We start from the raw sequence: 144,179 nt of genomic DNA, 5'->3' as shown, positions 1-144,179 counted from the left end.
GGGGAGGGCACGGGTAATGTTATGGGATCCGTGCTTGTGGAAGGCGAAGGCGATACCGGGAAATATAGTGGCGGCTGGGGACCGAGTATGGACACCCGGCCGCCGCCGGCATGAGGTTATGAAAAGCTTCCGCCTCCACGAGCCTAAAAGGCCACATTTCAAGTGCAAGCAGCTGTCAACAATTTGGCAGTATAGTATTGCAGCCTGTGGGTGGGTGGCTGCCGGCATTCTTGTGCTTGCATTCCAAGGAATGGGGTAGGGACAACTGAACACTGCAGTGGGACAAGGACGTGGACGGTGATTGTTGCAAGTCTGCAACGACAGGTGCATGGCGGGAGGCATCTTCGCATGTGCCAAGGATCACTTATGATGGGCACACATTTAGGCAGTGACCTGGGATTCAGAGATGTTTCCAGAGGTCTTCCCCTTGCTGTTCCCATGTCTTTTCAGCACTGTATGCATGTGTCTGATGATGTGTCACACACCACATGGCCAGATAAGGTTGTAAAATGTTAAAATGACATTTCCTGGTGAATGCATTTGTCTTGGTTGAAAGCAATGCAAAAGTGCAAAAACGTGTCAAAAATGCTACGTGTGAACATAGCCCAAGGTGTGTAGGAGTATTTTTGTTTTTGTTTATTTATTTTGCCTTATATACAAGTCATCACCCTGGAAAGGATGTTCCTTACGCCGTAAAAGTGGCGTAATACTCTGACGACGTTGTTGACAGCAGTGATCTGGGAGTCAGAGATGCTTCCAGGGGTCTTCCCCATGCTGTTCCCATGTCATTTGAGCACAGTTCCCATCGATTTGGGCAATTTTTAGGCCCTCTGCAGACCGCCGTGGGGAGCCATCTGAAAAATGCTCAAGTTTCCCCTAGACTTATATTGGGCTCATTGCTCGGGTTGAGCACCCGAGTATTTCAATTTGCTCGACCCGAGCAACGAGTACTCGAGCATTTTAGTGCTCGCTCATCACTAATGACAACCAAAAACATCCAAATAATCCTGTCCAAAAAGTTCACATACCCTGGTGATTTTGGCCTGATAACATGCACAGAATTTGACACAAATGGGTTTGAATGGCTACTAAAGGTAACATCCTCACCTATGACCTGTTTGCTTGTAATCAGTGTGTGTGCATAAAGCTGAGTGAGTTTCTGGGATCCAGCCACTGACGTTTCTGGATTTTGAGATGAGGAAAGCAAAAGAATTATCAACGGATCTACGGGAAAAGGTAGTTGAACTGTATAACACAGGAAAGGGAGGCAAAAAGAGTATAACACAGGAAAGGGATACAAAAAGATATCCCAGGAATTGATAATGCCAGTCTGCAGTGTTCAAACTGTGATTAACAAATGGAAAATCAGATGCTCTGTAAAAACCAAACCACAGTCAGGTAGACCAACAAAAATTTCAGCCACAACTGCCAAGAAAATTGTTCGGGATGCAAAGAAAAACCAACAAATAACATCAGCTGAGAACACACTTAGGGGTGTACTCACTTTTGTTGCCAGCGGTTTAGACATTAATGGCTGTGTGTTGAGTTATTTTGCAGGCACACCAAATTTACAGTTAAACAAGCTGTACACTGACTACTGTACATTGTATCAAAGTGTCGCATCTTCAGTGTTGTCCCATCAAAAATATATATATGTATTCCGGCCCATTTTTGGAGTTTTGTGTGAAATTATGTCCAATTTGCCTTTTTTTTCTCAGTTTTTTTGTGTTGTTCCAATAAACACAAAGGAAATAAACATGCGTGTAATAAAACATGTGAAATTTTCTGAAACAATTTCAAGGGTGCCAGCACTTTCCGCCATGACTGTATATGCAGGTAGAGTCCTTAACCCCTTTACAACCCAAAGTGGTTTGCACGTTAATGAGAAGGCCAATTTTTACAATTCTGACCACTGTCACTTTATGAGGTAATTACTCTGGAACGCTTCAACGGATCCCCCTGGTTCTGAGAATATTTTTTCATGACATATTGTACTTTATGATTGTGGTAAAATTTCTTCGATATCACTTGTGTTTATTTGTGAAAAAAACAGATATTTGGCGAAAATTTTGAAAATTTTGCAATTTTCAAAATTTGAATTTTTATGCCCTTAAATCGGAGAGATATGTCACACAAAAAAAGTTAATAAATAACATTTCCCATATGTCTACTTTACATCAGCACAATATTGGAACCCAAATTTATTTTTATTAGGGAGCTATAAGGGTTAAAATTGACCAGCGATTTCTCATTTTTCCAACAAAATTTACAAAACCATTTTATAAGGGACCACATCACATTTGAAGTCACTTTGAGGGGTCTTTATGACTGAAAATACCCAAAAGTGACACCATTCTTAAAACTGCACCCCTCAGTGAATCGGGTCATCATGGCAACATCCGGGAAGCCGCGGCACACATTGCTGGACGCCGGCAGGAGAGGTGACTATCCCGATCACCTCCCCTTGCCCCCGCAATGCTGCGAACGACTTCGATCGCAGCATTGCGGGGGTTAATGTGCGGGACCTCTCCCAGCACTTAGCACCGGGTGTCAGCTGTGACAATCAGTTGACACCCGGCGGCGATCACGCCCGCACAGCCTGTGTGCGGGCGCGATCGCAAAGATGTACTAATACATATCAGGCTCTTAAGTCCCAGGGCGCAGATACGTATCAGTACGTCTTGGGCTTTAAAGAAGTTAAAATTATGTGAAAATGGGAAAAGTCACAAAACTTTGCAACTTTTCAAGAGCTTTATGCACACATATAAAATTTGCACATGCTAATACTCTATACACATTTTAACGTATGCATATACATAGTGCACACAAACATAAAATACGGACATACACATATGATGCACATACAGAGTATACAGTCCCGGTAGTCCTCATAGTTTTAAGCATGGACCCTGGCAAATTGTAGACGGACTTTTATTGTTCATGGGCTTTAAGGGAGAGAGGCTTCCTTTGTGGAGGACACTCATGAATGCCATTCATTTGCAGTGTACACCGTGTCGTGTCATGGAAAACACTCGCCCTGGTTTGGCTTTCTACTTCTTCAGGTAATAGCAATGAATTTGCCTGTCGATTTTCTTCTCATCAGAAGATGCTTTTGTTTAGATGTTAGCTTCCATCTGACTGATAAGAAAAGCTTTGCTGATCTTCTTGTAGACTTCACATTTTTTGTAAAGAAATTATTTTCTTTCTCAGAAATGTCTTGTGACATTTCTCTTCTATGTGGTGCCACTTACCCTTCTCATCAGAGGACGCTTTTGTTTAGGTGTTAACTTCCATAGTCGGCCTGGACGTCTCTGTAAGATGGTTGCAGTTCCATCTTTGTTATAGTTTTGCATCACTTTTGCTACAGTATTCTGACTGATAAGTAAAGTTTTGCTGATCTTCTTGTAGACTTCACATTTATTGCAAAGAAATTATTTTCTTTCTCAGGTTTTGTGACATTTCCCTTCTATGTGGTGCCATTGCTGATAGCATGAAATGGGAAGGAGTTTTCTTTATTAAGTAACTTCCTTTTACAGACACCTGTCTGCTGGACATCTGTTTAATGAATAATTACACTTACTTGTGGTTCAGTTCTTGTTAATTAGAATTTTGTTGTCTAAACTTAGCTTTTCTCTTAAGACTGTTACTGGGATGTTCTCATTTTTGAAACATGATCTTGAATGAGTTTGATAAGAAAATTACTTTTTTGGGGTCTGCAAAATACCAAATCCTGTTTGCATTCAATGGCTCAAATTTGCGAGAGTATTTTGTAGTATGGTATCCCATATAAAATGATGATTCTGAAAGGAAACTACAGGTTTGCTGACAAATCTATTTGGGTGTACTGATTTATGCTAAACACTGTGTATATATATATATATATATATATATATATATATATATATATATATATATATATATATATACCTTATAAGTTTGGTATCACAGTAATCGTACTACTGACTCTGAATCATTTTGCCAGTTTGTTTTTACAACACAATACACACTGTAAAATGAAGGAAGCCAAACCTTGCATTTGTTCTCATTTTTCAACACATTATATGATAAAATGAATGGTGTTGTTCAAAACTACAACACTAAGCGTCAGCACACTGTGATTTGCAGATCTGTAATATGCGTTCTTTGTGCTGTGAAAATACACAGCTGTGATATCTCACCAAATATTCATAGTGGGAACTTAAAATTATGTTTTTCTGCCATGATTAAGGATGGTTTGGATGTATGAAACATGTTGACCTTTTATTTCTATCTTTGTGGAATTAAGGCTGCATGAACCAGTCACCAACCATTATCTGTATATGTACAAATATTAAGTGCTACTGAGTGCTGTAGGAAAAACTTAGAATAGTGAGGTGATTTGATAGTCCTGCCACAAATAATCTGTTTCTACTGCACACTTAAAATTTCTGATAGTGGGAATGAACCTGATTGCCTGCAGTAGTGCACTCCTGAGAGCTGGTGCAGCAGAGAAAATGTCTTGGACATGAGAGTGGGAGGTCCTGATTATGGAGGATGTTAATCTTAGCTCATTGGAGTGTAGATATGGTAGAGATGCAGGACTGTGCAGCAGGGTGCAGAGGTTTGTGGATGAGTGTAATGACTGGTACAGGGTGGAGGCACCAGTGTAACTGCTGGACAGAAATATGAGACTGACTGCTGCATTAAGGATAATGAGAAATACATTTAGTGAGAAGAAGAGCAATTAGTGAGTTACAAGTATTTGTGAATTCAAGACAAAAAGGAATCAGAGCAACAGTAACAGATTTTACTTTTTTTTAATTAATAATGAGATGAATAAAATCGTGAACATTATCAAAAGACTAAATCAAAGTCAGGAAGATAGCCGAGGTCAGATACCAGGTGATCAGTAAATGACAAGTCAGACGAGCAGTATGAATACCGCGGAGCCCGATGACAGAGGCGTTACTGAAACTTGTCCAGGTTGACCAGTCAGAAGGCCACAGGTAGATGGTGAAGGTCCTTCTATACAGCTCCAGCAGTGATGATGGATCTGCTGGACTTCAGGGCGCTGGATGCTTAGGTGTCCCGTCTTTTAGATGGTTTTAGGGCAACAGTGACAGCATGCAAATGCGCGAGCAGCCCTGGATAATCCACGCCGGCAGGATGATAAGATCCGGCGGAAGATGGAACCTATGAGAAGAGAAATAAATATAATGTAAGTGATGGGACTCCATATTACATGATAATGCTGTGCAGTCACTGTGGCCGGACGGCAGAGGAATATTATCATACAGAGGTCAGGGGTCATTGTCAGCAATCATACATGTGACAATCCCATCACTGACAGATGACATCTACTCCACATGAATTATTCTCACTGACATCACACAACATGGAGTTGATTCTCACACTTACCTCGTCTCTTTTTCCCATTTTTTCCATTTTCTGAGTTTTGTTGCTCCATACTCAGATTTATTGCCGATTTTCTTTCTTCATGAGATGGAAATTCTGATGAAAAATTAAAAAAAAAAATCAATAACAATATCTTCTTATAGGATCTGCTTTGTCATAATATGGATAACATAAGAGACCTATAGTATTGTATAAAACCATGTGGGAATATTTGAGCCTTGAAGTCAACATTCACATTGCTGGTGCTGTAGACATGTACATACCTGGCAATGGGGACGAGGGTGGCAAGATGGTAACAGCATCGTCTGTATTACATACAGGAACAGATACTTTCTGCCTGTTTGAAGAAGAAAAACATGTAAATCTCAAGTAAACTCCATATAAAAGGGGTTGTCTCACTAGAAGAACACCGACTATAAGGACTAGTAGGACATATGACTGTCATAGTGGGGAAGGTCTTCTGCTCAAGACTACCTTTTATAGAGAGCTGAGAGGAAAACAACTACCAAGAATGGCCGGCATTTCATACTACATCTCTCCTACAGTGAGGGCAGCACTAAAAGTGCATGACCGGCCACAATTATGGGCTGTTATCTCCAACAATTCCGAAAGCTGAAAGCACAATGACCCATAACCATGGGGCGGTGGATGCTGCATTTGATATTATGGTATTTATGTCCTATATTTGACGTTGTGCACATATATCAGCCTGGAGCTCCCAGTAATGACCCCATAATCTACTCACATTTCTGAGATGTTTGTGTTCGATTCTGGTGTACACTCTGGAGGGGCCTTGGGATCCTCGTTGTTCACCATCCCGTTAGTGGTGGTAGAGTGCTAAATGTGGATAACAATAAGTTATTAAATATATATACTTTTTAATTTTGTAGATCCTTTTTTGTACATATTTTGGATTTATCGATCACATACTTACTTTAGAAAGCCTCTCAGAAGATGATGATGCAAATATTCGGAAGATAAAGTTCTCATCGTCCTCACTTGTGCCCTCCTTATCCTCTGAGATCAGATGGTTGTCTTCATCAGAGTGATCTACAAGACATAGGTAAGGAAGGATTGTTAGAGGGTGTCAGTATAACACAGTCGCTATATCTCACTAGGTTAAAAGATGATGCAACGTAATAAACAGAATACATGAAAAAAAACTCCTGTACAAAATTAGGGAAATAGGGATACAGTACGAACCCATGGTCAACATAGCTGAGATCCATGAAACATGGATAACATAGTAGACCAGAAAAACCATGTGGAAATATTTGAGCTTTGAAGTCAACATTCACATTGCTGGTGCTGTAGACATGTACATACCTGGCAATGGGGACGAGGGTGGCAAGATGGTAACAGCATCGTCTGTATTACATACAGGAACAGATTCTTTCTGCCTGTTTGAAGAAGAAAAACATGTAAATCGTAAGTAAACACAGTATAAAATGGGTTGTCTCACTATAAGAACACTGACTATAAGGCCTAATAGGACATATGACTGTCATAGTGGGGAAGGTTTTCTGCTCCAAACTACCTTCCATGGATCAGAACACAACTACCAAGAATGGCTGGCAAGTAATACTACAGCTCTCCTACAGAGTAGGCAGTGCTAAAAATGCATGACCTGCCACAATTATGGGCTGTTATCTTCTGCATTTTCTGAAGCCAAAAGTACAATGACCGTTAACCATGAAGCGGTGAATGCTGCATTTGATATTCTGTTATTTATGTCCTATATTTGGTGTTGTGTACATAGATCAGCCTGGAACTCCCAGTAATGACCCTTTCTAGTCTACTCACATTTCTGAGATGTTTGTGTTGGTTTCTGGTGTATACTCTGGAGGGGCATTGGGATCCTCATTGTTCACCATCCTGGTAGCGATGGTACAGAGCTAAATACGGATAAAAATAAGATATAAAATATTTTTTTTATGTACTTTTAGAGTTTTTTTTCTTTTTTTTTACATATTTTGGATTTATTAATCACATACTTACTTTACAAAGCTTTTCAGAAGATGACATAAAATTTTGGAAGTCAAGGCTCTCATTGTTCTCACTTGTGCCTTACTCATCCTTTGAGACCAGATGTTTGTTTATATCAGAATGATCTACAAGAAATAGGTAATGAAGTATTATTAGAGGTTGTCAGTATAACACAGTCACTATTTATCACTAATATTAATGGGAACAGATGATCACATATTAGGGAAGATGAGACAAACAGTCGCTTAGTCTAGATGACGTCTCCTTCTACTTACTGATAAATAAGCTGGTGTCTGCGTCTGAAACAAGCTGAGGAACATACTCCAGCTCCTGGCTCAGAATGTTGTCAAAGTCCAAGTCACTCAGGAATGGATGAACCTTGATCTCAAATGCTCCTCCTAGAAAAAGAAAAACAAAAGTGATGCGGACATAGTCAGGGATGGCTCCATATCTGAACAGTTTATCGTAATCTGAACTAATGACAAAACTGAGCTGACATGAAGGAAATAAACTGAAAGTCTTAGTGTGGAGAACTAGAAATACAGTAGATGAGCTGATAGAGAAATGCTGATCTTCATGGACATGAACGATATGTCCTTGGTCTAATAAGGGAATATTAATACTAGTATATCTGTTACCTGTCCCAAGTCTACGCACAGGATTTCTTCTGAGCAGCTCAGTGATGAGATTCTGAGCATCCTGGGGTGGAGCGCGATCACAATTCCAAATTAGTTCTCCTGTTACATAGAAAATTACAGAAAATAAAACCTCTTTACTGGACTGTAGCATAAAGCAAAGGAAATAACTAAACAAATGTAACCAATCAACGCAATGATCGGATTATTCTACTCACCAATGACAACCCTTTTATAAAGCTCAGTGAGGGAATCAGCATCAAATGGTACACATCCCAGCAGGAATTTATACAGGATGATCCCCAATGACCACCAGTCAACAGGTCTTCCATAGCCTTCTTTCAGGATGATCTCTGGGGCTATGTAACATGGGGTGCCACAGAACTGGAAACCAACAGAACATAGAGATGAGAATCGATGAAACAATTATTATGACAAGATATCATCGTTAAAACACAATGCAGAAGATAAAATATTAGTGGAAAAGTTCTCTAGAAAGGAAGAACGTAGAGAAGAGACAATATTGTGATGAGATTTGCAAATAACAAGCTAAGTTCTTGTAGGTGATGCTGACCTCCTGGTCCTGGAACTCTCTGGAGATGTCCACTGCTAATTCCTTGTAGGTGTTGGTTTTCGGTATCATTAGACCAAGTTTTGAAATCCCAAAATCGGTAACTTTAATATGTCCAGTAGATGTAATCAGGAGGCTGCAAAAGAGAAGATGGTTTTAGCCTCACAGACTGAATGATAACAAATGACAACTTTCCCCACTTTATTATACTACGGGGGCACTTACTTTTCCGGCTTCAGGTCTCTGTGCACCACACCGTAACTATGCAGGTATTCCACGGCAAGTACCGCCTCTGCAAAGTACAAGCGGGCCATGGGGACAGAGAAAGGACCCCTGGTGCTTAGAAGGGTCCCACAGTCTCCACCTATAGAAGAAAGGAAATATGACCGGTGAGGGGTTTATACAGAAGATAAACATGATATACCACGAGCAGATAACCATGATGTATAATGAGCAGTGAGCGGAAACATCCTGGGGAGATCACACAGATAGTGGCGTACATAGAAATCACAAGACCCCATATCAAAAGTTGTAATTGCCCCCCACCCTAAAAAATAAAAAAGAAATATATTTATATCCCTGTTGAAGCAGCTTGGTGTTCTCACCAGCAATACAACTTTTATGGCCATTTTAGAGTATGATGCTCCCAAAAATGCCCACACCCACACTCAATGAGTATGGTATCCCCACAGTGAATCCTCCTAAGGAAGCCACCACTTAGAAGGAGGCCAGCCACAACCCCTTACTCGGTGTGATGGCACCCACAGCAACCCTCCCACTCAGGATAATGGTTCCCACAGTCCCTCACACAATATAATGGTCCGCATAACTCCCCACTCAGTATGATGTCCCCACACAGAATGGGGGCCTCCATATAGAGTGAGGACCCCCACAGCACCCCACTTAATATGATGACCTCCACTCAGCATTCACAGTCCCCCCATATCTAGTCATACGGCCCCCTTTCAGTATTTTGGCCCCTACTAGCCACCTACTCAGTATTTTTGCCCCCACCAGCCCCACCTCCTTGAAGAAGCAAATACCGCTGAAATTGTGATGACAGGTGGAGGGATGCTGCCCACTGCCGAGCGTCGACAGACCCCCTTCGACTGATGAGCCCCATAGCGCCCCTGCACCAAGATCAATGAATTTACGAGCATCTTGGTAATAGATAACCTATAGTAAATGCTCTGTGGGGATGTAACCAACAATGTCCTAATGATATGAGCAGTGATAAGATGAAAGCAGACATGGGCTGAATATAATACAATAGATGTGTCTTACCTCCTACATACTCCATGACCATACACAGGTGAGATCTAGTTGGAAAGGAGCAGAGCATGGAGACCACAAAGGGACAATCAGCAAATGTTAAGATGTCCCTCTCCAGAAAGGCCCATTCCAATCTCTGTGCAGTATTTAGGTTCCGCTTAGCCATTTTCTTCATAGCAAAGGTCTGGTGTGAGTCTTTATGATGCACCAAGTAGACGGCCCTGGAGATAAGGAGAATCCATCGGTTATAATAAATCCTTATTAATAATCCATCTATAGAAATCATTATATGTTTAATACTGGTATCCAAGGGGTAACATTTCTCCTTGCGGAGAGTGACATGTTAAGCTTGTCAAGGTGAGGAGACTTTTAAGCCTCAATGATCCTCTGGGAAATATGCAAATTGTCTCTTCAGAGAGGAAGAGAACTAGAACTCTAGTGCCCCTTATAGGAAGTAGTAATCCTAAAAGTCAATATCAACCCTTTAACGAGCCTTATCACATGACATGGAATAATAGCCATAACCAAAATCTCAATTTTCGGACACTATGTTTTGGGGTACAAGCACTCATCAGTGCAAAGTGTGAGATATGGTTTGGCTGGGTGAGAGGCATCTGACCGGGATCCAAGCGGTAATGTTTCTCCTTGCGGAAAAAGCCATGTTAAGCATGTCAAGGTGAGGAGACTTTTAAGCTGCAATGCTCTTCTGGGAAATATGCAAATTGTCTCTTTTCAGAGAGGAAGAGAACTAGCACCCTAGTGCCACCTATAGGAAGTAGCAATCCTATTTCCCAGAGGAGCATTGTGGCTTAAAAGTCTCCTCATGTCCGCAAGGAGAAACGTCAACCCCTTGGATACCGGTCAGACACCTCTCACCCAGTCAAACCATTCACACTTTGCACTGAAGAGGGGCAGTACCCCAGAACACAGTTCCTGCAAATTGAGATTTGGTTTTGGCTATTATCCTAAGTCATGTGACAAGGCTTGATAAAGGGTCGATATTGACTTTTAGGATTGCTACTTCCTATAGGTGGAGTTCTAGTTTGCTTCCTCTCTGAAGAGACAATTTGCATATGTTTAATACTAGAAGTCTGGCCGCCACTATAAATCCACATCTAGAAATACATAAAATAGCACTACATAGATCACCTATTGGAGGTCTCCACAATGCCACTTCTGCAGCAGCCATCACCCAGGTCACATTATAGATACGAGAATCTATCGAAATTCTCTTTGGGCAGATTCGCTATAACTGACCAAATACAATTTAGTGCAAATAAAATTGGTCCAAAATGAATGTGCTCCAGGGCTCTCTTCTACTGCTGAGGCCAGTGATTGGGCCCACATGGTCATGGTGGAGGGTGTAGATGTCATTGACGTCAATATAGTGTCACCCTTCATGTGACCATGTGTAGCCAACTTCTCTGATCAGCTTCATAATGGAGCCCCCCCATCAAAACAAAGATCAGAGTGGAGAGCAGAAAAGCTCAGGTGGAGGAGGCAGCATAAGAACAGATGAGGGTCTAGCACAGGCGAATGTAATAATATTATATTATTATATATTATATTATATGTAATTATATTATTTAAATCGCTTTCCTTACAGTTTGATTTGCTACAGATCATATAATTCCCTATGATAACACTGAATGGTAGAGTGCAGGAGCAGAAGCATTGTCATAGGGAACCCTGAGAAATGTGGATTATGGCAACAGAAATCTCACCCAAAATTTCCACTGCTGATGAGTTTGGAAGTTTCATAGTCGCTCATATGCGGCTTTCTCGCCGGAACCAATGAATCCATCACGCTCTATAAAAGAATAAGAAATAATACTGATTTATCGAAGATGCAGGAAAAAAGTTACAGATGCAAAAACTTCCCCCATATTATGTCCCAGATGATTTACACTGATATGATGTTGGGAGGATACAAACCGGACGCTGGGCAGACCTGGCGCTAGCACCCTGCACACCCAGGCAAGTGCCGGGGCCCTGAGTAGGCGAGGGGCCCACTTGCTGTCGGGCACCCTGGCGTGCTATGGGACAGGTGAGCAGAGGAGAGTGGTGCCAGCGCCAGTTAGTGGGCCTTGCTCCCCCCCCCCAATGCTTGCCCTGGACCACGGCCGGCACAATACTTACCTCTCCACAGCTGGTGAGCAGTGAGGTGAGCATTTGATTTTTTTTTTTTATGTATGGAGGTATGGGGCATTATATGGGGGGAGAAGTGACATCCTGCATGGGGCATTATATGGGGGGGAGGTAGGGACATCCTGCGTGGGGTATTATATGGGGGGGAGAAGTGACATCCTGCATGGGGCATTATATGGGGGGGAGTGACATCCTGCATGGGGCATTATATGGGGTGAGAGGTGACATCCTACATGAGGCATTATATGGGGGGGACATCCTGCATGGGGCATTATATAGGGGGGTGACATCCTGCATGGGGTATTATATGAGGGGAGAAGTGACATCCTGCATGGGTCATTATATGGGGGGGAGTGACATCCAGCATAGGGCTTTATATGGGGTGAGAGGTGACATTCTGCATGGGGCATTACATGGGGGGTGACATCCTGCATGGGGCATTATATGGGGGGAGTGACATCCTGCATGGGGTATTATATGGGGGGAGAAGTGACATCCTGCATGGGGCATTATATGGGGTGAGAGGTGACATCCTGCATGGGGCAATATATGGGATGAGAGGTGACATCCTACATGGGGCAGTATGTGTTGGGGGGACATCCTGCATGGGGCATTATATGGGGGGGTGACATCCTGCATGGGGCATTATATGGGGGGTGACATCCTGTATGGGCCATTATGTGGGGTGGGACATCCTGCATGGAGCATTATGTGGGGGGGACATCCTGCATGGGGAATTATATGGGGGGTGACATCCTGCATGGGGCATTATGTGGGGGGGATATCCTGCATGGGGCATTATGTGTGGGGGACACCCTGCATGGGGCATTATGTGGGGTGGGACATCCTGCATGGGGCATTATGTGGAGGGGACATCCTGCATGGGGAATTATATGGGGGGTGACATCCTGCATGGGCCATTATATAGGGGGGTGTCATCCTGCATGGGGTATTATATGAGGGGGAGAAGTGACATCCTGCATGGGTCATTATATGGGGGGGAAGTGACATCCAGCATAGGGCTTTATATGGGGTGAGAGGTGACATTCTGCATGGGGCATTATATGGGGGGTGACATCCTGCATGGGGCATTATATGGGGGAAGTGACATCCTGCATGGGGTATTATATGGGGGGAGAAGTGACATCCTGCATGGGGCATTATATGGTGTGAGAGGTGACATCCTGCATGGGTCATTATATGGGGGGGGGAAGTGACATCCAGCATAGGGCTTTATATGGGGTGAGAGGTGACATTCTGCATGGGGCATTATATGGGGGGTGACATCCTGCATGGGGCATTATATGGGGGAAGTGACATCCTGCATGGGGTATTATATGGGGGGAGAAGTGACATCCTGCATGGGGCATTATATGGGGTGAGAGGTGACATCCTGCATGGGGCAATATATGGGGTGAGAGGTGACATCCTACGTGGGGCAGTATGTGTTGGGGGGACATCCTGCATGGGGCATTATATGGGGGGGTGACATCCTGCATGGGGCATTATATGGGGGGTGACATCCTGTATGGGCCATTATGTGGGGTGGAACATCCTGCATGGAGCATTATGTGGGGGGGACATCTTGCATGGGGAATTATATGGGGGGTGACATCCTGCATGGGGCATTATGTCGGGGGGATATCCTGCATGGGGCATTATGTGTGAGGGACATCCTGCATGGGGCATTATGTGGGGTGGGACATCCTGCATGGGGCATTATGTGGAGGGGACATCCTGCATGGGGAATTATATGGGGGGTGACATCCTGCATGGGCCATTATGTGGGGGGGCACAGCCTGCATGGGGCATTATGTGGGGGGCACAGCCTGCATGGGGCATTATGTGGGAGGGACATTCTGCATGAGGAATTATATGGGGGGTGACATCCTGCATGGGCCATTATGTGGGAGGGGGACATCCTGCATGGGGCATTATGTGGGGGGGGGGCACAGCCTGCATGTGGCATTATGTGGGGGGTCAAAGCCTGCATGGGGCATTATGTGGGGGTCACAGCCTGCATGGAGCATTATGTGGGGGGTCAAAGCCTGCATGGGGCATTATGTGGGGGGCACAGCCTGCATGGGGCATTATGTGTGGGGTCACAGCCTGCATGGGGCATTATGTGGGGGGGGGCACAGCCTGCATGGGGCATTATGTAGGGGGGGGCACAGCCTGCATGGGGCATTATGTGGGGGGCACATCCTGCATGGAGCATTATGTGGGGGGCACAGCCTGCATGGAGCATTATGTGGGGGGCACAGCCTGCATGGGGCATTATGTGGGGGGCACAGCCTGCATGGGGCATTATGTGTGGGGTCACATCCTGCATGGGGCATTATATGGGGGCACAGCCTGCGTGGAGCATTTTATGGGGTCCATTATTCTATATGGAGCAATATATGGAGCTCATAATACGGTATAGAGGACTATGTGGTGCCATTATACTGTGTGGAGGACATTACTGTCCGGTCTGCACTGTGAGCTGTGAGGATTCGCCGCTTTCTGAGTTATTGTGGAATTTACAATAGATATCGCTCATGTAATGTAAGAAGTGAAATCTTCGGGCTTGTACTATATATATATATATATATATATATATATATATATATATATATATATTTATCTGCGGTATCTGTGCATCATGAATCGTGGTATGTGTTAAAGGGGCCACTGAGACTCTTTCGCCCAGGGCCCACGAAATCCTGGAGCCGCCCTGCAACGGTCATCATACATTACTATAACATTCTGGATAATGTGGGAGATCACACAGAGGAGGACTTACAGGTAATCTGTCACCAGGTGTTTGCTATGTATTCTGAAAGCACCATGATGTAGGGGCAGAGACCCTGATTCCAGTGATGTGTTACTTACTAGGCTGTGTGTGGCTGTTTCAATAAAATCAGTAGATTATCACTAGAAGACTATCTGTCTAGCCAGGTAGTCCTATTGCTTTGTACCCCTGCCTCCACCACTGATTAGCAGCTTTCTGCCTATGCACAGTGTACACAGAAAGCTGCCAATCAATGGTGTGGGCGGGGTTATACAAGACTCAGCATTCAGAGCTCTGCAGCAGAAAAAAATAGTGATTTTATCACAACTGCTCCACCGAGTAAAGTAATCAACACAGGAATCAGGGTCTCTGTCCCTGCATCATGCTTCTCTCAGACCAAATAGCATAAACCTGGTGACAGATTCCCTGTAATTCAAATGTAATTAACACCATAGGGTCATCTACACTTAGAATAGAGACGTCCCATGGTTGTATGGGGGATAATACTGGACGAGTCATTCACACCCCATGATCTGATGACACACACGCATCCCCCTCTATGATACTTACGGATTCTTGGATCTCCGGGATCTCACTAATTCCATTGTTAGGATTCGACAGCTCAGTTGTTTCTAAAATAATGATGAAGAAATGAAATGTATTAGAGGATATTATTCCTACATAGATAATACAGCAATATAACGGAGAAATGACAAGATGTCTGTAAATGGGATTAATACTCGTTATATGGGGATTCTAAATATGAGAATATACGGGGAATCCATAGATAAATGTCATGTAAATGATGGAGGAACCCCTTCATAAATAACAAAAGACTGACCATCACTTCCGAAAAGAAAATGGGTGTGAACAGGTGCATACTAAGAGTAGCCATCCAAATACATAACTAACAAAGTTGCACTCTGTAACGCTATAGCATGTAAACATGAAATAAATGAAATTTGAATTGCATTACTGCTGTAGAAAATAGGATAAAAGGAAGATACTTAGTGCATAATTTGGCCAATTCATGCATGGCCAGCAGCCACGGCAAGGCGACCTTCTTTTTCTGGGTGCATGCCAAGTAGCCACGGCAAGGTGACCTTTTTTTTTGCTGGGTGCATGCCCAGCGGTCACGGCAAGACGACCTTCTTTTGCTGGGTGCTTGCCCAGCAGTCACGACAAGGCGACCTTCTTTTGCTGGGTGCATGCCAAGCAGTCACGACAAGGCGACCTTCTTTTGCTCGGTGCATGCCCAGCAGCCACGGCAAGGCGACCTTCTTTTGCTCGGTGCATGCCCAGCAGTCACGGCAAGGCGACCTTTTTTGCTGGGAACCTATCTCCACCCATCAGCCCGCGGTGGTTTTAATTACAACAGGATCCTACCTACCCATATAAATGTAGGCTTCAGCCTAGGAGAGGATTCACATTAGGAGAGGATTCCAACAAAAAGATCGCCTTGTCATTGGCTGCTGGGCATTCATGAATTGGCCAAATTATGTGCTCAGTATCTTAGTTTTTTCCCATTTTCTAGAGCAGTAATGCAATTTAAATTTAATTTATTTCATGTTACTTGCTATAGCACTGCAGAATGGACCCTCCATCACATGAATGAGGAACCCCCCACCCACGCTGCACATACGAGTGATGGTAAGAGAGCTGAAACATAGGAGAGATTTGCAAATTAGCCTGGAAGTGCACTGGGGGCGTGTCACTGCACTTGGATTTCTTCTTTCACGCCCCCAGCGCACTTCCATTCTGATTTGTATATGGTGTCTACTTTACATTTCTCCTGACTGGCACATTGGATTTCTACAAACAATTATTATTAGGGGACAATGGCCTATACCGTCACACCACTACTTCTATATGTAACAATGTGCTGCCAGGTTCCCATTACACAGAGTAGAGAGTAAATCTAACATTATCCTCCGTCCTCTGTAATATCTGGATATTCCTTGTAGAAGGTCGGGTGATCGCTCACCTGTAATCAGATCGCTGTTCAGCTCCGGCCGACTCCTATTAGGGTCAGGGATTTTCGGGGTCACATTTTGCCCATATTTGGCGTCGCCTCCTGTTGTTTCCTGATAGATATAATGTATATAATTAATATGTGGAAGATTTCACTAAATCACCAAATACATAAATCATGAAGGACTAAACCAACATTTACAGATGCACCAATTGTAACGATACAAATCCCGCGCCATCTTCAGACCTTTTCTCAGAAAGTCTCCTCAGATACGGTGGATTAAGATACGTCTATTAATATTGATCCTTACCGGGCGTTCCAATGAGCGTTCTAGTATAGACAGGACTTTTTCGGCCAGTTCTTTAAAGACAGCCAAATCTTCAGTCTGAGATCTTTCTTCAGCCTATAAAGAAGGAAAAATGGAAAGGAGAATTTTGAGATGAGAGCGGTCAGAATGGAGGCGGAAATTGTATGTGACATCGGTTCTCTGTCTGCAGATACAATGACTACATACTGTATTTGGGGACTCGTGTTTTACCGTATTTTTTGGACTATAAGATGCCTTTTTTTCCAAAATTTTTGACCTCCCTTCTAACACTCTCGCACCCCTCCAATCTATTCTAAACTCTGCTGTCTGACTAATTCACCTGTCCCCCCGCTATTCCCTGGCTTCTCCCCTCGCTCCGCCAATCCCTTCACTGGCTACACATTACCCAGAGACTCCAGTTCAAGACCCTAACCTTGGCATGCAAAGCCACCCACAACCTGTCTCCTCCATATATCTGTGACCTAGTCTCCCGGTACTTACCTGCACGCAACCTCCGATCCTCACAAGATCTTCTTCTCTACTCTCCTCTTATCTCCTCTTCCCACAATCGCATACAAGATTTCTCCCGTGCATCCCCCCTACTCTGGAGCTCTCCACCCCAGCATATCAGACAGATTATTAATAATAATAATTGTCTGAATGTAGCTTACCAGGGGGGTGGCTGTGGTGGAGTGAGGTCACAGGAGGTGGGGTCACTGCTGCAGGAAGCCGGCAGTAGAAATGGGGCGCTCCTGCGGGCCAGCGGGGTGTCCAGGAGGTGCGAGGCTGCGGGCCCTGGGCTTCAAGGAAATGTTAGCGGTGATTTAGGAGGGGAGTCCCCGCTCTGCCCATTGATTTTCTGGCGGTGGGCTTCAGGCAAATGGCCGCTGGAGGCAGTGCATGTGAAGATTTAGATCTCGGCTCAATGACGAGCTGAGATCTCAATTTGCGTATTGGCCATCTCCAGCAGCCTACTTCTTGAAGCCCACTGCAGAGAAATCAATAAGCAGAGCAGGGCCTCCCCTCCTGAATTACCGCTAACATTTCCTTGAAGCCCAGGGCCCGCAGCCTCGCACCTTCTGGACACCCCGCTCCTCCCAGCTTGGGGCCCGCAGCAGTGCCCCACTCCTACTGCCGACTTCCTGCAGCAGCGACTCTGCCTCCTGTGACCTCGCTCCACTGCCACCACCCCCCTCAGTAAGCAACCGAAAATTCGGACTATAACACAGACCCCCATTTTATTATAATAAATGTTTTTCCTATTTTCCTCCCAAAAATTTTTGGTGCGTCTTATGGTCTGCAAAATATGATATATTAGAAGAAAAAGCTTCTATCCCTCCATTATTATCTATCAATATTGAGATGTTCTGTGCAGAGTGTCCTCCACTTACCTGGTGTAGTAATGTCCTGATGTTCTGAAGTAAATCCGTCAGATAGTCTGACGTTAGACGACGTTGTCGGTGTTTGGTCAGGCAATCCTTTACTAGCTCCATCACCAGCCGGTGAGTGAAGCTGAGGACGCCATCGGGTGGTAGAAGCACACTGTTAGGACGATTGATCATAAGGATCAACAATAGTGCTTTTACCTGAGGAATGTCCAAAACAATTCCAGCCATAGTGAAAAACAGCAAGTGCTATCAGTCACTATAGAGCCAAGAAAGGCACGGGTGAGCCTATGTGCATTGTATATATAGCGCCTGTGAGCAGTGATGTCACCATCACCTGTGATGTCATCACGGAATCTAGTGATAGAATCTTCACGGAGCAGCTCTGCGCAAATAGAATGCGGCCTGGTAATATATAAAGTGAAAACACCATACAATTAACTACCCATGTTATCATGGCCGTTCTATTTTATATCCAATTAGAACACAACCAGGATAAAGGTGTGTTGACAAGTTGGATTTTGGCAGCATTTTTTTCTACCCCAAAAATCAAAGGAGGCAGGAAAAACGCTGCTTAAAATTCAGGTGTTTTTACTTGTGTTTTTTTTTCCATTCATTTGAATGGGTGAAAAATGCTGCAAAACCTCTGAAAGACTTGACAAGCTGCAGATTTAAAAAAATGCAAAAAAACAGCATGTGAATGAGATTTCAGAAATGTCATTCACTAAGATGGTGCTGTAAAACACAGCATTTATTGCTGCAGAAGAAAAAACAGTGAATACACCCTAAAGATATGCTCAGTTACATTATGGGAAATATTGTATATTTAGTATTTATTATCTCACGTGTTTTTCTTCACCATAGAACTTTTAAGGCTGTGTGCCCACTATGCGTTTTTTAGGCGTTTCTGCAGCGTAACTTCCGCCGCGGAAACACTTAAAAAACGCTTGGTGATAGGTCTGCAATGGTCCCCAATGATAATCCGCATGTGCTGTTCACATGCTGCGGAGATTTCCGCTGCGGATTATCATTGCGGAAAAATCCGCAGCTCGTCTATTAATTTTGCAGAGTCGCTGCGATTTAGCCGCCATTGACTTGCATTGGAACGCATAACATCCGCATGACTACAAATACACATGTGGATACTATACGACTCAATGCGTGGATGGTACCCGGGTCTGGAGATGAAGAGACTCTCCTCCAGACCCGGGTACCATAGTACCTGTAGTTAAAATAGAATTAAAATAAAAAATAAACATATACTTACCTTCTGATGGCCCCTGTCTGCTCCTGGCGGTGCTGCTGGCTCTTCGGCTGCTCGCGATGGTAAAAGGACTTTCCATGACGCCATTTAGTCATGTGACAGATCACGCGACCGCTGACATCGGCGGTCGGGTGACCTGTCACATGACTAAATGACGTCATGGAAGGTCCTTTTACAGCACCGTGATCCGCCGAAGACACCGGACTCACCGGAGAAGGAGATCGAGGACCATCGGAAGATGAGTATAATGTTTTTTTTTTATTTTTCACCATTATTATTCTTTTTTTTTATTATTGATGCTGCATTTGCAGCATTGTAACTTGGTCACACTATGTAAATCCATGCCGGTTGCATGGAATTATATAGTGTGACCAAGTTGTCAAGCACTTTTCCAAGTGATGCTAAAATCACTTGGCAAAGCGCTTGACAACCCAGGGAGATGCAGAAACGCTTAGGAAAAATCCGCAGCATTTCTGCATCGTGGTCATATATCCTAACTCATTGGCAAACTGTTATACAAGGCTATATTCACACTAGACGTTTTTTTAGCGGGCTTTTTTATGCAAATTTTCAGCTGCGTTTTACAGTACCAACTTAGTCTATGAGATTTCCGAAATCTCATGCACACAGCTTGCTTATTTGTCCTCAGTATTTTGTGCTCTCCATGGCTTTTTGCAATAGAGTATGTCACTTGTTTCAGCGTTTTTCACCCATTAAAAAAAAGGGTGGTGGAAAAAAATGCTGAAAAAAAGCCTAGTGTGAACATTTTGCTGCGTTTTTAGTGAAAAAAGCAAGTATGTGACACACATTTATTCCTGTGATTTTCCCAACTTTAAACCATCTTGTCTTGGTCACCTGAGATAGCAGCTTGGATTATTACAGTTTAATTAAATTAGTGATGCCTACAAAGTAAACATTGGTTGAGCTAGGTGTGAGATTGAACAACACGTGTTGGCCAGGAAGGTGTGAAAATGAACAATGCCTGAGCAACTCAATGGCAAACCATAATGTGAAAGTAAATAGTGTCCTACAAATTCAATGCACTGCCAGGGTCTTAGATAAACCATTCCAGACCAATTCACCCCCCACCCCCCCCTGTTACATTTGTAATGTGTACTTTTTCATGAACATATGTCTTGCAATGGTGACCTGTTTTCATGTGTCTATGGTGGAAGCAAAGCTGAACTTTGGGATCCTGAAAAACGCACCAAAAATGCACCAAGAACCACTGCAAAAAAAACACCAAAACCTGCGTTTTTGACGCTACTTCTTTCCTGCCAAGAGATTATGTTTTGCTGCAGAAAAAAAACACCTAGTGTGAATATAGCCTAAGACTTACTCTGCCAGCATTAATAGTCAATATTCTGTATATAAATAGGACTCCAATCCAGGTATTCAGTTTATCATAAACATGCCTGAGTTAATCTGCCAAATACACATAATATGCTTTCTCATAGGTGAAATATAAATCCTGTTAAAGGTCCAAGTTGCAGCAGTTAAGTAGAACAAAACAGACCTCTTCATTCTTTGTAGGTGGAAAAACTTTCGAAATTGTCAGTGTATCAAGTACTTATACTCCTGACTGTATATAGTATAATTGCCGCACTGCTACATACAGGTGCTTCTCAAAAAATTAGAATATCATCAAAAAGTGAATTTATTTCAGTTCTTAAATCCAAAAAGTGAAACTCATATATTATACAGAGTCATTACAAACAGAGTGATCTGTTTTAAGTGTTTATTTCTGCTAATGTTGATGATTATGGCTTACAGCCAATGAAAACACAAAAGTCACTATCTCAGTAAATTAGAATTAACAAGAAACACCTGCAAAGGCTTCTTAAGCATTTAAAAAGGTCCCTTAGTCTGTTTTAGTAGGCTCCACAATCATGGGCAAGACTGCTGACTTGACAGATGTCCAAAAGGCAGTCATTGACACACTCCTCAAGGAGGGTAAGCCACAAAAGGTCATTGCTAAAGAAGCAGCTGTTCACAGAGTGCTGTATCCGAGCATATTAATGGACGTGGAAGGGAAAAGTGTGGTAGAAAAAGGTGCACAAGCAACTGGGATAACCGCAGCCTTGAAAGGATTGCTAAGAAAAGACCATTCAAAAATTTGGGGGAGATTCACAAGGAGTGGACTGCTGCTGGAGTCACTGCTTCAAGAGCCACCACACACAGACGTATCCAGGACATGGGCTACAAGTGTCGCATTGCTTGTGTCAAGCCCCTCATGACCAAGAGACAACGCCAGAAGCGTCTTACCTGGGCCAAAGAGAAAAAGACCTGGACTGATGCTCAGTGGCCCAAGGTGTTGTGTTCAGATGAAAAGTAAATTTTGCATTTCATTAGGAAATCAAGGTCCCAGAGTCTGGAGGAAGAGTGGAGAGGCCACAATCCAAGCTGCTGGAGGTCTAGTGTGAAGTCTCCACAATCAGTGATGGTTTGGGGAGCCATGTCATCTGCTGGTGGAGGTCCACTGTGTTTTATCAAGACCAAAGTCAGCGCAGCCGTCTACCAGGACATTTTACAGCACTTCATGCTTCCCTCTGCCCACAAGCTTTATGGAGATGGAAATGTCATTCTCCAGCAGGACTTGGCCCCTGTCCATACTGCCAAAAGTACCAATACCTGGTTTACACACAACAGTATCACTGTGCTTGATTGGCAGCAAACTCGCCTGACCTTAACCCCATAGAGAATCTATTATAGAGAATCTATGGGGTATTGTCAAGAGGAAGATGAGACCCCAGACCCCACAATACAGATGAGCTGAAGGCTGCTATCAAAGCCACCTGGGCTTCCATAACACCTCAGCAGCGCCACAGGCTGATCGCCTCCATGCCACATTGCCGCATTAATGCAGTAATTGATGCACAAGGAGCCCGACCAAGTATTGAGGGCATTTACTAAACATACATTTCAGTAGGCCAGCTTTTCGGATTTTAAAAACATTTTTCAAGCTGTTGTTATGAAGTATTCTAATTTACTGAGATAATGACTTTTGTGTTTTCATTGGCTGTAAGCCATAATCATCAACATTAACAGAAATAAACACTTAAAATAGATCCCTCTGTGTGTAATGACTCTATATAATAGATCCCTCTGTGTGTAATGACTCTATATAATAGATCCCTCTGTGTGTAATGACTCTATATAATAGATCCCTCCGTGTGTAATGACTCTATATAATAGATCCCTCTGTGTAATGACTCTATATAATAGATCACTCTGTGTGTAATGACTCTATATAATAGATCACTCTGTGTGTAATGACTCTATATAATATAGGAGTTTCACTTTTTGCATTGAAGAACTGAAATAAACTAACTTTTGATGATATTCTAATTTTGTGAGAAGCACCTGTATATAGTATGAAGCCCCACTGCCCCATATGTGTATGTATAATTTGATGCACATGACTCGCCCCCTGGGCCGTGGGGTACACGGAACCGGGCCTTCTAGTGTACGGTGCTGATGGGGGTAGTAGTGGCAACCCGATCCCGTGGCTCAGGGTGGTCAGACCAAATGGTGGCAGTCTATTTATCAGTGTTTTGAATGTCCGACTACGCCACCCGTGGATTGCGGTCAGGGATAACCGCCGCTGCGAGGCAGACTACTGAGGCTGGTGTTGGTGTGCAGCACAGGTGTAGGATAACTCCCCACGGGAAGAGTGTAGCCTCAGGGCAGTGTAGGTGGATGTTGGGGGTGATAGTGCAGGCCGCAATAGTAAGAGTTCAGAGTCCGCTTCAAACAGTTCAGGGTCTTTATTGTAGATATTATTAATGACCCAACAGTACCGGTTAGGAATGGGCCTGGGTGTCTGAGAGAATTCGGGCGAGCCCCACTGGTCAGGGTGAGTGTGTAGGCCTACCGTTTTCTCTATGCTCTTTCTGACTAACCCCCTTTTCGTGGTGTAATAGCCCACGTCCCTGAGCTGGCCGTGTACTTCTCGCCTGTATGGCATGCGACTAGGGCCTTGGGTACCTGTTGCTTGCTCCTCACTGTACAGGTCCCTCTGTGTGGCGGAGCCTCCAGGCTTCTTAGGCCAAGGGACCTGAAATCCCTCGCAGGTTGGTTCTCTGCTGCTGGGCTTGTAACCCTGACAGCCCCGGACCCCAATGCCCGGTAGATTGGTTCTCTGCCAGGACCGGCTCTCGTCGCCTCTGTCCCTGGCTTGCAGTTTCTCCTCTGCCTCACGGACTCCTCAGCTACAGCTGAACTGTCCCTCCTTCTCTGGGACTAGTCTCACTCCTGAGCTAGGTCTTCCAGTTCTCTCTAACCCTGCCCCCAGTTCCAGCTTTTATAGGGGCAGCCAGATCCCCCTGCTGGCCTGGGACAGGAGGTGCTGTATGCTAATTGTCCCTAACCAGGGGACCTCCCTCCTGCTCTCAGACACAGATTATTGTTTGTGGCATCCAGGCCTGGGGTGACACATTCTCCCCTAGTAAAATGTAGTACTCCGGACTAAACAGGAAACACAAATACAGGGTATAAATGACAACATAACATATATACAAGTATATTTTGTCCTTGAGGTCACGGCGCTTCCGTGACCGGGTGTCCATTTCACCCAACAAGGTGAAGTTTTCCACGGTGTGGGGACCTGTTTTCATAAACCCCAATTTCCTGGCCTTGGGCGTGGCGACAAGGCTGAGCTCTCTACTTTGGGCCACAAGGAGGCCACACCAGACAGATTTTTCTTCCGTGGCCATCTTCGAAAGAGGGCACCAAGTGCAACTATCTACAAGATAGTTCCGGTTATTCAGCGTCCATAACCTGTTAGTCCATGAACTAGAAAGACTGGAAAAACATAATTAGCAACCAGGCAACAAACATAAAACATTTACAATATACAGCATTTAGATCTTCCAGCGAGCTGGTATTTCCCCCTAGTGCTCCGGGTTGACCTGCGTAACCCACTGTCTGGTGGTGGTCTAACCTGACTTTCCCCACTAGCATTCAGGGTACAGCTACTAGCTGGGTTTACAGGCAGTGCAGGCAGCTATCTGCGGGTCCTTTGGCTTACCGCAGGTATGGCAGGCTCACTGTCAGCAGAGGGTTGACTCTCCTGGGCTGCTGGCATGGGTTCTTCTGCCTCTAGGGCTGCTTGGTCTTCTGATTCCTCCTGCTCTCCTGTAGGTTCCTGCTGGGTTGGTTGAAGGAAGTGTAGGACGGGTACCACTATTGCATCATTTATCCGAGTCCAGGACCGGGGGAACTCTCCAAGAACTGTGCTGATCATTTCTTTCTTGTCTTCTGCGGGTTCAAGGTCATCTTGATCTTCTCCTGCACTCTGTAGTTGCTCGGGGCACCTTTTTAGGTGGTGTCTGGAGACGGTGCTAGTGGTTTCTCCTCCAACCTTGGTAATTACACATACCTTCGGGTTGTTGTGGTTGGACTGCAGTACTGTGTACGGGTCGCTCTCCCACTGGTCATCTAGCTTGTGAAGCCTTCTCTTCCGCTTCAGGACCTGCTCACCAGGTTCCAGGGGACCAGCAGGGGCGTGTTGGTTGAAGAGCCTCTCTTGCTTTTCTCTCGCTTGAGCCAGACTCCTCTCCACACTCTCCTGTACCTTCTTGTACTGTAGCTGCCGTTCCGTATCCCAGTCCGCGTCTGGGGAGGTGTCCTCGGGGGTCAGGACTCCCATCTCCAGGTCTATCGGCAGCTTACCTGGTCTTGCCCTCATCAGGTAAGCCGGGGTGCAATTTGTAGCATTCACCGGGATATGGTTGTATAAGTCTATCAGGTCTGGCAGCTTCTCCGGCCACAGGCTGCGTTCTTCCAGGGGCAACGTTTTGAGGAGATCAATGATGATATTATTCATTTTCTCACACAGCCCGTTGGTTTGTGGGTGGTAAGACGTTGTCCGAATCTTCTTACAGCCGTAGAGGTTGCAGAACTCCTGGAAGATTTCAGCCTCAAACGCTGGACCTTGATCTGTCAAGACCTGTTCCGGATACCCGTGTGGACGGCAGAAGTGTTGTTGGAAGGCTCTGGCCGCTGTTTGGGCTGTCAGGTCTTTAACAGGAACCACCAGCAGGAACCGGGAATAGTGGTCCACTATTGTCAGGGCATAGACGTAGCCCGACCGGCTTGGAGCCAGTTTCACATGGTCCAGAGCTACCAGCTCAAGAGGCTGCCTGGTGACGATGGGCATCAAGGGCGTCTTCTGGCTGGTACCGCCTTCCTTCTGAGGTTACATGGGCCACAGTCCCTGCACCACTTCTCTATGGCCCCTCTCATTCCGACCCAGTAGAACCGCTCTCTCAGTAGGAACTCCAGTTTCTTCCACCCGAAGTGTCCCACTCTGTCATGGTAGGCCTCCAGTACCATTGCTGCATCTCGTCTCGGGACCACTACCTGCCAGGTCAGCTCGTGCGTCCGGTGGTTGACAAGCCTTCTGCACAGCTTACCTTCGTAGAGGAATAGCCTGCTTTTCTCCTTCCATAACTGCTTGGCTTCCTCTGGAGCGTCCGAGCCAGGGCTAGCGTCTGCCTGGGTCAAGAGGTCTTTCACCAGGCGAATTGCAGGGTCACTATCTTGCGTTTCAGCCCAGCCGTGGTGAGGTAAGGAATTGAACATGACAGTGGTCAAGTCTTTGTCTCTTACAAGGTGGGAGTACTGAGTGGCCCCGTACCGGTGGAATGCAGGGAGCTCTATTTCCTCCAACTCGTCTGGATCTTCTCCCTCATCGGGCAAGTGGGGCATTCTGGATAGGGCATCTGCATTGGCATTGGCTCGGCCTGCCCGGTACTTGATGGTGAAGTCATAGTTTGCTAGCCGGGCCATCCACCGCTGCTCTAGGGCACCAAGTCTCGCATTGTCCAGATGTGTCTACGGATTGTTGTCCGTGTACACAGTGAACTTCACAGAGGCCACGTAATGCTTGAAACGTTCTGTTACGGCCCACACCACTGCCAAGGACTCCAGCTTAAAGGAGCTGTAATTCTCCGGGTTTCTCTCGGTGGGCCTCAGCTTCCGGCTGGCGTACGCGATCACCCTTTCTCTGCCCTGTTGGTTCTGTGACAGTACGGCTCCCAGCCCCACATTACTGGCGTCTGTGTGGAGGATAAAAGGCTGGCCATAATCAGGGTAGGCCAGGTTCTCATCCCCCGTGAGGGCCATCTTCAGCAGGCGGAAGGACTCCTCTTCCGGCTTGTCCCACTTGAAGGGTGGCTTTTGGCTTCTGGTCTTAGATTGTCCTATAAGGAGGTCCTGCATAGGGGCTGCCATCTTGGTGAACCTGGGGATGAACCTTCGGTAGAAGCCTACCAACCCGAGGAACTGCCTCACTTCTTTTATGTTAGAGGGGCTTGGCCAGTTCTTTATTGCCGTGATTTTGTCAGGGTCGGGGGCTACTCCTTCTGCACTCACCACGTGTCCCAGGTACTGTACCTTCGGCTTTAACAGATGGCACTTGGAGGGTTTCACTTTCATGCCAAAGCCTGCCAGGGCCTCGAACACCTCGGCCAGGTGCTTTAGATGGTCCTCGTAAGTCTTCGAATAGACAATCACGTCGTCCAGGTAAAGTAGGACCGTCTCAAAGTTTCGGTGCCCTAGACAGCATTCCATCAGCCTCTGGAAGGTCCCGGGTGCGTTGCAGAGCCCGAACGGCATATAGTTGAATTCACTTAATCCCATCAGGGTGGTGAAGGCCGTCTTCTCCTTATCAGCCTCTGCCACAGGAACCTGCCAGTACCCACTAGTAAGGTCCAAAGTAGAGAAGAAATTAGCTGATTTTAGTGCGGCCAAAGACTCCTCTATTCTAGGCAACGGGTATTTATCTTTATGGGTGATACGATTGACTTCTCTATAGTCCACGCACATTCTCATAGTACCGTCTTTCTTTTTCACCAGAACCAAGGGGGCTGCCCAGGGGCTACAACTGTCTCTATTGACCCTGGCTTCCTTCATTTCTCTCAGAATGCCCTTTGCGTTCTGATAGTGTGCGGGGTGGTACAGGTCTGTATCTTTCAGCAATTGGTGGGTGGCTCCCCGTGGGGATGTGGTGTTCTACTCCTTTCACTCTGCCGAAGTCTAGCGGGTGCTTACTAAAGATTCTCTCGTACTCTTGAACCACCCGGTAGACTCCTTGTTTTTGGTGCAAGGGAGTGGAGTCAGCACCCACGTGGAGTTTCTGGCACCAGTCCTCCTTGGGTTTCTGGGAACCATTACCCTCCGCCTGGGGAGATGGAGGCAAGGGTTCCACGGCCCTGACAGCATTGTGTTCAACAGTATACAATTTGGCTAGTGTAGCGTACCGGGGCAAATGTACTTCCCTTTCCCCAATGTTTAAGATCCGGACGGGCACCCTTCCATGGCGGACATAGACCACCCCCCGGGCTGTCAAAATGGTGGGCCTGCTGTCTGAGTACACGGGTTCTACCATGGCTTGGTAGTCTCTCCCTCTTAACCCGATTGCAGTCCGACACCAGATCATTTCACTTTTGGGGGGCATAGCAATGGGGAACGAGTCGCTCATCCTCACGCTACCGATCTCACCACCAGACAGTTCTACCTGTTGCCATCTCATCAGGGCTCTTATCTCCTTCTGGAGGACCCTCTGTTGGCTGGAGCTCGCATTCATCGCCACCTGCTGCAAAATTACAATTACTTCTGAAAGACAATTTTCAATCACATTAGTACCCAAGGTTATTTTAGGGTGACTTTCTCGACGGTCAATGTCCACAATGATCACTCCCTGTGCCGGCAGTTCAACTTTACCAATCTTAATGGTCATCTCTCTGAACCCCACCTGCGGCACGGGTTGACCATTGCTGGCGATGATGCTCAAGTCATCGTCTGGATAACGAGTTATATCAGTGTCACTCCAGTACTGCTTGAAAAGTACATAGGGGATGGTAGTCACTTGGGACCCGGTGTCCAGCAGTGCACTCATGGGGATACCGTCCAGCACTACGGGTAAAACCGGGCGTCCCCCTACGTACTTATCACGCCAATTAGATGGGCCTGATGACCTTATGCCTGGGGGTTGGCCCTTTGCCCCAGGTCGGACCCATTTAAAGTACAGTACCTGGCTACGTGTCCCGGCTGGCTGCAACGGCGGCAAATCGGCTGTCCATCCTCAGTGTAATGATCGGTGGGCCTCCCTCTGAATGACGGGATCCTCCTCCGTCGACGCCACGGGACATCCTCTGGACTGGAAGCCAGCTTGATTGGTCCTGACAGGGCCATCTGTAACGACTGTACGGTCCTGGTCAATGCAGCAACACTCTTTGTTAGTTCTTGGACCTGATGGTGGAGGTTTGCAGGCGGGGATGGATTTAGGGCCTGCGCATCAGCCCCCACAAGGTTTGCGGGATAGGGCGCCGCCCCCTGGTGGTAAGGGATGGCAGGGCGCCGGGAAGCTACAGCGCCACCCGGTGCAGGTTCTCGGAGCACCTGGATGGCCCTATCTTTGAACTGTGCAAAAGTCAAATCGGGGTTCTGTAGGGCCATGAGGCGCAGCTGGGTTCTGTGGGCGCTGGACAGCAGACCTTCTATGAACTGGTCAGTCAATAGTTTATCTGTATCCTGCACGCTGCCAGGGTCAGCTTGCTTAATTGCCCCTAAGGCTTCCTGTAAATTTAGGGTATAATCTCGGATGCTATCTTGAGCTCGCTGCTTACATCCATAGAACCGCATTTTGATTTCTGCTGAGGTACGGGTATCAAAGGTGTCCCGTAGACGGGTCAGAACCCCCCTTACAGTCCTTTTCTCCTCAGCTGTCCAAGACTTTACCTCCCGCTGGGCCGCACCAGTTAACTGCCCTATCAGTATGCTTACTTTCTGTTCTTCTGTCAGGGGATAAACTTTGAACAGGCTATACAGCCTTTCTTTAAAGTCGCCCAAGGTATGCGACTCGCCAGCATACTGGGCATCCAGGCCGCTCCGGGGATATAGGCAGGGGTGGATTAAGAGTAGCAAGGGCCCCGGGCAGTTTAGAAGGCGCGGGCCCCCTCCACACACCTGATTTATCACGTGACATGTCACATGATCCCCTGTGATAGATCATGTGATAGTTCACAGGAAATTTATTTGGCATAATATTAATTGTGCTGCCTCATCTGAGAGCAGCACAATATTGGGGCAGATACCCTGATTCCAGCGATGTGTCACTTTTTCAGCTGCTTGTTGTCATTTTGAGAAAATCACCGTTTTATCTGCTGCAGATCTAGCAGCTCTCTGAATGCTGCACTCTGTATAGCCCCACCCACACCACTGATTGGCAGCTTTCTGCCCATGCTCAGTGTACACAGAAATCTACTGATCAGTGATGGGGGTGGGGTCCTACAGAACTTACTAGTCATCTAGTGATAATTACCTTCTGACCAATCAATGATTTTATCAAAACAACACTAAGCAGCCCAGTAAGTGACACATTACTGGAATCAGTGCCTCTAACCCTACATTATGCTGCTCTCCGATTAGGTGGCAAAAACCTCATGACAGATTCCCTTTAAAGGAGCTGTAAAGACAAAAAAGTTTGTATTAAAAAAAATACAAGCCATTTGTTAAATTAACTTTTTTTTATTGTTAATTCACATTAGACTGTATCTTCAACACTTTTGTCAGCAGGTCTTATTACAGACTCTGAATAGGGCAGCTCTCTCCCTCTCCCTCAGCAGAAAGTCACAGCATGGTTAAAAAACGGGATCTTTTATGATTTTCTCATAATAAATAAAAAAGGACATGCAAGTCCTCCAAACTATTTTCCGTTTCTCTATAGGGAAGGTCCTAAATCTTTCTTGTTCTTTAGTTGATCACATGTCAAAAATGCAAAGCATTTACTATGAACTCGCCTAAAAAAATATACACTTGGAGAGTAATATCATCATTTGCATGTAAATATTCCTTGACTCTAAGGGCTCGCTCACACTGTCGTATAACACGGCCGAATGCTATGTGATGTTTTATCGGATAGGACTCGGCCCTATGTTATACTATGGGACAGTGCGATTATTGGCATGAGAAAATAATCTCATTCGATATTCGGACCATGTGCACCCATACAAGTCTATGGGTGCACGTAAAACATTGGACTGCACTCGGATGTCATCCAAGTGCAGTCCGATGAACACTCACAGAGACTATGGAGAAGATGGAGAAATTAAGTTCTCCATCTTCTCCATATCTGTGCTGCGAGAGAATCGGATCACACTCAGTTGAAGCTCTGACAGAGTTTGAGCCCAGTGTCATTAGCATAATTGGCCCTATTCTCTTGCATGAGAGAATATATGGCTTAGTGAGTGGACCCTAAAACTGAATAGTAGTGACGGACAGGCACCTCACAAGCGGGATCCATGTAGCTCTCAGATGTTATGTAGGTAGGGCTTCATTCCACGGGGTAGGGTTTAATTTCAAGGTATATAAAAAAAATGGACTTCAAATGAAAATTAAATGAACACATAAAGCACTAATTGAATTATTTTTTTCGTATTTATGTTTGCAGCCCCTTTAAAAACCCTTTGAGGACCAAGGCACATATATGTCCCATAGTTTTAAACTGGAAAAAAATTTGATTGAATAAAATTTAAGGTCCTCAAAGGTTTAAGTAGGTCATAAATTCATATGAATACTTGCTCATACAATTGCACATGCCATAAGATGAAGAAGAACAGAATCAAAAATATGACATTAAGTGGAGCACTTACAGGTATTCAAGGTGAAAGAGACCAGCAAAGGCATCGTCTCGAATGACAGTAAATGAGTTAGAATTCAGCAAGCTGAAAATGAAGACAGCAGGTTAGAAGCGAACTAGACTTTATGGTGCTCAGAATTAGTCAAGCAGAATTTATTGACTGCTCTTGCAAAGCACTGAGACTCCCGCTGTGTATAGATGGCGTCGTGCGGCCTTCCGCTGTGTATAGATGGCGCCGTGCGGCCTCCCGCTGTGTATAGATGGCGCCGTGCGGCCTCCCGCTGTGTATAGATGGCACCGTATAGATGGCTACGTGCGGCCTCCTGCTGAGTATACGTGTATAGATGGCTATGTGCGGCCTCCTGCTGAGTATAGATGCCTCACGGCGCTCCCCCCAGAGACAGCAGGAGGCTGCACAGCGCCATCTATACTCAGCGGGAGACCGCACGTAGCCATCTATACACAGCAGGAGGCCGCACGGCGACATCTATACTCAGCGGGGGGCCGCACGTAGCCATCTATACACAGCGGGGGGCGCACTTAGCCATCTATACACAGCGGGGGGCCGCACGGCGCGTCTATAATGCACGGAGCCCCACCAGAGACATCAGGAGGCCGCACGGCGCCAACTATACTCAGCAGGAGGCCGCATGCAGTCATACACACACACAAACATATACAGACACGCATAAACACATTTGAAACACAAAAATACATACAAACAGACATCACACAATGACATCTGCCCACACACACACACACACAAACAGACAGACATCACACACACACACCTGCCCACACACACACACACCTGCCCACACACACACACCTGCCCACATAGACATCTGTGTGTGTGTATGTATTGTGTGTGTGTGTGTATAATGTGTGTGTATGTATACTGTGTGTGTATGTATAGTGTGTGTGTGTGTGTGTATGTATAGTGTGTGTGTGTGTGTGTATAATGTGTGTGTATGTATAGTGTGTGTGTGTATAATTTGTGTGTGTGTATTTTTTTTTTAAGTTAAAAACAAGTAAAATGCTTGTGGCATCAATATCAAGACTCCAGATATAAGGGCCTATTCACACTGAATTTTGCAATGCATTCATCTCCTCTTTCCAGGCTTCTATCTAAATCCCTGAAAATTGGCATTCAGATGTGCCTTGACATAGCCATTGATTTGAACAAAGGCAAACCAAGGCTAAAGTCTTAATCTTTAGGCTCCATTTTCTCTGCTTTCAGGTGTCTCATTTCAGACAGCACAATCCTGAATTTCAGGGATTCAGTTGTAAGCCTTGTGTAAAGACCTGAATGCAGCGCTGAATGTAGTGTGAATAGGTCCTTACATCCTACACCACCTCAGGGGATTGTTGTTATGGAGTATTGCCCCTGGGTGGTCGCAGTTATGACCACCACCAGGGCTCGCGGTCACCCACCCTAACTTTGGTATTCTGGGGAGCTGGTATAATGAATATCTGAGAAGAGCCCTAGAGAAGCAAGAACATTGGACAACCAAGAGGTGGTGGCCTCAAGTCAGGTGTAGTGTTCAACAGGGCAAGACTTTCTAACCTGCCCCCCCCCCCCCACACACACACACACCTGCCCACACAGACACACCTGCCCACACACACACACACACACACCTGCCCACACACACACATACACCTGCCCACACACACACACACACACACATATACACACACACACACCTGCCCACACACACACACACATATACACACACACACACCTGCCCACACAGACACACACACACACACCTGCCCACACAGACACACACACACCTGCCCACACACACACACCTGCCCACACACATACACACCTGCCCACACACACACACACACACCTGCCCACACACACACACACACCTGCCCACACACAAACATACCTGCCCACACACACACACCTGCCCACACACACACACACACACACCTGCCCACACACATACACACCTGCCCACACACACACACAAACACCTGCCCACACACACACACACACCTGCCCACACACACACACACCTGCCCACACACACATCTGCTCACTCAGACACCTGCCCGCAAACACACACACACACCCATATACACACACCTGACCATACACACACACACACCTGCCCACACACACACACACACCTGCCCACACAGACACCTGCCCACACAGACACCTGCCCCCACACACACACACACACACACACACATACACACACACCTGCCCACACAGACACACACACATATACACACACACACATATACACACACACACACACCTGCCCACACAGACACCTGCCCCCACAGACACCTACCCACAAACACACACACACCTGCCCACACACACATCTGCCCACACACACTCACAATCCCCCGGCTCAATTCCTCCTGCCTGCTCTCTCTCTTTTCCGGTGCAGCACTGCAGGCCGGGGCGCACTGTGTGACGTCACAGCTAGGAGACACAGCCGCGCACAGGGCCATGTCTCCTAGCAGTGATGCGGCCGGGCCAGCACAGGGAAGTTAACTGCTGCAGTGCTGGCCCGGCGGATGAAGAAGTAGCGGCGGCCGCTGCTGGGGGAGCGGTCCGGGCCCCCCCCTCCCGCCACTGCTACCGCTATGTGCCGCGGCGGCCCGCACATATAATGAGGGCAATCCGGATTGCCCTCATTATAATCCGCCTATGGATATAGGGCATGGAAAACGGCATCACAGCTGCAGCGGCTACGCTGGTGGTAGAGGGTCCCTCCGCGTCCGACATCTTCCTCCCCCCTAGTTAACTGTGGCCTACCTTCTGGCGATCCTCTTCTGTAGGCCGCGGCTCCGCTCGCGATGCTCTGGGCGAGGACCTTGCTTTGCTCGGTGATGACGTCGGCATCCGCTGGATCTCCTTCCAGGACCTTGAGCAGCGTCTCAGCGTAGGCGTGGCGTCCCGAAGATGGCGCCCGATGGCGGGAAACGCTCCGATTGGCGGGAAATGGCCCCGAATGGAGGGAAACTTCACTCAGATATGTATAGAGTCTTTTCCAGGCACGCAATACCCGTTTTTTGCGAGTTGGTCACAATTCTGCCGACTACGCCAAAGCTGACTCGCCCCCTGGGCCGTGGGGTACCCGGAACCGGGCCTTCTAGTGTACGGTGCTGATGGGGGTAGTAGTGGCAACCCGATCCCGTGGCTCAGGGTGGTCTCACCAAATGGTGGCAGTCTATTTATCAGTGTTTTGAATGTCCGACTACGCCACCCGTGGATTGCGGTTGGAGATAACCGCTGCTGCAAGGCAGACCGCTGAGGCTGGTGTTGGTGTGCAGCACAGGGGTAGGATAATTCCCCACGGGAAGAGTGTAGCCTCAGGGCAGTGTAGGTGGATGTTGGGGGTGATAGTGCAGGCCGCAATAGTAAGAGTTCAGAGTCCGCTTCAAACAGTTCAGGGTCTTTATTGTAGATATTATTAATGACCCAACAGTACCGGTTAGGAATGGGCCTGGGTGTCTGAGAGCATTCGGGCGAGCCCCACTGGTCAGGGTGAGTGTGTAGGCCTACCGTTCTCTCTATGCTCTTTCTGACTATCCCCCTTTTCGTGGTGTAATAGCCCATGTCCCTGAGCTGGCCGTGTACTTCTCTCCTGTATGGCTTGCGACTCAGGCCTTGGGTACCTGTTGCTTGCTCCTCGATGTACTGGTCCCTCTGTGTGGCGGGGCCTCCAGGCTTCTTAGGCCAAGGGACCTGAAATCCCTCGCAGGTTGGTTCTCTGCTGCTGGGCTTGTAACCCTGACAGCCTCGGACCCCAATGTCCGGTAGATTGGTTCTCTGCCAGGACCGGCTCTCGTCGCCTCTGTCCCTGGCTTGCAGTTTCTCCTGTGCCTCACGGACTCCTCAGCTACAGCTGAACTGTCCCTCCTTCTCTGGGACTAGTCTCACTCCTGAGCTAGGTCTTCCAGTTCTCTCTAACCCTGCCCCCAGTTCCAGCTTTTATAGGGGCAGCCAGCTCCCCCTGCTGGCCTGGGACAGGAGGTGCTGTATGCTAATAGTCCCTAACCAGGGGACCTCCCTCCTGCTTTCAGAAACAGATTATTGTTTGTGGCATCCAGGCCTGGGGTGACACACACACACTGCTCTATATTTAGTATGATGCCCCCACTCCTCCATATATATAGCATGATGGTCCCACTGCTCCATATACAGGTGCATCTCACTAAATTAGAATATCATCAAAAAGTTAATTTATTTCAGTTCTTCAAAACAAAAAGCTGTCTTTCAGCTCATCTGCATTGTTGGGTCTGGTGTCTCTCATCTACCTCTTGACAATACCCCATAGATTCTCTATAATAGATTCTCTATGGGGTTAAGGTCAGGCGAGTTTGCTGCCAATCAAGCACAGTGATACTGTTGTGTGTAAACCAGGTATTGGTACTTTTGGCCGTGTGGACAGGGGCCAAGTCCTGCTGGAGAATGACATTTCCATCTCCAAAAAGCTTGTGGGCAGAGGGAAGCATGAAGTGCTGTAAAATGTCCTGGTAGCCGGCTGTGCTGACTTTGGTCTTGATAAAACACAGTGGACCTCCACCAGCAGATGACATGGCCCCCCAAACCATCACTGATTGTGGAGCCTTCACACTAGACCTCAAGCAGCTTGGATTGTGGACTCTCCACTCTTCCTCCAGACTCTGGGACCTTGATTTCCAAATGAAAATTGGAACTCTAGGACCTTGTGGAGTGTGTCAATGACTGCCTTCTGGACATCTGTCAAGTCAGCAGTCTTCCTCATGATTGTGGAGCATACTGAAACAGTATTGAAGAACTGGAATAAATTAACTTTTTGAAGATATTTTAATTTAGTGAGATGCACCTGTATATACTATGATGGTCCCACTGCCCCACATACATATAGTATAATGGCCCCACTACTCCATATGTAGTATGATGGACCCACTACTCCAGATATATAGTAGGATGGCTCCACTGCCCGATCATTTAAAAAAAAAAATAACGTTTATTCTCACTTAATCCTGATTCCCTACATCACGGCCTCTGTCTCCTCTTCCATGGCGGGACAGCAGAGCAGAGCGATGCAATGATGTCACCGAGCCACCTGTGTGAGGATGCTGACATCTCGTTAACCGCAGGCCTATGGCGATCTGTGGCATATGAAAGAGATAGTGATAGGGCAGGGAGCTTGTGTCTCACTACTTTATCATGCGACGCCTCTGCATAAGAGACATTAGGGCTACATTAGCTACGTCACAGAAGACACTGGGGCTGGAGTATATAGAATAGGAGACACTGGGGCTGGCGTATATTCATCACAGGATACATTGGGGCTAGAGCATATACATCACAGAAGAAGCTGGAGTATATAGAATAGGAGACACTGGGGCTGGAGTATATAGAATAGGAGACACTGGGGCTGGCGTATATTCATCACAGGATACATTGGGGCTAGAGCATATACATCACAGAAGAAGCTGGAGTATATAGAATAGGAGACACTGGGGCTGGAGTACATAGAATAGGAGACACTGGGGCTGGCGTATATTCATCACAGGATACATTGGGGCTAGAGCATATACATCACAGAAGAAGCTGGAGTATATAGAATAGGAGACACTGGGGCTGGAGTACATAGAATAGGAGACACTGGGGCTGGAGTACATAGAATAGGAGACACTGGGGCTGGAGTACATAGAATAGGAGACACTGGGGCTGGCGCATATACAGTTCTGGTCAAAAGTTTACATACCCCGGCAGAATTTTTCCTTTCTTGGCCTTGTTTCAGAGAAAATGAATGATAACAAAAACACTTTTTCTCCACTCATGGTTATTGGTTGGGGGAAGCCATTTACTGTCACATTTCTGTGTTTTCTCTTTTTAAATCTTAATGACAACTAGTGATGAGCGAGCATGCTCGCTACTGCTCGGTGCTTGCCCGAGTATCTCACTGCTCGAGATGCTCTGCGCTCACCGAGTATTTCCGGGTTGGTCGGGCGGGAAGTCGGGTCCCCTCCCTGCATGTTTGGCGCTCTTTACAGAGCCAATGAACATACAGTGATTGCCTGCCATGCACTGTAATGCCATAGCCATGTTGGTTGTGGGCATTACAGTGATTGGCTGGCCGCACAGCGTCATCAGGTCTATATCTGACCTGGCGCCGCCATGCTCATCACAGTCACTCTGGATCAGACAGTGTAGGGAGAGCTGCTGCTGCGTTAGGAAGAGATTTGATCGTGCATTAGGTAGTGTAGTGAGAAAAACCGCACATTACACATATCCATCTCAACAAACAGTCCTTCTGAGGACTAATCCATCTGCAGAGATATCAGGCAGGCAGTGTATATAGGCAGGCAGGCAGGGTATATAGCAGACTGCAGTGCATATAGCGACAACCAGCAGACACATAGCCCCCCTAAAAATTAACTTTTATTAATAATCTCTAAAAAGGACCTAAAAGTCCATAGACAAACAACAATAATACTCTAAATGATAGGACATATAGAATCAGGTAATACACCGACCGGGAGGGAATACAGATTAAAGCTGTCCCTATTATGTCCCTAAATCCTGTCCCTACCTGACAGCGGAGGTTGGCACCCTAATTTGTACTTCGTGGCGCCCCCGCTCAACGTCGGTAACCCTAATGTCCCTACAAGGACCCTTGTCTTAAATTAAACAAAACCACAATAGTGAGAAAGGGTAGAAAAAGTGAACGTATAAATACAGAAGCCGATAATAAGTCAATAATTATAGATGGCCAAATTCATTTGGTCGGGTAAACATAAATGCTCTAGGGTAGAGGAGCACAGTGCTTGTTTTTCATAGCCAAAACAAATCAAAATAGCAGCCAGAGCAATCAAATATGGACACATGCTACACTTTGATAGTCCAGCTATATACCTCAAAGGGGGCTCAGAAAGCAGAATCCCACCCAGGTAGATGTCTCCCCATACATCAAATGGGATTTAAGTATTGGTATTTGAAAAAGCATAATATCTATATCAAAGTATCAGGTCCAGACTCTGTCTGTCATAGATGTACATAATAGTAGACAGAAAGAAGGACACTTATCATTATTAGTCCCTATACCTTTTCAAAAAACTAGAGAATGGTAATCAGAATATAAATATCCATTGGTAAGTAAACAATAGCACTTAACCTTGATGGTCCCTAGTCCCAACAATCAAAAAATAGATTATCGAAAGAGAGACACTCATCATTGTTGGTCCCTATTCCTTTTCAAAAGACCAGAAAATGGCAATCAAAGTATACATTTTCATTAGTAAATAAACAATAACACTAAAACCTTAATGGTCCCCAATTCCAGCAGTCAGAAAGGAGATATCATTAGTAAGTAAAAAAAAAAAATGACACTTATCCTTAGTAGTCCCAACGCGTTTCCCCCTAGTTTCCACCAGGGTTCATCAGGGGATCTGGGGAAGACCTCAATCCCTCACCTCAATCCCTCACCCCAGATTGCCAGACAATGCTGCATGTGTCCTACACATGCAGAATTGTCTGGCAATCTGGGGTGAGGGATTGAGGTCTTCCCCAGATCCCCTGATGAACCCTGGTGGAAACTAGGGGGAAACGCGTTGGGACTACTAAGGATAAGTGTCTTTTTTTTTTTTTACTTACTAATGATATCTCCTTTCTGACTGCTGGAATTGGGGACCATTAAGGTTAAATCCCATTTGATGTATGGGGAGACATCTACCTGGGTGGAATTCTGCTTTCTGAGCCCCCTTTGAGGTATATAGCTGGACTATCAAAGTGTAGCATGTGTCCATATTTGATTGCTCTGGCTGCTATTTTGATTTGTTTTGGCTATGAAAAACAAGCACTGTGCTCCTCTACCCTAGAGCATTTATGTTTACCCGACCAAATGAATTTGGCCATCTATAATTATTGACTTATTATCGGCTTCTGTATTTATACGTTCACTTTTTCTACCCTTTCTCACTATTGTGGTTTTGTTTAATTTAAGACAAGGGTCCTTGTAGGGACATTAGGGTTACCGACGTTGAGCGGGGGCGCCACGAAGTACAAATTAGGGTGCCAACCTCCGCTGTCAGGTAGAGACAGGATTTAGGGACATAATAGGGACAGCTTTAATCTGTATTCCCTCCCAGTCGGTGTATTACCTGATTCTATATGTCCTATCATTTAGAGTATTATTGTTGTTTGTCTATGGACTTTTAGGTCCTTTTTAGAGATTATTAATAAAAGTAAATTTTTAGGGGGGCTATGTGTCTGCTGGTTGTCTCTATTTACTAGGCCCCTCATGTGATATTTTGTTTAGGTGTTTTGCAGTGCATATAGCACAAGAGGCTCCATTCCAATTCTGCCTTCTGCTGCTGTTAGATATTTCTATACAAAGGCCTAGGTCTCAGGGGCGAGGAATACTTTTCTTTGGATCTTAATCCTCATTATTTGCTTATAAAGCAATCCAGAGAACACCGTTTTTCTGCGCCATTTGCTTGTTGGCACTGCAGAATACAGCCAGGTCCTTTCCATATTAGAGCGCTAGAAATCCAGCTATTTAAAACTGTGTTTTCTCCGTCACACGGATCACATATACGTTGTCAGAAAATACTGCCATTTCTGGCCTCCATTTTTTCAGTGTGTCAGTGAAGCAATTCACAGCAGTTTGCTGTTCACACTACTTACCTACAGGCCAGGAATTTAAAACTCTGTTTTCTCCATCACACCGATCACATATAACTTCGCTTCAAACTCAGTCATTTGTAGTGAGCGTGGAAGATACTATCCTCCATTTAAAATGGGCAAGGCACGTGGCAAGGGACGGGGAACTGGACGTGATGGTAATGGTGCATGCAGAGGCCGAGGACAAGGCTGTGGGCAAGCCGAAATTGTGCCACAGCAAACACCCACATCTTCTCGCCTGACCTTCCTGTCCCAATTTCTAGGGGACCGCAGCACACCACTATTGAACCCAGATCAGTGTCAAAAGGTTGTTGGTTGGATAGCGGATAATGCTTCCAGTCACTTAGCCACCACCACCACCACCCTGTCTTCTACACGGTCAAGTCTCAGTAGCCATGAGTCTGGACCTCATATTCCTCACCCTGATCCTCCTTCCTCCCACCATGCCGAGTACCCAGAGACAACTGATCCCACACTTGGACAATCTGAAGAGCTGTTCACTTTTCCATTTATAGATTCGGGCCTCTCGCCCGGTCCACTTGAAGCGGGGCAAGAGGAGATCACGTGTAGCGATGCCCAAATATTTGAGCAGCCACGGTCACATGAAGGCGACGGTGGGAAACTGTCACAAGAGGTGGATGATGATTAGACACAATTGGCAGAAAGTCAGGAATAGTACCAGGGTGCAGAAGTGGGTGACTAGGTGGTGGATGATATAGTAACTGACCCAACCTGGCAGGAGGACATGCAGAGCAAGGACAGCAGCACACAGGGGGAGGGAGGCAGAGCACCCCAACAGGCAGGAAGAAGCAGTGTGGTGGCCGCAGACAGAAGGCAGGCTACCGTTTCCCGTAACACCAACACGAAGGAAGTTGCCACTACAACTGTTAGGTCTTCCCGAGTCTGGTTGTTTTTTAAAGACTCTGCCAATAACTCCAAAAAGGCCATTTGCATCACGAGCCAGACCAGCATCAGCAGGGGTGGCAAAACGACCAGCCTGACCACCACCAGCATGATCAGGCACATGGCAGCAAATCACTCGACTTTGTGGGCCGAACACCAGGGTCCAGGAACAGTGTCTACAGGTGGCACCATTGCTTCTTCTGCTGTTGTGCATGCAAGTCAATCCCCTGTCCATAGTGCATGCAAAGATGCCTCCTGCCCTGCACCTGTCATTGCACACTCTCAAGTAGCAGCATCAGGAAGCACGTCCATGTCCTTCTCCCAGCACAGCGTTCAGTTGTTCATACTCCAGTCCTTGGAATGCAAGCGCAAATATGCAGCCAACGTCCCACAGGCCACACTACTAAATTCTCACAATTCACGACTGCTTGGCTCGAAATGTTGCCTTTTAGGCTTGTGGAGACAGAAGCATTCCGCAACCTGATGGCGGCGGCCGTCCCTCGGTACTCTGTCCCCAGCCGCCACTATTTCTCCCAGTGTGCCGTCCCCACATTACACAAGCACGTGTCCCAAAACATTAGCCGTGCCCTCAACAACGCAGTTACCGGTAAAGTCCACCTAACCACGGACACGTGGACAAGTGCTTGTGGGCAGGGACGGTACATCTCGCTGATGGCACACTGGGTTAACATAGTGGAAGCCGGGACCCAGTCGGACCTTGGGACGGAACACGTCCTCCCGACGCCAAAGATTGCAGGCCCTAGGTCAATCAGGGTTGTCCCCACGGTCTACAGCTCCTGAACCTCATGCTCCTCAGCCTCCTCCTCCTCCTCGGCCTCTATCTCCGAAATGACCACATCAGTCACAAGCTGGAAGCACTGCAGCACTGCCTCGGCCAAGCGGCAACAGGCTGTGCTGAAGCTAATATGCTTAGGTGAAAAAACACATAATGCTGAAGAGTTATGGCCAGCTCTGAAAGAGCAGGCAGATCTGTGGCTCAAACCGCTGAACCTACAGCCAGGCATGGTCGTGTGTGACAATGGCCGGAACCTGGTGGCGGCTCTGAGGCGAGGCGAGCTCACACACGTACCATGCCTGGCCCATGTGCTTAACCTCGTGGTTCAGCGGTTACTCAAATCCTACCCGGAGCTGCCGGATCTGCTTGTTAAAGTATGCCGCCTGTGTGCCCATTTTAGAAAGTCAGCTACAGCTTCCGCCGCCCTTGCAGTGTTTCAGCAGCGTTTGCAGCTTCTGGCTCACAGACTGGTGTGTGATGTCACCACACGTTGGAACTCTACATTGCAGATGTTGGGAAGGATTTGTGAGCAGAAGAGGGCAGTTGTTGAGTACCAGCATCAAAAAGGCTATCGGTATTCAGTTCAGACTCCACACATAAGACCTCAGTAGTGGACGTGGATGTCAGACATATGTACCATCCTCCAAAACTTTGCGGACTCCACCAAGATGGTGAGCGGCGATGACGCCATAATTAGCGTCACCATCCCGCTTCTCTGTCTTCTGAAAAGCTCTTTGCTCACAATCAAAGATGATGCATTGCAGGCGGAGCACGATAAGATGGAGCAATTATCCATACAGGGTGATTACACACAGCCAAGCCTCATCTCATCCCAACGTGGATTGGGTGACAATGAGGAAGAGGAGGAGGAGGAAGGACAGGAACTAGTTTCATGCACTATAGACGGTGCTATCTGCACAGCTGTCATACCGTCTGTTCAGCGTGGATGGCCAGAGGACAGAGAGGAGGAGGAGGAGAGCATGGTCAGTCATCCTCTTGGTGAGGACACGGAAGTCTTGCCTGTTAGTAGTCTGGCACGCATGGCTGAGTTTATGTTATGCTGCCTTTCCCATGACCCTCGCATTCTCAAAATTTTAGGTCATTACTGGTTGGTGACACTTCTAGACCCACTCTACAAGGAGAACTTTATATCTCTTATTCCTGAGGCGGACAGGTGTACAAAAATGAGGCAGTACCAGAAGGCCCTTGTTGCGGAACTATTAAAAAAATTCCCATCTAAAAACGCTGGAGGCAGAGGGCACACTTCGTTCGACAACCAAGGCCCCCACTCTGTCACTTCTTCTCTCTGACTGAACACTGTTCTAAGATGGTGCCCTCTAGAACATGAGCCCAGGTGACCAGCAAACAATGGGCTCCTATCTACGCTCAGGAACCAACCCCTATCTGCTCCTACATCACTGGGTATTCCTACCCCCTCCCCACTCCAGCCAGGTACATGGTCTGTCGTGCCTGCATTTCTGTCTAATGGGAGCACCGTTGAGCTGTCCCTCGGAAATAGGGTGAGTGTGCTGTATGCAGCTAACTGAACCCTGGTCCATACTCCATCCTTACCCGGGAGTGGAATATCACACCTCTGGCAGAGGTGCAATACCCCTGTAGCGGCCGAGCCCTCGGGGCGCTACATTTTTATGATGCCCGAAAAAAAAAATTTTTATACAGTATGTTCATGTATACCCCCCAGGAGTAAATGTTTGTCAGCCCATACACTTAGTGCATGGCATTACAAGTATAGGAGGCCCGCTCCTTTCTAATGGTAAAAAAAATTTATGATGCGCTCCTCCACGTCTCTTCCAAGGGCCATTGAAGTGCCTCCAAATTTTTGGCAGCCCTTGCAGTCACTGCATAGTCCAACACTATGGGAGACTCTCTCCTTTCTAATGGGAATTTGTCATTACTGTGGCCTGGTCTATGTGTCTTTAAATTCTTAGTGGGTTTTTCCTAAACTTGGTCAGCCGTTGGACTCACTGCATACCCTATAACTGTATAGCAGACCCTCTCCTTTCTAATGGGAACATGTCATATCTTGTTACTGTGGCCCTGCTCTGTGTGTCTTTAAATTCTTAGTGGGGATTTTCCTAAAATCTGTCAGCCGTTGGACTCACTGCATACCCTATAACAGTATAGCCGACCCTAGAATTTCTAATGGGAATTTGTCGTTACTGTGACCCTGCTCTATGTATCTTTAAATTCTTAGTCGTTTTTTTCCTAAAATTGGTCAGCCGTTGGACTCACTGCATACCCTATAACTGTATAGCAGATCCTGTCCTTTCTAATGGGAGCATGTCGTACCTTGTTACTGTGGCCCTGCTCTGTGTGTCTTTAAATTCTTATTGAGGTTTTTCATTAAAATTTGTCAGCCGTTGGATTCACTGCATACCCTATAACTGTATAGCAGACCCTCTACTTTCTAATGGGAACATGTCGTACCTTGTTACTGTGGCCCTGCTCTGTGTGTCCTTAAATTCTTAGTGGGGTTTTTCCTAAAATTTGTCAGCCGTTGGATTCACTGCATACCCTATAACTGTATAGCAGACCCTCTCCTTTCTAACGGGAACATGTCGTACCTTGTTACTGTGGCCATGCTCTTTGTGTCTTTAAATTGTTAGTGTTTTTTTTCAAAAATTTTGGCCACCCTTGCAGTCACAGCATGGGCATTACCACTATAGAAGACCCGCTCCTTTATAATGGGAACATTTTTTTTACTGAGACCCTCCTCTATGTCTCTTCAAAGGGGTATTAGGTTGCGTCCAAATTTTTGACAACCCTTGCAGTCACTGGATGCGCAATAACAGTATAGGAAACCCACTTGTTAATAATGGGAACAACAAAGCATAGCCCTCTGATGGCTCTCTAACAATAGCTAGGGCCGACTGCTGGCCTTTTAAGAATAGTAAGGGCCGTCTGATGTCCCTATAAAAATAGGCTTTATGACTTTCAGAGTCCCTCCATCATAAATAAAACAGGATGTGTCTGATGACACCACATTGCCAGATGAGGTTGTAAAATGTTAAAGTGACATTTCCCGGTGAATGCATTTTTCATAAAAAATAACATAAAAAAACATAACAATAGGATCTTTCTTTAGTATAAAAAACAGCATCACCAATTTAACCTCAATGTAATCACATTGTTCAGCTCATGTACCTCCTCCTCCATCTCCGAAATGACCACATCAGTCACAAGCTGACAGCACTGCAGCACTGCCTTGGCCAAACAGCAACAGGCTGTGCTGAAGATAACATGCTTAATGCTTAATTGACAAACCGCCCAGCGCTGCATAGTTGTTGAAAGCTGTAACACAGCAGCTTGATCTGTGGCTCTCACCGCTGAACATACAGCCAGGCATGGTCATGTGTTACAATGGGCGGAACCTGGTGACAGAGAAATGACAACCGGGGTAGATAAGGTTTCCCTCTATGCCAGTCCTTTCACAGAGCTAAAGAATATGGCTGTGGTGAAATACAACTCCCACTGAGAAGCTGTTTCAGATTGAAAAACATTGTGCCCACCAGAGGATTTGTTTCTGAGAGCTAACCTTTCTCACCCGCTCAAGAGCCCCATAGCAGCTGCAAAGTTAGCGCTATCATGAACTCTCCTGAGGTAGAAGCCAAGGTACACCAGAGAATTCTCTGGTGGGACTGTCCAACCCTGCTGAGAAGCAGTCCTGGCTAAGAAAAGTGTGTGGGAAGATTCCAGGACACTCTATTTTTACTGAGGAGGAAACACATGCAAACATGGGGAGAACATACAAATTTCTTGCAGATGTTGTCCTTGCTGGGATTTGAACCCAGGATCCCAGTGCTGCAAGACTTCAGTGCTAACCACTGATCCAATGTGTTGCCGTTCACCCTCTAATATCTAACAGGCTGGAGAAACTTGAACCTACTGCCACTCTATCATCAGCTCCTTTGTGAGAAAATTTATTTGGGCAGCCACTCAGTCTACCAAATAAAATTCCAGAGAAGGAAATTGAGGATGGCTTCGCTACTGGTACTGGGGGCAGTGCTAATACCATGGTGTTGTACCATAGTTTGCTGGAAATATTCCAGGCTGGTAGGAGGCAAGAAAATTCCCACAGAAAAGTACCAGCAGTAATGTTCAGACCACATTTCAAGTGCAAGCAGCTTTAGAGGACTTCCTGGGAGAAATGACACGCAGGGTAGATACGGTTTCCCTCTATGCCAGTCCTTTCACTGAGCTAAATACAACTCTTATCAAAAAAAGTTGTGGACTGGCTCCGTACCGTCCCTGGCCACATTCACCTGTCCACGTGTTTGTGGTTAGGCAGTCCTTCTTAGTAAGTGCACTGGGTAGGGCATGGGTACTGTTGTGGGACCCGTGCTTGTGGAAGGCGAAGGCGATACCGGGAAAATTACTGGCGGCTGGGGACCGAGTATGGACACCCGGCCGCCGCCTGCATGAGGTTGTGAAAAGCTTCCACCTCCACAAGCTTAAAAGGCCATATTTCAAGTGCAAAGAGCTGCCCAGAAATCTGTCAGTTTAGTGTTGCGGTCTGTGGGTGGGTGGGTGGCTGGCTGCATACTTGCAATTGCATTCCAAGTAAAAGAAAACTAAGCAGATGATGGCCTCTATCATCATCATGGCCTCACCTCGGCACTATGAACTCTCCTGAAGGAGAAGCCAGGGCCCGCCGGAGGAGTCTCCGGTTCTCTGGTGGGCCCGTCCAACCCTGCCGAAAAGCAGCCCTGGCTAAGAAAAGTGTGGGGGAAGGTTCCCGGACACTCTATGGCTGCTTTTTTTAATGCGGATCGGCCATGCTTATGCATGTTATTTCTCAAAACGCATTACGGATCAGGCCATTTTCCAACTCTGTATTCAAGAAATTAAATGCGCAAAGAAAGATGTGTGTGTGTCAAAGCACCATTGACAAGTGCAAGTTGATGTTGGGGCTGCCATTGCTTCTGCAACAAGCTCATTTACAGGATTTTCTGGGAGAAATGACACGCAGGGTAGATACGGTTTCCCTCTATGCCAGTCCTTTCACCGAGCTAAATACAACTCTTAGCAAAAAAAGTTGTGGACTGGCTCCGTACCGTCCCTGGCCACATTCACCTGTCCACGTGTTTGTGGTTAGGCGGTCCTTCCCAGTAAGTGCACTGGGGCGGGCACGGGTAATGTTATGGGACCCGTGATTGTGGAAGGCGGAGGCGATACCGGGAAATATAGTGGCGGCTGGGGACCGAGTATGGACACCCGGCCGCCGCCGGCATGAGGTTATGAAAAGCTTCCGCCTCCACGAGCCTAAAAGGCCACATTTCAAGTGCAAGCAGCTGTCAAAAATTTGGCAGTATAGTATTGCAGCCTGTGGGTGGGTGGCTGCCGGCATTCTTGTGCTTGCATTCCAAGGAATGGGGTAGGGACAACTGAACACTGCAGTGGGACAAGGACGTGGACGGTGATTGTTTCAAGTCTGCAACGACAGGTGCATGGCGGGAGGCATCTTCGCATGTGCCAAGGATCACTTATGATGGGCACACATTTAGGCAGTGACCTGGGAGTCAGAGATGTTTCCAGAGGTCTTCCCCTTGCTGTTCCCATGTCTTTTCAGCACTGTATGCATGTGTCTGATGATGTGTCACACACCACATGGCCAGATAAGGTTGTAAAATGTTAAAATGACATTTCCTGGTGAATGCATTTGTCTTGGTTGAAAGCAATGCAAAAGTGCAAAAACGTGTCAAAAATGCTACGTGTGTAGGAGTATTTTTGTTTTTGTTTATTTATTTTGCCTTATATACAAGTCATCACCCTGGAAAGGATGTTCCTTACGCCGTAAAAGTGGCGTAATACTCTGACGACGTTGTTGACAGCAGTGTTCTGGGAGTCAGAGATGCTTCCAGGGGTCTTCCCCATGTTGTTCCCATGTCATTTGAGCACAGTTCCCATCGATTTGGGTAATTTTTAGGCCCTCTGCAGACCGCCGTGGGGAGCCACCTGAAAAATGCTCAAGTTTCCCCTAGACTTATATTGGGCTCATTGCTCAGGTTGAGCACCCGAGTATTTCAATTTGCTCGACCCGAGCAACGAGTACTCGAGCATTTTAGTGCTCGCTCATCACTAATGACAACCAAAAACATCCAAATAATCCTGATCAAAAAGTTCACATACCCTGGTGATTTTGGCCTGATAACATGCACAGAATTTGACACAAATGGGTTTGAATGGCTACTAAAGGTAACATCCTCACCTATGACCTGTTTGCTTGTAATCAGTGTGTGTGCATAAAGCTGAGTGAGTTTCTGGGATCCAGCCACTGACTTTTCTGGATTTTGAGATGGGGAAAGCAAAAGAATTATCAACGGATCTACGGGAAAAGGTAGTTGAACTGTATAACACAGGAAAGGGAGGCAAAAAGAGTATAACACAGGAAAAGGATACAAAAAGATATCCCAGGAATTGATAATGCCAGTCTGCAGTGTTCAAACTGTGATTAACAAATGGAAAATCAGATGCTCTGTAAAAACCAAACCACAGTCAGGTAGACCAACAAAAATTTCAGCCACAACTGCCAAGAAAATTGTTCGGGATGCAAAGAAAAACCAACAAATAACATCAGCTGAGAACACACTTAGGGGTGTACTCACTTTTGTTGCCAGCGGTTTAGACATTAATGGCTGTGTGTTGAGTTATTTTGCAGGCACACCAAATTTACAGTTAAACAAGCTGTACACTGACTACTGTACATTGTATCAAAGTGTCGCATCTTCAGTGTTGTCCCATCAAAAATATATATATGTATTCCGGCCCATTTTTGGAGTTTTGTGTGAAATTATGTCCAATTTGCCTTTTTTTTCTCAGTTTTTTTGTGTTGTTCCAATAAACACAAAGGAAATAAACATGCGTGTAATAAAACATGTGTAATTTTCTGAAACAATTTCAAGGGTGCCAGCACTTTCCTCCATGACTGTATATGCAAGTAGAGTCCTTAACCCCTTTACAACCCAAAGTGGTTTGCACGTTAATGAGAAGGCCAATTTTTACAATTCTGACCACTGTCACTTTATGAGGTAATTACTCTGGAACGCTTCAACGGATCCCCCTGGTTCTGAGAATATTTTTTCATGACATATTGTACTTTATGATTGTGGTAGAATTTCTTCGATATCACTTGTGTTTATTTGTGAAAAAACAGATATTTGGCGAAAATGTTGAAAATTTTGCAATTTTCAAAATTTGAATTTTTATGCCCTTAAATCGGAGAGATATGTCACACAAAAAAAGTTAATAAATAACATTTCCCATATGTCTACTTTACATCAGCACAATTTTGGAACCCAAATTTATTTTTATTAGGGAGCTATAAGGGTTAAAATTGACCAGCGATTTCTCATTTTTCCAACAAAATTTACAAAACCATTTTATTAGGGACCGCATCACATTTGAAGTCACTTTGAGGGGTCTTTATGACTGAAAATACCCAAAAGTGACACCATTTTTAAAACTGCACCCCTCAGTGAATCGGGTCATCATGGCAACATCCGGGAAGCCGCGGCACACATTGCTGGAAACCGGCAGGAGAGGTGACTATCCCGATCACCTCCCCTTGCCCCCGCAATGCTGCGAACGACTTCGATCGCAGCATTGCGGGGGTTAATGTGCGGGACCTCTCCCAGCACATAGCACCGGGTGTCAGCTGTGACAATCAGTTGACACCCGGCGGCGATCACGCCCGCACAGCCTGTCTGCGGGCGCGATCGCAAAGATGTACTAATACATATCAGGCTCTTAAGTCCCAGGGCGCAGATACGTATCAGTACGTCTTGGGCTTTAACCCCTTAATAACATCTGACGTACTAATACGCGTCTGTGCCCTGGGACTTAAGAGCCAGACTCGTATTAGTACGTCATCGCGATCGCGCGCGCACATAGGCTGTGCGGGCGCGATCGCCGCCGGGTGTCAGCTGATTGTCACAGCTGACACCCGGTACTATGTGCAGGGAGCGGTCCTGCACCGCTCCCAGCACATTAACCCCCGCGATGCTGCGATCGAAGTCGATCGCGGCATTGCGGGGGCAAGGGGAGGTGATCGGCGATACTCACCTCCTCTTCCGGCTTCCAGCGCAGTCTGCAAAGGCTTCCCGGGTGTTGCCATGACGACCCGATGTCGTCATGACAACATCCGGGTCACCAGAGAGCAGGAAGATTGCTTGGACATGCGCAGTGCATCTCCAAGCAATCTTCACACTGTGCATTTCTGACAGCCTTCATGGCATAGGGATGGTGCTCCATTCCTGTGCCATGCAGGCGATCAGAAAAAAAAAAAGTGAAAGTCCCAGAGTGGGACAAAGTAATAAAGTGTATAAACTGTGTGAAAGTGGGAAAAAAAAAAAAAAATGTGCAAAAATATTATAAAAAAATAAAAAAAATAATACACCAAAAATAAAAATATAATGTACCCATCAATAAATATTATTATAAAAAAAATATTTGGTATCGCCGCGTCCGGAAAAACCTGACCTATAAAACTGTCCCACTAGTTAACCCCTTCAGTGAACACGGTAAAAAAAAAAAAAAAAAAAACGAAGCAAAAAGCAATGCTTTATCACCATACCGCCAAACAAAAAGTGGAATAACACGCGATCAAAAAGACGCATATAAATAAAAATGATACTGCTGAAAACGTCATCTCGTCCCGCAAAAAACAAGCCGCCATACAGCTCCATCAGCCGAAAAATAAAAGTTATAGCTCTCAGAATAAAGCGATACTAAAAAATATTTTTTTCTATAAAATAGCTTTTATTGTGTATAAGCGCCAAAACATAGAAAAATGATACAAATGTGGTACCGCTGTAAACGTACTGACCCGAAGAATAAAGCTACCTCATCAATTTTACCACACGCGGAACAGAATAAAAAAAAAAAAAAAAAACAATTCCTGAATTGTTGGTTTTTGTTTATTCTGCCTCCCAAAAATCGGAATAGAAAGCGATCAAAAAATGTCACGTGCCTGAAAATGGCACCAATAACAACGTCAAGTCATCCCGCAAAAAACGAGCCGTCACATGACTGTCTGCCAAAATCTGGAAAAATTATAGCTCTCAAAATATGGCGATGCAAAAACTAGATTTAAAAAAAAATGCGTCTTTTAGTGTGTGACAGCTGTCAGTCATAAAAACCCCATATGATTCTGGCATTGCTGTAATCACACCGACCCGAAGAATAAAGTCGTCTAATCACTTATACCGCACAAGGAACGGCGTCAAAAATAAACTCTTGGGTTAGGATTGGGCTAGGGTTAGGGCTGGGTTTGGGGCTAGGGTTGTGCTGGGGCTAGGGTTGTGCTGGGGCTAGGGTTGTGCTGGGGCTAGGGTTGTGCTAGGGTTAGGGCTGGGGTTGGGATTTTTTTCAAAAGTAAGAAAAAAAGATGACGATATGGCGACTAGTGTTGAGAGCAAGTGCTCGCTACTTGAGTTTGCATCGGGTGCTCTGGTATGCATTGAGTATCGTGGGTATTTGAGTGACATGCTCGAGTCTCTGCCCCATATGCTTCGCGGCCAAAAAACTTTACGGGGATTGCCTGCCATGCACGAGCGATCCCCACATGTTTTTTTTGGGGTGTCTAATAACCGTGAAACATGCGGAGCAGGGACTCGAGCATGTCACTCGAGCACACGCTGTACATGGTGCATACCTGAGTACCCGATGCAAACTCAAGTAGCGAGCACTTGCGCTCAAGAATAATGACAACTTATTCAATATGATGACCTAATGTAAACAAATTCTGTGCCGTACCTCTGGGTTCAAAATGTTCACTATACACCTTAATAAAATCCTTGAGGGGTATAGTTTCCAAAATGGGGACACTTGTGGGGGAGCTCCACTGTTTAGGCACATCACGGGCTCTCCAAACGCGACATGGTGTCCGCTAACAAATTGAATGGAAAATCGGCTCAAATTGTTAGCGGACGCCATGTTGCGTTTGGAGAGCCCCTGTGTGCCCAAACATTGGAGCTCCCCCACAAGTGACCCCATTTTGGAAACTAGACCCCCGAAGGCACCTATCTAGATGCATAGTGAGCACTTGGAATCCCCAGGTGCTTCACAAATTGATTCGTAAAAATGAAAAAGTGAAAAAAAAAAACACTTTTTCATTTTTATGAATCAATTTGTGAAGCACCTGGGGTTCCAAGTGCTCACTATGAATCTAGATAGGTGCCTTGGGGGGTCTAGTTTCCAAAATGGGGTCACTTGTTGGGGAGCTCCAATGTTTGGGCACGCAGGGACTCTCTAAATGCAACATGGTATCCGCTAACAAATTGAATGGAAAATCGCCTCAAATTGTTAGCGGATACCATGTAAAGTAGACATGTGGGAAATGTTATTTATTAACTCTTTTGTGTGACATATCGCTCTGATTTCAGGGCTTAAAAATTCAAATTTTGAAAATTGCAAAATTTTCAAAATTTTCGCCAAATTTCCGTTTTTTTCACAAATAAACGCAAGTGATATCGAAGAAATTTTTCCACAATCATGAAGTACAATATGTCACGAAAAAACATTCTCAGAATCAGGGGGATCCGTTGAAGCGTTCCAGAGTAATTACCTCATAAAGTGACAGTGGTCAGAATTGTAAAAATTGGCCCGGTCATTAACGTGCAAACCACCCGCGGGGCTTAAGGGGTTAAAGAAGTTAAAATTATGTGAAAATGGGAAAAGTCACAAAACTTTGCAACTTTTCAAGAGCTTTATGCCAGTTTTCTGGCAAAAACACTGGTGAATCGGGTTCATAATCTCTAATCCTTTCAGCTCCCTTTAATTAGACTACTTTCAACAAACTAATTATAAGTATTGGGTCTGTTTTTTTTTAATGCTTTTAAAATAATTGTAAATATTTTCAATCCCCTTTTGTTATAAGGATTTCCCAAAAATTAGCTAATCATAGGTTGTCCTGCATTCGTGACAGTGATTGACTGCGCGGTCACTTGGAAGTTTACATTGGCATCACTACAGGGCCGGTAAAGAAGGACTGTCAGGGACCCCCAGAGTGTGGTAAAATGCGCCAACTAATTCATAATTCATTTAATTCTCACACAATATACTAAGTTAGTGTAAGTCTACAAAAAAGCAACAAAACTTGGTGCTAAAAAAATTGAGCATAACTTTTTGAAAAATGAACCAGGTTATGCCAAATCTTACATATTTTGTGACTTTGTGATCAGTTATCAACACAAATATTTTACTCAAATTACCAGATCGATGGATAAGCATTGGGACTTTTCCCTAAATCTCTCCAAAACATCACCGCTTATAGAAGACCACCCTCATATCCAGATCAGATTTTCTGTGAGAGATGCCCAGATTCATAATATAGTATGCCTACTGGCCATCTATGAGAAGTCCACCCCAATGGAAGTCCAGTTATTAAAGAGGATTTTACTGTTTATATAAGGGGCAGACAATGACAGTGAAGGGCCCTTAATCAGGACTTCTGATCTGGGCCCCCCACCCTCCATCAGGCACCACCTACATATACATTTCCATGTATATTTATATTAGGCACACATATAAAATTTGCACATGCTAATACTCTATACACATTTTAACGTATGCATATACATAGTGCACACAAACATAAAATACAGACATACACATAAGATGCACATACAGAGTATACAGTCCCGGTAGTCCTCATAGTTTTAAGCATGGACCCTGGCAAATTGTAGACGGACTTTTATTGTTCATGGGCTTTAAGGGAGAGAGGCTTCCTTTGTGGAGGACACTCATGAATGCCATTCATTTGCAGTGTACACCGTGTCGTGTTATGGAAAACACTCACCCTAGTTTGGCTTTCTACTTCTTCAGCTAATAGCAATGAATTTGCCTGTCGATTTTCTTCTCATCAGAAGATGCTTTTGTTTAGATGTTAGCTTCCATCTGACTGATAAGAAAAGCTTTGCTGATCTTCTTGTAGACTTCACATTTTTTGTAAAGAAATTATTTTCTTTCTCAGAAATGTCTTGTGACATTTCTCTTCTATGTGGTGCCACTTACCCTTCTCATCAGAGGACGCTTTTGTTTAGGTGTTAACTTCCATAGTCGGCCTGGACGTCTCTGTAAGATGGTTGCAGTTCCATCTTTGTTATAGTTTTGCATCACTTTTGCTACAGTATTCTGACTGATAAGTAAAGTTTTGCTGATCTTCTTGTAGACTTCACATTTATTGCAAAGAAATTATTTTCTTTCTCAGGTTTTGTGACATTTCCCTTCTATGTGGTGCCATTGCTGATAGCATGAAATGGGAAGGAGTTTTCTTTATTAAGTAACTTCCTTTTACAGACACCTGTCTGCTGGACATCTGTTTAATGAATAATTACACTTACCTGTGGTTCAGTTCTTGTTAATTCGAATTTTGTTGTCTAAACTTAGCTTTTCTCTTAAGACTGTTACTGGGATGTTCTCATTTTTGAAACATGATCTTGAATGAGTTTGTTAAGAAAATTACTTTTTTGGGGTCTGCAAAATACCAAATCTTGTTTGCATTCAATGGCTCAAATTTGCGAGAGTATTTTGTAGTATGGTATCCCATATAAAATGATGATTCTGAAAGGAAACTACAGGTTTGCTGACAAATCTATTTGGGTGTACTGATTTATGCTAAACACTGTATATATATATATATATATATATATATATATATATATATATATATATATATATATATATATAAACCTTATAAGTTTGGTATCACAGTAATCGTACTACTGACTCTGAATAATTTTGCCAGTTTGTTTTTACAACACAATACACACTGTAAAATGAAGGAGCCCAAACCTGGCATTTTTTCTCATTTTTCAACACATTATATGATAAAATGAATGGTGTTGTTCAAAACTACAACATTAAGCGTCAGCACACTGTGATTTGCTGATCTGTAAGATGCGTTCTTTGTGCTGTGAAAATACACAGCTGTGATATCTCACCAAATATTCATAGTGGGAACTTAAAATTATGTTTTTCTGCCATGATTAAGGATGGTTTGGATGTATGAAACATGTTGACCTTTTATTTCTATCTTTGTGGAATTAAGGCTGCATGAACCAGTCACCAACCATTATCTGTATATGTACAAATATTAAGTGCTACTGAGTGCTGTAGGAAAAACTTAGAATAGTGAGGTGATTTGATAGTCCTGCCACAAATAATCTGTTTCTACTGCACACTTAAAATCTCTGATAGTGGGAATGAACATGATTGCCTGCAGTAGTGCACTCCTGAGAGCTGGTGCAGCAGAGAAAATGTCTTGGACATGAGAGTGGGAGGTCCTGATTATGGAGGATGTTAATCTTAGCTCATTGGAGTGTAGATATGGTAGAGATGCAGGACTGTGCAGCAGGGTGCAGAGGTTTGTGGATGAGTGTAATGACTGGTACAGGGTGGAGGCACCAGTGTAACTGCTGGACAGAAATATGAGACTGACTGCTGCATTAAGGATAATGAGAAATACATTTAGTGAGAAGAAGAGCAATTAGTGAGTTACAAGTATTTGTGAATTCAAGACAAAAAGGAATCAGAGCAACAGTAACAGATTTTACTTTTTTTTAATTAATAATGGGATGAATAAAATCGTGAACATTATCAAAAGACTAAATCAAAGTCAGGAAGATAGCCGAGGTCAGATACCAGGTGATCAGTAAATGACAAGTTAGACGAGCAGTATGAATACCGCGGAGCCCGATGACAGAGGCGTTACTGAAACTTGTCCAGGTTGACCAGTCAGAAGGCCACAGGTAGATGGTGAAGGTCCTTCTATACAGCTCCAGCAGTGATGATGGATCTGCTGGACTTCAGGGCGCTAGATGCTTAGGTGTCCCGTCTTTTAGATGGTTTTAGGGCAACAGTGACAGCATGCAAATGCGCGAGCAGCCCTGGATAATCCACGCCGGCAGGATGATAAGATCCGGCGGAAGATGGAACCTATGACAAGAGAAATAAATATAATGTAAGTGATGGGACTCCATATTACATGATAATGCTGTGCAGTCACTGTGGCCGGACGGCAGAGGAATATTATCATACAGAGGTCAGGGGTCATTGTCAGCAATCATACATGTGACAATCCCATCACTGACAGATGACATCTACTCCACATGAATTATTCTCACTGACATCACACAACATGGAGTTGATTCTCACACTTACCTCGTCTCTTTTTCCCATTTTTTCCATTTTCTGAGTTTTGTTGCTCCATACTCAGATTTATTGCCGATTTTCTTTCTTCATGAGATGGAAATTCTGATGAAAAATTAAAAAAAAAAATCAATAACAATATCTTCTTATAGGATCTGCTTTGTCATAATATGGATAACATAAGAGACCTATAGTATTGTATAAAACCATGTGGGAATATTTGAGCCTTGAAGTCAACATTCACATTGCTGGTGCTGTAGACATGTACATACCTGGCAATGGGGACGAGGGTGGCAAGATGGTAACAGCATCGTCTGTATTACATACAGGAACAGATACTTTCTGCCTGTTTGAAGAAGAAAAACATGTAAATCTCAAGTAAACTCCATATAAAAGGGGTTGTCTCACTAGAAGAACACCGACTATAAGGACTAGTAGGACATATGACTGTCATAGTGGGGAAGGTCTTCTGCTCAAGACTACCTTTTATAGATAGCTGAGAGGAAAACAACTACCAAGAATGGCCGGCATTTCATACTACATCTCTCCTACAGTGAGGGCAGCACTAAAAGTGCATGACCGGCCACAATTATGGGCTGTTATATCCAACAATTCCGAAAGCTGAAAGCACAATGACCCATAACCATGGGGCGGTGGATGCTACATTTGATATTATGGTATTTATGTCCTATATTTGGTGTTGTGCACATATATCAGCCTGGAGCTCCCAGTAATGACCCCATAATCTACTCACATTTCTGAGATGTTTGTGTTCGATTCTGGTGTACACTCTGGAGGGGCCTTGGGATCCTCGTTGTTCACCATCCCGTTAGTGGTGGTAGAGTGCTAAATGTGGATAACAATAAGTTATTAAATATATATACTTTTTAATTTTATAGATCCTTTTTTGTACATATTTTGGATTTATCGATCACATACTTACTTTAGAAAGCCTCTCAGAAGATGATGATGCAAATATTCGGAAGATAAAGTTCTCATCGTCCTCACTTGTGCCCTCCTTATCCTCTGAGATCAGATGGTTGTTTTCATCAGAGTGATCTACAAGACATAGGTAAGGAAGGATTGTTAGAGGGTGTCAGTATAACACAGTCGCTATATCTCACTAGGTTAAAAGATGATGCAACGTAATAAACAGAATACATGAAAAAAAACTCCTGTACAAAATTAGGGAAATAGGGATACAGTACGAACCCATGGTCAACATAGCTGAGATCCATGAAACATGGATAACATAGTAGACCAGAAAAACCATGTGGAAATATTTGAGCCTTGAAGTCAACATTCACATTGTTGGTGCTGTAGACATGTACATACCTAGCAATGGAGACGAGGGTGGCAAGATGGTAACAGCATAGTCTGTATTACATACAGGAACAGATTCTTTCTGCCTGTTTGAAGAAGAAAAACATGTAAATCGTAAGTAAACACAGTATAAAATGGGTTGTCTCACTATAAGAACACTGACTATAAGGCCTAATAGGACATATGACTGTCATAGTGGGGAAGGTTTTCTGCTCCAAACTACCTTCCATGGATCAGAACACAACTACCAAGAATGTCTGGCAAGTAATACTACAGCTCTCCTACAGAGTAGGCAGTGCTAAAAATGCATGACATGCCACAATTATGGGCTGTTATCTTCTGCATTTTCTGAAGCCAAAAGTACAATGACCGTTAACCATGAAACGGTGAATGCTGCATTTGATATTCTGTTATTTATGTCCTATATTTGGTGTTGTGTACATAGATCAGCCTGGAACTCCCAGTAATGAAGTAATGACCCTTTCTAATCTACTCACATTTCTGAGATGTTTGTGTTGGTTTCTTGTGTATACTCTGGAGGGGCATTGGGATCCTCATTGTTCACCATCCTGGTAGCGATGGTACAGAGCTAAATACGGATAAAAATAAGATATAAAATATTTTTTTATGTACTTTTAGAGTTTTTTTTCTTTTTTTTTACATATTTTGGATTTATTAATCACATACTTACTTTACAAAGCTTTTCAGAAGATGACGTAAAATTTTAGAAGTCAAGGCTCTCATTATTCTCACTTGTGCCTTCCTCATCCTTTGAGACCAGATGTTTGTTTATATCAGAATGATCTACAAGAAATAGGTAATGAAGTATTATTAGAGGTTGTCAGTATAACACAGTCACTATTTATCACTAATATTAATGGGAACAGATGATCACATATTAGGGAAGATGAGACAAACAGTCGCTTAGTCTAGATGACGTCTCCTTCTACTTACTGATAAATAAGCTGGTGTCTGCGTCTGAAACAAGCTGAGGAACATACTCCAGCTCCTGGCTCAGAATGTTGTCAAAGTCCAAGTCACTCAGGAATGGATGAACCTTGATCTCAAATGCTCCTCCTAGAAAAAGAAAAACAAAAGTGATGCGGACATAGTCAGGGATGGCTCCATATCTGAACAGTTTATCGTAATCTGAACTAATGACAAAACTGAGCCGACATGAAGGAAATAAACTGGAAGTCTTCGTGTGGAGAACTAGAAATACAGTAGATGAGCTGATAGAGAAATGCTGATCTTCATGGACATGAGCGATATGTCCTTGGTCTAATAAGGGAATATTAATACTAGTATATCTGTTACCTGTCCCAAGTCTACGCACAGGATTTCTTCTGAGCAGCTCAGTGATGAGATTCTGAGCATCCAGTGGTGGAGCGCGATCACAATTCCAAATTAGTTCTCCTGTTACATAGAAAATTACAGAAAATAAAACCTCTTTACTGGACTGTAACTTAGAGCAAAGGAAATAACTAAACAAATGTAACCAATCAACGCAATGATCGGATTATTCTACTCACCAATGACAACCCTTTTATAAAGCTCAGTGAGGGAATCAGAATCAAATGGTACACATCCCAGCAGGAATTTATACAGGATGATCCCCAATGACCACCAGTCAACAGGTCTTCCATAGCCTTCTTTCAGGATGACCTCTGGGGCTATGTAACATGGGGTGCCACAGAACTGGAAACCAACAGAACATAGAGATGAGAATCGATGAAACAATTATTATGACAAGATATCATCGTTAAAACACAATGCAGAAGATAAAATATTAGTGGAAAAGTTCTCTAGAAAGGAAGAACGTAGAGAAGAGACAATAGTGTGATGAGATTTGCAAATAACAAGCTAAGTTCTTGTAGGTGATGCTGACCTCACGGTCCTGGAACTCTCTGGAGATGTCCACTGCTAATTCCTTGTAGGTGTTGGTTTTCGGTATCATTAGACCAAGTTTTGAAATCCCAAAATCGGTAACTTTAATATGTCCAGTAGATGTAATCAGGAGGCTGCAAAAGAGAAGATGGTTTTAGCCTCACAGACTGAATGATAATAAATGACAACTTTCCCCACTTTATTATACTTCGGGGGCACTTACTTTTCCGGCTTCAGGTCTCTGTGCACCACACCGTAACTATGCAGGTATTCCACGGCAAGTACCGCCTCTGCAAAGTACAAGCGGGCCATGGGGACAGAGAAAGGACCCCTGGTGCTTAGAAGGGTCCCACAGTCTCCACCTATAGAAGAAAGGAAATATGACCGGTGAGGGGTTTATACAGAAGATAACCATGATATACCACGAGCAGATAACCATGATGTATAATGAGCAGTGAGCGGAAACATCCTGGGGAGATCACACAGATAGTGGCGTACATAGAAATCACAAGACCCCATATCAAAAGTTGTAATTGCCCCCAACCCTAAAAAATAAAAAAGAAATATATTTATATCCCTGTTGAAGCAGCTTGGTGTTCTCACCAGCAATACAACTTTTATGGCCATTTTAGAGTATGATGCTCCCAAAAATGCCCACACCCACACTCAATGAGTATGGTATCCCCACAGTGAATCCTCCTAAGGAGGCCACCACTTAGAAGGAGGCCAGCCACAACCCCCTACTCGGTGTGATGGCACCCACAGCAACCCTCCCACTCAGGATAATGGTTCCCACAGTCCCTCACACAATATAATGGTCCGCATAACTCCCCACTCAGTATGATGTCCCCACACAGAATGGGGGCCTCCATATAGAGTGAGGACCCCCACAGCACCCCACTTAATATGATGACCTCCACTCATCATTCACAGTCCCCCCATATCTAGTCATACGGCCCCCTTTCAGTATTTTGGCCCCTACTAGCCACCTACTCAGTATTTTTGCCCCCACCAACCCCACCTCCTTGAAGAAGCAAATACCGCTGAAATTGTGATGACAGGTGGAGGGATGCTGCCCACTGCCGAGCGTCGACAGACCCCCTCCGACTGATGAGCCCCATAGCGCCCCTGCACCAAGATCAATGAATTTACGAGCATCTTGGTAATAGATAACCTATAGTAAATGCTCTGTGGGGATGTAACCAACAATGTCCTAATGATATGAGCAGTGATAAGATGAAAGCAGACATGGGCTGAATATAATACAATAGATGTGTCTTACCTCCTACATACTCCATGACCATACACAGGTGAGATCTAGTTGGAAAGGAGCAGAGCATGGAGACCACAAAGGGACAATCAGCAAATGTTAAGATGTCCCTCTCCAGAAAGGCCCATTCCAATCTCTGTGCAGTATTTAGGTTCCGCTTAGCCATTTTCTTCATAGCAAAGGTCTGGTGTGAGTCTTTATGATGCACTAAGTAGACGGCCCTGGAGAGAAGGAGAATCCATCGGTTATAATAAATCCTTATTAATAATCCATCTATAGAAATCATTATATGTTTAATACTGGTATCCAAGGGGTAACATTTCTCCTTGCGGAGAGTGAAATGTTAAGCTTGTCAAGGTGAGGAGACTTTTAAGCCTCAATGATCCTCTGGGAAATATGCAAATTGTCTCTTCAGAGAGGAAGAGAACTAGAACACTAGTGCCCCTTATAGGAAGTAGTAATCCTAAAAGTCAATATCGACCCTTTAACGAGCCTTATCATATGACATGGAATAATAGCCATAACCAAAAACTCAATTTTCGGACACTATGTTTTGGGGTACAAGCACTCATCAGTGCAAAGTGTGAGATATGGTTTGGCTGGGTGAGAGGCATCTGACCGGGATCCAAGCGGTAACGTTTCTCCTTGCGGAAAAAGCCATGTTAAGCATGTCAAGGTGAGGAGACTTTTAAGCTGCAATGCTCTTCTGGGAAATATGCAAATTGTCTCTTTTCAGAGAGGAAGAGAACTAGCACCCTAGTGCCACCTATAGGAAGTAGCAATCGTATTTCCCAGAGGAGCATTGTGGCTTAAAAGTCTCCTCATGTCCGCAAGGAGAAACGTCAACCCCTTGGATACCGGTCAGACACCTCTCACCCAGTCAAACCATATCTCACACTTTGCACTGAAGAGGGGCAGTACCCCAGAACGCAGTTCCTGCAAATTGAGATTTTGGTTTTGGCTATTATCCTAAGTCATGTGACAAGGCTTGTTAAAGGGTCGATATTGACTTTTAGGATTGCTACTTCCTATAGGTGGAGTTCTAGTTTGCTTCCTCTCTGAAGAGACAATTTGCATATGTATAATACTAAAAGTCTGGCCGCCACTATAAATCCACATCTAGAAATACATAAAATAGCACTACATAGATCACCTATTGGAGGTCTTCACAATGCCACTTCTGCCGGAGCCATCACCCAGGTCACATTATAGATACGAGAATCTATCGAAATTCTCTTTGGGCAGATTCTCTATAACTGACCAAATACAATTTAGTGCAAATAAAATTGGTCCAAAATGAATGTGCTCCAGGGCTCTCTTCTGCTGCTGAGGCCAGTGATTGGGCCCACATGGTCATGGTGGAGGGTGTAGATGTCATTGACGTCAATATGGTGTCACCCTTCATGTGACCATGTGTAGCCAACTTCTCTGATCAGCTTCATAATGGAGCCCCCCCCATCAAAACAAAGATCAGAGTGGAGAGCAGAAAAGCTCAGGTGGAGGAGGCAGCATAAGAACAGATGAGGGTCTAGCACAGGCGAATGTAATAATATTATATTATTATATATTATATTATATGTAATTATATTATTTAAATCGCTTTCCTTACAGTTTGATTTGCTACAGATCACATAATTTCCCTATGATAACACTGAATGGCAGAGTGCAGGGGCAGAAGCATTGTCATAGGGAACCCTGAGAAATGTGGATTATGGCAACAGAAATCTCACCCAAAATTTCCACTGCTGATGAGTTTGGAAGTTTCATAGTCGCTCATATGCGGCTTTCTCGCCGGAACCAATGAATCGATCACGCTCTATAAAAGAATAAGAAATAATACTGATTTATTGAAGATGCAGGAAAAAAGTTACAGATGCAAAAACTTCTCCCCCCATATTATGTCCCAGATGATTTACACTGATATGATGTTGGGAGGATACAAACCGGACGCTGGGCAGACCTGGCGCTAGCACCCAGCACACCCAGGCAAGTGCCGGGGCCCTGAGTAGGCGAGGGGCCCACTTGCTGTCGGGCACCCTGGCGCGGTATGGGACCGGTGAGCAGAGGAGAGTGGTGCCAGCGCCAGCTAGTGGGCCTTGCTCCCCCCCCCAATGCTTGCTCAGGACCACGGCCGGCACAATACTTACCTCTCCACAGCTGGTGAGCAGTGAGGTGAGCATTTGATTTTTTTTTTTTATGTATGGAGGTATGGGGCATTATATGGGGGGAGAAGTGACATCCTGCATGGGGCATTGTATGGGGGGGAGGTAGGGACATCCTGCGTGGGGTATTATATGGGGGGGGAGAAGTGACATCCTGCATGGGGCATTATATGGGGGGAGTGACATCCTGCATGGGGCATTATATGGGGTGAGAGGTGACATCCTACATGAGGCATTATATGGGGGGGACATCCTGCATGGGGCATTATATAGGGGGGTGACATCCTGCATGGGGTATTATATGAGGGGGAGAAGTGACATCCTGCATGGGTCATTATATGGGGGGGGGAAGTGACATCCAGCATAGGGCTTTATATGGGGTGAGAGGTGACATTCTGCATGGGGCATTATATGGGGGGTGACATCCTGCATGGGGCATTATATGGGGGGAGTGACATTCTGCATGGGGTATTATATGGGGGGAGAAGTGACATCCTGCATGGGGCATTATATGGGGTGAGAGGTGACATCCTGCATGGGGCAATATATGGGGTGAGAGGTGACATCCTACATGGGGCAGTATGTGTTGGGGGGACATCCTGCATGGGGCATTATATGGGGGGGGTGATATTCTTCATGGGCATTATATGGGGGGTGACATCCTGTATGGGCCATTATGTGGGGTGGGACATCCTGCATGGAGCATTATGTGGGCGGGACATCCTGCATGGGGAATTATATGGGGGGTGACATCCTGCATGGGGCATTATGTGGGGGGGATATACTGCATGGGGCATTATGTGTGGGGGACATCCTGCATGGGGCATTATGTGGGGTGGGACATCCTGCATGGGGCATTATGTGGATGGGACATCCTGCATGGGGAATTATATGGGGGGTGACATCCTGCATGGGCCATTATGTGGGGGGGCACAGCCTACATGGGGCATTATGTGGTGGGCACAGCCTGCATGGGACATTATGTGGGAGGGACATTCTGCATGGGGAATTATATGGGGGGTGACATCCTGCATGGGCCATTATGTGGGAGGGGGACATCCTGCATGGGGCATTATGTGGGGGGGGGCACAGCCTGCATGGGGCATTATGTGGGGGGTCAAAGCCTGCATGGGGCATTATGTGGGGGTCACAGCCTGCATGGAGCATTATGTGGGGGGTCAAAGCCTGCATGGGGCATTATGTGGGGGGCCAGCCTGCATGGGGCATTATGTGTGGGGTCACAGCCTGCATGGGGCATTATATGGGGGCACAGCCTGCGTGGAGCATTTTATGGGGTCCATTATTCTATATGGAGCAATATATGGAGCTCATAATACGGTATAGAGGACTATGTGGTGCCATTATACTGTGTGGAGGACATTACTGTCCGGTCTGCACTGTGAGCTGTGAGGATTCGCCGCTTTCTGAGTTATTGTGGAATTTACAATAGATATCGCTCATGTAATGTAAGAAGTGAAATCTTCGGCCTTGTACTATATATATATATATATATATATATATATATATATATATATATATATATATATATATATTTATTTATTTATTTATCTGCGGTATCTGTGCATCATGAATCGTGGTATGTGTTAAAGGGGCCACTGAGACTCTTTCGCCCAGGGCCCACGAAATCCTGGAGCCGCCCTGCAACGGTCATCATACATTACTATAACATTCTGGATAATGTGGGAGATCACACAGAGGAGGACTTACAGGTAATCTGTCACCAGGTGTTTGCTATGTATTCTGAAAGCACCATGATGTAGGGGCAGAGACCCTGATTCCAGTGATGTGTTACTTACTAGGCTGTGTGTGGCTGTTTCAATAAAATCAGTAGATTATCACTAGAAGACTATCTGTCTAGCCAGGTAGTCCTATTGCTCTGTACCCCTGCCTCCACCACTGATTAGCAGCTTTCTGCCTATGCACAGTGTACACAGAAAGCTGCCAATCAATGGTGTGGGCGGGGTTATACAAGACTCAGCATTCAGAGCTCTGCAGCAGAAAAAAATAGTGATTTTATCACAACTACTCCACCGAGTAAAGTAATCAACACATGGAATCAGGGTCTCTGTCCCTGCATCATGCTTCTCTCAGACCAAATAGCATAAACCTGGTGACAGATTCCCTGTAATTCAAATGTAATTAACACCATAGGGTCATCTACACTTAGAATAGAGACGTCCCATGGTTGTATGGGGGATAATACTGGACGAGTCATTCACACCCCATGATCTGATGATACACACGCATCCCCCTCTATGATACTTACGGATTCTTGGATCTCCGGGATCTCACTAATTCCATTGTTAGGATTCGACAGCTCAGTTGTTTCTAAAATAATGATGAAGAAATGAAATGTATTAGAGGATATTATTCCTACATAGATAATACAGCAATATAACGGAGAAATGACAAGATGTCTATAAATGGGATTAATACTCGTTATATGGGGATTCTAAATATGAGAATATACGGGGAATCCATAGATAAATGTCATGTAAATGATGGAGGAACCCCTTCATAAATAACAAAAGACTGACCATCACTTCCGAAAAGAAAATGGGTGTGAACAGGTGCATACTAAGAGTAGCCATCCAAATATATAACTAACAAAGTTGCACTCTGTAACGCTATAGCATGTAAACATGAAATAAATGAAATTTGAATTGCATTACTGCTGTAGAAAATAGGATAAAAGGAAGATACTTAGCACATAATTTGGCCAATTCATGCATGGCCAGCAGCCACGGCAAGGCGACCTTCTTTTTCTGGGTGCATGCCAAGTAGCCACGGCAAGGTGACCCTTTTTTTTGCTGGGTGCATGCCCAGCAGTCACGGCAAGACGACCTTCTTTTGCTGGGTGCATGCCTAGCAGTCACGGCAAGGCGACCTTTTTTGCTGGGAACCTATCTCCACACATCAGCCCGGGGTGGTTTTAATTACAACAGGATCCTACCTACCCATATAAATGTAGGCTTCAGCCTAGGAGAGGATTCACATTAGGAGAGGATTCCAACAAAAAGATCGCCTTGTCATTGGCTGCTGGGCATTCATGAATTGGCCAAATTATGTGCTCAGTATCTTAGTTTTTTCCCATTTTCTAGAGCAGTAATGCAATTTAAATTTAATTTATTTCATGTTACTTGCTATAGCACTGCAGAATGGACCCTCCATCACATGAATGAGGAAGCCCCCACCCACGCTGCACATACGAGTGATGGTAAGAGAGCTGAAACATAGGAGAGATTTGCAAATTAGCCTGGAAGTGCACTGGGGGCGTGTCACTGCACTTGGATTTCTTCTTTCACGCCCCCAGCGCACTTCCATTCTGATTTGTATATGGTGTCTACTTTACATTTCTCCTGACTGGCACATTGGATTTCTACAAACAATTATTATTAGGGGACAATGGCCTATACCGTCACACCACTACTTCTATATGTAACAATGTGCTGCCAGGTTCCCATTACACAGAGTAGAGAGTAAATCTAACATTATCCTCCGTCCTCTGTAATATCTGGACATTCCTTGTAGAAGGTCGGGTGATCGCTCACCTGTAATCAGATCGCTGTTCAGCTCCGGCTGACTCCTATTAGGGTCAGGGATTTTCGGGCTCACATTTTGCCCATATTTGGCGTCGCCTCCTGTTGTTTCCTGATAGATATAATATATATAATTAATATGTGGAAGATTTTACTAAATCACCAAATACATAAATCATGAAGGACTAAACCAACATTTACAGATGCACCAATTGTAACGATACAAATCCCGCGCCATCTTCAGACCTTTTCTCAGAAAGTCTCCTCAGATACGGTGGATTAAGATACGTCTATTAATATTGATCCTTACCGGGCGTTCCAATGAGCGTTCTAGTATAGACAGGACTTTTTCGGCCAGTTCTTTAAAGACAGCCAAATCTTCAGTCTGAGATCTTTCTTCAGCCTATAAAGAAGGAAAAATGGAAAAGAGAATTTTCAGATGAAAGCGGTCAGAATGGAGGCGGAAATTGTATGTGACATCGGTTCTCTGTCTGCAGATACAATGACTACATACTGTATTTGGGGACTCGTTGTGTTTTACCGTATTTTATGGACTATAAGATCCTTTTTTTTCCAAAATTTTTGACCTCCCTTCTAACACTCTCGCACCCCTCCAATCTATCCTAAACTCTGCTGTCTGACTAATCCACCTGTCCCCCCGCTATTCCCTGGCTTTTCCCCTCGCTCCGCCAATCCCTTCACTGGCTCCACATTACCCAGAGACTCCAGTTCAAGACCCTAACCTTGGCATGCAAAGCCACCCACAACCTGTCTCCTCCATATATCTGTGACCTAGTCTCCCGGTACTTACCTGCACGCAACCTCCGATCCTCACAAGATCTTCTTCTCTACTCCCCTCTTATCTCCTCTTCCCACAATCGCATACAAGATTTCTCCCGTGCATCCCCCCTACTCTGGAGCTCTCCACCCCAGCATATCAGACAGATTATTAATAATAATAATTGTCTGAATGTAGCTTACCAGGGGGGTGGCTGTGGTGGAGTGAGGTCACAGGAGGTGGGGTCACTGCTGCAGGAAGCCGGCAGTAGAAATGGGGCGCTCCTGCGGGCCAGCGGGGTGTCCAGGACATGCGAGGCTGCGGGCCCTGGGCTTCAAGGAAATGTTAGCGGTGATTTAGGAGGGGAGTCCCCGCTCTGCCCATTGATTTTCTGGCGGTGGGCTTCAGGCAAATGGCCGCTGGAGGCAGTGCATGTGCAGATTTAGATCTCGGCTCAATGACGAGCTGAGATCTCAATTTGTGTATTGGCCATCTCCAGCAGCCTACTTCTTGAAGCCCACTGCAGAGAAATCAATAAGCAGAGCAGGGCCTCCCCTCCTGAATTACCGCTAACATTTCCTTGAAGCCCAGGGCCCGCAGCCTCGCACCTTCTGGACACCCCGCTCCTCCCAGCTTGGGGCCCACAGCAGCGCCCCACTCCTACTGCCGACTTCCTGCAGCAGCGACTCTGCCTCCTGTGACCTCGCTCCACTGCCACCACCCCCCTCAGTAAGAAACCGAAAATTCGGACTATAAGACAGGACTATAAGACAGACCCCCATTTTATTATAATAAATGTTTTTCCTATTTACCTCCCAAAAATTTTTGGTACGTCTTATGGTCTGCAAAATACGATATATTAGAAGAAAAAGCTTCTATCCCTCCATTATTATCTATTAATATTGAGATGTTCTGTGCAGAGTGTCCGCCACTTACCTGGTGTAGTAATGTCCTGATGTTCTGAAGTAAATCCGTCAGATAGTCTGACGTTAGACGACGTTGTCGGTGTTTGGTCACGCAATCCTTTACTAGCTCCATCACCAGCCGGTGAGTGAAGCTGAGGACGCCATCGGGTGGTAGAAGCACACTGTTAGGACGATTGATCATAAGGATCAACAATAGTGCTTTTACCTGAGAAATGTCCAAAACAATTCCAGCCATAGTGAAAAACTGCAAGTGCTATCAGTCACTATAGAGCCAAGAAAGGCACGGGTGAGCCTATGTGCATTGTATATATAGCGACTGTGAGCAGTGATGTCACCATCACCTGTGATGTCATCACGGAATCTTGTGATAGAATCTTCACGGAGCAGCTCTGCGCAAATAGAATGCGGCCTGGTAATATATAAAGTGAAAACACCATACAATTAACTACCCATGTTATCATGGCCGTTCTATTTTATATCCAATTAGAACACAACCAGGATAAAGGTGTGTTCACAAGTTGGATTTTGGCAGCATTTTTTTTCTACCTCAAAAATCAAAGGAGGCAGGAAAAACGCTGCTTAAAATTCAGGTGTTTTTACTTGTGTTTATTTTTCCATTCATTTGAATGGGTGAAAAATGCTGCAAAACCTCTGAAAGACTTGACAAGCTGCAGATTTAAAAAAAATGCAAAAAAACAGCATGTGAATGAGATTTCAGAAATGTCATTCACTAAGATGGTGCTGTAAAACACAGCATTTTTGCTGCAGAAGAAAAAACAGTGAATACACCCTAAAGATATCCTCAGTCATATTATGGGAAATATTGTATATTTCGCATTTATTATCTCACGTGTTTTTCTTCACCATAGAACTTTTAAGGCTGTGTGCCCACTATGCGTTTCTTAGGCGTTTCTGCAGCGTAACTTCCGCCGCGGAAACACTTAAAAAACGCTTGGTGATAGGTCTGCAATGGTTCCCAATGATAATCCGCATGTGCTGTGCACATGCTGCAGAGATTTCCGCTGCGGATTATCATTGCGGAAAAATCCGCAGCACGTCCTTTAATTTTGCAGAGTCGCTGCGATTTAGCCGCCATTGACTTGCATTGGAACGCATAACATCCGAATGACTAAAAATACACATGTGGATACTATACGACTCAATGCATGGATGGTACCCGGGTCAGGAGATGAAGAGACTCTCCTCCAGACCCGGGTACCATAGTACCTGTAGTTAAAATAGAATTAAAATAAAAAATAAACATATACTTACCTTCTGATGGCCCCTGTCTGCTCCCGGCGGTGCTGCTGGCTCTTCGGCTGCTCGCGGTGGTAAAATGACCTTCCATGATGCCATTTAGTCATGTGACAGGTCACGCGACCGCTGACATCGGCGGTCGCGTGACCTGTCACATGACTAAATGACGTCATGGAAGGTCCTTTTACAGCACCGTGATCCGCCGAAGACACCGGACGCACCGGAGAAGAAGATCGAGGACCATCGGAAGATGAGTATAATGGTTTTTTTTTATTTTTCACCATTATTATTCTTTTTTTTTATTATTGATGCTGCATTTGCAGCATTGTAACTTGGTCACACTATATAAATCCATGCCGGTTGCATGGAATTATATAGTGTGACCAAGTTGTCAAGCACTTTTCCAAGTGATGCTAAAATCACTTGGCAAAGCGCTTGACAATCCAGGGAGATGCAGAAACGCTTAGGAAAAATCCGCAGCATTTCTGCATCGTGGTCATATATCCTAACTCATTGGCGAACTGTTATACAAGGCTATATTCACACTAGACTTATTTTTAGCGGGCTTTTTTATGCAAATTTTCAGCTGCGTTTTACAGTACCAACAAAGTCTATGAGATTTCCGAAATCTCATGCACAAAGCTTGCTTATTTGTCCTCAGTATTTTGTGCTTTCCATGGCTTTTTGCAATAGAGTATGTCACTTGTTTCAGCGTTTTTCACCCATTAAAAAAAAGGGTGGTGGAAAAAAATGCTGAAAAAAAGCCTAGTGTGAACATTTTGCTGCGTTTTTAGTGAAAAAAGCAAGTATGTGACACACATTTACTTTTGTGATTTTCCCAAGTTTAAACCATCTTGTCTTGGTCACCTGATATAGCAGTTTGGATTATTACAGTTTAATTAAATTAGTGATGCCTACAAAGTAAACATTGGTTGAGCTAGGTGTGAGATTGAACAACACGTGTGGCCCAGGGAGGTGTGAAAATGAACAATGCCTGAGCAACTCAATGGCAAACCATAATGTGAAAGTAAATAGTGTCCTACAAATTCAATGCACTGCCAGGGTCTTAGATAAACTATTCCAGACCAATTCACCCCCCCCTATTACATTTGTAATGTGTACTTTTTCATGAACATATGTCTTGCAATGGTGACCTGTTTTCATGTGTCTATGGTGGAAGCAAAGCTGAACTTTGGGATCCTGAAAAACGCACCAAAAATGCACCAAGAACCACTGCAAAAAAACACACCAAAACCTGCGTTTTTGACGCTACTTCTTTCCTGCCAAGAGATTATGTTTTGCTGCAGAAAAAAAACACCTAGTGTGAATATAGCCTAAGACTTACTCTGCCAGCATTAATAGTCAATATTCTGTATACAAATAGGACTCCAATCCATGTATTCAGTTTATCATAAACAAGCCTGAGTTAATCTGCCAAATACACATAGTATGCTTTCTCATAGGTGAAATATAAATCCTGTTAAAGGTCCAAGTTGCAGCAGTTAAGTAGAACAAAACAGACCTCTTCATTCTTTGTAGGTGGAAAAACTTTCGAAATTTTCAGTGTATCAAGTACTTATACTCCTGACTGTATATAGTATAATTGCCGCACTGCTACATACAGGTGCTTCTCAGAAAATTAGAATATCATCAAAAAGTGAATTTATTTCAGTTCTTCAATCCTAAAAAATGAAACTCATATATTATACAGAGTCATTACAAACAGAGTGATCTGTTTTAAGTGTTTATTTCTGCTAATGTTGATGATTATGGCTTACAGCCAATGAAAACACAAAAGTCATTATCTCAGTAAATTAGAATTAACAAGAAACACCTGCAAAGGCTTCCTAAGCATTTAAAAAGGTCCCTTAGTCAGTTTCAGTAGGCTCCACAATCATGGGCAAGACTGCTGACTTGACAGATGTCCAGAAGGCAGTCATTGACACACTCCTCAAGGAGGGTAAGCCACAAAAGGTCATTGCTAAAGAAGCAGCTGTTCACAGAGTGCTGTATCTGAGCATATTAATGGACTTGGAAGGAAAAAGTGTGGTAGAAAAAGGTGCACAAGCAACTGGGATAACCGCAGCCTTGAAAGGATTGCTAAGAAAAGGCCATTCAAAAATTTGGGGGAGATTCACAAGGAGTGGACTGCTGCTGGAGTCACTGCTTCAAGAGCCACCACACACAGACGTATCCAGGACATGGGCTACAAGTGTCGCATTGCTTGTGTCAAGCCCCTCATGACCAATAGACAACGCCAGAAGCGTCTTACCTGGGCCAAAGAGAAAAAGACCTGGACTGATGCTCAGTGGCCCAAGGTGTTGTTTTCAGATGAAAAGTAAATTTTGCATTTCATTTGGAAATCAAGGTCCCAGAGTCTGGAGGAAGAGTGGAGAGGCCACAATCCAAGCTGCTGGAGGTCTAGTGTGAAGTCTCCACAATCAGTGATGGTTTGGGGAGCCATGTCATCTGCTGGTGGAGGTCCACTGTGTATTATCAAGACCAAAGTCAGCGCAGCCGTCTACCAGGACATTTTACAGCACTTCATGCTTCCCTCTGCCCACAAGCTTTATGGAGATGGAAATGTCATTCTCCAGCAGGACTTGGCCCCTGTCCACACTGCCAAAAGTACCAATACCTGGTTTACACACAACAGTATCACTGTGCTTGATTGGCAGCAAACTCGCCTGACCTTTACCCCATAGAGAATCTATTATAGAGAATCTATGGGGTATTGTCAAGAGGAAGATGAGACCCCAGACCCCACAATACAGATGAGCTGAAGGCTGCTATCAAAGCCACCTGGGCTTCCATAACACCTCAGCAGTGCCACAGGCTGATCCCTCCATGCCACATTGCCGCATTGATGCAGTAATTGATGCACAAGGAGCCCGAACAACTATTGAGGGCATTTACTAAACATACATTTCAGTAGGCCACCTTTTCGGATTTTAAAAACATTTTTCAAGCTGTTGTTATGAAGTATTCTAATTTACTGAGATAATGACGTTTGTGTTTTCATTGGCTGTAAGCTATAATCATCAACATTAACAGAAATAAACACTTAAAATAGATCCCTCTGTGTGTAATGACTCTATATAATAGATCCCTCTGTGTGTAATGACTCTATATAATAGATCCCTCTGTGTGTAATGACTCTATATAATAGATCCCTCTGTGTGTAATGACTCTATATAATAGATCCCTCTGTGTGTAATGACTCTATATAATAGATCCCTCTGTGTGTAATGACTGTGTATAATAGATCCCTCTGTGTGTAATGACTCTATATAATAGATCACTCTGTGTGTAATGACTCTGTATAATAGATCCCTCTTTGTGTAATGACTCTATATAATAGATCCCTCTGTGTGTAATTACTCTATATAATAGATCCCTCTGTGTAATGACTCTATATAATAGATCCCTCTGTGTGTAATGACTCTATATAATAGATCCCTCTGTGTAATGACTCTATATAATAGATCACTCTGTGTGTAATGACTCTATATAATAGATCCCTCTGTGTGTAATGACTCTATATAATATAGGAGTTTCACTTTTTGCATTGAAGAAATGAAATAAACTAACTTTTGATGATATTCTAATTTTGTGAGAAGCACCTGTATATAGTATGAAGCCCCACTGCCCCATATCTGTATGTATAATTTGATGCACATGACTCGCCCCCTGGGCCGTGGGGTACACGGAACCGGGCCTTCTAGTGTACGGTGCTGATGGGGGTAGTAGTGGTAACCCGATCCCGTGGCTCAGGGTGGTCAGACCAAATGGTGGCAGTCTATTTATCAGTGTTTTGAATGTCCGACTACGCCACCCGTGGATTGCGGTCAGGGATAACCGCCGCTGCGAGGCAGACTGCTGAGGCTGGTGTTGGTGTGCAGCACAGGTGTAGGATAACTCCCCACGGGAAGAGTGTAGCCTCAGGGCAGTGTAGGTGGATGTTGGGGGTGATAGTGCAGGCCGCAATAGTAAGAGTTCAGAGTCCGCTTCAAACAGTTCAGGGTCTTTATTGTAGATATTATTAATGACCCAACAGTACCGGTTAGGAATGGGCCTGGGTGTCTGAGAGCATTCGGGCGAGCCCCACTGGTCAGGGTGAGTGTGTAGGCCTACCGTTCTCTCTATGCTCTTTCTGACTATCCCCCTTTTCGTGGTGTAATAGCCCACGTCCCTGAACTGGCCGTGTACTTCTCGCCTGTATGGCATGCGACTAGGGCCTTGGGTACCTGTTGCTTGCTCCTCGCTGTACTGGTCCCTCTGTGTGGCGGAGCCTCCAGGATTCTTAGGCCAAGGGACCTGAAATCCCTCGCAGGTTGGTTCTCTGCTGCTGGGCTTGTAACCCTGACAGCCCCGGACCCCAATGCCCGGTAGATTGGTTCTCTTCCAGGACCGGCTCTCGTCGCCTCTGTCCCTGGCTTGCAGTTTCTCCTCTGCCTCACGGACTCCTCAGCTACAGCTGAACTGTCCCTCCTTCTCTGGGACTAGTCTCACTCCTGAGCTAGGTCTTCCAGTTCTCTCTAACCCTGCCCCCAGTTCCAGCTTTTATAGGGGCAGCCAGCTCCCCCTGCTGGCCTGGGACAGGAGGTGCTGTATGCTAATTGTCCCTAACCAGTGGACCTCCCTCCTGCTCTCAGACACAGATTATTGTTTGTGGCATCCAGGCCTGGGGTGACACATTCTCCCCTAGTAAAATTTAGTACTTCGGACTAAACAGGAACCACAAATACAGGGTATAAATGACAACATAACATATACACAAGTATATTTTGTCCTTGAGGTCACAGCGCTTCCGTGACCGGGTGTCCATGTCACCCAACAAGGTGAAGTTTTCCACGGTGTGGGGACCTGTTTCCATAAACCCCAAGTTCCTGGCCTTAGGCGTGGCGACAAGGCTGAGCTCTCTACTTTGGGCCACAAGGAGGCCACACCGGACAGATTTTTCTTCCGTGGCCATCTTCGAAAGAGGGCACCAAGTGCAACTATCTACAAGACAGTTCCGGTTATTCAGCGTCCATAACCTGTTAGTCCATGAACTAGAAAGACTGGAAAAACATAATTAGCAACCAGGCAACAAACATAAAACATTTACAATATACAGCATTTAGATCTTCCAGCGAGCTGGTATTTGCCCCCTAGTGCTCCGGGTTGATCTGCGTAACCCACTGTCTGGTGGTGGTCTAACCTGACTTTCCCCACTAGCATTCAGGGTACAGCTTCTAGCTGGGTTTACAGGCAGTGCAGGCAGCTATCTGCGGGTCCTTTGGCTTACCGCAGGTATGGCAGGCTCACTGTCAGCAGAGGGTTGACTCTCTTGGGCTGCTGGCATGGGTTCTTCTGCCTCTAGGGCTGCTTGGTCTTCTAATTCCTCCTGCTCTCCTGTAGGTTCCTGCTGGGTTGGTTGAAGGAAGTGTAGGACGGGTACCACTATTGCATCATTTATCCGAGTCCAGGACCGGGGGAACTCTCCAAGAACTGTGCTGATCATTTCTTTCTTGTCTTCTGCGGGTTCAAGGTCATCTTGATCTTCTCCTGCACTCTGTAGTTGCTTGGGGCACCTTTTTAGGTGGTCTCTGGAGACGGTGCTAGTGGTTTCTCCTCCATCCTTGGTAATTACACATACCTTCGGGTTGTTGTGGTTGGACTGCAGTACTGTGTACGGGTCGCTCTCCCACTGGTCATCTAGCTTGTGAAGCCTTCTCTTCCGCTTCAGGACCTGCTCACCAGGTTCCAGGGGACCAGCAGGGGCGTGTTGGTTGAAGAGCCTCTCTTGCTTTTCTCTCGCTTGAGCCAGACTCCTCTCCACACTCTCCTGTACCTTCTTGTACTGTAGCCGCCGTTCCGTATCCCAGTCCGCGTCTGGGGAGGTGTCCTCGGGGGTCAGGACTCCCATCTCCAGGTCTATCGGCAGCTTACCTGGTCTTGCCCTCATCAGGTAAGCCGGGGTGCAATTTGTAGCATTCACCAGGATATGGTTGTATAAGTCTATCAGGTCTGGCAGCTTCTCCGGCCACAGGCTGCGTTCTTCCAGGGGCAACGTTTTGAGGAGATCAATGACGATATTATTCATTTTCTCACATAGCCCGTTGGTTTGTGGGTGGTAAGACGTTGTCCGAATCTTCTTACAGCCGTAGAGGTTGCAGAACTCCTGGAAGATTTCAGCCTCAAACCCTGGACCTTGATCTGTCAAGACCTGTTCCGGATACCCGTGTGGACGGCAGAAGTGTTGTTGGAAGGCTCTGGCCGCTGTTTGGGCTGTCAAGTCTTTAACAGGAACCACCACCAGGAACCGGGAATAGTGGTCCACTATTGTCAGGGCATAGACGTAGCCCAACCGGCTTGGAGCCAGTTTCACATGGTCCAGAGCTACCAGCTCAAGAGGCTGCCTGGTGATGATGGGCATCAAGGGCATCTTCTGGCTGGTACCGTCCTTCCTTCTGAGGTTACATGGGCCGCAGTCCCTGCACCACTTCTCTATGGCCCCTCTCATTCCGACCCAGTAGAACCGCTCTCTCAGTAGGAACTCCAGTTTCTTCCACCCGAAGTGTCCCGCTCTGTCATGGTAGGCCTCCAGGACCATTGCTGCATCTCGTCTCGGGACCACTACCTGCCAGGTCAGCTCGTGCGTCCGGTGGTTGACAAGCCTTCTGCACAGCTTACCTTCGTAGAGGAATAGCCTGCTTTTCTCCTTCCATAACTGCTTGGCTTCCTCTGGAGCGTCCGAGCCAGGGCTAGCGTCTGCCTGGGTCAACAGGTCTTTCACCAGGCGAATTGCAGGGTCACTATCTTGCGTTTCAGCCCAGCCGTGGTGAGGTAAGGGATTGAACATGACAGTGGTCAAGTCTTTGTCTCTTACACGGTGGGAGTACTGAGTGGCCCCGTACCGGTGGAATGCAGGGAGCTCTATTTCCTCCAACTCGTCTGGATCTTCTCCCTCATCAGGCAAGTGGGGAATTCTCGATAGGGCATCTGCATTGGCATTGTCTTGGCCTGCCCGGTACTTGATGGTGAAGTCATAGTTTGCTAGCCGGGCCATCCACCGCTGCTCTAGGGCACCAAGTCTCGCATTGTCCAGATGTGTCTACGGATTGTTGTCCGTGTACACAGTGAACTTCACAGAGGCCAGGTAATGCTTGAAACGTTCTGTTACGTCCCACACCACTGCCAAGGACTCCAGCTTAAAGGAGCTGTAATTCTCCGGGTTTCTCTCGGTGGGCCTCAGCTTCCGGCTGGCGTACGCGATCACCCTTTCTCTGCCCTGTTGGTTCTGTGACAGTACGGCTCCCAGCCCCACATTACTGGCGTCTGTGTGGAGGATAAAAGGCTGGCCATAATCAGGGTAGGCCAGGATCTCATCCCCCGTGAGGGCCATCTTCAGCTGGCGGAAGGACTCCTCTTCCGGCTTGTCTCAATTGAAGGGTGGCTTTTGGCTTCTGGTCTTAGATTGTCCTATAAGGAGGTCCTGCATAGGGGCTGCCATCTTGGTGAACCTGGGGATGAACCTTTGGTAGTAGCCTACCAACCCGAGGAACTGCCTCACTTCTTTTATGTTAGAGGGGCTTGGCCAGTTCTTTATTGCCGTGATTTTGTCAGGGTCGGGGGCTACTCCTTCTGCACTCACCACATGTCCCAGGTACTGTACCTTCGGCTTTAACAGATGGCACTTGGAGGGTTTCACTTTCATGCCAAAGCCTGCCAGGGCATCGAACACCTCGGCCAGGTGCTTTAGATGGTCCTCGTAAGTCTTCGAATAGACAATCACGTCGTCCAGGTAAAGTAGGACCGTCTCAAAGTTTCGGTGCCCTAGACAGCATTCCATCAGCCTCTGGAAGGTCCCGGGTGCGTTGCAGAGCCCGAACGGCATATAGTTGAATTCACTTAATCCCATCGGGGTGGTGAAGGCGGTCTTCTCCTTATCAGCCTCTGCCACAGGAACCTGCCAGTACCCACTAGTAAGGTCCAAAGTAGAGAAGAAATTAGCTGATTTTAGTGCGACCAAAGACTCCTCTATTCTAGGCAACGGGTATGCGTCTTTATGGGTGATACGATTGACTTCTCTATAGTCCACGCACATTCTCATAGTACAGTCTTTCTTTTTAACCAGAACCAAGGGGGCTGCCCAGGGGCTACAACTGTCTCTAATGACCCCGGCTTCCTTCATTTCTCTCAGCATGCCCTTTGCGTTCTGATAGTGTGCGGGGTGGTACAGATCTGTATCTTTCTTTTATTGGTGGGTGGCTCCCCATGGGGATGTGGTGTTCTACCCCTTTCACTCTGCCGAAGTCTAGCGGGTGCTTACTAAAGATTCTCTCGTACTCTTGAACCACCCGGTAGACTCCTTGTTTTTGGTGCAAGGGAGTGGAGTCAGCACCCACGTGGAGTTTCTGGCACCAGTCCTCCTTGGGTTTCTGGGAACCATTACCCTCTGCTTGGGGAGATGGAGGCAAGGGTTCCATGGCCCTGACAGCATTGTGTTCAACAGTATACAATTTGGCTAGTGTAGCGTACCAAGGCAAGTGTACTTCCCTTTCCCCAATGTTTAAGATCCAGACGGGCACCCTTCCATGGCGGACATCGACCACCCCCTGGGCTGTCAAAATGGTGGGCCTGCTGTCTGAGTACACGGGTTCTACCATGGCTTGGTAGTCTCTCCCTCTTAACCCGATTGCATTCCGACACCAGATCATTTCACTTTTGGGGGGCATGGCAATGGGGAACGGGTCGCTCATCCATTCCTCACGCTACCGATCTCACCACCAGACAGTTCTACCTGTTGCCATCTCATCAGGGCTCTTATCTCCTTCTGGAGGACCCTCTGCTGGCTGGAGCTCACATTCATCGCCACCTGCTGCAAAATTACAATTGCTTCTGAAAGACAATTTTCAATCACATTAGTACCCAAGGTTATTTTAGGGTGACTTTCTCGACGGTCAATGTCCACAATGATCACTCCCTGTGCCGGCAGTTCAACTTTACCAATCTTAATGGTCATCTCTCTGAACCCCACCTGCGGCACGGGTTGACCATTGCTGGCGATGATGCTCAAGTCATCATCTGGATAACGAGTTATATCAGTGTCACTCCAGTACTGCTTGAAAAGTACATATTGGATGGTAGTCACTTTGGACCCGGTGTCCAGCAGTGCACTCATGGGGATACCGTCCAGCACTACGGGTAAAACCGGGCGTTCCCCTACCTACTTACCACGCCAATTAGATGGGCCTGATGACCTTATACCTGGGGGTTGGCCCTTTGCCCCAGGTCGGACCCATTTAAAGTACAGTACCTGGCTACGTGTCCCGGCTGGCTGCAACGGCGGCAAATCGGCTGTCCATCCTCAGTGTAATGATCGGCGGGCCTCCCTCTGAACGACGGGATCCTCCTCCGTCGACGCCACGGGACATCCTCCGGACTGGAAGCCAGCTTGATTGGTCCTGACGGGTCCATCTGTAACGACTGTACGGTCCTGGACAATGCAGCAACACTCTTTGTTAGTTCTTGGACCTGATGGTGCAGGTTTGCAGGCGGGGATGGATTTAGGGCCTGCGCATCAGCCCCCACAAGGTCTGCGGGATAGGGTGCCGCCCCCTGGTGGTAAGGGATGGCAGGGCGCCGGGAAGCTACAGCGCCACCCGGTGCAGGTTCTCGGAGCACCCGGATGGCCCTATCGTTGAACTGTGCAAAAGTCAAATCGGGGTTCTGTAGGGCCATGAGGTGCAGCTGGGTTCTGTGGGCGCTGGACAGCAGACCTTCTATGAACTGGTCAGTCAATAGTTTATCTGTATCCTGCACGCTGCCAGGGTCAGCTTGCTTAATTGCCCCCAAGGCTTCCTGTAAATTTAGGGCATAATCTCGGATGCTATCTTGAGCTCGCTGCTTACATCCATAGAACCGCATTTTGATTTCTGCTGAGGTACGGGTATCAAAGGTGTCCCGTAGACGGGTCAGAACCCCCCTTACAGTCCTTTTCTCCTCAGCTGTCCAAGACTTTACCTCCCGCTGGGCCGCACCAGTTAACTGCCCTATCAGTATGCTTACCTTCTGTTCTTCTGTCAGGGGATAAACTTTGAACAGGCTATACAGCCTTTCTTTAAAGTCACCCAAGGTATGCGACTCGCCAGCATACTGGGGCATCCAGGCCGCTCCGGGGATATAGGCAGGGGTGGATTAAGAGTAGCAAGGGCCCCGGGCAGTTTAGAAGGCGCGGGCCCCCTCCACACACCTGATTTATCACGTGACATGTCACATGATCCCCTGTGATAGATCATGTGATAGTTCATGGGAAATTAATTTGGCATAATATTAATTGTGCTGCCTCATCTGAGAGCAGCACAATATTGGGGCAGATACCCTGATTCCAGCGATGTGTCACTTTTTCAGCTGCTTGTTGCCATTTTGAGAAAATCACAGTTTTATCTGCTGCAGATCTAGCAGCTCTCTGAATGCTGCGCTCTGTATAGCCCCACCCACACCACTGATTGGCAGCTTTCTGCCCATGCTCAGTGTACACAGAAATCTACTGATCAGTGATGGGGGTGGGGTCCTACAGAACTTACTAGTCATCTAGTGATAATTACCTTCTGACAAATCAATGATTTTATCAAAACAACACTAAACAGCCCAGTAAGTGACACATTACTGGAATCAGTGCCTCTAACCCTACATTATGCTGCTCTCAGATTAGGTGGCAAAAACCTGATGACAGATTCCCTTTAAAAGAGCTGTAAAGACAAAAAAGTTTGTATTAAAAAAATACAAGCCATTTGTTAAATTAACTTTTTTTCATTGTTAATTCACATTAGACTGTATCTTCAACACTTTTGTCAGCAGGTCTTATTACAGACTCTGAATAGGGCAGCTCTCTCCCTCTCCCTCAGCAGAAAGTCACAGCATGGTTAAAAAACTGGATCTTTTATGATTTTCTCATAATAAATAAAAAGGACATGCAAGTCCTCCAAACTATTTTTCGTTTCTCTATAGGGGAGGTCCTAAATCTTTCTTGCTCTTTAGTTGATCACATGTCAAAAATGCAAAGCATTTACTATGAACTCGCCTAAAAAAATATACACTTGGAGAGTAATATCATCATCTGCATGTAAATATTCCTTGACTCTAAGGGCTCGCTCACACTGTCGTATAACACGGCCGAATGCTATGTGATGTTTTATCGGATAGGACTCGGCTCTATGTTATACTATGGGACAGTGCGATTATTGGCATGAGAAAATAATCTCATTCGATATTCGGACCATGTGCACCCATACAAGTCTATGGGTGCACGTAAAACATTGGACTGCACTCGGATGTCATCCAAGTGCAGTCCGATGAACACTCACAGAGACTATGGAGAAAGTAAGTTCTCCATCTTCTCCATATCTGTGCTGCGAGAGAATCGGATCACACTCAGTTGAAGCTCTGACAGAGTTTGAGCCGAGTGTCATTAGCTTAATTGGCCCTATTCTCTTGCATGAGAGAATATATGGCTTAGTGAGTGGACCCTAAAACTGAATAGTAGTGTCGGACAGGCACCTCACAAGCGGGATCCATGTAGCTCTCAGATGTCATGTAGGTAGGGCTTCATTCCATGGGGTAGAGCTTAATTTCAAGGTATATAAAAAAATGGACTTCAAATAAAAATTAAATAAACACAAAAAGCACTAATTGAATTATTTTTTTCATATTTATGTTTGCAGCCCCTTTAAAAACCCTTTGAGGACCAAGGCACATATATGTCCCATAGTTTTAAACTGGAAAAAAAATTGATTGAATAAAATTTAAGGTCCTCCAAGGTTTAAGTAGGTCATAAATTCATATGAATACTTGCTCATACAATTGCACATGCCAAAAGATGAAGAAGAACAGAATCAAAAATATGACATTAAGTGGAACACTTACAGGTATTCAAGGTGAAAGAGACCAGCAAAGGCATCGTCTCGAATGACAGTAAATGAGTTAGAATTCAGCAAGCTGAAAATGAAGACAGCAGGTTAGAAGCGAACCAGACTTTATGGTGCTCAGAATTAGTCAAGCAGAATTTATTGACTGCTCTTGCAAAACACTGAGACTCCCGCTGTGTATAGATGGCTCCGTGCGGCCTCCCGCTGTGTATAGATGGCGCCGTGCGACCTCCCACTGTGTATAGATGGCGCCGTGCGGCCTCCCGCTGTGTATAGATGGCACCGTATAGATGGCTACGTGCGGCCTCCTGCTGAGTATACGTGTATAGCTGGCTACGGTCGGCCTCCTGCTGAGTATAGATGCCGCACGGCGCTCCCCCCAGAGACAGCAGGAGGCCGCACAGCGCCATCTATACTCAGCGGGAGACCGCACGTAGCGATCTATACACAGCAGGAGGCCGCACGGCGACATCTATACTCAGCGGGGGGCCGCACGTAGCCATCTATACACAGCGGGGGGCGCACGTAGCCATCTATACACAGCGGGGGGGTGCACGGCGCCGTCTATAAACAGCGAGGGGCCGCACGTAGCCATCTATACACAGCGGGAGGCTGCACGGAGCCCCCCCAGAGACATCAGGAGGCCGCACGGCGCCAACTATACTCAGCAGGAGGCCGCATGCAGTCATACACACAGACAAACATATACAGACACGCATAAACACATTTGAAACACAAAAATACATACAAACAGGCATCACACAATGACATCTGCCCACACACACACACACACACACAAACAGACAGACATCACACACACACACACCTGCCCACACACACACCTGCCCACACACACACACCTGCCCACATACACATCTGTGTGTGTGTATGTATAGTGTGTGTGTGTGTGTGTATAATGTGTGTGTATGTATACTGTGTGTGTATGTATAGTGTGTGTGTGTGTGTGTGTATAATTTGTGTGTGTGTATTTTTTTTTTAAGTTAAAAACAAGTAAAATGCTTGTGGCATCAATATCAAGACTCCAGATATAAGGGCCTATTCACACTGAATTTTGCAATGCATTCATCTCCTCTTTCCAGGCTTCTATCTAAATCCCTGAAAAATGGCATTCAGATGTGCCTTGACATAGCCATTGATTTGAACAAAGGCAAACCGAGGCTAAAGTCTGAATCTTTAGGCTCCATTTTCTCTGCTTTCAGATGTCTCATTTCAGACAGCACAATCCTGAATTTCAGGGATTCAGTTGTAAGCCTTGTGTAAAGACCTGAATGCAGCGCTGAATGTAGTGTGAATAGGTCCTTACATCCTACACCACCTCAGGGGATTGTTGTTATGGAGTATTGCCCCTGGGTGGCCGCAGTTATGACCACCACCAGGGCTCGCGGTCACCCACCCTAACTTTGGTATTCTGGGGAGCTGGTATAATGAATATCTGAGAAGAGCCCTAGAGAAGCAAGAACATTGGACAACCAAGAGGTGGTGGCCTCAAGTCAGGTGTAGTGTTCAACAGGGCAAGACTTTCTAACCTGCCCACACACACACACACACACACATATACACACACACACCTGCCCACACAGACACACACACACCTGCCCACACACACATCTGCCCACACAGACACACACACACACCTGCCCACACACACATCTGCCCACACAGACACACACACACACACCTGCCCACACACACATCTGCCCACACAGACACACACACACACCTGCCCACACACACACACACCTGCCCACACACAAACACACCTGCCCACACACAAACACACCTGCCCACACACACACACCTGCCCACACATACACACCTGTCCACACACACACACCAACACCTGCCCACACACACACACACACACACACACACACACACACACACACACACACACACTGGGGGAAATAAATATTTGATCCCCTGCTGTTTTTCTAAGTTTGCCCACTGACAAAGACATGAACAGTCTATAATTTTAAGGGTAATTTTAACATTGAGAGATAGAATATCCCTGCCCAAAAAAATCAAGAAAATCACATTGTATAAATTAGATAATTTTTTTTGCATTTTGCAGTGAGAAATAAGTATTTCATCCCCTACAAACCATTATGAGTTCTGGCTGCTACAGACCAGTTAGACGCTCCTAATCAACTCGTTACCTGCAGTAAAGACAGCTGTCTTACATAGTCACCTGTATAAAAGACTCTTGTCCACAGACTCCATTAATCAGTCAGACTCTAACCTCTACCACATGGGCAAGACCAAAGAGCTTTCTAAGGATGTCGGGGACAAGATCATAGACCTGCACAAAGCTGGAATGGGCTACAAAACCATAAGTAAGACTCTGGGTGAGAAGGAGACAACTGTTGGTGCAATTGTAAGAAAATGAAAGAAATACAAAATGACTGTCAATAGACATTGATCTGGGGCACCATGCAAAATCTCACCTCGTGGGGTATCCTTGATCATGAGGAAGGTGAGAGATCAGTCTAAAACTACACGGGGGGAACTTGCTAATGATCTCCAGGCAGCTGGGACCACAGTCACCAAGCAAACCATTGGTAACACATTCCGCTTTAAAGGTTAAAAATCCTGCAGTGCCCGCGAGGTCCCCCTGCTCAAGAAGGCACATGTGCAGGCCCATCTGAAGTTTGGCAATGAATACCTGGATGATTCTGTGAGTTATTGGGAGAAGGTGCTGTGGTCAGATGAGACAAAAATTGAGCTCTTTAGCATTAACTCAATTGGCCGTGTTTGGAGGAAGAAGAAGGAAGTACAACCCTAAGAACATTGTTCCAACCGTGAAGCATGGTGGGGGAAACATACTTTGGGGGTGCTTTTCTGCAAAGGGGACATGACGACTGCACCGTATTGAAGGGAAGATGGATGGCGTCATGTATCGCGAGATTTTGGCCAACAACCTCCTTCCCTCAGTAAGAGCATTGAAGATGGGTCGTGGCTAGGTCTTTCCAGCAAGGCAATGACCCAAAACATACAGCCAAAGCAACAAAGGAGTGGATCATAAAGAACTACAGTAAGGTCATGGAGTGGCCTAGCCAGTCTCCAGACCTTAATCCCATAGAAAACTTATGGAGGGAGTTAAAGCTCCGATTTGCCAAGCGACAGCCTCAAAATCTTAATGATTTAGAGATGATCTGCAAAGAGGAGTGGAGCAAAATTCCTCCCGACATGTGCACAACCCTCATCATCAGCTACAAACAACGTCTGACTGCTGTGCTGCCAACATGTGTTTTACCACCAAGTATTAAGTGTTGTTTTCCAGAGGGATCAAATACTTATTTCTCACTGCAAAATGCAGAAAAATCATCTAATTTATACAATGTGATTTTCTTCATTTTTTTTTGGGATATTCTATCTCTCAATGTTAAAATTAACCAACCCTTAAAATTATAGACTGTTCATGTCTTTGTCAGTGGGCAAACTAAGAAAGACAGCAGGGGATCAAATAATTATTTCCCCCACTGTGTATATAATTATATATACAGTTATATGAAAAAGTTTGGGCACCCCTATTAATCTTAAGCTTAATGCTTTCTTAAAATTGGTGTTTTTGCAACAGCTATTTCAGTTTGATCTATGTAATAACTGTTGGACACAGTAATGTTTCTGCCTTGAAATGAGGTTTATTGTACAGAAAATGTGCAATCCGCATTATACAGGAAGAGGAGGTGAGCTGTGATATCACCTATTGTGAATGGTGGATCCTGTGTTATCTACTGTATATAGAGGTGTTATCAGTCATTGTACAGGAGGAGGTGAGCTGTGATCTCACCTATTGTGAATGGTGGATCCTGTGTTATCTACTGTATATAGAGGTGTTATCATTCATTGTACAGGAGGAGGAGGTGAGCTGTGATATCACCTATTGTGAATGGTGGATCCTGTGTTATCTACTGTATATAGAGGTGTTATCAATCATTGTACAGGAGGAGGTGAGCTCTGATCTCACCTATTGTGAATGGTGGATCCTGTGTTATCTACTGTATATAGAGGTGTTATCATTCATTGTACAGGAGGAGGAGGTGAGCTGTGATATCACCTATTGTGAATGGTGGATCCCGTGTTACCTACTGTATATAGAGGTGTTATCAGTCATTGTACAGGAGGAGAAGGAGGTGAGCTGTGATCTCACCTATTGTGAATAGAGGATCCTGTGTTATCTACTGTATATAGAGGTGTCATCAGTCATTGTACAGGAGGAGGAGGAGGTGAGCTGTGATCTCACCTATTGTGAATGGTGGATCCCCTGTGTCATCTACTGTATATAGAGGTGTTATCATTCATTGTACAGGAGGAGGAGGAGGTGAGCTGTGATCTCACCTATTGTGAATGGTGGATCCTGTGTTATCTACTGTATATAGAGGTGTTATCAGTCATTGTACAGCATGAGGAGGTGAGCTGTGATATCACCTATTGTGAATGGTGGATCCTGTGTTATCTACTGTATATAGAGGTGTTATCAGTCATTATACAGGAGGAGGAGGTGAGCTGTGATATCACCTATTGTGAATGGTTGGTCCCCTGTGTCATCTACTGTACATAGGGGTGTTTTCAGTCATTGTACAGGAGGAGGAGAAGGAGGTGAGCTGTGATCTCACCTATTGTGAATAGAGGATCCTGTGTTATCTACTGTATATAGAGGTGTTACCAGTCATTGAACAGGAGGAGGAGGAGGTGAGCTGTAATACCACCTATTGTGAATGGTGGATCCTGTGTTATCTACTGTATATAGAGGTGTTATCATTCATTGTACAGGAAGAGGTGAGCTGTGATCTCACCTATTGTGAATGGTGGACCCTGTGTTATCTACTGTATATAGAGGTGTTACCAGTCATTGAACAGGAGGAGGAGGAGGTGAGCTGTAATACCACCTATTGTGAATGGTGGATCCTGTGTTATCTACTGTATATAGAGGTGTTATCAGTCATTGTACAGGAGGAGGAGTAGGTGAGCTGTGATATCACCTATTGTGAATGGTGGATCCTGTGTTACCTACTGTATATAGAGGTTATCAGTCATTGTACAGGAGGAGGAGGAGGTGAGCTGTGATCTCACCTATTGTGAATGGTGGATCCTGTGTTACCTACTGTATATAGAGGTGTTATCAGTCATTGTACAGGAGGAGGAGGTGAGCTGTGATCTCACCTATTGTTAATGGTGGATCCTGTGTTATCTACTGTATATAGAGGTGTTATCAGTCATTGTACAGGAGGAGGAGGAGGAGGAGAGCTGTGACATCACCTATTGTGAATGGTGGGTCCCCTGTGTCATCTGCTATATATAGAGGTGTTATCAGTCATTGTACAGCATGAGGAGGTGAGCTGTGATATCACCTATTGTGAATGGTGGGTCCTGTGTTATCTACTATATATAGAGGTGTTATCAGTCATTGTACAGGAGGAGGAGGAGGAGGAGAGCTGTGACATCACCTATTGTGAATGGTGGGTCCCCTGTGTCATCTGCTATATATAGAGGTGTTATCAGTCATTGTACAGCATGAGGAGGTGAGCTGTGATATCACCTATTGTGAATGGTGGATCCTGTGTTATCTACTGTATATAGAGGTGTTATCAGTCATTGTACAGGAGGAGGAGGTGAGCTGTGATATTTCCTTTTGTGAATGGTGGATCCTGTGTTATCTACTGTATATAGAGGTGTTATCATTCATTGTACAGGAAGAGGTGAGCTGTGATCTCGCCTATTGTGAATGGTGGATCCTGTGTTACCTACTGTATATAGAGGTGTTATCAGTTATTATACAGGGGGAGAAGGTGAGCTGTAATACCACCTATTGTGAATGGTGGGTCCCCTTTGTTATGTACTGTATATAGAGGTGTTATCCGTCATTGTATAGGAGGAGGAGGTGAGCTGTAATACCACCTATTGTGAATGGTGGAACCTGTGTTATCTACTGTATATAGAGGTGTCATCAGTCCTTGTACAGGAGGAGGAGGTGAGCTGTGATATCACCTATTGTGAATGTAGGATCCTGTGTTATCTACTGTATAAAAAGGTGTTATCAGTCATTGTACAGGAGGAGGAGGTGAGCTGTGATATCACCTATTGTGAATGGTGGATCCTGTGTTACCTACTGTATATAGAGGTGTTATCAGTCATTATACAGGGGGATGAGGTGAGCTGTGATACCACCTATTGTGAATGATGGGTCCCCTTTGTTATCTACTGTATAAAGAGGTGTTATCAGTCATTGTACAGGAGGAGGAGGAGGTGAGCTGTGATCTCACCTATTGTGAATGGAGGATCCTGTGTAATCTACTGTATATAGAGGTTTCATCAGTCATTGTACAGGAGGAGGAGGAGGTGAGCTGTGACATCACCTATTGTGAATGGAGGGTCCCCTGTGTCATCTACTGTATATAGAGGTGTTATCAGTCATTGTAGAGCATGAGGAGGTGTGCTGTGATATCACCTTTTGTGGATTGTGGATCCTGTGTTATCTACTGTATATAGAGGTGTTATCAGTAATTGTACAGTTGGAGAGGTGAGCTGTGACATCACCTATTGTGAATGGTGTGTTCCCTGTGTCATCTACTGTATATAGAGGTGATATCAGTCATTGTACAGGAGTTGAAGGAGGTGAGCTGTGATATCACCTATTGTGAAAGGTGGATCCTGTGTTATCTACTGTATAAAGAGGTGATATCAGTCATTGTAAAGGAGGAGGAGGTGAGCTGTGATCTCACCTATTGTGAATAGTGGATCCTGTGTTATCTACTGTACATAGAGGTGTTATCAGTCATTGTACAGGAGGAGGAGGAGGTGAGCTGTGATATCACCTATTGTGAATGGTGGATCCTGTGTTATCTACTGTATATAGAGGTGTTATCAGTCATTGTGCAGGAGGAGGAGGAGGTGAGCTGTAATACCACCTATTGTGATTGTTGGGTCCCCTGTGTTATCTACTGTATGTAGAGGTGTTATCAGTCATTGTACAGGAGGAGGAGGGGGTGAGCTGTGATCTTACCGATTGTGAATGGTGGATCCTGTGTAATCTAATGTATATAGAGGTGTTATCATTCATTGTACAGGAGGAGGAGGTGAACTGTGACATCACCTATTGTGAATGGTGGATCCTGTGTTATCTACTGTATATAGAGGTGTTATCATTCATTGTACAGGAGGAGAAGGTGAGCTGTGATATCACCTATTGTGAATGGTGGATCCTGTGTAATCTACTGTATATAGAGGTGTTATCAGTCCTTGTAGAGGAGGAGGAGGAGGTGAGCTGTGATGTCACCTATTGTGAATGGTGGATCCTGTGTAATCTACTGTATATAGAGGTGTTATCGTTCATTGTACAGGCGGCGTAGGTGAGCTGTGATATCACCTATTGTGAAAGGTGGATCCTGTGTTATCTACTGTATATAGAGGTGTTATCAGTCATTGTACAGGAGGAGGAGGTGAGCTGTGATGTCACCTATTGTGAATGGTGGATCCTGTGTTATCTACTATATATAGAGGTGTTATCAGTCATTGTACAGGAGGAGGAGGAGATGAGCTGTGATCTCACTTATTGTGAATGGTGGATCCTGTGTAATCTACTGTATATAGAGTTGTTATCATTCATTGTACAGGAGGGGGAGGTGAGCTGTGATCTCACTTATTGTGAATGGTGGATCCTGTGTAATCTACTGTATATAGAGGTGTTATCGTTCATTGTACAGGAGCCGGAGGTGAGTTGTGATATCACCTATTGTGAATGGTGGATCCTGTGTAATCTACTGTATATAGAGGTATTATCGTTCATTGTACAGGAGGAGGAGGTGATCTGTGATATCGCCTATTGTGAATGGTGGGTCTCCTGTGTTACCTACTGTATATAGAGGTGTTATCAGTCATTGTACAGGAGGAGGAGGAGGTGAGCTGTGACATCACCTATTGTGAATGGTGGGTCCTCTGTGTCATCTACTATATATAGACGTGTTATCAGTCATTGTACAGGAGGAGGAGATGAGCTGTGATCTCACTTATTGTGAATGGTGGATCCTGTGTAATCTACTGTATATAGAGGTGTTAATAGTCATTGTACAGGAGGAGGAGGAGGTGAGCTGTGATATCACCTATTGTGAATGGTGGATCCTGTGTTATCTACTGTATATAGAGGTGTTATCAGTCATTGTACAGGGGAGGAGGTGAGCTGTAATACCACCTATTGTGAATGGTGGGTCCCCTGTGTTATCTACTGTATATAGAGGTGTTATCATTCATTGTACAGGAAGAGGTGAGCTGTGATCTCGCCTATTGTGAATGGTGTATCCTGTTTTATCTACTGTATATAGAGGTGTTATCAGTCATTGTACAGAGGAGGAGGTGAGCTGTGATCTCACCTATTGTGAATGGTGGATTCTGTGTAATCTACTGTATATAGAGGTGTTATCATTCATTGTACAGGAGGAGGAGGTGATCTGTGACATCACCTATTGTGAATGGAGGATCCTGTGTTAACTGCGGTACATAGATTTGTTATCAATCATTATACAGGAAGAGGAGGTGAGCTGTGATATCACCTATTATGAATGGTGGGTCCTCTGTGTTATCTACTGTATATAGAGGTGTTATTAGTCATTGTACAGGAGGAGGAAGGGGTGAGCTGTGATCTCACCTATTGTGAATGTTGGATCCTGTGTTATCAGTCATTGTACAGGAGGAGGAGGAGGTGAGCTGTGATATCGCCTATTGTGAATGGTGGATCCTGTGTTAACTACTGTATATAGAGGTGTTATCAGTCATTGTACAGGAGGAGGAGTAGGTGAGCTGTGATATCACCTATTGTGAATTGTGGATCATGTGTTACCTACTGTATATAGATGTGTTATCAGTCATTATACAGGGGGAGAAGGTGAGCTGTAATACCACCTATTGTGAATGGTGGGTCCCCTTTGTTATGTACTGTATATAGAGGTGTTATCTGTCATTGTATAGGAGGAGGAGGTTAGCTGTGATATCACTTATTGTGAATGGTGGATCCTGTGTTACCTACTGTATATAGAGGTGTTATCAGTCATTATACAGGAGGAGGAGGTGAGCTGTGATATCACCTATTGTGAATGTTTGGTCCCCTGTGTTAACTACTGTATATAGATGTGTTATCAGTCATTGTACAGGAGGAGGTGAGCTGTGATGACACTTATTGTGAATGGTGGATCCTGTGTTATCTACTGTATATAGAGGTGTTATCAGTCATTGTACAGGAGGAGAAGGTGAGCTGTGATATCACCTATTGTGAATGGTGGATCCTGTGCTATCTACTGTATATAGATGTGTTATCAGTCATTGTATAGGAGGAGGAGGGGGTGAGCTGTGATCTCACCTATTGTGAATGGTGGATCCTGTGTTATCTACTGTATATAGAGGTGTTATCAGTCATTATACAGGATGAGGAGGTGAGCTGTGATATCACCTATTGTGAATGGTGGGTCCCCTGTGTTATCTACTGTATATAGAGGTGTTATCAGTCATTGTACAGGAGGAGGTGAGGTGTTATCAGTCATTGTACAGTAGGAGGTGAGCTGTGATATCACCTATTGTGAATGGTGGGTCCCCTGTGTTATCTACTGTATATAGAGGTGTTATCAGTCATTGTACAGGAGGAGGAGGTGAGCTGTGATCTCACCTATTGTGAGTGGTGGATCCTGTGTTATCTACTGTATATAGAGGTGTTATCAGTCATTGTACAGGAGGAGGAGGGGGTGAGCTGTGATCTCACCTATTGTGAATGGTGGATACTGTGTTACCTACTGTATATAGAGGTGTTATCAGTCATTATACAGGAAGAGGAGTTGAGCTGTGATATCTATTGTGAATGGTGGATCCTGTGTTACCTACTGTATATAGAGGTGTTATCAGTCATTATAAAGGAGGAGGAGGAGGAGGTGAGTTGTGATCTCACCTATTGTAAATGGTGGATCCTGTGTTATCTACTGTATATAGAGGTGTTATCAGTCATTGTACAGGAGGAGGAGGGGGTGAGCTGTGATCTCACCTATTGTAAATGGTGGATCCTGTGTTATCTACTGTATATAGAGGTGTTATCATTCATTGTACAGGAGGAGGAGGTGGTGAGCTGTGATATCACCTATTGTAAATGGTGGATCCTGTGTTATCTACTGTATATAGAGGTGTTATCAGTCATTATACAGGAGGAGGAGGTGTGCTGTGATATCACCTATTGTGAATGGTGGATCCTGTGTAATCTACTATATATAGAGGTGTTATCAGTCATTGTACAGGAGGAGGAGGTGAGCTGTAATATCACCTATCGCCACGGAAGACTATCGCTGGGTTTGTAGTCTTCAGTGGCGGTGACCCGGTCCGTGCCCAGGGCTTTCAAACCAGTGGCAGTCTTAGTGTAATAATAAGTGTCCGACTACGCTACCCGTGGATTGCGGTCAGTGGAGACCGCCGCTGTGCCGCAGACTGCTGATGTTGTATGCGCAGCCAAGTATGGGATAACTCCCCACGGGAGAAGCATTGCCTCAGGGCAGCTAGTGTGCATGATGGGAGTGATGGTGTGAGCGTCCCAGTACTAATGGTGCTGGTGCGGCGATGAAACACAGAGACGTGTGGTTGCAGTTTCCAATGCTTTACTCACAGTTCTTTACTGGTCCTAGTCACGTCTGTACCGGCGGTGACTGCCCAAGCCGTGCTGCGTCCACCAGGCAAGGGGCTCGACCAACTCCCAGGCAATTCCAGAGCGTGGCACAGGGCTCCCTTCTCTTTCTTGCTCTGGCCGTCCCCACCAGTGACCCACCTTTGTCCAGCTTCCTCGGGCCTTCTCTTGGCGAAACCTCTCTCCGGTTTCCCTGACCCTATGTGGTATGCTTTCCTGGTGGATGTAGTGAGGGGTCGCACCAAGATGTGGTCACAACCTTCGGTCTTTGGCTGAGGAATTTGTTGCCTCCACCAATTTGGGTTCCGGTACCCTGCTCTGCCAACCCTTCACCCGCACTCTCCTGGGCCTATGGGGTCCCTTCTTCTCTGGTGTCTCTGAGCCTCTCTTAATGTGCTGTTCCTTGTTTCCTTTCTGTTCCAGTTCCTTGCTGTTTCTGTTCCTCTCCTCTGGCTCTGGCCTCCACTCCAGAACGGCCTCGTGGAGCTGGGCCCAGACTGAGCCACAGCTCCCTGTCAGCCCTCTCTGGCTGAACTCTCCTTCTCTCTTCTCCTCCTGACTGGACTGAACTGACTACTCTAAGATGGTGCCCACCTTATATACCTCCCTCTATGTGTGAGCCCAGGTGACTAGCAACCAATGGGCTCCTACCTATGCCCAGAGAGCCACCCCTATCTGCTCCTACACCACTGGGTTTTCCTCCCCCTCCCCACTCCAGCCAGGGACATGGTCAGTTGTGCCTACATATATATATAAATGGGAGCCCCGTAGAGCTGTCCCTCGGAAATGGGGTGTGTGTGGTGTATGCAGCTGAGTCCTGGTCCACACTCCATCCTTACCCGGGAGTGGAATATCACACCTCTGGGTCGAGGTGCAATACCCCTGTAGCAGCCGAGCCCTCAGGGTGCTACACATGTATGACCGGCCGCTCTGTTAACTCCTCCTGGCGGAGGCAGGGTGCATGTATGACCGGACGCTCTGTTAACTCCTCCTGGCGGAGGCAGGGTGCATGTATGACCGGCCGCTCTGTTAACTCCTCCTGGCGGAGGCAGGGTGCATGTATGACCGGCCGCTCTGTTAACTCCTCCTGGCGGAGGCAGGGTGCATGTATGACCGGCCGCTCTGTTAACTCCTCCTGGCGGTGGTCTTCTGGCTACAGGAATACTGAGGCCGCCAGTGGTGGTATCCGCTGCATAGGTTATGATTGATCTCATCTCTTCCAATCATCATGTAATTCACCAGATTTTTAATATACCGTATATACTCGAGTATAAGCCGAGTTTTTCAGCACATTTTTTGTTCTGATAAAGCCCCTCTCGGCTTATACTCTGGTATATACTCGAGTATATAGAAATTCTGGTGGTGGATAGTGCTGGGGGAGGTTGCGACGGTGGAGGAGCGGGGCACACGCAGTAGCCGCTGCTGCAGCTACCACGTGTGCCCGCGCTAAAGAGAAATTAATATTCCCTCTTCTCCACTCCCATGGGCGTGGAGAAGAATGAATATTCATTCTCTTTAGTAGCGGACACAGAGAAGCGTTGAGCCGCAGTTCCTGCTGACAGTGCCCGCTACTAAAGAGAGTGCATATTCACTCTTCTCCACGCCCATAGTCCCGGGGTGGAGAGGAGTGAATGTGCCAGCAGCTCAGCGTCTGAGAGCGCATGGCAGTGACGTCATGCGCTGCTCAGATGCTGACATGAGCTGCTGCAGCAGAAAAGGACGCAGAGCAGAGGTGAGGAAGGAAGGTGAGTATAAGGGTATGTGCACATGGGCGTTATTGGCAGCGCTTTGAACGCAGCATACTTTATGCTGCGTCCAAAGCGCTGCACGCTGGTAAATCCGCATGTGTTCATTGAGCCATGCGGATTCACCGCATCCTATACATTGCACTGATAGAATTTCTCTTGCGGAGACTAGTGTCTCCGCAAGAGAAATTGACATACTGAGGTCTGGGAAGACGCGCCGCATGTCCGTGTCTGCGGGTGAGCCGCAGGTGTATGGAGACGCATAGTGGGCATGGGATCTGTATAAATCCCATCCACTATTCTATAACATCTGGCATCTGCGGATTGCACGCAGCGCAAGTGCGCAGCGTACAATCCGCAGCAATTACTGATCGTGTGCACGTACCTTCAGTGTTTGATTATTTTTTTGTGTGTGCAGTAATGCGGCCATGCATACCAGGATTGGGGAATGAGGGGGTCCATACATACCAGGATTGGGGATGGGAAGGCCATACATACCAAGATTGGGTATGAGGAGGCCATGCATACCAGGATTGGGGATGGGGGGCATACAATCCCGGATTGGGGGATGAGGGGGCCCACACATACCAGGATTGGGGATAGGGGTGCCATGCATACCAGGATTGGGGATGAGGAGGCCATGCATACCAGGATTGGGGATGAGGGGACCATACATACCAGGATTAGACATGAGGGTGCCATGCATACGAGGATTGGGGATGGGGGGGCATGCATACCAGGATTGGGGGATGAGGGGTACCGTACATACCAGGATTGGGGGATGAGGGGTGCCATACATACCTGGATTGGGGGATGAGGGCTGCCATGCATACCTGGATTGGGGATGAGGGCTGCCATGCATACCTGGATTGGGGATGAGGGCTGCCATGCATACCAGGATTGGGGATGAGGGGGGCATGTATACCAGGATTAGGGATGAGGGGGCCATGTACAACAGAATTGGGGATGAGGGTGCCATGCGTACCAGGATTGGGGATGAGGGGGCCATGCGTACCAGGATTGGGGATGAGGGGGCCATGCGTACCAGGATTGGGGATGAGGGGGCCATGCGTACCAGGATTGGGGATGAGGGAGCCATGCACAACAGAATTAGGGATGAGGGGTCCATGCATACCAGGATTGGGGATGAGGGGGCCATGCGTACCAGGATGGGGAAATTTACCAGTAGCTGCTGCATTTCCCAAATTAGGGTTTATACTCAAGTCAATAAGTTTTCCCAGTTTTTTGTGGTAAAATTAGGTGCCTTGGCTTATACTCGAGCATATACGGTAATTTATATTTCTATTTTTTCAGCGTTTTCAGATCTCTGCTTGCCATCAATGAATGAGAATATTCTTAATTACATCGCGAGGCATAAAATCTGTACAGCATATTGCGTAGACCCCAGTTAGTAAATGATTAGCAGTGAGAGGAATCCGGTCTGTGTAACAAACATGGTCCCATTCACTGAAAGCAAGCCGAGATATTGAAATCACTAATAATTCAGTTACTTTTTTGTTTTCCTCTTTTTCCAGCGCTCAGATTTTGAATGATCAGATGGTTATACTGAATGCATACGGGGGTCCGCAAGAAACGCCATCACTTGAGCCCCCCAAACCTGTCCCAGCGATCTGCGAGAAAGCCCCTTCCGCCGCCGCCAGGGACACCGTCCACTCATTCTCCGCGTACACGAGGATGAAGCCGGACTGGGCTCTGAAGTGAGTGAGACCGCGGTGCGCGGCACTGGGCGCGGGGGGTTCTGTAACCTCATCATACACTTTGTATCCAAGATCTCTGCTTTCTGTCACTGAATAGGAACATTTCACTTTCCATTAAGGTACTGAAAACCTGTGCAGCCCCGACACTTCTCACAGCTGAGGTTTTGCCTCTATATCATGTAACTTTAGGTGACACAAGCCACGGGCGATGGGCTTCCTGCCGCCGTGGTCGGTGTCTTTTGATAAAATCTCTTTTCCCCATACAGATGTCTTGACGACAACAACTGGGATGTGCATCAAGCAAAGAAAGTGTTTCATCACCTGAAGGTAAATGGTTTTATTAAGCAACCTACTTGCTGACTGTCTCCAGTGACCTGAAGCCGACACCTGCACTGTATCTCTGAAGGTCTTTGCATGTGTCCTGTGGAGGTGTTTAGAGGTTCAGTGCTGCCCTCTATTGGCCAGAGCTGATTACAGCTGCAAAGATCAGTTCTTGCTCTATGGAATCACTGTACATACAATATCTGGAGAAAAGTATGTGCCCCCTCCACATTCACCTCCAGGGAGCTCTCACCTCCCATCTTACACCCATAGACATTAATATGGAGTCGCTCCTCCACAGATAGAACGGCTTCTGCTCTTCTGGGAAGGATTTCTATAAGATTTTGGAGGCATTGGTGGGAATTGTTGCCCCTTCATCCAGAAGACATCACACCGCAACGGGACCAGATGTTACACCGGGGGACGATGGGGTCGGAAGTTATGCATGGGGGGCGATGGCACTGAATGTTATGCACAGCAGGGGGAAGGGCCAGACGTTATGCATCGGGGGTCGATGGGACCGGACGTTATGCACAGGAGGAGCAATGGGGCTGGATGTTATACACCAGGAAGGGGGGGGATGGGACCGGACATGATACATCCGGGGAGGGGACGAAATGGGGCAGGACATTATACACCGGGGGGGCAAGATGGTGCCGGACGTTATGCACAGGAGGAGCAATGGGGCTGGATGTTATACACCAGGAAGGGGGGAGATGGGACCGGACATGATACATCCGGGGAGGGGACGAGATGGGGCAGGACATTATACACCGGGGGGGGGGCAAGATGGTGCCGGACGTTATGCACCGGGGGGGATGGTGGGGCCAGGTATTATTCTAGCTCACAGCTGGGGGTTCGGGGCGGGAGACCCCTCTATAATATCTATAAGCACTAATACGGTATATAGAGAGCAGTCGTCTTGATAAGAGAATCCATTTAATGTTTATCTCCATATAAATGGAGAACCCCTTTAAGAGCGCTCACCCCCTGACTGTATAAAGGGGTAAATGATGCTTCTGTCTGGTCTCCAGGTTTACACGTATGATTTGGTTTTCCTTTATTATCGGTTTCCCTTTACAGAGTCGGGGTGCCATTCCTCCGGAGGCCTTTGAAGTGAAGGCGCTGGCGGCCGCCATGTCTGGATAAGGTGTGCGAGGACGAGTCTCCGCTGATCCGACTTCTGGTTACACGGAGGAGATTCCTGATTTCTTTTGTCCTTCTGTTCATGTCCTCGTGTTTCTTGTCTGTTGTTCGGGGTCTTGTGGTACAAATGGTAAAATGTGGCCTCGTTCCTGTCGTGTAGACGGCACCAAAGGTTTCTGCAGAGAATCTGCAGCGTTCTGTTACTGCTGCTCTGTGAGAAGGAAATTGTGCGATGTGGACGGAGGAAATATTGTTTCTTGTATTATAGGGTTTTATGGCTTCACTTTTGTATAAAACATCCATTAAAGGAAGCGTTCTGTTACTAGATGTTATATTGTGTGACTCCACCGCACCCACGACTCACGCTCTACACCCGTCCTCACTATTGTGTGACTCCACCGCACCCACGACTCACGCTCTACACCCGTCCTCACTATTGTGTGTTACCACCGCACCCACGACTCACGATCTACACCCGTCCTCACTATTGTGTGTTACCACCGCACCCACGACTCACGATCTACACCCGTCCTCACTATTGTGTGACTCCACCGCGCCCACGACTCACGATCTACACCCGTCCTCACTATTGTGTGACTCCACCGCGCCCACGACTCACGATCTACACCCGTCCTCACTATTGTGTGACTCCACCGCACCCACGACTCACGATCTACACCCGTCCTCACTATTGTGTGACTCCACCGCGCCCACGACTCACGATCTACACCCGTCCTCACTATTGTGTGACTCCACCGCGCCCACGACTCACGATCTACACCCGTCCTCACTATTGTGTGACTCCACCGCACCCACGACTCACGATCTACACCCGTCCTCACTATTGTGTGTTACCACCGCGCCTACGACTCACGATCTACACCCGTCCTCACTATTGTGTGACTCCACCGCACCCACGACTCACGATCTACACCCGTCCTCACTATTGTGTGTTACCACCGCGCCCACGACTCACGATCTACACCCGTTCTCACTATTGTGTGTTACCACCGCGCCCACGACTCACGATCTACACCCGTCCTCACTATTGTGTGACTCTACCGCGCCCACGACTCACGATCTACACCCGTCCTCACTATTGTGTGAATCCACCGCGCCCACGACTCACGATCTACACCCGTCCACACTATTGTGTGAATCCACCGCGCCCACGACTCACGCTCTACACCCGTCCTCACTATTGTGTGAATCCACCGCGCCCACGACTCACGATCTACACCCGTCCTCACTATTGTGTGAATCCACCGCGCTCACGATCTACACCCGTCCTCACTATTGTGTGAATCCACCACGCCCACCACTCACGCTCTACACCCGTCCTCACTACTGTGACACTACCGCGCCCACGACTCACGATCTACACCCGTCCTCACTATTGTGTTACCACCGCACCCACGACTCACAATCTACACCCGTCCTCACTATTGTGTGTTACCACCGCGTCCATGACTCGCGCTCTACACCCGTCCTCACTATTGTGTGTTACCACCACATCCACGACTCACGATCTACACCCGTCCTCACTATTGTATGATACCACCGCGCCCACGACTCACGCTCTACACCCGTCCTCACTATTGTGTTACCACCGCGTCCACGACTCATGATCTACACCCATCCTCACTATTGTGTACCACCATGTCCACGCCTCACGATCTACACCCGTCCTCACTATTGTGATACCACCGCGTCCACGACTCACGCTCTACACCCGTCCTCACTATTGTATGATACCATCGGGTCCACGACTCACGATCTACACCCGTCCTCACTATTGTGTGTTACCACCGCGTCCACGACTCACGATCTACACCCGTCCTCACTATTGTGTGTTACCACCGCGCCCACGACCTCACGATCTACACCCGTTCTCACTATTGTGTGTTACCACCGTGCCCACGACTCACGATCTACACCCGTCCTCACTATTGTGATACCACCATGTCCACGACTCACGCTCTACACCCGTCCTCACTATTGTGTGATACCACCGCGTCCACGACTCACGCTCTACACCCGTCCTCACTATTGTATGATACCACCGGGTCCATGACTCACGATCTACACCCGTTCTCACTATTGTGTGTTACCACTGCGCTCACGATCTACACCCGTCCTCACTATTGTGTGTTACCACCGCGCCCACGACCTACACCCGTCCTCACTATTGTGATACCACCGGGTCCACGACTCACGATCTACACCCGTCCTCACTATTGTGTGTTACCACCGCGTCCATGACTCACGCTCTACACCCGTCCTCACTATTGTATGATACCACCGCGCCCACGACTCACGATCTACACCCGTCCTCACTATTGTATGATACCACCGCATCCACGACTGACGATCTACACCCGTCCTCACTATTGTGTGACTCCACCGCGCCCACGACTCACGCTCTACACCCGTCCTCACTATTGTGTGTTACCACCACATCCACGACTCACGATCTACACCCGTCCTCACTATTGTATGATACCACCGCGCCCACGACTCACGCTCTACACCCGTCCTCACTATTGTGTGTTACCACCGCGTGCACGACTCGTGATCTACACCCGTCCTCACTATTGTGTACCACCATGTCCACGCCTCACGATCTACACCCGTCCTCACTATTTGATACCACCGTGTCCACGACTCACGCTCTACACCCGTCCTCACTATTGTATGATACCATCGGGTCCACGACTCACGATCTACACCCGTCCTCATTATTGTGTGTTACCACCGCGTCCACGACTCACGATCTACACCCGTCCTCACTATTGTGTTACCACCGCGCCCACGACTCACGATCTACACCCGTCCTCACTATTGTGTTACCACCGCGCCCACGACTCACGATCTACACCCGTCCTCACTATTGTGATACCACCATGTCCACGACTCGCGCTCTACACCCTTCCTCACTATTGTGTGTTACCACCCCGTCCACGACTCATGATCTACACCCGTCCTCACTATTGTGACACTACCGCGTGCACGACTCACGATCTACACCTGTCCTCACTATTGTGTGTTACCACCGCGTCCACGACTCACGATCTACAATCGTCCTCACTATTGTGATACCACCGTGTCCACGACTCACGATCTACACCCGTCCTCACTATTGTGTTACCACCATGTCCACGCCTCACGCTCTACACCCGTCCTCACTATTGTGATACCACCACGTCCACGACTCACGCTCTACACCCGTCCTCACTATTGTGATACCACCGTGTCCACGACTCACGCTCTACACCCGTCCTCACTATTGTGATACCACCGCGTCCACGACTCACGCTCTACACCCGTCCTCACTATTGTGATACCACCGCGTCCACGACTCACGATCTACACTCGTCCTCACTATTGTGATACCATCGCGTCCACGACTCACGATCTACACCCGTCCTCACTATTGTGATACTGCGTCCACGACTCACGCTCTACACTCGTCCTCACTATTGTGATACCACCGCGTCCACGACTCACGGTCTACACTCGTCCTTACTATTGTGGTACCACCGCGTCCACGACTCACGATCTACACTCGTCCTCACTATTGTGATACCACCGTGTCCACGACTCACGATCTACACCCGTCCTCACTATTGTGATACCACCGCGTCTACGACTCACGATCTACACCCGTCCTCACTATTGTGACACTACCGCGTCCACGACTCACGCTCTACACCCGTGCTCACTATTGTGATACCACCGTGTCCACGACTCACTATCTACACGTGCATTTCGTATGGAGGAAATAGTTTCTTGAATTATAGGGTTTTAAGACTTCAGAGTGAATGTTCACTTTTGTATAAAACATCCATTAAAGGTTCTGTTACTAGATGTGATTATATTGTGTGACAACACAGAGTCCACGCCTCACGCTCTACACCCGTCCTCACTATTGTGCTACCACCATGTCCATGCCTCACGCTCTACACCCGTCCTCACTATTGTGCTACCACCATGTCCACGCCTCACGCTCTACACCCGTCCTCACTATTGTGCTACCACCATGTCCATGCCTCACGCTCTACACCCGTCCTCACTATTGTGCTACCACCATGTCCATGCCTCACGCTCTACACCCGTCCTCACTATTGTGCTACCACCATGTCTACACCTCACGCTCTACACCCGTCCTCACTATTGTGATTATCATGTCCATGCCTCACGCTCTACACCCTTCCTCACTATTGTGCTACCACCATGTCCACGCCTCACGCCCTACACCCGTCCTCACTATTGTGTTACCACCATGTCCACCCCTCACGCTCTACACCCGTCATCACTATTGTGATACCACCATGTCCACGCCTTACGCTCTACACCCGTCCTCACTATTGTGATACCACATTGTCCCCGCCTCACGCTCTACACCCGTCCTCACTATTGTGATACCACCATGTCCACGCCTTACGCTCTACACCCGTCCTCACTATTGTGATACCACCATGTCCACGCCTCACGCTCTACACCTGTCCTCACTATTGTGTTACCACCATGCCCACGCCTCACGCTCTACAGCCGTCATCACTATTGTGATACCACCATGTCCACGCCTCACGCTCTACACCTGTCCTCACTATTGTGTTACCACCATGTCCACGCCTCACGCTCTACAGCCGTCCTCACTATTGTGATACCACCATGTCCACGCCTCACGCTCTACACCCGTCCTCACTATTGTGATACTACCATGTCCATGCCCCATGCTCTACACCCGTCCTCACTATTGTGATACCACCATGTCCACGCCTCACGCTCTACACCCGTCCTCACTATTGTGATACCACCATGTCCACGCCTCACGCTCTACACCCGTCCTCACTATTGTGATACCACCATGTCCACGCCTCACGATCTCACCCGTCCTCACTATTGTGATACCACCATGTCCACGCCTCACGCTCTACACCCGTCCTCACTATTGTGATACCACCATGTCCACGCCTCACGCTCTACACCCGTCCTCACTATTGTGATACCACCATATCCACGCCTCACGATCTCACCCATCCTCACTATTGTGATACCACCATGTCTACGCCTCACGCTCTACACCCGTCCTCACTATTGTGATACCACCATGTCCACGCCTCACGCTCTACACCCGTCCTCACTATTGTGATACCACCATGTCCACGCCTCACGATCTCACCCGTCCTCACTATTGTGATACCACCATGTCCACGCCTCACGATCTCACCCGTCCTCACTATTGTGATACCACCATGTCCACGCCTCACGCTCTACACCCGTCCTCACTATTGTGATACCACCATGTCCACGCCTCACGCTCTACACCCATCCTCACTATTGTGATACCACCATGTCCACGCCTCACGCTCTACACCCGTCCTCACTATTGTGATACCACCATGTCCACGCCTCACGCTCTACATCCGTCCTCACTATTGTGATACCACCATGTCCACGCCTCACGCTCTACACCCGTCCACGCCTCACGCTCTACACCCGTCCTCACTATTGTGATACCACCATGTCCACGCCTCACGCTCTACACCCGTCCTCACTATTGTGATACCACCATGTCCACGCCTCACGATCTCACCCGTCCTCATTATTGTGATACCACCATGTCCACGCCTCACGCTCTACACCCGTCCTCACTATTGTGATACCACCGTGTCCACGCCTCACGCTCTACACCCGTCCTCTCTATTGTGATACCACCATGTCCACGCCTCACGCTCTACACCCGTCCTCACTATTGTGATACCACCATGTCCACGCCTCACGATCTCACCCATCCTCACTATTGTGATACCACCATGTCTACGCCTCACGCTCTACACCCGTCCTCACTATTGTGATACCACCATGTCCACGCCTCACGCTCTACACCCGTCCTCACTATTGTGATACCACCATGTCCACGCCTCACGATCTCACCCGTCCTCACTATTGTGATACCACCATGTCCACGCCTCACGATCTCACCCGTCCTCACTATTGTGATACCACCATGTCCACGCCTCACGCTCTACACCCGTCCTCACTATTGTGATACCACCATGTCCACGCCTCACGCTCTACACCCATCCTCACTATTGTGATACCACCATGTCCACGCCTCACGCTCTACACCCGTCCTGACTATTGTGATACCACCATGTCCACGCCTCACGCTCTACATCCGTCCTCACTATTGTGATACCACCATGTCCACGCCTCACGCTCTACACCAGTCCTCACTATTGTGATACCACCATGTCCACGCCTCACGCTCTACACCGGTCCTCACTATTCTGTGATAACACAGGCGCTTAGTGCACCTTTGGCGAGGCCAAACATTTAAAACGAGTCTGACAGCACAGAACGACTGTTTAAACCAAGCACCGGCCCTCGGTGCACCGTGATTTGGCCAAACATTGCTCTATGAAGCCAGAGCTATCATCAAAGGTGGGGGGGGGGGGCGAGGTGTGCAAATGGAGAGAAAACAAGCACGTGGGAAGGCGACCTTCAATGTTTGGCTGCACCATGATGCACTAAGCGCCTGCGCTTGGTTTGAACAGTCATTCTGTGCTGACTCCCTTTTAGGTTGACTGCACAAGTCCATCAAGTTCAACCAGTACAATAACACGTTGATCTAGAGCAGTGTTCCCCAAACCCCATCCTCACGGCCCCCACAGGTCACGTTTTCAGGATTTCCATAGTGTTGCACAGGTGAGAGAATTCCTGATGTCTTGATGATACTTCCATCACCTGTGTAACACTAAGGAGATCCTGAAAACATGACCTGTGGGGCCATGAGGACTGGAGTTTGGGAAACACTGATCTAGAGGAAAGAAAACAAAAACCCCGGGAGACAGATGCTAATTGCCCCATATCAGGGGAAAATTCCTTCCTGACTCCACAAACGGCAATCAGGCGAGTTCCCTGGATCACCATCATCACACAATCTAGAAACTATAAGAATATATTCTTCAAGAAAGGTGTCCAGGCCCTCCTTGTATACTGGTAGTGAATCCACCATGACAGCATCATGTGACAGAGAGATCCATAGTCTTAATGCTCTTACAGTAAAGAATCCCCGTCTGTTATTATGATTAGACTAGATGGTGGCCCGATTCTAATGCATCGGGTATTCTAGAATAGGTATGCGGCCGACCGGGCGCAATCAGCAGAGCTGTGTTTCAATTTTGTGGCAAAATCGCTGATTGGTCGAGGCCGGCAACCGTAACCAATCAGCAAAGCGGTGTTAAAATTTGGCGCCTATATCGCAGATTGGTCGCGAGTAATCAGCACAGCGGTGTTTAAATTTGGCACTAATAATGCTGATTATTCGAGACCGGTAACCGCGACCAATCAGCAGAGCGGTGTTTAAATTTGGCGCCAATTTCGCTGCTTGGTCGCGGCCGGCCACCGCGACCAATCAGCGAAGCGGTGTTTAAATTTGGCACCAATATGGCTGATTGGTCACGGCCGGCGGCCTCGACCAATCAGCAGAGCGTTTAAATTTGGTGCCAATTTCGCTGCTTGGTCGCGGCCGGCCACCGCGACCAATCAGCGAAGCGGTGTTTAAATTTGGCACCAATACTGCTGATTGATCTCGGCCGGCGGCCTCGACCAATCAGCAGAGCGGTGGTTGAATTTTGCGCCAAAATCGCTTAGTCGCGGGCGGCGGCCGCGACCAATCAGCAAACCGTGTTAGTGAGGACTGGAGAGCATGTTTAAATTTGGCGCCAAAATCGCTAATTAATCGCGGCTGACGGCCGCGACCAATCAGCAGAGCGTTGTTTAAATTTGGCACAAAATAACGCAGATTGGTCGCGGCCGGTGGTTGCGACCAATCAGCAGAGTGAGGTTTAAATTTGGCCCCAATACTGCTGATTGATCTCGGCCAGCGACCGCGATCAATCAGCAGAGCGGTGTTTAAATTTGGCGCCAAAATCGCTGATTGGTCGCAGCTGGAGTCCGCGACCAATCAGCAGAGCGTTGTTTAAATTTGGCGCCAATCTCGGTGATTGGACGCGTCTGGCGTCCGCATCCAATCAGCACAGCGGTGTTTAACTTTAGCGCCAAGATCACTGATTGGTCGCGCTCTCTGCACGCGACCAATCAGCGAATCGTATTGGTGAGGAGCGGGGAGCGGAATCGTATTAGTGAGGACCGGGGAGCGCCGCTGCCTGTGCGGCTACTTCCACTGCGAGAACCCGGGACATGAGCGGGCGCTCGCAGCAGAAATATCCCGACCGGCAGCGCCGCTCCCCGGTCCTCCCTTCACACCCTAGCCGCTGATGTCTCCACAGTATCCGCATGGTGTTACAAAGGTCCGGACATTTGTGTTAAAAATCGCTGATTGGTCGCTGGCGCTGCCCGCGACCAATCACCGATTTGGGTGCCAAATTCAAATATCGACCGCGACCAATCAGCACAGCGGTGTTTAAATGTGGAGCCAAGATCGGTGATTGGTCGCGGCCGATATTTAAATTTGGCGCCCAAATCGGTGATTGGTCGCGGGCAGCACCAGCGATCAATCAGCGATTTTTAACACAAATGTCCGGACCTTTGTAACACCATGCGGATACTGTGGGGACATCAGCGGCTAGGGTGTGAAGGGAGGACCGGGGAGCGGCGCTGCGGGTCGGGATACTTCTGCTCCGAGCGCCTGCTCATGTCCCGGGTTCTCGGAGCGGAAGTAGCTGCACAGGCAGCGCCGCTGACATCCATGCGGCTAGGGCGTGAAGGGAGGACCGGGGAGCGGCGCTGACATCCAATTGGTCGTGGCCGGTATTTAAATGTGCCGCACAAATCGTTGATTGGTCGCGGACTTGGCCCGCGACCAATCACTGATCTTGCGGCCAAAGTGAAACACTACTGTGCTGATTGGTCTCGGACGCTGCCCGCGACCAATCACCGATTTGGGCACCAAATTTAAATATCGGTCGCGACCAATCACAGATCTTTGCTCCACATTTAAACACCGCTGTGCTGATTGGTCGCGGCCGATATTTAAATGTGGCGCCCAAATCGGTGATTGGTCGCGGGCAGCGTCGGCGACCAATCAGCACAGCGGTATTTAACTTTTGCGCTAAGATCAGTGATTGGTCGGGTCCGAAGACCGCGACCAATAATCGAATCGTCTTGGTGAGGACCGGGGAGCAGCGCTGCCTGTGCGGCTACTTATGCTGCGAGAACCCGGGACATAGCGGGCGCTCGCAGCAGAAGTATCCCGACCCGCAGCGCCGCTCCCCGGTCCTCCCTTCCGCATGGAGGTCAGCGGCGCCGGCGGTCCTTCCCCTGCTACCGGCCGGGAGATGAGCGCCTCGCGCCGCTCATCTCCCGGCTGCATCTCCGTCCCGCAGATGGGTCCGGCGGTCGGGTTCCTTCTGCTGTTGCCGGCCGGGAGATGAGCCGCTAACTGCCGCCATCTTTTTTCAGAAATCCCGCGGCGTTGATTGACCGCTGCCGGACCAATGAGCGACGCGGGATTTCCTTGACTGACTGACTGACTGACTGACTGACTGAATTATATATATAGAAGATGGAGAGGACGCCTCCTTGTCATTGTTGCAGATCAAGGTGTAGAAAGATCATCAGAAAATCTGGGTCCTGTCCCCTCATCCATTTCTCCATTGTAATGAGATTTCCCGTCAGCCGTCTTTTCTCCAAACTGAATAACCCCCAGTCTGATCCCTCGTCCTCTGCAGTCCCTCATTCCCTTCATCACCTTGGTTGTTCTGCACCCGCTCTAGTTCATCTATATCTTCCTTATAGACTGGAGCCCAAAATTGTCCCCAGTCCTGTGTGGCCGCAATAGGGACTTGTATAAAGGCAGAAGGACGTTCTCCTCAGGAGCAGCTCGGCCTCTTTTAATGCATCCCATCATTTTATTTGCCGGCCACTGGTCACTAAAGTGGACTTCAACTTCCGCCCATACACGCAAGTCTATAGCGACTATTTTACCCATTGTTTTACCATTTAGTACATAATTGTACGTTTTATTTCCTCAACCCAAGTCATTGATGTTACATTCTAGGTACCTGCAGCCAACACTAGGGGGAGTTCTTTGCATTCTGTTTATATAAGGAACACAAATCTGTATGCATGTGGCACCCTCTAGTGGTGGCTATGAGCAAAGCAGAAAGAAATTTATAATTTACATGGAGAATTTTGATGCTATTAAAAAATAATATAGCACAGAACAACCTAAAAGTTACAAATATTCTGCATGATAGCCATAGGAAGTAATAGGGCATATAGCGAGGCTTTTAAGCAGAACAGACAAGCTGGTGTCGTACTAATAAAGGGAGCGTGACCAACCCCCATTAAATGCCATCACTGCCCCCCATCCCCTTATAGGGGGGGGGGTATATAAAAGTAGACAACCCCTTTAAGCATCAGGTCTCTATAACAGATTGTAAAAGCTCCTCGTGGGGTGATTGTATTACACCGTAATGAATCATCTCAGGCGCAGTTTTTACATCATAAGAAAATCAAAAAGCCGCTAATTCCATCTTTAATGAGGAGAAAGGTAAATTATCTATATATATATAATCGTCTTATCCCATCTGTCTGTCTGTCTGTCTGTCCAGGAAATCCCGCGTCGCTCATTGGTCCGGCAGCGGCCAATCAGCGCTGCGGGATTTCTGAAAAAAGATGGCGGCCGTTAGCGGCTCATCTGGGGGACGGAGCTGAGCGGCGATGCAGCCGGGAGATGAGCTCCGCGAGGCGCTCATCTCCCGGCCAGCAACAGCAGAAGGAACCCGACCGCCGGACCCATCTGCGGGACGGAGATGCAGCCGGGAGATGAGCGGCGCAAGGCGCTCATCTCCCGGCTGGTAGCAGCGGAAGGACCGCCGGTGCCACTGACCTCCATGCGGAAGGGAGGACCGGGGAGCGGCGCTGCGGGTCGGGATACTTCTGCTGCCAGCGCCCACTATGTCCCGGGTTCTCGCAGCGTAAGTAGCCGCACAGGCAGCAGCGCTCCCCGGTCCTCACCAAGAAGATTCGATGATTGGTCGCGGTCTTCGGACCCGACCAATCACTGATCTTGGCTCCACATTTAAACACCGCTGTGCTGATTGGTCGGCGACGCCGCCCGCGACCACTCACCGGTTTGGGAGCCACATTTAAATATCGGCAGCGACCAATCAGCACAGCGGTGTTTAAATGTGGAGCCAAGATCGGTGATTGGTCGCGGCCGATATTTAAATTTGGCGCCCAAATCCGTGATTGGTCGCGGGCAGAGTCCGCGACCAATCAGCACAGTAGTGTTTAACTTTGGCCGCAAGATCAGTGCTTGGTCGCGGGCCAAGTCCGCAACCAATCAACGATTTGTGCGGCACATTTAAATAGCGGCCGCGACCAATTGGACCCGCAGCGCCGCTCCCCGGTCCTCCCTTCACGCCCTAGCCGCATGGATGTCAGCATTTGTGTTAAAAATCGCTGATTGGTCGCTGGCGCTGCCCGCAACCAATCACCGATTTCGGCGCCAAATTTAAATATCGGCCGCGACCAATCACCGATCTTGGCTCCACATTTAAACACCGCTGTACTGATTGGTCGCGGACGCTATTTAAATGTGCCGCCCAAATCGGTGATTGGTCGCGCACAGCGTCGGCGACCAATCAGCACAGTGGTGTTTAACTTTAGCGCCAACATCACTGATTGGTCGCGCTCTCCGCACGCGACCAATCAGCGAATCGTATTGGTGAGGAGCGGGGAGCGGAATCGTATTAGTGAGGACCGGGGAGCGCCGCTGCCTGTGCGGATACTTCCACTCCGAGAAGCCGAGAGCGGTGTTTAAATGTGGAGCCAAGATCGGTGATTGGTCGCGGCCGATATTTAAATTTGGCGCCCAAATCGGTGATTGGTCGCGGGCAGCGCCAGCGACCAATCAGCGATTTTTAACACAAATGTCCGGACCTTTGTAACACCATGCGGATACTGTGGGGACATCAGCGGCTAGGGTGTGAAGGGAGGACCGGGGAGCGGCGCTGCGGGTCGGGATACTTCTGCTGCGAGCAGTCGCTCATCTCTCGGCTTCTTGCAGTGGAAGTATCCGCACAGGCAGCGGCGCTCCCCGGTCCTCACCAATACGATTCGCTGATTGGTGAAGAGCTGGAAGGCAGCAACGAGACGAGAGGGGGCTCACGGGGAAAGAAAGGGTTAACGTCCGGCCCCGGCAGGCAGCGCTGACAAGGGGCGATGGATGCTATATGCTGGGAAACCTTCCATCATGGGGACATTCTGCATCTGGGGGTCTTCAGGGGAACTCGTCAAGATCCTGAGGCCCCAAAGGACGAGAGGCTGAAATACAGATTCAGTGCAGGTATAACACACGGACGCCCTGCAAAGGCTACGGGGATTTAGGGTTACTGCAGGGTAATGGGGGGGTTTTCAGGAATGATTGACTAATAAGGGGTTAAGCACATATGTGCTGCTCAGCGAGAGCTCATTGATGGGAATAGCTGATTTTTCAGGGCAAATTCAATATTGGAGCCCATTAGTGACCTGTCCACCTTTCCAAGTTGTACACAATTTTAATTTATTTTATCTTTTTACATAAGACTTTAAAATGCTGATTACTCACAGCCACCACTAGGGGGAGCTCAGTGCATACAACACACCACAGGCGCCCTCTAGTGGTGACCGCAGGCAGCATGAAGCTCATTATATACAGCAGGTGCCCTCCAGTGGTGGCTGCAGCTAGCGCAGAGTTCAGTGCATACAACATACCGTAGGCGCCCTCTAGTGGTGGCTGCTGGCAACGCAGAGCTCTGTCCATACAACAGCGCAGGCAATGCAGAGCTCAGCGCATACACCACAGGCGCCCTCTAGTGGAGGCTGCTGGCAGCGCAGATCTCAGTGCATACACCACAGGCACCCTCTAGTGGAGGCTGCTGACAGCGCAGATCTCAGTGCATACACCACAGGTGCCCTCTAGTGGAGGCTGCTGGCAGCGCAGATCTCAGTGCATACACCACAGGCGCCCTCTAGTGGAGGCTGCTGGCAGCGCAGATCTCAGTGCATACACCACAGGCGCCCTCTAGTGGAGGCTGCTGACAGCGCAGATCTCAGTGCATACAACACATCACAGGCACCCTCTAGTGGTGGCTGCTGGCAGCGCAGAGCTCAGTGCATACACCACAGGCGCCCTCTAGTGGTGGCTGCTGACAGCGCAGAGCACAGTGCATACACCATACCACAGGCGCCCTCTAGTGGTGGCTGCTGGCAGCGCAGAGCACAGTGCATACACCATACCACAGGCGCCCTCTAGTGGTGACTGCTGGCAGCGCAGATCTCTGTGCATACACCACAGGCTCCCTCTAGTGGTGGCTGCTGGCAGCGCAGAGCACAGTGCATACACCATACCACAGGCGCCCTCTAGTGGTGACTGCTGGCAGCGCAGATCTCTGTGCATACACTACAGGCGCCCTCTAGTGGTGACTGCTGGCAGCGCAGATCTCAGTGCATACACCACAGGCGCCCTCTAGTGGTGGCTGCTGGCAGCGCAGATCTCAGTGCATACACCACAGGCGTCCTCTAGTGGAGGCTGCTGGCAGTGCAGATCTCAGTGCATACACCACAGGCGCCCTCTAGTGGTGGCTGCTGGCAGCGCAGATCTCAGGGCATTCACCACAGGTATCCTCTAGTGGAGGCTGCTGGCAGCGCAGAGCTCAGTGCATACACCACAGGCATCCTCTAGTGGTTACTGCAGGCAGTGCGGAGCTCAGTACATACAACAGGCGTCCTCTAATGGTGACCGCTGGCTGCATGGAGCTCAGTACATAACGAAAGTGCCCTCCAGTGGTGGCAGCAGCCAGCGCAGAGTTCAGTGCATACAACATACCGCAGGCGCCCTCTAGTGGTGGCTGCTGGCAGCGCAGAGCTCTGTCCATACAACAGCACAGGAAAGGCACAGCTCAGTGCATACAACAGCACAGGTGCCCTCTAGTGGTGGCTGATGGTGGTATGGAGCTCAGTGCATTCAACATACCACAGGTGCCCTCTAGTGGTGGCTGCTGGCAGTGCAGATCTCAGTGCATACACCACAGGTGCCCTCTAGTGGAGACTGCTGGCAGCGCACAGCTCAGTGCATACACCACAGGCGCCCTCTAGTGGAGACTTCTGGCAGAGCAGAGCTCAGTGCATACACCACAGGTGCCCTCTAGTGGAGGCTGCTGGCAGTGCAGATCTCAGTGCATACACCACAGGTGCCCTCTAGTGGAGGCTGGTGGCAGTGCAGATCTCAGTGCATACACCACAGGTGCCCTCTAGTGGAGGCTGCTGGCAGTGCAGATCTCAGTGCATACACCACAGGTGCCCTCTAGTGGAGGCTGCTGGCAGCGCAGAGCTCAGTGCATACACCACAGGCGCCCTCTAGTGGAGACTGCTGGCAGCGCAGAGCTCAGTGCATACACCACAGGTGCCCTCTAGTGGAGGCTGCTGCCAGCGCAGAGCTCAGTGCATACACCACTGGTGCCCTCTAGTGGTGGCTGCTGGCAGCACCTTAATTCTTGTATTAGAAGACAGACTTTAGACATAGTAAATAAATTGGTGCAGATTCCTGAACATTCACAACACACTGAACCACATGATCAGAAACTGGCACCTGAGATTTTTCTTGCTTCCAGGCTGAAAGTTGAGTACCAGGGGCCCCTAATGTTACAGCCCACCCGTCCATAGCTCTGATCACTGCTCTGCTGAAGGGGATGGGTGGTCTCATTTCTGCAGGGAGAAGTGCAGCTGCTGGCAGCAAAGTCCAACACCCGACCTGTATAGCGCCTTATAATAGGAGCCGTATACGATACCTGCGCCCCCCAATGCAGAGCGGAAACCATCTGCACGGCCCTGTCCTGTGACCAGCCTGATCCCCACCGTCCACAATCTCTACAGTCTGGATCTAAATGTCTGGCCATTAATCCCTACAGCTCATAGTATCATTTGCAGGGGCAAATTCTATCCCTCCGTTCAGTTTCTGGGAAAGCTGAGTGATGAGCAATATGGCCGCCCTGACTGCTCCCACATAGGTGCACTGAGCGATACACAGAGCCGATCAGCCATCTCCCATGGTAAATGTATGGCGGCCGTATTCTGCCCTCATCCAGCTCATTGGACGCGATATAGAAAAGCGACGCCTTCATAGAAAACAACCGAAATTACAGAATGTATTAGTGCAAGTCAGACTAAAGTCAAGGAGCTGTCCGGGCATGCTGGGAGTTGTAGTTTCACAACAACCAGAGACCGTTGCCCTGTGACTTACCCTTATACGGCAACAAGGCGTAGTGCAGCATCATACAGGTAAAATCTATAGGAAATGCTGTTATCACCTCCAGAGCAGCAATCGCAAGTCTGCCAGATTCCTCCTAGCTTCTCAGCCTTCGTGAACCCCCCCCTCCGCCCTGCGGCCCACCCCTGGTGGTCTCACATAGCGCATGCTCTGCTGCGGGGCATTGGGGGAGGTGCAGTGTTTCCACCAGATCACACAGGACAGATTATTCCATATGATTATTATTATTATAAACCATTTCTCATATTTGTTACATATTTTACATGGTACAAGATCAGACAAATCAGACTGATGAGAGAAGAGATAAGAAACTTTCCCCACTACCCTCTCCTGCCCGCTACAGACGGCTGATACCAGAGAGGCAACAGCACATTTCGGATTTGCCCTGACCTATAGTGGAGGAGAAACCGTTGCTGTTTGCGATGGCGCTGAGCTACCTGCGCGTGGTACAGAATAGGGCAGACCGAGGGGAACACATGGGACCTTTACCCTTCCACCAGTCTTGAGGGGGCGCCCACTACCCTGGTACCCAACACAAAGGTGCCCCCTCCTCCATGACGCTTCTCATGCGCGTTCATCTTCTGAACAGATCATGAAATGCCCCCGAGTGGGCGCACAGAGAATAGAATTAAAAATCCCAAACAAGTGCGAAAAAAACCACAAAACACAAAAGTGCAGGCGCAGCCAAATTATGTTTAACCCCTTTCATGTCCACCAATCGTAGTGGCAAAGAACGGGTTAAATCACAGCACTCTGAATTAGTGTCGGCCGCCACGAGGAGCGATGAGGAGGCGACACTTATCGAAAAGGATCCAGGTCATGTGAGCGACTTACTGCCCTGGCCCCTCCCCCTGATTGCAGGCCCCGCCCCATGATCACTTGCCCTCCCCCTGATTGCCGGCTCCTCCCCCTGACCGCAGGCCCCTCCTTTATCTAGTATAATACACTCTGTAGTACACAGATTTTGAACGACACAAGGAATAAGAGTTGTCAAATTTGAGCAGGTAGAGCCCCCGGCCGGGGTACTGGTGGCTGCCGGCGTCCACCTCTTCGTGACGATCCCGCCTGTAGACCGGCACAATCTCCTCCAGCTGAGGCTTGTTGGCGTTCTTTTCGGCTTTCTCTTCGTTGTTGGGATTCTCTGTAAAGAACAGACACAAGTCAGGAGTGAGTCCAGGATATCAGAGTGGGACAAGTCATGGGCGCGGAGCTAAAACAGAAGCATAAAGGGGTCTTCCGGGAATAATCCGGAAACAAGCAGTCTTACAGAAATCCCGCAGAGAGAGTACAGGGCGACTCATGCTGATCTGATCCGTTTTTGGTGCGGTTTTTCCTCCATCTTCGCTGGGTAAAATTGCAAAGTGCTTGTAAACACCAGGAACTTTACATTTCACTCTTTATTAAAAAGTATCTCTGTTGTCAAATATGGAGGTATTCTTAATTCTATAGTTTACAGCTGGTTGCCTAGGATACCGGCCACCTCTACAAACTATCAGTGGTGACTGGTTTCCTTGGCAAGGAGAGCACGCTCGCAAGCTTTTTACTTTAAAGTGTGAATGAGCCTCTCTGACGCTAGATGCGGCCCGTTTTCCCTCTGCAGAGGCACAGCTCCTCCACTACTGGCATTGGGGAGAGGATAAATTAGGCAGCGACTCAACCATCCCGCCAGTCTGATAGGTCAATCTTAACCTACGGAAAGCAAGAGAGACCACAGTAACGCCCCAGAGAGCACATTGTTGGTTTTTGATCTCCTGCAGAGGTGAACATCCATGACCAGTTGGTGCTTCTCCAGAAGCCTCCGACCTCCTCGGAACAAGGGGGTGGGACGCTGCTTCTCAAGAGGCCCCGACCTCGTCCGGATGAGGGGGTGAGACGCTGCTGCTCGAAAGGCCCCCTACCTCGTCCGGATGAGGGGGTGAGACGCTGCTTCTCGAAAGGCCCCCTACCTCGTCCGGATGAGGTGGTGAGACGCTGCTTCTCAACAGGCCCCCAACCTGCTCAGGACGAGGGGGTGAGACGCTGCTTCAATAGGACCCCCAGAACTCTTCAGGGCGAGGGGGTGAGACCCCCTAACTCCTCAGGACGAAAGGGTGAGATGCTGCTTCTAGAGAGACCCCCCGACCTCCTCAGGACGAAGGGGTGAGATGCTGCTTCTCAAGAGGCCCCAACCTCCTCAAATCAAAGGGGTGAGACGCTGCTTCTCGAGAGGCCCCAACCTCCTCAAGACGAGGGGGTGAGACACTGCTTCTTGAGAGGCCCCAACCTCCTTAAGACGAGGGGGTAAGACACTGCTTCTCGAGAGGCCCCAACCTCCTTAAAACGAGGGGGTAAGATGCTGCTTCTCGAGAGACCCCCGACCTCTTCAGGAAGAGGGGGTGAGATGCAGTGAAGACCTGCTACAGTATTTATTGTACAGGAATGAAGTATGAAAATTGTACAAAGTACCTTCGTCCTCGTCCTCGCTGGACTCGCTGACGTGCACGCTCACAGCCGTGTTTGGGGAGTCTGTCCATTCAAAGTAAACCCCAAAACCAATGTCAAAGTTATCTGTGGCAAACTCCCAGAAAAGATAGGAGCCCTCCTCGTGTGTGGGGACCCGGACTGTGACCACCTCTCCTCTTCCGACGGTGATGACTGAATCCGCGTCCTGCCGGATCTTCTCTTTGAAGTCTTTAATTTGGGGTCTTGTCCACATGGATGGGGCAGCAATGACCGGCGTGGACTCTGTAGAGAGAAGGAAGTGGAAAAATAATGAGCAAACATAAACCATTAGCCAATGTCCAGGTATCGTCTGTTTGTCCACCCAACAGACCCCAACCCCACTGGGGTCAATAGGACGCACCTTTAGGCGCGTTCTCCAGCAGGTCTTCCAGCGGGGTCGGCCTCCAGTTCTTTCTCAGCATTGTCTATGTGTGGGTGGGTTTGTCCATTGACCGAGGGGGCTTCTCCGGAGCCGGTGATGCTTCCCATGTTCATCTTGGATGGAGAACTGACAGGGGAGCTGGTTCCAGCCGAAAGTGCCTCCTGCTGTTTCTGTAAGGCCGAGAGGGTAAGGAGAGGGTAACACCACGTCATTTATGAGCATTCTTCATTTCTTGTATGCTGCAAAGCAAAACTGCAGTGTAAAGCATGAGGGGAAGAACAAAGAAGCTTAACTTCTAATGAGGCAGCGTTTCAGACAACCACAGGCTCCAATAGACGCTGCACACAAATCCCACTGTCTTCCACTTATAAACGCTGCATCTAATCAACCAGCTACTCAGCGCACCGCCATCATCAAGAGCAAGACTCAGCCGCGCAATTTTTTTATTTTTTTCTTACTAAAAACAATTAGTTAATTAGTTCAGGTTCCAGGGAGCGTAAAGTGCAGGGTTTATTTTCTACATCAAAACCCGCAATAGCAATCTACTCTGATTATCTTATTTTTACAGGTGTTTTTACCCCATTTATTGTTGAAGATCTGAAGGTTTTATTAATTCTGTACAAGAAGCGAGGGCATTTTTTCATGCATTTTTTCGGCTCCACAGGAAAATATAAACAAACCAAAAAAACACAAATTTCAGCAACGTCTTTAGATGCACAGCGGCCAGGAGTTTTCCGGGAAGCACAAGAAGTTTCCTCAAACTTTTAAACCAGTGTTTCCAAAACTCCAGTCCTCACGGCCCCCACAGGTCATGTTTCAGGATCTCCTTCGTATTACACAGGTGAGAGAATTCCTGATGCCTTGATAGTATTACACAGGTGATGGAAATACTAAGGAAATCCTGAAAACATGACCTATGGGGGCCGTGAGGACTGGAGTTTGGGAAACACCGTTTTAAACACAGGGGATTTTCTGCAAAAAAAACCAAACCCTGCAGCATTTATGCTACGTGGGAACATGGTCCGACAGGTAAATGCAGCTCAGAGCAGCGAGGCTCGGGGGTCTGTGCGCTGCGTCTACCTGTTGCTGAGCGAGCTGCACTTGGTACAGCTGCTGCATGTACTGCTGGTAGTGCTGTTCCTGCAGCTGCCGGATCAGGAGCTGCTGTTGCTCGAAGTTCCCCGGGTACTGCTGCGCTGCGTACTGCTGAAACTGCACCGCTGTCTGCGAGTTCAGGGCGGCCATGATCTGCTGCCTGCAAAAAAAAAATAGAATTAAGATTTGAAACACAAATGCACGGTCCTGCCCTAATGACTGCTGCACCCACCATTGCCTGTGGCCGGCAGAGCTTTAGTAATTTTCCATTAAAATGAATGTGACAGGGCTCCGTGGACCCCATTGTTGGTGACCCCAGCGCATGTACCCTCCAACCGGTCACCAGCATTGCATACAACAGACTGCTCCTTGCACTATGGCTCATACTACGAGGGTCCTGAATGAGTGACCCACCCAAAAATATCCTTTAAGAAAGATGAGTGACTTCCGATGGGAGTACTTACTTCTGCTGTTCCATTCTACACCGTTCATCCTCCGCTCGCATCCTCTCTTCCTCCTCTCTCCGCAGCCTCTGCTCCTCTTCTTTCCTCCGCTTCTCCTCCTCTCGCAGCAGCCGCTGCCGCTCCTCCTCTTCCGGCCGTCTCCGCTCCTCCTCTTCTCTCCTGTAAAGTCAGCAGATGACGCTTTACACTGAACTATGTCGGACATGATTTTTGCAGCAGCGTCAACCGTTCTCACTTCCTGGGACTTAAAGCAGAAGTCCGGTCCATGATCCCTCCGGTCTTACATACCGACTGCTCCGTAAATCCATAATCACCGACTCCAGCTACAGTGGTGGCCAAAAGTATTGGCACCCCTGCAATTCTGTCAGATAATACTCCGTTTCTTCCTGAAAATGATTGCAATCACAAATTCTTTGGTATTATTATCTTCATTTAATTTGTCTTCAATGAAAAAACACAAAAAGAATTGTCCTAAAGCCAAATTGGATACAATTCCACACCCAACCTAAAAAAGGGGGTGGACAAAAGTATTGGCACTGTTTGAAAAATCATGTGATGCTTCTCTAATACGTGTAATTAACAGCACCTGTAACTTACCTGTGGCACCTAACAGGTGTTGGCAATAACTAAATCACACTTGCAGCCAGTTAACATGGATTAAAGTTGACTCAACCTCTGTCCTGTGTCCTTGTGTGTACCACATTGAGCATGGAGAAAAGAAAGAAGACCAAAGAACTGTCTGAGGACTTGAGAAACCAAGTTGTGAGGAAGCATGAGCAATCTCAAGGCTACAAGTCCATCTCCAAAGACCTGAATGTTCCTGTGTCTTCCGTGCGCAGTGTCATCAAGAAGTTTAAAGCCCATGGCACTCTGACAGAATTGCAGGGGTGCCAATACTTTTGGCCACCACTGTATACTGCAATTTGTACTGGAGTAGAAGGTAACCTGAAAGATGCCTCATGTCCTATCAGTCTCATACTGCTGTTTTGTCCCCCATGCTTTACACTGCAGGTTGGATTCTATGTATTGAACTTAGTCAAAGTTTAAGAACTCCTGCGGCTTTAAGTTAGTGATATGATAGGGATTTGATACCACTTAAGGCAGTTGGAAATTTTACAAAATTGACCCATAAAAAACAAATATTTCTCGCCTGATGACTCCTTCACTTCTCCCGTGCTCACACTCTGGCGGCCATCACTTTTTTTCCTGCAGCGATGATGTTGTATATAATCCATGTGACTGCTGCAGTCGATCACTGGTTTCTACGGTCTCATGCTGTACTTGCCAGTGATTGGCTGCAGGAAACAGAAAGCTCCTTTAAACTAACAGACAACCCCTTTAAGTGTGGAAAAACGTGACCCAGATGTCGATCATCATCTATCTTTTGAGATAGCGACTGCTGTTAACCTCTGCTATAGACTGGAGCGGAAAGATTTGCAGGACCCTGGTCCGGCATCCATAGAAAACCGCTGCAAACCATCTCCTATCTATCAGCATCACCAGCGCCTCTTCTGGTAGAGTTGGGTGGGTTCACTGCACAATCTGCAGAGCGGTCCCTTTAAGAACGTCTCCAGTAACTATTAGTGCTGGAGTTGTTTTCAGGTACCTGTCTGCAGGTTGTGCGTCACCTTGCTGCTCAGCCCCATTCACTTTAATAGAACTGAGCTGCAATACCAGGCACAGCCTGTGGACACGTGTGGCGCTGTTTCGGGAGGAAACCAGCAGTTACCGTGCAGCACCGATGCCGGATGTACGGATTGTAGGGATTAGTACCTTTTTCTCTCCTGCTCTTCTTTCTCTATTTTATGGGATGTGACGTATGTGGAGAAGAGGTGGCAGCATCTGTTCAGGAGGGTGACAAACTCCGTCATGGCTTCCTGCTTGCTTAGGTTGCCCAGGGCCGTCCATTCTTTCCTGTGAGAAAGACGACAGTGTGTGAACGACGCTCAGAGGGAGCAAAGGCTTCTATGAAGAGGTTAAAAACGCATCGTCGCTCAGTTTTATGCAAGAAACAGTCTGCAGTTTTCTATTAAACTTTGCATTTCAATTCCTATTTTTTTTTTTGGACACATCAGATCGATGCATGCCCATGATGGAAAATCTGTTGCCGTTTTGCGTACACAGCTCCCATAAATGCTCATGGTAATGAGGTTCACCCTGCAGTCCCTGACTGCTACTTTAGTGGTGAAAAATATACAATGGCAGGATCAGACTACATATGTAGTGTAGTCTGTAACCATGGAGACACACAGATCTGCATCAGTGCTGTGTATACAAAACGATAAGAAAGCGTTAGGCTATTTACAAAGTGGCTACTTTTTTTTATAGGAATGTGATACACAAACAAAGCACACAACGTTCGTTACCTCCTATCGTTGCCCAGGACATCGAAGAAGCCGACTTCGGGGCACGTGTCGGGGTTGTACGGTCCCAGGAGGACTTGTTTGTGCAGAGCCACCAGCCTCAGCTTCTCCTCGTAGGTTGGATGGAAAGCCTTCCCGTCCTTCTCTGTAAAAAAATACAGAAGGAAAATGGTTAGGAGACCCATCACATGTACCAAACTGCGTGTGCCGCCATATAATGCTCCACAAAAACTGTAATAAGACAGTGATAGGACCACTAAAGCCACCTGACCCCAGTGTGCAGTAATCAGACCCTGCAATACTGAGTAATATCTGTGCACAACACATAATACAATCCACTTTCCAGTAATTGGACCCAGAACGATAAAATTAAATTCTTACAGGGTGATTCCTTAAATACCTTGTAAAAGTCCCTGAGCTCCTCCGATTCTGCAGCTCTTTTCCGTTTTTTGCTGCGTCGCTCCATTGCAGAGATATTCACATTTGCGTTTTTTGGAGCGCTGCATGTGAAATCTCTGCTTGTAGTGCAACGGGCTGTTTCTTCTCTGCTTCCACAGATCAGGAGAAGATCTAGTAGTCGAGCATGTGATCATTGGCAGCGTCTTGGAGGGAGGTGTGAAAGTGCGCACTCCAAAATAAGACTAAAAAAATGCAAAGTTGTACTGCAAAGCAGAGATTTCACATACTCACATTTGTTGCTTTCGGAGTGCAGTATCTCTGCAATGGAGCGACGCAGTGCAAAACGGCAGAAAAGCAGCAGGGTTCAGGAGGGCTCAGGGGTTTTTACCAGATATGTAACTAAATTTTTTGAGGCCGAGTGACAAAACCAAAAATATTTTTATATGCATCTCCAAAAGTACAGCCTAGTTTCCCTGCAGCCACATTAAATGTTGTGATACTGTACTGTGTGCCAAATGATAAAGGCAGCTCTGCTAAACCTGACTGTATGAATACAGTAGCCACCAAAAGTTTAGCATTTTTTTTTTAAATTGTGATTGCTTCTGTTTGGTTGTTGTGAGGCCATTTTTCTGGTGATTTTAGTTAACTGGAAGCAAATGATTGTCAGCTATCAGGACAAAAATTGTGTTGGACATTGTTTTATCCCTTTATGTGTTAGTTTTCAACATTTGCTGGAACAAATGTTTTGCATATTTTGTTATGGGCAGTCGAATTTTGCCTAAATTTTTTTTTTTTGCGTTTTTAGGTTAAAAACATGGCAGAGACAAAGCCAAATTTATCACCAGATGTCAGGAAGCTTATTATTCTGGGAGTGAAGTCAGGGAAAAGCCATAAAGAGGCAGCTATGGAATTCACCTGTTCTCAGAGTCAAGTGTCAGATATATTAAAGAAAGAAAAAGAAGGTTCTGGAACAGCCGGCAAACCTAGAAGTGGACGACCAAGGAGAACTTCCTCCAGAGTTGATCACATTATAAAGAAAAAGTCAGTATCTGATGTCCACAAAATGAACAAAGAATATGGGGTCAAAGTGAGTCGCGACGACTAAGCAGTAGGGCTGAATGCACGAGTTCCAGTCAAGAAGCCTTTCATCTCTGCAAAGAACCGGAAGGTCCGACTTGTGTTTGCCAAAGAACACAGCCAACGGAAAGAGACAGATTGGTCTAAGGTGTTGGGGTCGGATGAATCCAAGTTCAATCTGTTTGGTAGTGATGGCAGCACTGTATATACTGCAGAATTGGAAAACGTAATGATGTAAGGTACCAAACGCCTACAGTGAAACATGGTGGCGGCAATCTCATGGTTTTGGGCTGCTTTTCTGCATCGGCCATTGGCATAGAATTGATGGAAATATGAATGCTACCATGAACAAGGATACAGTTGTGCTCAAAAGTTTACATACCCCGGCAGAATTTTTCCTTTCTTGGTCTTGTTTCAGAGAATATGAATGAGAACAAAAAAACTTTTTCTCCACTCATGGTTATTGGTTGGGTGAAGCCATTTATTGTCAAACTACTGTGTTTTCTCTTTTTAAATCTTAATGGCAACCAAAAACATCCAAATGACCCTGATCAAAAGTTCACATACCCTGGTGATTTTGGCCTGATAACATGCACAGAATTTGACACAAATGGGATTGAATCAGGGCCGGCGTCAGCAAATGGAACGAAGCAAGATCCCTCAAGATGTCTTGAATACCCGAGTGGCTTCAATGCGGTGCGGCAGGAACTAAAGCAAGAGGTTATGTTACAAAATACTAAGTTATGGCATTGTAAAGAATGAATTACTCTCTATGTTGTGATCAATAAATAGTAGATGCAAAACTTTTGGCCGTCAGTTTTCTTTAATTAAAAGACCATTCCTATATTCAAAAGCATTTTGGTTACAATTAAGGTCTTGTATGATGACAACTTCATGCACTTTCAATTCCTCACCAGGGAAATGGCATCACAACAACCAGACAGAAGTCATCACATTTTAAAAAAAAAAAAGCAAAACTTTTGGACTCTATAGTATAATCTATATGTGCGCTGTATCGGCCATAGTATCAGAGATAATGCGGTGTCTGACTATCTGTATGATCTGAATCTAAGTGAAGGAGGCAGGAAACATTTCCGCAAGAACGGTCCAGTCACGCTAAAATTCACAACGGAACTTTAATCATTGCAAAATGGAATTTTCTGAACTTTCTAACACTGTTTCAAATGCTTCACATTTCTAGATCTCTGCTTTCCGGCAGTGAATGAAGACTCGTTCTGACCAAATACTTTTCACACTGGTACATTCTTACAGATCTTATCCTGGTACAATATATCAATACAGAAGGAAGAGGTTCAGTCTGATGGTTTAGAACAGATACAACTGTAGCAAACTCCCAGCTATTATTATTATTTATTTATATAGCGCCGTTGATTCCATGGCGCTGTACATAAGGGGTTACATACCAAGTAAAAATATCACTTACAGTAAACAAACTAACAATGATAGACTGGTAGAGAGGGAGGAGGACCCTGCCCTTGCGGGCTTACATTCTACAGGAGTGGGGAGGAGACAATAGGTTGGGGGTTGCAGTAGCTCCGGTGTTGTTGAGGAGGCAGCGGGGTCATTGCAGGCTGTAAGCTTTCTTGAAGAGATGGGTTTTCAGGTTCCGTCTGAAGGATCCGGATGTGGAGGATAATCGGACGTGTTGAGGCACAGAATTCCAGAGGATGGGGGATATTCGGGAGGAATCTTGGAGGTGATTGCGTGAGGAACGGATAAGTGTGGAGGAGAGAAGGAGGTCTTGGGAGGACTGGAGGTTACGTGAGGGAATATATCGGGAGATTAGTTCAGAGATATACGGAGGAGAGAGGTTATGGATGGCTTTGTAGGTCAGTGTTAGTAGTTTGAACTGGATATGCTGGGGGAATGGGAGCCAGTGAAGCAATTTGCAAAGGGGCTTAGCAGAGGAGTAGCGAGGCGAGAGATGAACAAGTCGTGCAGCAGAGTTGAGGATAGACTGGAGGAGTGCGAGAGTGTTAGCAGGGAGGCCACAGAGGAGGATGTTGCAATAGTCGAGGCGGGAGATGATGAGGGCGTGCACAAGCAGTTTAGTAGAGTTAGGGTTGAGGAAAGGACGGATTCTGGAAATATTTTTGAGCTGGAGGCGACAAGTGGTGGCGAGAGCTTGGATGTGGGGTTTGAAGGACAGGGCGGAGTCAAGGGTTACTCCGAGGCAGCAGAATGTCGGTACAGCGGAAAGAGTGATGTCATTTATTGTGATAGAATGATCAGGTGGGAAGGATATGCAAGGTGGTGGAAAGATAATGAGTTCAGTTTTGTCCACATTGAGCTTGAGGTAGCGGGAGGAGAAGAAGGCGGATATGGCTGATAGACATGCTGGGATTCTGGACAGCAGAGAGGTGACGTCTGGGCCAGAGAGGTAGATCTGGGTGTCGTCAGCGTACAGATGGTACTGGAAGCCATAGGATTTTATCAGCTGTCCCAGGCCAAGGGTATAGATTGAGAAGAGTAGGGAGTCCTAGGACAGAGCCTTGAGGGACTCCAACAGAGAGGGGGCAGGGTGAGGAGGTAGCGTGGGAGTGGGAGACGCTAAATGTGCGGTTAGAAAGGTATGAGGAGATCCAGGATAGGGCAAGGTCTTTGACGCCAAAGGAAGAGAGGATCTGTAGTAGGAGGCAGTGGTGTATCGAAAGCAGAGGACAGGTCAAGAAGAAGGAGTACAGAGAATTGTCTGTTAGCTTTGGCTGTGAGCAGGTCATTAGTAATTTTGGTAAGGGCAGTTTCGGTGGAATGGTGGGGGCGGAAGCCGGATTGTCGGTTGTCGAAGAGAGAGTTAGATGAAAAGTGGGAGGAAAGTTTGGCGTGAACGTGTTGCTCAAGGAGTTTGGAGGCAAATGGGAGCAGCGATATGGGGCGATTGCTGGACAGGGCGGATGGGTTGAGGGATGGCTTTTTGAGGATGGGCGTGATTGTGGCATGTTTGAAGGCAGCAGGGAAAGTACCAGAGGATAGTGATAGGTTGAAGAGATTGGTTAGGGATGAGACGAGTGTGGGGGTGAGATTGGGGAGGAGGTGGGATGGGATGTGGTCGAGTGCACATGTGGTGAGGTGTGATTTGGAGAGGAGATGAGTAAGGTCTCTTTCCGTGATGTTGGGAAGGGAGGTTATGGAGTTAGGGAAATGGTGTGGAAAACAAAGGGGTTGTGGTGGTCGGACAGTGAAGACTTGTCGTGTTTGGTCAATCTTGTTTTTGAAGTGTGTGGCAAACTCCTCGGCGGAGATGAGGGAGGTCGGAGGGGGCAGTGAAGGGTGGAGGAGAGAGTTAAAAGTGTTGAATAGCTGTTTGGGGTTGTAGGATAGGGAGGATATGAGGGTTGTGAAGTAGGCCTGTTTAGCAGAGGTGAGTGCTGAGTTGAATGCGAGCGTTGCTTGTTTGAATGCAGTGAAGTCTTCTTGAGTATGTGTTTTCTTCCAACGCCGCTCCGCAACCCTGGATGCTTGTCGAAGCTGTTTAGTGAGGTTGTTGTGCCAGGGTTGCCTGTTGGCTCGTCGCGCTCTGCCATGCATAAGAGGGGCGACCGAGTCAATAGTTGATGCGAGAGTGGCATTGTAGAAAGCAGTGGCGCTGTCTGTGTCATGGAGTGAGGATATGGATGTCAGTGGTAGAACAGAGTCAGAGAGTGTGTGAGTGTCTAGATGTGCAAGGTTTCTGCGGGCGTGTGCTAGCTGCCGGACATGGGTGACAGGTGAGGAGGACAGGGATCAGAAGGCGAGTAGATCGTGGTCAGATAGGGGTAGGGGGAGGTTTTGAGGTTAGATAGGGAGCAGAGTCGGGTGAAGATGAGGTCTAGTGTGTGTCCGTCTGTGTGGGTGGCTGAGGAGGACCACTGAGTAAGTCCAAAGGATGAAGTAAGCGACGACAAGAGTTTTGATGCTGCTGACTGGCGAGTGTCAGTGGGGATGTTGAAATCGCCCATGATGATTATGGGAATGTCATCAGAGAGAAAGTAAAGAAGCCAGGTGGAGAATTGGTCGATAAAGGCAGTGATCGGGCCCGGGGGTCGGTATATGACAGCCACTTGGAGGTTGGAGGGAGAGTAAATGCGGACAGAGTGGACTTCAAAAGAAGGGAGAATAAGGGAGGGAAGAGGAGGAGTAGGGCTAAAGGTGCAATTGTTAGAGAGGAGAAGACCCACTCCTTCACCATGTCTGTTTCCAGGGCGAGGAATGTGGGTGAAGTGGAGGCCACCGTAACACAGCGCAGCAGGGGAGGCAGTGTCAGAGGGTGTTAGCCATGTCTCTGTGATGGCCAGGAAGGAGAGATGACGAGAGGTAAAGAGGTCGTGGACAAAATGGAGCTTGTTGCAGACAGAGCGTGCATTCCACAGTGCTCCAGAGAGAGGGAGCAGCGGGGTGGGCGTCAGGGGGACCGGTTTTGCATAGGAGGGGTTGCGGTAGTTTGCAGTTGGTTTGGTGTGACAGGTGGGGGAGTTGGTGGAGGGTGCAAGCTGTGGGGGTCCAGAATTGGGAGATATGTCGCCAGCAGTGAGGAGAAGCAGAGAGAGGGAGAGCAGGTGGGAGAAAGAGAGTGTCCGGCTTGTTTTATGTTTTGGGAGGATTGATCTGAGGTTGAGGAGCAGGTCTGCGGATGAGGTTAGGTGGGGAGGAAGGAGGGAAGGAGAGATGATGATTTGGTTAGAGGGTGCTGGGGTGAGGGGATAGCGAAGGAGAGTGAGGATTAGGGGGGCAAAAACAGTAAAAGCATATGTAAGCATGTTGAAAGTGTAAGGGAGAATGAGAAAGAGAATCTAAGTACAAGTAGTAAATAGTTCTTTGTACCTTCTGGTCACTTCTGGCCCATTTCAGGCCTATTTAATTTCTAGCCCCTTAAAAAGCGACCCTTTGTCTATGCCAGACCTGGCTCTCTTGATCTATGAGAAGGACAAAGTCAGCGTAAAAGTCAACCTGCAGAAAATAGAACTAGAGTTATTGCCTCCAATTTTTTGTGTCCTCTCCAAAATAAAAAAGGGAATAAAAAGGAATTTTGTGTATTAGCTAGTTAGCTCGACTCTATATAAAAAAAAATGTACAAAATGTTTCACATTGATAAAGAATTTAGAGATCACAAAATGTAAAATACAGATTTTGAATAAAAAAAAAAATAATTGTTAAAACCATTTCTGACTAATTTGCTCTTTATTATGGCCTAAATCCAGAAAACGAGCAGAGGAGCGATTATCTTTCAGTGTAAATACAACTTTAATTGGATCTCGGCAAAAAAACAAAAAGCTACAAACTATTATCACATCCGAATATTCCCACATTAATTCCTTCTGTCTCTGGGATGGACTAAACCTTCCCAACCAACCTCAGGAAATATATACAACCACATACATGGTGCACAAAATACATCTTCTACTGCCACATTAAAAGGGTTTATCAGAATTTCATACAATTTGCCCAACACACGAAAATTCATATGTAAAAGAAGACAACTACTATAATACTGCCGCTATGTACAAGAATACAACTACTATAATACGGCTCCTATGTACAAGAATATAACTACTATAATACGGCTCCTATGTACAAGAGTATAACTACTATAATACTGCCCCTATGCACAAGAATACAAATACTATAATACAGCTCCTATGTACAAGAATATAACTACTATAATACTGCCCCCTATGTACAAGAATACAAATACTATAATACAGCTCCTATGTACAAGAATATAACTACTATAATACTGCTCCTATGTACAAGAATATAACTACTATAATACGGCTCTTATGTACAAGAATATAACTACTATAATACGGCTCCTATGTACAAGAGTATAACTACTATAATACTGCCCCTATGCACAAGAATACAACTACTATAATACGGCTCCTATGTACAAGAATATAACTACTATAATACTGCCCCCTATGTACAAGAATACAAATACTATAATACAGCTCCTATGTACAAGAATATAACTACTATAATACTGCCCCCTATGTACAAGAATACAAATACTATAATACAGCTCCTATGTACAAGAATATAACTACTATAATACTGCCCCCTATGTACAAGAATACAACTACTATAATACTGCTCCTATGTACAAGAATATAACTACTATAATACTGCCCCCTATGTACAAGAATACAAATACTATAATACAGCTCCTATGTACAAGAATATAACTACTATAATACTGCCCCCTATGTACAAGAATACAAATACTATAATACAGCTCCTATGTACAAGAATATAACTACTATAATACTGCTCCTATGTACAAGAATATAACTACTATAATACGGCTCTTATGTACAAGAATATAACTACTATAATACGGCTCCTATGTACAAGAGTATAACTACTATAATACTGCCCCTATGCACAAGAATACAACTACTATAATACGGCTCCTATGTACAAGAATATAACTACTATAATACTGCTCCTATGTACAAGAATATAACTACTATAATACGGCTCCTATGTACAAGAATATAACTACTATAATACTGCTCCTATGTACAAGAATATAACTACTATGATACTGCTCCTATGTATAAGAATATAACTGCTATGATACTGCCCCTGTATAAGAATATAACTGCTATGATACTGCCCCTGTATAAGAATATAACTACTATAATACTGCCCCTGTATAAGAATATAACTGCTATGATACTGCCCCTGTATAAGAATATAACTGCTATGATACTGCCCCTGTATAAGAATATAACTGCTATGATACTGCCCCTGTATAAGAATATAACTGCTGTAATACTGCCCCTGTATAAGAATATAACTGCTATGATACTGCCCCTGTATAAGAATATAACTGCTATGATACTGCCCCTGTATAAGAATATAACTGCTATAATACTGCCCCTGTATAAGAATATAACTGCTATAATACTGCCCCTGTATAAGAATATAACTGCTATGATACTGCCCCTGTATAAGAATATAACTGCTATGATACTGCCCCTGTATAAGAATATAACTGCTATGATACTGCCCCTGTATAAGAATATAACTGCTATGATACTGCCCCTGTATAAGAATATAACTGCTATGATACTGCCCCTGTATAAGAATATAACTGCTATGATATTGCCCCTGTATAAGAATATAACTGCTATATACTGCCCCTGTATAAGAATATAACTGCTATAATACTGCCCCTGTATAAGAATATAACTGCTATAATACTGCCCCTGTATAAGAATATAACTGCTATAATACTGCCCCTGTATAAGAATATAACTGCTATAATACTGCCCCTGTATAAGAATATAACTGCTATAATACTGCCCCTGTATAAGAATATAACTGCTATATACTGCCCCTGTATAAGAATATAACTGCTATGATACTGCCCCTGTATAAGAATATAACTGCTATAATACTGCCCCTGTATAAGAATATAACTGCTATGATACTGCCCCTGTATAAGAATATAACTGCTATGATACTGGTATGAGTGGCGGTATTGCCATCATTATTTGCGCTGTTTTTGTCCTGCATTAACCCCTCCTCGTCTTAAACCTGTTTTGGGCTTAGATGAGGGCTCAGCTCTGGGCGCTTGTATGCGGTGACTTCTCTGGGTGCCACATTTCCGGGCACTTGCTCTACAATGGCCTCCCTTCTGTTCCTGTATGGCCTCCGCTGGGTGCCGCCTCACTCGCTGGGAGGAGGTCAGTTACCGGACTCTGGCCTTGGACCTGGTGCCCTGTAGGTAGCAGCTGTGACTTGGAGGACCCCTGCTATGACTGACTCCTGACAGTGTTCAGGGCCCATCCTGCCGCTATAGTGACTCGCAGACCCGGCCGTACAGGGTTACTGGGCGTTCGCCTCTGAGTGATGGAATCAGCGCGCAGACGATTATTGTCTCAGCCCGGAGCGGTGAGAGCCGGGGCCCTATAATCCGGCACATTCCAGCCGTTCATCCTAATCCGCCTACAGCGGCCGCTAATGTGCGCCCTCCAGGCAGGAGAGGAGGCGAGTCCCCACACCGGCCTCACATGGAGGCTCGCACCATGGGGATCGAAGCTTCAGCATCCCGCCCGCCGGAATAAACTGAGGCGCTTTCTTATATACCTTGCGTTTTTATTCTTCACCATTTACTTCATCAGGGAATAAAAACATTTAAATAATTGTTACGGAAAACAGCGCCACCCTGACCCATGGGTTGTATTTGGTATTACAGCTCAGGGTCCTGCAATACCGCCTGTGAGCAGATGTGGCGCTGTTTCTGTACCAGAGCAGCCATGTTTTTCCACTCTGAGCAGGGCTGTGTCCAGGAAATCTCTAACCATAGGGATCTGGTTGGAGCGGGCATTTCCCCTTTAAATGTTATGGTCACCTTTGGGGACTTTCTTTTGTATTTAAATGCATTTATTTTTGAGCCAAATATTTTTTGCAATTTGGTTCCATTCAAATTTTTTCACAGTTTGGCTTTTACAGGCCTTTTAAGTGACTGTGGAATGAGTCAACTGAGGACCTGTCAGTGAGCTCCTCTCACTGACACAAAGTTCTGCTCAGCTTTCATGTAGGCTCAGTAAAATGACAGCTTAAAAAAAAAAGCTGCAAGCTCACTGATGAATTCTCAGTTAACTCATTCTGCAGATATCAGACGCAAAAATTTTAATAAATCCCATTTTTAATAAAATCAAAATATATGCATTTAAGAAAATGTAAAAAATGCCAGGTAAGTGTGAACGATGTCTTGTAGGTGGCCAGGTGGATTGTCTGTACTTACCGTACAGGAGCTGGGAGCACTGGCTGTAGCCTCCTCCATCTCCTCGCACTTGTCTGCCGCCCTCTGTCTGTCGCTGTAGGTCATGGCGCACACGACGGCTCCGGACTCCACCAGGAACTTACACACCTGGACGTTGTTGCAGGAGACGGCGCAGTGCAGCGGGGTTCTGACAGCGACACCAAGCGGAGAAAACGACAGAAACCGCCACAGAAAACCCCCTGAAAAACTAGACCGTCTGTCCTAAATCACCCAGACCCTCGGGGGCTCAACTTTTCTATTTCTTGGGCCAAGAATTTTTTTTCTTTTTCTCCCATTGATGCAATCTGGCCGGGGGCTGAGTCACGTGCTGGCCGGGAGGGCGGGGTAGTGCTTAATAAGTGCTCTCAGGCCTCTAACAAGGGATGGGGGGTTCTGTCGACCCCTTTAATGCGAGCCGATATTCGGGGCAGCAGCCGGCGCTGTCTGCTGCGTTTACCTTCACTCCGAACTGTACGAGGAACTGGACGATCTCGGTGTGGCCGGCGCACACGGCGGTGTGGGGGGCTGTGAGACCCTCGTCGTTGGGCTGGCTGGGGTCTTCCACCTGCCGATGAGGGGGATGGAGGAGATACAACATTAGTGCTGGCAGAAATCCAGAGCGCGGGAGTCATCAGCACAATAAGCGAAGGAGCGGGACGGGCCGAGGGGACGAGCACGGTAATGAGGGGGGACGAGCGCGGTAATGAGGGGGACAAGGGCCGCATTCAGCAGAGGAAAGGAATGAGGGGGGCTTCTAATTCTACCAATCAGAGGCGGATAATATCTGGCTGCAGGACAGGAATGACATTACCGCCCAGCAGCTCTCATCACATTGCCCTCTGTTCACACCTGAGCTGTGTCCACAGTTTATAACAGAAGCAATAACTGTCATAAAGCCTCTGTAAATGGGACAGAAAATCTGCACCAAAATCTGTGCAAAACTTAACTGCAGATTTGGCCACAGATTTCACTCTTTGCAAACCATTAAATGAAATTAGCAGTGACAATCCACACTGAGAACTTGTGTGGGCGCTATATGATGTGTGTTGTAGGTGCTGTATAGCGGTAATGTGTGGGCGCTATATGATGCATGTTGTAGGTGCTGTATAGCGGTAATGTGTGGGCGCTATATGATGTGTGTTGTAGGTACTGTATAGCGGTAATGTGAGGGCACTATATGATGTGTGCTGTAGGTGCTGTATAGCGGTTATGTGTGAGCACTATATGGTGTGTGCTGTAGGTGCTGTATAGCGGTTATGTGTGAGCACTATATGGTGTGTGCTGTAGGTGCTGTATAGCGGTTATGCGTGGGCACTATATGGTGTGTGCTGTATAGCGGTTATGCGTGGGCACTATATGGTGTGTGTTGTAGGTGCTGTATAGCGGTAATGTGTGGGCACTATATGATGTGTGTTGTAGGTACTGTATAGCGGTAATGTGTGGGCACTATATGATGTGTGCTGTAGGTGCTGTATAGCGGTTATGTGTGAGCACTATATGGTGTGTGCTGTAGGTGCTGTATAGCGGTTATGTGTGAGCACTATATGGTGTGTGCTGTATAGCGGTTATGCGTGGGCACTATATGGTGTGTGCTGTATAGCGGTTATGCGTGGGCACTATATGGTGTGTGTTGTAGGTGCTGTATAGCGGTTATGCGTGGGCACTATATGGTGTGTGCTGTAGGTGCTGTATAGCCGTTATGTGTGGGCACTATATGGCGTGTGCTGTATAGCGGTAATGCGTGGGCGCTATATGGTGTGTGCTGTAGGCACTGTATAGCGGTAATGTGTGGGCACTATATGGTGTGTGTTGTAGGCACTGTATAGCGGTAATGTGTGGGCACTATATGGTGTGTGCTGTATAGCGGTTATGCGTGGGCACTATATGGTGTGTGCTGTATAGCGGTTATGCGTGGGCACGATATGGTGTGTGCTGTATAGCGGTTATGCGTGGGCACGATATGGTGTGTGCTGTAGGTGCTGTATAGCGGTTATGCGTGGGCACGATATGGTGTGTGCTATATAGCGGTTATGCGTGGGCACTATATGGTGTGTGCTGTATAGCGGTTATGTGTGGGCACTATATGGTGTGTGCTGTATAGCGGTTATGCGTGGGCACTATATGGTGTGTGCTGTATAGCGGTTATGCGTGGGCACTATATGGTGTGTGCTGTATAGGGGTTATGCGTGGGCACTATATGGTGTGTGCTGTATAGCGGTTATGCGTGGGCACTATATGGTGTGTGCTGTATAGCGGTTATGCGTGGGCACTATATGGTGTGTGCTGTATAGCGGTTATGCGTGGGCACTATATGATGTGTGCTGTATAGCGGTTATGCGTGGGCACTATATGGTGTGTGCTGTAGGTGCTGTATAGCGGTTATGCGTGGGCACTATATGGTGTGTGCTGTAGGTGCTGTATAGCGGTTATGCGTGGGCACTATATGGTGTGTGCTCTAGGTGCTGTATAGCGGTTATGCGTGGGCACTATATGGTGTGTGCTGTATAGCGGTTATGCGTGGGCACTATATGGCGTGTGCTGTATAGCGGTTATGTGTGGGCACTATATGGTGTGTGCTGTATAGCGGTTATGCGTGGGCACTATATGGTGTGTGCTGTAGGTACTGTATAGCGGTAATGCCTGGGCACTATATGGTGTGTGCTGTAGGTGCTGTATAGCGGTTATGCGTGGGCACTATATGGTGTGTGCTGTATAGCGGTTATGCGTGGGCACTATATGGCGTGTGCTGTAGGTGCTGTATAGCGGTTATGCGTGGGCACTATATGGCGTGTGCTGTATAGCGGTTATGCGTGGGCACTATATGGCGTGTGTTGTAGGTGCTGTATAGTGGTTATGTGTGGGCACTATATGGCGTGTGTTGTAGGTGCTGTATAGCGGTTATGCGTGGGCACTATATGGCGTTTGCTGTATAGCGGTAATGCGTGGGTACTATATGGCGTGTGCTATAGGTGCTGTATAGCGGTAATGCGTGGGCATGATATGGCGTGTGCTGTATAGCGGTTATGCGTGGGCACGATATGGCGTGTGCTGTATAGCGGTTATGCGCGGGCACGATATGGCGTGTGCTGTATAGCGGTTATGCGCGGGCACTATATGGTGTGTGCTGTAGGTGCTGTATAGCGGTTATGTGCGGGCACTATATGGTGTGTGCTGTAGGTACTGTATAGTGGTTATGCGCGGGCACTATATGGTGTGTGTTGTAGGTACTGTATAGCGGTTATGTGTGGGCGCTATATGGTGTGTGCTGTAGGTACTGTATAGCGGTTATGTGGGCACTATATGGTGTGTGTTGTAGGTACTGTATAGCGGTTATGTGTGGGCACTATATGGTGTGTGTTGTAGGTACTGTATAGCGGTTATGTGTGGGCACTATATGGTGTGTGTTGTAGGTACTGTATAGCGGTTATGTGTGGGCACTATATGGTGTGTGTTGTAGGTACTGTATAGCGGTTATGTGTGGGTATGCTTTGATTTTTGCTCACGGCCCCGTCGCCTTCTTTCCTCGGCCGGCGCCCCGTCGCCTTCTCTCCTCGGCCGGCGCCCCGTCGCCTTCTCTCCTCCGGCCGCGCCCCGTCGCCTTCTCTCCTCCGGCCGCGCCCCGTCGCCTTCTCTCCTCTGCCTGCGCCCCGTCGCCTCCTCTCTTCTGCCCGCGCCCCGTCGCCTCCTCTCCTCTGCCGGCGCCCCGTCGCCTCCTCTCCTCCGGCCGCGCCCCTTCGCCTTCTCTCCTCTGCCTGCGCCGTGCCCCTTCCTCACTAATGTTATTTGCTTTCCTTAGATTTGCTTTCTGACAACATTGTGCTTTCGCTGACCCACGCTGCAGCCGCAGAGGTCGTCCTGCAGATGATCTCGGAGTGTTGCCCCCAGGTAATAATAAATACTATTAATTACAGCCCCATCTGTGACCTGAGCAGGTCCACACTAGGCTATGCCACTAGAGATCCTTGGGGACCCCGCTGGGACCCCCACAATCTTTTTTGTCACTCTTGGGCTAATGATACATGGGGTAAGAACCAGCGCCCCCCTGTCCATAGGGTGTTTGTGAAATTCTCTATATATATTTTTGTAGCTTCAGTCTTTGGACCTGAGTTGTCGTCGTCTCTCCAAGCTGACTGGTTTTGCTCATCTCTTCTACCTGACCCGGCACCTGCAGAGTCTGAACCTCTCCTATAACGAGGTACGTCGCCTCCTTGCGCAGGGATCGGGTCTGCTGCCGTCGTGACGTCTTTTCCGATTACCCCGTATATGCCATCGATCGTGGGGTACCGGTGGGTAATAGTGGCAGTCAGTGGCCTCCTGAAGACCCCCGTCCTGCCATCTCTGTACATCTGTGTTCCCAGTATAGTACAAGCGATCAAACAGTCGCAGAGTCCAGGGCAAAAATAAGTAAAAATGTATTTAAAAATGAATAAATAAACTAAAACCCATAATTTTCATTTGTCTCGCTTTTCCCAATTAAAAAATAATGAAATTCAAAAAAAAAAAAAAGAAAAATTGGTAAATCGAATCCGTAAAACTCCATCCTATGAAAATATAAAGAACCCAAATTGTAAACAGTTTAAAAAAATTAAAATCAAAATAATTGAATTTTCGATCGCTGCACTTCTCAAAAATGGAATAAAAAACAATCGATCAAAATGGTATGAATAAAAATACAAAAAGACCCTCACCCAGCCCCCGCAACAGAAAAAGTTACAAGTCCCAAAAATGGAGGAATAGAAAGCCCATACTCATCCTGGGGAAAAAAAACCCAGGCCATATAGACGGAACAATAAAATGGTTTGTGGCTCTTGGAAGAAGGCGAGAAACAAACAAATCTCTGTGTTTTCTGGTGGTAGCTGGTGACGGGAACATGTTCTTTTTTAGCTTTGCAGAGTTGAAGAGCTGGATCTGATCCACAACCTGGAGCTGAGAGAGCTGTGGCTGGAGGGAAACCCTCTGCACGGGGCGGTGGAAAGCTTCTCCGCCTGCTACAGGTGCCCGCACCTCTCTGCTATCACATTATTATACAAATGCAAATCACCGATTCAATGCTTTTTTTTTTTCTTTTTTTGTGTTGCACAGATTGGTAACTTATTTTCCCACCATTGATAAACTAGTAAGTATACACCTAGGAAGACTGTAAAGCATCAACTGTATCCTAAAAAAAGGGGTATTCCCATCTCCAAGATCCTATCCCACTATGTAGTAGGTGTAATAATAATATTAGCAAATACCTCCAATTAAAATTGTAGTATTGTTCTTCTGATTAGCTATGTCGCTTACCCCATGTGCACTGCATTGTAGTAGTTTAGGTATCCATGATTACGACCACTAACAACTGTCGCTATGAGTGGTCGTGACCATAGATACCTAAGCTACTACAATGCCCTGCACATAGGGTAAGTGACATAGTGAATCAGAAGAACTATACTGTTTTCTAATTGGAGGTATTTTCGAATATTACTATTATTAGATCTACTACATATTGCGGTAGGATCTTGGAAATAGGCTGTATCTTTGCCTTTAAAAGGATAGTTCAATCTGCTGCATGGTGCGCTACCCCATGTACCCCAGCTTTATAACTTTCCCCCTGTGAGCCTTCCATCATACCAGTCACCTTTCCTGTCCTGTATTATATCCGCTGTCTCCATTCTTGCAGGACGGACAGTTTTTTAAAGAGAATCTATTTTTTGAGCCAGAAGAACCCCAACCTCTCCCACAGGCAAAGGGAAGTTGTATTCTTCTTTCACTTAACCCCTTAAGCCCCGCGGGTGGTTTGCACGTTAATGACCCGGTCAATTTTTACAATTCTGACCACTGTCACTTTATGAAGTAATTACTCTGGAACGCTTCCACGGATCCCCCTGATTCTGAGATTGTTTTTTCGTGACATATTGTGCTTCATGATTGTGTTAAAATTTCTTCGATATCACTTGCATTTATTTGTGAAAAAAACGGAAATTTGGCAAATTTTGAAAATTTAGCAATTTTCAAAATTTGAATTTTTATGCCCTTAAATCAGAGAGATATGTCACACAAAAGAGTTAATGAATAACATTTCCCACATGTCTGCTATACATCAGCACAATTTTGGAACCAAAATTTTTTTTTGTTAGGGAGCTATAAGGGTTAAAAGTTGACCAGCAATTTCTCATTTTTCCAACAAAATTTACAAAACCATTTTTTTAGGGACCACATCACATTTGAAGTCACTTTGAGAGGTCTTTATGACAGAAAATACCCAAAAGTGACACCATTCTAAAAACTGCACCCCTCAAGGTGCTCAAAACCACATTCAAGAACTTTATTAACCCTTCAGGTGCTTCACATGAATTTTTGGAATGTGGAAGAAAAAAAATGAACATTTAACTTTTTTCGCAAAAATGTTACTTTAGACCCAATTTTTTTTATTTTCGCAGGGGTAACAGGAAAAAAAGGACCCCAAAATTTGTTGTGCAATTTCCTCTGGGCACGCAGATACCCCATATGTGGGGAAAAACCACTGTTTGGGCGCACGGCAGGGCTCGGAAGTGAAGGAGCGCCATTTAACTTTTTGATTGTAAAATTTGCTTGAATAATTAGCGGATGCCATGTTGCGTTTGGAGAGCCCCTGATGTGCCTAAACAGTGGAAACCCCCCACAAGTGACCCCATTTTGGAAACTAGACCCCCCAAGGCACCTATCTAGATGCATAGTGAGCACTTGGAACCCCTAGGTGCTTCACAAATTGATTCGTAAAAATGAAAAAGTTTTTTTTTTCTCCACTTTCTAATTTTTACGAATCAATTTGTGAAGCACCTGGGGGTTCCAAGTGCTCACTATGCATCTAGATAGGTGCCTTGGGTGGTCTAGTTTCCAAAATGGAGTCACTTGTGGGGGAGCTCCAATGTTTAGGCACACGGGCTCTCCAAACGCAACATGGTGTCCGCTAACAATTTGAGCTGATTTTCCATTCAATTTGTTAGCGGACACCATGTCGCGTTTGGAGAGCCCCTGATGTGCCTAAACTGTGAAGCTCCCCCACAAGTGACGCCATTTTGGAAACTATACCCCTCAAGGATTTTATTAAGGGGTATAGTGAACATTTGGAACCCAGAGGTACGACACAGAATTTGATAACATTAGGTCATCATATTGAATAAGTTGTCATTACTCTTGAGCGCAAGTGCTCGCTACTTGAGTTTGCATCGGGTACTCAGGTATGCACCATGTATCACGGGTGCTCAAGTGAAATGCTCGAGTCCCCGCCCGCATGTTTCACGGTTATTAGACACCCCAAAAAACCATGCGGGGATCGCTCGTGCATGGCAGGCCATCCCCGCGAGGTTTTTTTGGCCGTGAAGCATATTGGACGGAGACTCGAGCACCCGCAATACTCAGTGCATACCCGAGCAACCGATGCAAACTCAAGTAGCGAGCACTTGCGTTCAACACTAGTCGCCATATCGTCATCTTCTTTTTTTTTTTTTTTTACTTTTGAAAAAAAAAAAAACATCCCCAGCCCTAGCGTTTATTTTTTACGCCGTTCCTCGTGCGGTATAAGTGATGAGATTACTTTATTCTTCGGGTCGGTGCGATTACAGCAATACCAGAATCATATCGGGTTTTTATGATTGACAGCTGTCACACACTAAAAAACACATATTTTGTAAAATCTAGTTTTTGCATCGCCATATTTTGGCCGACAGAGTCATGTGACGGCTTGTTTTTTGCGGGATGAGTTGACGTTGTTATTGGTGCCATTTTCAGGCATGTGACATTTTTTGATCGCTTTCTATTCCAGCTTTTGGGAGGCAGAATGAACAAAAACCAACAATTCAGGATTTGTTTTTTTTGTTTTTTTTTATTCTGCTCCGGGTGTGGTAAAATTGATAAGGTAGCTTTATTCTTCGGGTCAGTAGGTTTACAGCGGTACCACATTTATATTGTTTTTTATGTTTTGGCGTTTTTACACAATAAAAGCTATTTTATAGAAAAAATTATTTTTTTGCATCGCTTTATTCTGAGAGCTGTAGCTTTTTGAATTTTCGGATGATGGAGCTGTATGGCGGCTTGTTTTTTGCGGGACAAGATGACGTTTTTAGCGGTACCATTTTTATTTATATTCGTCTTTTTGATCGCGTGTTATTCCATTTTTTGTTTGGCGGTATGATGATAAAGCATTGTTTTTTGCTTTGTTTTTTATTTTTATTTTTTTACCGTGTTCACTGAAGGGGTTAACTAGTGGAACAGTTTTATAGGCCTGGTCGTTACAGACGCGGCGATACCAAATATGTGTACTTTTATTGTTTTTTTTTTTGTTTTTTTTCATAATAATATTTATTGATGGGTACATTATATTTTTATTTTTAGTGGATTATTATTTTTTTCTTTTTTTTTCACTTTCTGGGAGTTTTTACACTTTTTTACTTTGTCCCACTGTGGGACTTTCACTTTTTTTATTCTGATCGCCTGCACAGCATAGGGATGGAGCACCATCCCTGTGCCGTGCAGGCAGTCAGCGCTGGACAGGGAGAAGATAGTTTGATGATGCACTGCGCATGTCCAAACAATCTTCCTGCTGTCTGGTGACCCGGATGTTGTCATGACGACATCGGGTCGTCATGGCAACACCCGGGAAGCCGCGGCAGACAGCGCTGGAGGCCGGAAGAGGAGGTGAGTATACCGATCACCTCCCCTTGCCTCCGCAATGCTGTGATCGACTTCGATCGCAGCATTGCAGGGGTTAATGTGCTGGGGGCAGTGCGGGACCGCTCCCTGCACATAGTACCGGGTGTCAGCTGTGACAATCAGCTGACACCCGGCGGCGATCACGCCCGCACAACCTCTGTGCGCGCGCTATCGCTATGACGTACTAATATGGGTCAGGCTCTTAAATCCCAGGGCACAGACGCGTATTAGTACGTCATGAGCTTTAAAGGGGTTAAAGATGCATTTTTTTGTTCTTCATCATCTATGTGTTCTCCATTATAAGTGTATTGATTTTTGGCAATTATATGCAGTGTGTGCGTTAATGTTATGTTTCCCTTGTCGTAGTTTAGTCCTAGTCTGCATGGGGGTGGTCCCGCCTCTGTTCAAACGGGTGACGTTGCATACATATGTGTTATGTATACCTGGACCATGCACGCAGGGGCATCGTCGTCCCCACACGCTGTTTTCCCTTCGGCATCCATGGGCTATCAGCCGTGATGCCGTCGGAGTCCGGTGTCTGGGTAACGGCGATGCTCTCTGCGTCACTTCTGGTCCGTTGCGAGGCATCTCTGGGTAGCGTTGTGGTTCACATGGTGACAAGTCACATGATTAGTATCATCCACCCCCAGCGTCTCGCGGTGTTTACGCAAGACACTATTTAAATGACCATCTGTGATACTTGAGCAGTCCCCTTGAGAAAGGCACATAGCGCCGAAACGCGCGTTGGGGATACACACATGGAGTGTGCTCTTTTCCCCCTACAGAGGTAAAAAAAACTTTTTTGACTTGTATCCATCTATATATTGTGGTGATAGGGAATGTGACCATCGGTTCATGGTGATGATGCTGCTCTTCCTGACTGAACATAAATGTTCGTATGTATATTTGATTCATATAGCGCAGCATTTTGTCCATTTCAATTTGCTTTAAATAACGGACACCTTCCATGTAATAGCCACACTTCGTGTGATGTAGTGCTTGATTTTAATGCTTTTATGCAATTGTGTATTGATCTATGCAACTATATGTGGATTTATGTGGATTTATCGTCTCCCCAGATTCTCTGATGTTTAATATTCAATAAAGTATTTTTGTATTTTTCTAACAATTGGGCTATTATCGTTGTTTGTGCTTTGCACTCCTTCTTTTTGCTATATGTTAACGATGGCCCCTATATAATCCGACTAGAAGATTGCAATAATGATAAATGTGGATATACCATATATTACTTAGTTACATAATAGTGGCAATTCTAAGTCTGATTCTAATTTCTTTCTCTCTACCACTGAATGATAGCAGCGTAACATAAACTCAAATACAGTGTCTTATTTTTGGGAGGTCTAACTGTATTCCCATGCACCTCTGTCTTCACACCCAGACATGGGTATAAGCTTCCTGATTTTGTCTATTTGTTCTTGTCCTCCACCTTCTCCTCATCCTTCACATCCTCCTCCATATCACTACCATATCTACCATATCACCATATCTACGTCTCTTGCAAGGGGCAGTGGAGGCAAACAGTATGGGAGACCCACTTCCTAATAATGGGAAAATTGTTATCAGGAGGCCCTCCAACCTCTACATCTCTTGCAAGGTCATTGGAGTGCCTCGTAATTTTTGGCAGCCGTTGCATTCACTGCATAGGCAAATAGTATGGGAGACCAACTCTTTTTTAATGGGAACATGTCGTACTCATTACTGTAGCCCAGCTCCATGTGTCTTTAAATTGTTAATTGGGTTTTTTCTAAATTTTGGCAGCCGTTGGACTCACTGCGGCGTGCTTGCATAGTGCACCACCTCCCACTATGCAAGACCACAATCTTACCTGTCAGTCCAGCCTGTAAACCGTGCTCCAGATTCTTGCTGTGTGCATGTCTCTTGACTGACTGCTTAGGGTGGCGGCCCGGTTACTTCCTGATTCTTATAGCTGCTGTGGTGCACCTCTATTGCGTCTCTAGCCTTTTGCTGTGAGTCTCTGGATATTTAAACCCCCTCCACCCAGTAGGAGGTGCCTGAGCAACACTAACATTCAGTGTGTGCTTTTCTCTGAAGTTGCCAGGTCCAGTTCTATTTCTGTCTGTCTCGCCACTCTGGGGGCTGCATTCCCAGACCTGTTATCTGTGACTTCTAGTCTGTTTCTGCCTCTGGGGGCCTTATACCCAGGCTCATTCCTGTAATTCGCTGCAGTAACAGTTCCTGTCTGAACTGTCTCCTAGCCTCTTATCTGTTTTGTCTCTATGTCCATTTCCTCCCTTTTTCTGCAGTGTCTGAACCAGCACTTGGCTATACCTAGGCTCGTTTCTGTATTTCGTTGCAGTAACAGTTCCTGTCTGAACTGTCTCCTAACCTGTTACCTGTTTTGTCTCTGTCCTTTTTCTGCAGTGTCTGAACCAGCACCTAGCTCCAACTCGTTGTCTCTGTACTTCTGTTTGTGAGTTTTGTGTCCACTCGCTACTTCATAGGAAGTACCTTGTGTGTATCTGGTTCTGCTTGTTCCCTTTGCCTTCTTTGGTATCTTTCTGTATTTTCCAGTCTGTTCCATGGGAACAGGGCTCTGTCCTTTCTGTCTTGTTCACTGTACGTGCGGTTTCGCTCTGCTCTTAATTGCCCACCGCTCCGGCGGTTCCCCTCTGCTCTGCCTTGCCCACCGCTCCGGCGGTTCCCCTCTGCTCTGCCTTGTTCACCGCTCCAGCGGTTCCTTTCTGCTCTGTCTTGTATACCGCACCAGCGGTTTTAGCTCTGCTCTGCTTGTTCACCGCGGTTGCTGGTTTCTGCTCTGCTTTGCTTGTCTACCGCTTCTGCGTTTTTTTGCTCTGCTCGGCTTGTCTACCGCATCTGCGGGTTTTGCTCTGCCCAGCTTGTCTACCGCATCTGCTGCTTTGTCTCTGTCTCCCAGTCTGTATTGGAGTCTATCCTGCTTGCGCTCCAACCTGCTAGTACCTGCCTGTTTGCACTCCAGCTGTGCTTGCCAGTATTTCCCTGTCTGTACACCAACCGTGCTTGCCAGTACCCCCCCTGTCTGCATACCAGCCGTGCTTGCCTATACCCACCTGTCTGTATGCCAGCCTGGCCTGCCTGTTCCTGCATTCCCCGGTGTGGGTCAACAGCTGTGACCGGGGTCTAACCTGGTGTAGCACCTGGTCCCTCTGCTCGGTTCCTCCTTGGTTCACGGAGTCGTTAGCCGCCGTGCGACCTTGGTCGGATCGGGTAGATACTTAGTTGCGCCCCTCCAGGCACTCCTCGGTTCATGGTACAGTGGGACCACTAATCACACTCACGCCAGACAGTCAGGCCGCGAGTGTAACATCGTTACTGTGCCCAGCTCTATGTGTCTTTAAATTGTTAGTGGGGTTTTTCCTAAATTTTGGAAGCTGTTGGACTCACTGCATACCCTATAACTGTATAGCAGATCCTTATCCTTTCTAATGGGAACATGTCATTACTGTGGCCCAGCTCTATGTGTCTTTAAATTGTTAGTGGGGTTTTTCCCAAATTTTGGCAGCCCTTGCAGTCACAGCATGTGACATCTATAGTGATCACGGCATATAGGAGACAGCAGGAGGAGAGGGGGTCGTCAACTTACCTCTCCGAAGACCTCCGTGTCCTTCCAGGACCTGGGGTTGCTATGGCAGCTGGAGGTCACATGACCGCCTCCAGCTCTGCCATATATGGTGTCCTGTCTGGCTCAGCTGCAGCTGTAGCCAGACAGGAGACTCTGACTGAAACAGTCAGGGAAGATCTCATGTAATGTAATATATGTCTATTACATTACATGAGATCAGAGATCAGAAAAATAAAAATTAATGTCCCATACAGGGACTAAGAAAAAATGTGAAAAAAAGTAAAAAAAAAGTTTTTAAACTATTAATAAAAAAATCACAAAATAAATAAAAATAAATAAATAAAATATTAAACCAATAAATCCGTATATTTTTACAAAACCAAAAAAAGTACACATATTTGGTATCGCCGCGTCCGAAACAACCCGAGCTATAAAACTGTCACACTAATTAACTCCTTCTGTGCACACCGTAATAAAAATAAATAAAAAACGGAGCAAAAAAATATGCTTTTTCATCATATTGCCAAACAAAAAGTGGAAAAAAATGCGATCAAAAAACAAAATAGAAATAAAAATGGTACCACTGAAAACGTCATCTTGTTACGCAAAAAAAAGCCGCCATACAGCTCCATCAGCCGAAAAATAAAAAAGTTATAGCGCTCAGAATAAAGCAATGCAAAAAAAATATTTTTTTCTATAAAATAGTTTTATTGTGTAAAAACGCCAAAACATAAAAAAAATACAGTAAGTGTAGTATCGCTGTAAACGTACTGACCCGAAGAATAACGCTGCCTGATCACTTTTACCACACGCAGAACAGCATAAAAAAAAAACTCAAAAAACAATTCCTGAATTGTTTGTTTTTGTTAATTTTACCTCCCAAAAAACGGAATAGAAAGCGATCAAAAAATGTCACGTCCCCAAAAATGGTACCAATAAAAATGTCAACTCGTCCCGCAAAAAACAAGCCGTCACATGACTCTGTCGGCCGAAATATGAAAAAATTATAGCTCTCAAAATATGGTGATGCAAAAACTAGATTTTGCAAAAAAAGCGTCTTTTAGTGTGTGACAGCTGTCAATCATAAAAACCCGATATCAATCTGGTATCTCTGTAATCACACCGACCCGAAGAATAAAGTAATCTAATCAGTTATATCACACTAGGAACGGCGTAAAAAATAAATAAAACCAATTCTTCACCTGCTACTGATTTGTTTATTATGTCCCCAAAGATCCCAGTAAGGCTCTGCCCACATTTATCCTGTGCTCTGCGCTGAGCACTTACACCAGGGTTTCCGTGTAAATCTCTGAAATACATGATTCAGCCGGAACCCATGACGGAAGATTCCCTGTAATGAGACAGATATAGGCCACTGTGGACGCCGTCTAGCCTGGGATCCCACGGTGTCATTTGTTTTAGGCGTGCATAAAAGTGCGGTTGGCCACAGTTTTGTGCACTTCTGAAAAAAAGGACACCGCTACACAGAGGCCAGACGGTGTCCAGAGTAACTCTGCTGCCTCATTACAGTGAATGGATCCTGCAGGGGTTTCATCTGAATTACATCACTTGGAAATTTAGATGGAAACCCCGATGTAAGTGCTCAGCCTAGAGCGCCGGATAAATGTTACGTAAAATGTTCCCAATAAAAGCTTCAACTCAGTCCTCAAAAAAAGCTAGTCCCCACTCAGGTCCGTCATCTGTTAAAAATATAAGGGACTTCCAAGTTACTGGTAGTAGAAAGGCTCTGGAAAAGCAAAATGACCCTTGCCCCCCAAAAGAAATTCAGAAAATTTTGTGCTCCCAAATCCAAATGCCTATTCTACAATAATTTGTTCTCCAATTGTCAAATAGCACTCCGTCCCCCCCAGATCTCACCGTATGGCTAAGCGGTACGATACAGCCACATATGGGGTATTGACACTTTTAGAAGAAATTGTGTGACGCATTTCGGCACCATTTTTACCCATTGCCCTGTGTGAAAATGTAAAATCTGAGGGTAAAACATTTTTTTGTGGTAAAAATACAATTATGTTTTCTTCACTGCCCAATGGTATAAATTTAAAAATTAAAAAATACTCACTACTTCCCTAGATGAATTCCTTGAGAGGTGTAGTTTACAAAATGGGGTCATTTGTGGAGGTTTCTGCTGTTTTGGCATGTCAGCGACTCTTCAAATGTGACATGGTGTCTGCTGCCTATCCCAGCCAACATAGCGCTCCTTTCTCTTCCGAACCCTGCCGTACACCAAAGCAGTGGTTTTCCTCCACATATGGGGTATCGGCGTACTCAGGAGAAATTGTACAACAAATTTCATGGTGCAATTTCTCCGGTTATCCTTATGATAATGCAAAATTAGGGGATGAAAAACATTTTTTATGGGAAAAATGTGAAAATTTTATTTTCACGGCTCAATATTATAAACTTCTGTGAAGCAGCTGGGGGTGCAAGGTGCTCACCACACATCTAGATAAGTTCCCTAAGGGGTCTAGTTTCCAAAATGGTGGCACTTGTGGGGGGTTTCCGCTGTTTAGACACATTAGGGGCTCCACAAATGTGACATGGCGTCCGCTAATTATTCAAATAAATTTTACATTCAAAAAGTCAAATGGCGCTCCTTCCCTTTCAAACCCTGCCGTGCGCCCAAACAGTGGTTTTCCCTCACATATGGGGTATCGGCGTGTTCAGGAGAAATTGCACAACAAACTTCATGGTGCAATTTATCCTGTTACCCTTATGATAATACAAAATTAGAGAATGAAAAAGATTTTTTGTGGGAAAAATGTGAAAATTTTATTTTTACGGCTCAATATTATAAACTTCTGTGAAGCAGCTGGGGGTGCGAGGTGCTCACCACACATCTAGATAAGTTCCCTAAGGGGTCTAGTTTCCAAAATGGTGGCACTTGTGGGGGGTTTCCACTGTTTAGTCACATTAGGGGCTCCCCAAATGCGACATGGCGTCTGCTAATTATTCAAACAAATTTTACATTCAAAAAGTCAAATGGCGCTCCTTCCCTTTCAAACCCTGCCATGCGCCCAAACAGTAATTTGCCTC

The sequence above is a fragment of the Phyllobates terribilis genome, unplaced genomic scaffold (assembly GCF_046119375.1).
Source record: "Phyllobates terribilis strain yellow unplaced genomic scaffold, ASM4611937v1 Scaffold_256__1_contigs__length_2794641, whole genome shotgun sequence".
NCBI classification, from domain to species: domain Eukaryota; kingdom Metazoa; phylum Chordata; class Amphibia; order Anura; family Dendrobatidae; genus Phyllobates; species Phyllobates terribilis.
Note: the sequence above shows the minus strand (reverse complement) of the source record.